Source organism: Hoplias malabaricus, chromosome 11, assembly GCF_029633855.1.
Source record: "Hoplias malabaricus isolate fHopMal1 chromosome 11, fHopMal1.hap1, whole genome shotgun sequence".
In the NCBI taxonomy this organism is placed as follows: Eukaryota; Metazoa; Chordata; class Actinopteri; order Characiformes; family Erythrinidae; genus Hoplias; species Hoplias malabaricus.
The window spans coordinates 17407881-17552059 of NC_089810.1; the positions used below are offsets into that span (position 1 = coordinate 17407881).

Here is a 144179-nt window from a genome sequence, read left to right on the forward strand (position 1 = left end):
ACATTGTATCAACATCACCTCTGGACACTCTTACTTGGTATGATTTTTATTTGGTCTAATAAAAAAACCCCACACTTTTCGGTTTAAATTGCTTTGTTCAGTTTGACCATAAGCAAATAACATTCCTTAGTGTAAGTTGAAAGCAATAATTTTAGGCTTTACTGTTTCGTGACCCCACTGTATTGCACTTCTCTTGAGTTTTATTGTCTAAGAAAGTGAAGGTTTTCTGTTGTAGACCACGAAATATTTAGACAATTTGTGTAGTCGTTTTTTTTTAAAGTAATGTACAGGTGCTAGTCGTAAAATTACAATATCATGAAAAAGTTGATTTTTTTCAGTAATAATATAAAAGTCAAACTTGACAGTTATTTTTGGTTCTTTCCTAGAGCCTGGAGGTCAGTTTGAAATGAGTGTGTGCTGAAGTGCCTTACTGTGTACATTAGAGAAGATGTGGACAGTGTTATCAAGGATTATCTGGTAAGTAGTTTTGCTTTAACCACTTTAGTTTTAGAAAAGGATAAAATATTTCAACATATTTGAAAATATATGGGACTATACATGGTCACAGGTCTTACACAACATATATTATACATTCATGTACATTTGCTAATACTCCCTGTGGAGTTCTCTGCCCTTGCTGGCAATTACTCAGCACATTTGGAATATGCCTAATACAGCGATAATATAGTATGGTTATCTGGCTGGAATACTCAAAACTCAGTTTTCACTAAAAGCAGTGAAATACTTTGATGACTGCAAAAATGGCAAGTCCCTTATGGGACATCCCTAATATAAAATGTACAGATGAGCCAAAAAAAAACCTAAGAAAATCTATACAGATTTAAGAACAAAATTGTGAAATAGATGTTATACACACTATATTATGCATTAAATAGAAAAGAGGAGTTAAGTAAAATACAGAAGTGAATGTGCAACTGCGCAAGAGATAATATAATAAATAATGTGATTAATGTTGATGTTCAGTGAAATGGGGGGCATCATACCTTCCCAGAGAGAGGCCAACTCTGCTGTCTTGAACTCTTGATCTCGGTGGGCTAAACCATCTCCGGGGATTGAACTGACCATTTCCTAATGATGTACCCAATGCTTGCACTGCATCTCGACCAAAACTACTTTCTAATAAATGACTTCTCTTTTATCAGGTTTCTCAGAAGAATGAATCTGAAACTGAGCTTGTGAAGTGTACTATTGCTGTGTTTGTCTTCAGGGAGGATGAACATGGAGAGTGAGTGTATGGAGGCGGCCAGTCAGTGTATATGTTTTACATTACGAAAGTTTGCTTGACGTAAATTATTTTGTTTGTGTTTATTTGTCTTAAAACATCCTGACTATATTGCTAAAGATTTTAAATTTCATATTTTATTTATTTGTTATGTACGCAGAAAGTTTATGCAGAAAAGAAATTGCTTTGACTGCAAAAATAACTCTAATCTTTGGGAAATACCTAATATAAAAGTTTTAATAGACACATGGTTTATTTATTGTTTTCATGTATAAGTATATGCAGAAAAGATTGCATATTTAAAGAAATCTTAATTTTTTGCAAGTAAGTGAACATTGAATAGGAAATTTTTTAGTTATAACTAAAGTGAAATTTCTACTTTCATAATAAAGCTTATGTATATTTTGAGTGTGAGTTTTGAGTTGGGAGAAATAAATATATATTATTGGCCTATTTTGTATGTTTTAGGCTTGGGACTAAAGAAAATATATTGATTAAAGTAAAATTATACATTTTAGTTTGTAATTAATCAGAAAATTAACTTGAGAAAAGCTAAAATTTGAGTATGTCTATTAGTTTATTTTAAATAAAACTATGGTTGAATACAATATTAAACAAAAGGTTTTTCCAAAGTAAAAAAATCAACATTGTTACAAACAGTGTAAGTGTATTTTTCTAAGTTGATTTAAGTATGCTTAGTAACTTGCAGTTTTTAGATTGATTTCAACTATTTCATGCTTGGCCTGGTTATTAAATGCATGAAAAACTTGCAGTTGAATTGCCTTCTTCCCTCTAATGAGCTTCCAGTAACTTGACATTGAAAATTTGAAAGTCATTGTAACAAATATTGTAAAACATCTCAAGAACTACTGAATGTGTTGAATAAACTTAGGATTTGAAGTTAGTCACATTTAATATGAAAAGAAATCAGGTATGGAGTTTGAAATGAATTAAGATCCATTTGGCTAAAATACATGTTTTGGTAGAATTTTAATTGTGATGAAGATACACAGTTCAATTTGAAAAACATCAAACCCATTTTACCTGAGCAGGGCAATTCTGTTTAATATTAAAATATAATCAAGCTGTTTAAACTACAGGATTTTACTTGAATTAATTTGCTGTCAAGTTCATGCAACTATAAAATTCTGTTTGAACTGAATGATCACTTGTTTACATTAACTTAAAAATGTAATCTTAAGGGCAGAAATATTGTGTTGACTCAACAAATTATGTTAAGTGATGTTGCCTTTATGCCAAGTTTCAATAACCACACTTTCTGAGTTTACTTAACCCACTGATGGTATGAGTCAGACTGATGAGGGCAGCCTTTAGAAAATGGTTGCGAAAAGCAGTCTGTGTTCTCTGCTGACACATAATCTGTGGAATTAGTTTTCTCTATCGTGGTACAATTTTCTTAACTATCTGACTTTTTTTCTTCAGCATCATTGAGAACCTTAGTCATTTGATAGGAAACGTTATCTTATTACTCTTGGATGTAATGATTTGGGTGAGCTTTCTGTCTGCATGCATTAAGCTTTGCCCACTGTATGCGCTGCCCACTTTAGCCAAAGAAGCCAGCTGACCAGCACAAATTTATCAGAGCCTGATTGCATTGCTGCTTCTGTGTGGACGACGTCTTGTGCATGAATGACAGTCTGGTGGCCACTGGGGGTTCCCTGCCCTGGTGGAAACTATTTGTTATTTTTGAAAAAAAATTGGAATGAACACAACATTCAGATTCAGTTTCATAAATAGAAAAATAGTACAAAAGATGAATCTGGGTTCTCTACTTATTCAGTGGAACTCATTTTCTCTACCGTGGTTAAAATTTCTCTGGCCTTCACAGGTTCTGTATGGACCAGAAAGTACCTTGAGAATGAGGTGTTTCTTCCATTTGGGCCAGTGTATTGTTCCCCAGGAGAAAGGTGAATTAGGTGGGTTTTTAAAATTTTTTTTACAAATAGGGGCCACCACACCAGTGCCTTGGAGGAAGATTAGAGTCTGAAGCGGTTGAAGAGTTGTGTCTGTGTTCTCTGATGTGGGATTAGTCAGCGGGACTAGTTTTCTCTATTGTGGTAGAATTTTCTTTTCTTCACCATGATTGAGAACCCTAGTCATTTGATAGGAAACGGTATCTTGTTAAATTTACATGTCAGCCAACCTGCCCCTTTCTTTCAGTCCGGGTGGTGCTGAGATTACTTGAATTTTCAGATTTCTTTACCTCAGGGCCAAAGGTTCAGTACTCTCAAAAGATGACCAATATAAGATGTGAAGTATGTCATGTGGGTTACACTCGATCGATCATCATTATTATTATTATTATTAGTAGTAGTAGTAATTTCTTTTTGTAATATTGAGAAAACTAATTATTATTTTTAAATAATTCTGCTTATTGGGCTCAGCAACTTGATGCCAGAAATGCCATATAATGCAATGTTTTATTTATTTTAAACCCCACCCCAACCCCCCTCTCTCTCTCTCTCTCTCTCTCTCTTTCTCTCTCTCTCTCTCTCTCTCTCTCTCTCTCTCTCTCTCTCTCTTCAGAGCAACAATTATATAACAGCTCTATTATTATTTGTGGCTCTGGTTCAAACTTAATTAAGCACGATTTGTTTTTTTCCGCTTTTGGTTTTTGCTGTGTAGTTTGTAGACGGTCCCTTAGCTCTCGCGGAGATAGAAGCCCTTAGAAACCAATGTATTTCGAGGTTTTCAAAAGGCGAACATTTCTGATATAAACTGAGTTGTAGCTGCTTGTCTTGGATCCCAAAAAACAATACTTTGCAACTATCAACTCCGTATCATGCACCGTTCGAGAGCTAGAAGATATAAATCTGAAAATGGGAACTTAGCGATTGTGAAACCTCCTGACCCACTGCCTCGTAAGTTTTGTTTTTGAGAAAACGAAAGAGTTTACTCTTGCTGGAGCAGAAAGAATGGCAACCAGCGCGTTCTCTGAGGACGATTTTTCTTGTCCTGTGTGCTATGACATCTTCAGCGACCCCGTGGTTCTGCTGTGCTCTCACACCTTTTGTAGAGCGTGTTTGCTTCAGTTTTGGGAGGAAAAGGGATGTCGAGAATGCCCCTTGTGCAGAAAGATATCCCGAAATGCACATCCGCCGTGCAATCTTGCTCTGAAGAATCTCTGCGAAGCTTTGGTAAAGGAGAGAAGCTTGATGACTTCACTAGGATCTGAGATTCTCTGTAAACTCCACAAAGAAAAACTCAAGCTCTTTTGCCTGGATGACCTAAAGCCTATATGTGTGGTTTGTCGGGACTCTAACACACACAATACACACAGCTGTCGTGCAGCAGATGAAGTAGCAGTTGAACTTAAGGTAAGGTGACAAATGGTTATGGACTGCACAAACATCCCATGTAGTAAAAGATGCTATTTCAAGTGTGAACTAGTTCAGATTATGTTTTGTTCAACAATGCCGTCCATGGCTTCACTCTATAAGTGTGGTATTAGAGCATGGGACATGGCAGCCCTCCCCCACTCCCCAATTTCTCAATAGAATACACACATCTGTTATCAGACTTGGCACTTGTCCTCCAAGTGTCTTTCAGTGTATAATGCAACATTAGCTCCAGTTTGCTGCATTTGCACTGACTAAGAATAGTGTCTTGTGCACAAGTGTGCAATCTCTTCTACCAACTAGTGTAAATTGGTATATATACTTATAATGCCTTATCAAACAAATTACAAACATCATATGGAATTCTAAACTATTACATGGTATATATAGGAATACCATATGATACTTAATGATATTTTATTGTTTTGTATGAGGGCTCATTAATATTTTTTTATTTGAAACAGGAGCAAATCAAGTCTAAGTTGAGGCCTTTAGAAGACAATCTAAGAGGATTTGAGGAACTTAGGCGAATATGTGTCGAAACAGCAGAACACACAAAGGTAATGTGTCTCCACATTTACTACAAAGTAACTGAACTCTCTAAGTTTGCTTTTTCCTCTGCTTTACTTCTTTTTTGTCTTTAAATCCAAGCTCCAGTGTGAGGACACAGAGAAGAAGATTAAGGAAGAGTTTTTGAAGCTTCATAAGTTTTTACAAGAGGAAGAGGCTGCCCGGATTGTAGTGCTAAGGCAGGAGAATGAGCTGAAAAGCCAGATGCTGAAGAAAAAGATTGAAGACATGAACCGGGAAATAATGTACCTCACAGCCACCATTCGATCTGTTAATAAACAGATTGAAGCAGATAACATCACATTTCTACAGGTAAAACCTGCTGTTTTAACTTTGTTTATGCTTAATTTATTACACACTGATATTATTCAGCCAATGTTCTGAAATTTACATTATGAACAGGGGAATTGTCCTCCTTTTGGCATTAACAGGTGCTTATCTTCTGGTAAACCATTACATTAATTGTTTGTACACTGCTGTGAGCATTTTATTGAATTCAGCTATGAGAGAATTAATGCGACCAAGTACTGATGTTCAAGGACTAGTTCGGGATCACAAATGCCATTCCAACTCATCCCCAAGGTACTGAATTGTGCTCCAGCACATCAGAGCACTCCATAGTCCAATATTGTGGGTCTTCACACGCAGGTAACCAGTGCTTGGTGTTGATCTTGTTGAACTTGGCTCATGTGGCAGCTCCAGAGCGTCCTCTAGTGGCACTACATTCCAGTGGAGATTTTATAAAATGCACTTTGGTGCTGATTTTACCCATTTCAATTAGAAGAGCTCCTTAAAGACTCTACATATAGTCTGCTGTTGGGTAGGTAGAAAAATAATAAGATACTGTTTATTATCTCACAGCAAATGTAATTCTTGTTGTTTTGCAGAAGTACAAAGCTTCTCTGAAAAGGTAAGGCCCTGCGTCCTTTATTTTTCTCTTAATTTATTCACCATATTCATAACAGCACAGATTTTTTGTGTTCTTCTAGAACTCAGTGTAAACTAAAGGATACAGAACCTATCTATGGAGCTTTGATTAATGTACCTCAACACCTGAAGAACCTGAAGTCTAGCGTTTGGGAGAAGATGAAAGATATAGTTAAGTACGGTAAGTTGAACTAAGACATATATTCACTCAGACATGGGGAGCATGTTGGATTACAGTAAGTTTTGCTTTACATGCATACAACAGAAGTGTGTCTGGCCCCAGTTTTTTTGTTTCTATCAGTTTAGGAGCTGTTCAGTACAACAAAAGCTCTACAACCACTGCAGAATATTACTAATAAATTATTTTAAAAAAAGACTAAACTGTGTAGTAACAAACTTGTCTTCAAACACTGCTTCATAGTTGGAAGTTACTTGTGAGGGCCTCGTAATAAATTAACATCACAAGGATGAACTATGTTCCATCTCAAATTTGGACTTAAGTAAGTTGTTACTATTTTCTTTCAGCTGGATACTTATTAACCCTTTAAAACCTGATACAGTTTTTTTAATCACACATTATGTGGCCCTTTAATTAAAAATATAAATGTTAATTTATAAATTTTGGATCATATAATTTCTGAATCCATCATATTTAGGCATTTACCAATATTTTTTTTTCTTTAATTGGTCTTTCATTTAGTTCACTGCATCAGTTAAAAGTTCTTCAGACTTCTTTACAATTTTTTCTTAATATAGATTGATTTCACTTAAACAATCTCTGTTCTTCAGAACTTATCAGGAAAACATAACATGAGCTGACGAGACACTGCTCCAGAGGTCCTTGACCCACGAGTACTGTGTTCTTCTCTCTGACCTTTTTACATTTCATATACTGGTGGTAATAAAACCACAAAGACTTTTTTTGTTGATCTGCACAATAGTGCTTCCATATTTATAGGAACTACAGTTATTTCTGTTACCATCTGAACCTTGCCTTGAGGTATGAGGTCATTCAACAGAACGCCCATACTCCTCTGTTTCATCTTCCTCCTCTGAATCTGTCTCACAGAATCTATGTCGACATCTGAGCCAACACATTTTGCACAAAAAGGCTTTCGGGAAAATAAAAATACATTTTTGTTTCATAAAAATGCTTTGTGACATTGTTTTGCTGCTGTAGAGAGCAGATTTTCTGAATATTTATTATAATTAATGAGCATTTGACAGGTAGAATACACTGCATCTATGAAATGAAAGAAAAATGCTTAGTTTTACTACAAGTAACATCATACAAATCACACCTGGAATTGTTTCAGTTTAGTAAAAAGTAGCCTTGAAATTTTCTCCTGTGTTTTATATGATGATAGCAGCAATTTTGTAATGGTTTGGCAAATGCATGGAAATCCTTCCATTTCCACAGGTTAAAATTTTGTTTCTGTATTTCTCTCTATTAGAAGATCCAAAGATGTATTCATTAGAGATCCATATATTCATACACAGCTTGTTTTTAAATTTACCTGACATAATTTCCAAATGATTCTCTCCTTTCTGGTTTAATGGTACACTGCATGACTTATTTTCCCTCTTTTCTAAACATATGTAGCTCCTGTGACTCTGGACCCCAACACAGCACATAAGAACATCTACGTGTCTTCTGACCTGAGCAGTGTGAGTCTCAGGGCAGTCATGCAAACCTGCCCTGATAACCCTGAGAGATTTACTTACTATCAATTCCTTCTGGGTTCTGAGAGTTTTGGGCCAGGGACTCATTACTGGGATGTAGATGTGGGAAGGTGTGAAGAATGGGCTCTGGGGGTGTGTAAAGAATCTGCTCATAGAGGAGATCAGTTCCTGGTAAGTGGTGTGTGGCGTGTGTGGTTCTCGTCTGGTGTTTACCGGGCAGACTCCTCTGAAAATCGCTACATCCTGCTCCCAGTTAAACAAAAGCAGCAAATAATCAGAGTTCACCTGGACTGGGACAGAGGAAAAATCTCATTCTACAACCCTGTCACTAAAACACAGCTACACACCTTTAAACACAAGTTCACTGAGAGACTGTGTCCTACATTTTCATGTGGAAGCCTCTCTCATTTTTTGAGAATCCTGCCACTGAAAGCCAGCATGACCCTGAATTTCAGTGATACAGACTGAAATCTCTCTGAAATTATTGTTAACTGCCAAACTGGTGACATACAACTGCTAAATGTCTGTTTGTTCAGGGTTTACGGGAATTGTTTTCCTACTAAGTAGTTCCAGTTAAAAGGAAAGGGAAAAGGTGAGAACATAATTCCAAGTGCTTTAATGAAAAACAGGTAATTTAACAATGCAAACTGTATTGTTTACCTTGTGGGTGATAGGTAGCATATGAAAACCAAAAACACCCCACTGTTTGTATAATCCAAATCACTTGAGATTTGTTGTATTATGAGGTTTTAAACTCTGCTTTTCACCATAAACCAGTCAGACTGACCTTACTTCATAACAGGTAAACTATGTCGAAATTAAGTCGAATTCCCATTTAACAGGACAGAACGCCCACTCACCTGTCATTTGACAGGTGCAGGTAGATCAGGTGACATACCACAGTAAGTGCATGGCCCTGTGCTATAGACAAATCTAGCTGTTCTCCAGTTTCTTTGGAGAAGTCTTTCATTGCTGTCCGAAAGATGTATCTCCAAAATTGTAACTTTACAGGAACTTCTACTCTTCAGCTTCCAGTAGTCCAACTCTTACAAAGGGGCTTTGAATATGTGGATTTACTTCAGTTCTTCCTCATCACACATTCCACATGAAATCAAACACTAGATATACTGAGCGTGATGACATTTGGTCTTCCTGCCTTGTTCAGAGGAACTCAGAGTGGGTGTCCAGTCCTTTTAAATGGAAATTTGAAGCTTCACACAAACATGAATGTGAAACAAACACAAATCTGCTTGCATTAAAAAATCTAGCAATTATTAGTCAAATTAATAATGCTTGTTTGTTAATATTTTTTTCTGGTTTATAATGTGTAAATCTAGTGTAGTTGTGTATGAAACTTGTGCACATATAAAACATACAACAAGACTGTTACTTTAAAAAAAACTAGACACCAGCGGGCATTTTAGATGTATTATTTGTGTTTTTCTTTCACTGATTTATCCGTTATGTTCAGGGTTGTGCACATACACTGGATGGGATGCCAGTCATCACTTATTCATCCAGGCCCTCATCTCATGCTGAAACTGTGATTTATAAAGAAATACTAGGCATAAAAATGAGCGGATTGACTCATGCTTACACAAAAAAAAAAAAAAAAAAATTGAGAACAGAGCATATTCAATAATCTTTCATTTGTTTTCATAAAGTTTTTATATGTTAAAATTTCATTGCTTGCTTTATCTCATTCTTACAGAGCCCCTAAAATCTCATGGTAGAAAAATATTATTTAGACACTTAATTCGTTCAGTCAGTTTAATAATCTGTTCCCTCAGTTTAATAATCCGTTCCCTCAATTTAATAGTCTGTTCCCTCAATTTAATAATCTGTTCCCTCAGTTTAATAATCCGTTCCCTCAATTTAATAGTCTGTTCCCTCAATTTAATAATCTGTTCCCTCAGTTTAATAATCCGTTCCCTCAATTTAATAGTCTGTTCCCTCAATTTAATAATCCGTTCCCTCAGTTTAGTAATCCGTTCCCTCAATTTAATAATCCGTTCCCTCAATTTATTAGTCTGTTCCCTCAATTTAATAGTCTGTTCCCTCAGTTTAATAATCCGTTCCCTCAATTTAATAGTCTGTTCCCTCAATTTAATAATCTGTTCCCTCAGTTTAATAATCCGTTCCCTCAATTTAATAGTCTGTTCCCTCAATTTAATAATCCGTTCCCTCAGTTTAGTAACCCTTTCCCTCAATTTAATAATCCGTTCCCTCAATTTAATAGTCTGTTCCCTCAATTTAATAGTCTGTTCCCTCAGTTTAATAATCCGTTCCCTCAATTTAATAGTCTGTTCCCTCAATTTAATAATCTGTTCCCTCAGTTTAATAATCCGTTCCCTCAATTTAATAGTCTGTTCCCTCAATTTAATAATCTGTTCCCTCAGTTTAATAATCCGTTCCCTCAATTTAGTAGTCTGTTCCCTCAATTTAATAGTCTGTTCCCTCAATTTAATAATCCGTTCCCTCAGTTTAGTAATCCGTTCCCTCAATTTAATAATCCGTTCCCTCAATTTAATAATCCGTTCCCTCAGTTTAATAATTCGTTCTCAACAGGGAACGAATTATTAAACTGAGGGAACGGATTATTAAATTGAGGGAACGGATTATTAAATTGAGGGAACAGACTATTAAATTGAGGGAACGGATTATTAAACTGAGGGAACAGATTATTAAATTGAGGGAACAGACTATTAAATTGAGGGAACGGATTATTAAACTGAGGGAACAGACTATTAAATTGAGGGAACAGACTATTAAATTGAGGGAACGGATTATTAAATTGAGGGAAAGGGTTACTAAACTGAGGGAACAGACTATTAAATTGAGGGAACGGATTATTAAACTGAGGGAACAGACTATTAAATTGAGGGAACAGACTATTAAATTGAGGGAACGGATTATTAAATTGAGGGAACGGGTTACTAAACTGAGGGAACGGATTATTAAATTGAGGGAACAGACTATTAAATTGAGGGAACGGATTATTAAACTGAGGGAACAGATTATTAAATTGAGGGAACAGACTATTAAATTGAGGGAACGGATTATTAAACTGAGGGAACAGACTATTAAATTGAGGGAACAGACTAATAAATTGAGGGAACGGATCCGTTCCCTCAGTTTAATAATTCGTTCCCTGTTGAGAACGAATTAGTTCTCCGTTAAATAACTATACTCTATTTTATCTCTCTGTAATATTTTTATTTGCAATGTGCCTTTTATACTTTTATAATAATAACAACAATAATCAGTATTATCATTAATTTTATTTACATATATGCCACTTTTCAAAAACAATTAATCTCCATAGTATATAGACAGTAGGTCATTCTGAGCTGTAAGTATTTGCTTATTGTTACAGGTGTAATTATATAGCTATTGCCAGTCCACCTATTTTAAGGTGTCTTCAAAAATTGAAGACCCAAAAGTTTTAATAGTGAAAATAATAAGGTTTTGCAAACAAAATCACCACATACATGCTTCTTTTTGTCCATACATTTCCACTTCTTTTGGGGTACACTTCCTTTTTTCCTACGCTCCTCATCCCTGTTTTGATGAGAGTGTGGAGCAAGTAGGGGAGGTAGTTATTTTTCCTCTTTGCTGAATGAATTTTATCATTGTATTTCTCACAGTAAACAACAGGAATGTCACACCATTTGTGGTTAGTATGCATTGCACCAAATACTGTTTAGAATGAAATAATTTGAAAACAGATACATGTGTTTGAATGATGTGTGTATTTGTTCTAGCACTTTTCTGATTTTATATTCATTCATTCATTCATTGCTTGTAACCACTTATCCACTTCAGGGTCGTGGTCTGATTTGTTAATAACACTAATACTAATGCAAATAATTATAATAGGAAGATATTAATTTTTTCTCACAATATGCAATCATGGAAGGACTTGCACTTTCTCCAGGGTGTGTTACTGCCTTGCGACCAGTGGTTCTGGGTAGGCTCCCAGAATGAATGAATGAATATGCCGTAATGATGGTGAAATTTGCAGTCAATTGGACTTTATTACATGTATAGTATTCATTAAAGAAACAGAAAAAAATCCCTCTCTGCTTCTTGTCTGTGCTATTTCTCTTTTCTCTAGCATCTTCTCCCTTACAGCAGGGGGTTATTCCATAAAGCAGGATTTCTCAATTAACTAGCTTACTTAAGCCCTAAGTTCATGACTATCCAAAAGTAGTGTCTCTCAGCTGTGTTCATATTGGACAATTTGAATTTGGGCTTAAATGACCTGAATAAAGTGAGAAATCCTGCTTTATGGATTACCCCCATTTCTGTAAAACAGTACAGAACAGAACTGAACTCATCTTCATAGTAAACTTATGACTTATGTCAGTGATTGTGGAAAAGAAAAAAGACCCACTTAAGCAGCATAATTAAACACTGATTTATTCTGCCTCAGCCCACACAGAATATCACTGTGTATTTACCTTAGATAACTGTCTATCAATGATAAATGGGTTTATTTTCAAAGTAAAATGTATATTTTTCCACACATCTACATGAATACAATGAGTTGTAAATAAAGAAAAAACACATTTCAGTTTTGAAAAAATATTAAACCTAGCCAGACAGATCCTTGTTTGTGCAGTTACTCACTTCTTGAAGATAAACTTCTCTTCTGTGGAAGTTGCTACATATGGCGTGCAAACAAGGCCAAAATCGACATTTACGTCTGTACACATTAAAAAAATCACATGTCCAGACGTAAACAGTTTGACACCTTAATGCATCTTACACCTTACAGTGCATCAGTGAACTATAATATGAATATATCTGCATGTGTTTAAGGGATCATGACTAAAGCTTACAATGTACAACATTTGAATATCCTTATTTATGAGATGCATACACTTTACAATGTAATGCCTACTAAGAATGACACACATGCAATGGTAGCAGTATGTCATTTGCACATGACAGCACACACTGCATATGCATATTCTTGCCTCTTTTGCTCAACAGTTGTACAGAGTCATAAAAGCACATTTCCTTTTCCAATCATTTGTCTACAGATTCTGTAGAAATAAAGAAGCAGGTTAATAAAACACATTCATATTCACTTTGGAAATGTATTGACTTTATTAAATGTATAAAAAATGTATATTGCAAATTTAGTGAAAAGTGCAAGATGTTGTACAGGTAAGTCTTTACAAGTAAAAAATAACACCTCTGCAAAACAAACGTTGCCTGTACATGTAAAAGAAATATGTCTCATTCCATCAACATGCATGGATTTTATGTCTGGACACATAGTATTTTTATGTGTATAGGCGTTATATGTACAGGAAAAAATACGTCTACACACATGCCATCTTTAAAGTAAAAAAAAAAAACTCACTCCATCCATATGCACACATTTTACATCTGGACTCAATATATTTATGTGTACAGGCATTAGAATTAAGACATTTTGGCCCTGAATGCATGCCATATCCTCCCATGGTGGTGTGTACCTCACACCTTCTTCTCAGGGCCCGCCTCCCTCCTATTGTTTTGCTCCTCATGTCAAACATTCAAAAAAGGGAGCAAGAAGAACAGCGTGAAGGAAGTATAGTATGTAGTGCCAAAACCTCGAAAGAAGTTTCACCTAGTAACGGCATATATGAATGTCTACAGATGATAAAAATCTACAGCAGTCAGAATGTCTTCAAATAACAGAAAATTATGGCATGCATTTGGGGCCAAAACCATGTCCGATCGCTCACCTGGACACATAAAGATATTGTGTCCACACTTAAATAAATGATGTGTAAATAACAAAAATTCACATGTAAATATATTACATGTACAGATGGCAAAATGTATATGTTTAAGGAACCAGGACAAAGCATGACAAGATCTAACATTTAAGATCTTCTATGCACCATGATACAAACGCCTATGTCACCATACCTCATATGAACATAAATATGCCACAACATCATGATCATGTGACTATGTTATTTTCCTCATGATCTCTTTCAACCTGAGAAATGTTTATTTTCTTCTGAACTGTAAACAGGTTTTTGCAGATTGCATGTGTGTGTGTGAGTGAGAGAGAGAGAGAGAGAGAGAGAGAGAGAGGTGTGAGTGAGAGACTGACAAATAGTGACTGTTCAATCACTCGCCGTTTCTGCAGAAACTGCACTCTCTAGTTATATCTGCTCAAGCTCTTCCTGCTTCCTGCTTCTTCCGCCACATGTAAAATAAATTGATAAAATATAATATATTTTTGCATGAGGGGACGGCGTGGTGGTGCAGCAGGTAGTGTTGCTGTCACACAGCTCCAGGGACCTGGAGGTTGTGGGTTCCAGGTCACTGTCTGTGAGGAGTTTGGTATGTTCTCTCCGTGTCTGCATGGGTTTCCTCCGGCTGCTCCGATTTCCTCCCACGATCCAAAAACACATGTTGATAGGTGGATTGGTAACTCAAAAGTGTCCGTAGGTGTGAATGTGTGAGTGAATGTGTTGCCCTGTGAAGGATTGGCGGCCCCTCCAGGGTGTGTTCCTGCCTTGTGCCCAATGATTTCAGGTAGGCTCTTTACCCACCGCAAAATAGATAAGCGGTTACAGACAACAAATAAATTAATGTATATTTATTACATGTACAGATGACAGATGTACAATTCAACACAGTTTTGGCCCCAAATGCATGCCATACAACACTACCCGTTGCATCATTATGCCGCCTCAAAACTTTTTGGAAACATTGGTTCCAAGCTTTTAATAAAGTGACACTTTCTGTTCTCTATTTTTTATTTTTTATTTTTGCCCACATTTCTAAGGTATGTTATTGTTATGAGAAGAATGAAGCAATGAGGGGAAAAATGGTGTTTGTATAGAACACAGATAACTAAGATTATGAACACATAACATTTCATAATTACACAATTATGTGCATGAGGTAATGTTATTCAGAAAACCAGTGGGAAATAAACGTCATAGTTTGTCTTTTGTCATTCTTTGGTTTTAAAACAACTTGGCAAAACCAACTTGCACACCAATTTCTTTAAAATATTCCCTTAAATGTATAAACAGACCATGGCTTATGGTACAAAGCATCTGGATCTTTTCCATCATTCTGGTTTGGTTATGGAAACTGATCTTTTTTTTTTCACCTGATCTAAATCTGTTATTTCTGGAGAAGGCAGCAGGGATTGGATGGTGGAAGGAAGAATGTTTCCTGAGAAGTGAGTCAGATAAAGTATGTAAACTGTTACAGAAGCCATGCCCCTTCAGCTACCATTACTTCAAGAAAGCACACGCTGATAGTTCATTTCATCTTCTGTGACCTAGAGACCTGACGAAGACTGAGAAAGTACAAAGAGGCATTTGGGATTAGTACAACTTAAACTAAAGTAAATGGCCTCATTGCTTTTTGAGGAGAACCTCTTCTGTCCTGTATGTCGTGATGTCTTCAGGAATCCATTGCTGCTTATGTGCTCACACAGTTTCTGCAGAGAGTGTCTGGAGCAATACTGGCAGCACAGTGAGCTGCGGACATGTCCTTTATGTAGAAGCAGCTGCTCTCTGGAGAGTCCTCCATGTAATCTGGCTCTGAAGAACCTGTGTGAGGCGTTCATACAGGAGAGACTCCACAGAGCTTCGGCAGGCTCTGAGCTGCTCTGTGGCACACACAAACAGAAACTGGTTCACTTCTGCATGGAGGAAAAACAGCCTGTGTGTGAGGAGTGTCAGTCCACAACACACACCAACCACAGCTTAAAATCACTGGACGAAGCAGGAGCGGATCTAAAGGTATAGTTATCAATGCTTTCTCATTTGTCAACTGTAAGGTAACCCACATTCCAGAGTACTTTAAATGGGACTTTGATTTCTGCACTATGTTTCCCATGGACAGATGAAGTACTTAAAAATGCTTAGGTTATGGTTTCTTTAAGCTTCACCAGAGAAAACACATTTGGTTTCATTCCTTTCACAACTAACTCAGCTTAAATGAACTTAAATGAAATAAACCACACACTCTCATGCAAAAGTTGGACAAGTATTTTCAGTAGTTTAATGAATAGTAAAATAGTTTTGTCACTCTGGTCAAACTTCATGTTATGTTGCTTTATTCAGGTGAACCTTTTGTAAGCATATAACCTAAAAGAATGCATGTTTACACATTTTAAATCACTGTTTACTTGTGGAATATAACATCAAATGTGTCTTGTGAAATGTGTATGGTGCATAGCAGCAGAACACATGATTGATTCTAGAGGAATCATTGCAGTGTTTATAAATGTGATAATATTTTGGCCCAATATGCTAACCTTAAATCCTCAGAGAAATGCCATTAATATTTGTTCCCTGTTGAGGATGCATTAACTTATTTTCACTCTGAGAATCAGCAAAACATGTCACTTGACCTGGGGCATCCAAACTTTTGCATATGTTATAACTGCATTCTCCACTAAGCAAATATATCTCATGGTTCTCTCTGTTTCTCTTCTTGATTTTCAGTTGGACCTGAAGCGAAAACTGGAGCCACTGAAAGAAAAACTGGAACAATTTCGAATGATTAAACGCACCTGTGTCCACACAGAGGAGCATGTTAGGGTAAATTTGGTTCTGGTCTTATATCGGTGCAGTCCATTCATTCAGAATGATGTTATATTAATATACCACAGCTTTGTGTAGAACTCTTTTGGTCAATCTCATTTTAGAGACAAGTCATAAATACGGAGGCTCTGATTAAGAGAGAGTTTGAGAAGCTTCATCAGTTTCTTTGGGATGAAGAGATGGCCAGGATCACTGACCTCAAAGAAGAGGAGAAGCAGAAGAGTCAGACAATAAACAAAAAGATTAAGAAGATAAACAGAGACATATTATCTCTGTCAGACACTGTCGCAGCCATGGAGGAACAGCTAGAAGCAAACAATGTCTCATTTTTGCAGGTGACTCTAATACACCAACAATCATCGAAAACATTAAATTAACCTCTTTGATTCTGCACTCATTTTCCAATTTTTAAAACTCCACCTGTCACATAGAAGCTCTTTGTATTAATATAATTACAGACTGTAGTCGACCTGTTGTTCTGCCTACGTTTTTACTTGCCTTTAACCTTGTTATCCACAGGCACCCTACAGAGTAGGTTTGAATTTGGGTGGTGGATCATGGTGGTGATGTGTTTGTGTGTTTTGTGCTGGTACAAGTGGATCAGACACAGCAGTGCTTTTTAAACACTGTTCACAATCACTGTCCACTCTTAGACACACATACATACATTATAGATGCAAAGTCAGAGGCAGTAGTTTGTCTGTTGCTGCACAGTTTGTGTTGGTATTCCTTCATCAGTGTCACCCACAAGATGGACAGGTTGAAAGGATGGTTAATTACGTGTGAAATAAAATCTTCCAATATAATGCTAATTATAGTATAGTATATAAACTAAGTACATCTACATTCCACCTCACAATTCTAACATTATTTTCATTGTTTTCTTTTGTTTTCTCAGAACTACAAAGCCACTGTGGAAAGGTAAGCCTTTTCCATTAGGTTTGGGGGATTTTCTGCAGGTCTGAATCTAAACCTGAAGAGCAGCACTGACTTCTGAATGTTCCTTTAGAACTCAGTGTACATTGAATGATCCTGAGGTCCCATCTGGAGCTCTGATTAATGTGGCAAAGCACCTGGGGAACTTGAAGTTCCAAGTGTGGGAGAAGATGCAGAACATTATTCAATATAGTGAGTAAAATGCCCATAAATTGACTTCAGATTTCAGCCCTTTACATCCAACTGAAATAAAGTTTGAAAAGCAGTTTAAGAAGAATATCATTGGCTTCGTTTAGTTAGAGTGAAACGAAAAACATGTAACAAGACTTTTAATTTATATTTTACTTATCAATTAATTAAACGATTTCAATAATGTACTTTATTCATTAATTATTTACTATTTATTTTATCCTACTTTTCCCCTTTGGTTTTAGCTCCTGTCACTCTTGACCCCAACACTGCTCACCCCTGTCTGCGCTTGTCTGATGATCTGACTGCGATGAGGCTTTGTTATCACGATGCAGAGCTTCCAGCTAATCCAGAGAGATTTGATGACTATGTAAGTGTCCTGGGCTCAGAGAGCTTTGTTTCAGGAGCTCACTGCTGGGATGTGGAGGTGGGAGGCAGTTCAGTGTGGGCTGTGGGAGTGATCTCAGAGTCACTGTTAAAGCACAGAGAAAACCTCTCAAAGCAAGGCTTATGGCACGTGGGTTACTACAAGGGAGAATATGGGAAAGGTCTGTCAGAGATGCTCACACCTTTCAGACTGAAAGAGAAGCTGCAGAGGGTCCGAGTTCAGCTGGACTGGGACAGAGGCCACATCTCATTCCTGAATCCTGATGATAACACACTCATTCATACCTTCTCACACACCTTCACTGAGCCAGTCTATCCTTATCTGTATAATGCCTGTCCTGCTCAGGCTCTGAGGATTTTATCTGTGCAGGTCTCAGTTACTAAGGAATAGTGTTGAATGCTGTTACACAACCTTATGAATCCATCTTTTCTGGTTTTTTTTCCCTTATATAATGTGAAAGTACAGATTGCTATTTACACTCTGTCAAAATGTAATGGTGTATTGACCAAAAGATATGGTCCAAAAATAAACTATATTTGCATTAAGGTAAACTGGAAGTCACTGCATGATTGTTTGAAGAAGAAACTGATTACTCAAGTCATATTTAAGGTTTTTAAAGATCAAACACCTGAACACATGTTCTAGACTTTTAAGGTGATTCCAGAATTATCAAGTAGGATATTAGCTTGGGAAATGGATCACTCTTTTTAGAAATCTGACAGCACCTTGGATTTTGAGTCTTCATTTGATCCTTTCCCTTTTATAGATACTTTATCATACAATGCCTATGTACAAGGTTGTAAACAGCTGCTATTAACATAGTTCCTCAAAATATTCTGACTATATATATATATATATATATATTAATGGTTTTACACTACAGCCAGAAATGATCGCATTCAGCCAAAGGGCACTGATGTTGGATAATTATCTCTGGAAGGCAGACCCCACTCCATCTCATCAGGTATTGATGTTGGGTCCGCTGGGGACGCTGTAATATTAATGAGTGGTGATTGTGAATGAGCATGTTTTTAAGAGAGTGAACTCTGAAAAAATACAATGAATAAAAAAACATATTTTACATTTTCCAACATAATGAAGTAGGTCATGATGAAATTAGAAATAGTGACTAAGCTAGCTCTGGAAAACTGAAATACAAGAAATCTCTTTTGTCTTTGCTCATTCTTTTGGCCTAATTTAGGTGAACTATGATTTAGATATATCTTAGAACAAACTGACTGTAATTTGCAGCATATTTGTCTAACATTCTGATTAGCTGAAAAAAATCAGGTTGTTGTGAAGTTTTAAAAACAATGCATTATTGAACGCAGGCGTTCAATTCACAGGGAGAGATCCACAAATGATTACAACTAAAGATTGCATCTGTGCTATCTGTTTTCTTATGATTTAATAACAACAGCTAGAACAAGTAAGCTGCACAAGTAAATGTTTTTCACCAGAAATATGTAGCAGATTGTTCCTTCTCAGGAAAAACAGATTTTATACAGCCCCTCCATTTAGGCACAAAACTCTTCTGAAGAAAGAAGTTGTAGATTAAGCTGTGCATGCAAATATAACAACACCACTGTATATTCTGCTTGCCTGCATTTTTTTCATTTCCTTCTTACCAAAATGTTTTGGTAGTAAAAGTTATCTATGACGGCACTTTGCTGTAAATGATTCACTTGAATTTCTGCAGAAGGGGTGGGTGTGTCCGTGTGTGTGTGTGTGTGTGTGTGTGTGTGTGTCACTTCTTGTTATAGAAATAAATATCTGTGTTTCTCTAAAATCCATTTAATTAGATCACTTCATGAAGATTAATACAACGTTTTCAATTAAATACTTACAGTAAATCAATCCTCCACAACCTGGTCAATTCTCTAACTGCCTGTGTGTGAAGAATTGAATGGAATGATGTTCTGTGAAGTGTTAATTGTAAAGAGCGAGTGTCTAGAAAGACGTTATATCAGTGTAAAAACAAATAAATAAAATAAATAAAATAAAATGAATAAACGGCCATAAACTGGGTTTAGTAAGTTTTTTTAATGAAACGTTCAACATCTTGTATGTATGTATGTGTGTGTGTGTGCGTGTGTGTGTTTGTGTGTGTGTATGCTTGATCTCAATTCAGTGTCAGCTGGACTTTACTGACTTTATAAGTTATTCTTAACGCTAGAGTCGTGAATTGCAGACAAGTGTTAGGACCACTAGAGGGGGCCACACACACACACACACACACACACAAGCTATAGAAGAATTAGTACGAGAATGAAAAAGAAAATAAGAATAGAAAATATAATTAAGCCAACATTGATGTATAGCTAATATTCTCAGAAGTTGGTCCTGATAAAAGAATAACTTGTACTCAATGACTTTTACCTTAAATTAATTTATTTAAGATCCTACAGTATATATGTGTGTGTGTGTGTGTGTGTGTGTGTGTGTGTGTGTGTGTGTGTTTTCATTTGTTGGTCAGTCATTTTGTATATGAGTGTTATTGTGTAATTGTGAGGTGAGAGTGTGTAGTGTGTAACCTTGCTGTGTCTCTGTGGCAGTGGGCAACACAGGCAGTGGCTAAGAGGCTTTCCTTCCACAATCCCTACACTACTGTCACAAGCACTCTGTCACCTGCAGATGAAGCCATTCATTACAACCTTAGCAACACTTTCCTGCTTCTGCTTTGCTTGTGGTTGAGCATGAGTGATCATTAAGTTTGGGTTAGGGAGGGTATAAGATCATCTTTTATAAAAAGCTATTTCATCACACAATTTGTCTATTTTGACAAATTAATTGCACAAATTGACTAATATGACAATTAATCACATTGTCCATTATTAAGACTGATGCTTTTAATACTGGCTGTGTATGATTAGTACATTCATTCATTATCTGTAACCCTTATCCAGTTCAGGGTCACGGTGGGTCCAGATCCTACCTGGAATCATTGGGCGCAAGACGGGAATACACCCTGGAGGGGGCGCCAGTCCTTCACAGGGCAACACAGACACATACACACACACTCACACCTACGGACACTTTTGAGTTGCCAGTCCACCTACCAACGTGAGTATTTGGACTGTGGGAGGAAACCGGAGCACCCGGAGGAAACCCACACGGACACAGGGAGAACACACCAACTCCTCACAGACAGTCACCCGGAGCGGGAATCGAACCCACAACCTCCAGATCCCTGGAGCTGTGTGACACTACCTGCTGCGCCACCGTGCCGCCCAAATAACATACTATGAAACATTTTTTTTTTGTCAGGGCAATAAGGGTCAGGTTTACTTGGCTTATTTCCATAAAAGGCAAATATGCTCCTGTGTAACAATCTGCCCATTTTCTCTTGTTCCTCTGTCCACATGCTTTTGTTTTGTTTTGGTCCCTGCTCATCCCTTGCTCCACCACACACCTGAAAGTTACACTGATGGCCAGTTATTCTCTGCCCTGTCCTGTGTCTCACATTGTTGCTGTGGATGTCATTGTGATCATTAATACCATATAAACTGAGTATTAAAAGGTACTGTTTTAGTTCTTTTTGTCAAGGACTGTGCATTAAATAAAACAAACCCCTGGCTGAATACTAGCTCATTGTGGTTACATGGTGCTAAGATTAAGAACAATAGAGTTGTTTATATAATGCCCTTAATTCATCCTCATTAGTAAAAGGAAGACGAACGTACGTCAGAAGGAGGGAAGACAACGAGAAAAAAAACAATTAAGTGTGTCACTACACACCCACAAACATACACACACTCAAAGTCATGAATGCACACATACACACATGCACCAGTCAGAGGGTAATAGTCTAATGGGATAAACTGATCTCTGTGATGTCAAGTGCGGAAATAAAAGTCTCAGCCAATTAACACATACAACAAGTAACTCTACTTTCTGCATTCTCTAAGAGAGGTCTGTACATAACAGTGTATTTATATATAAAGTGCTTCTATAGTATTTATAAATAAATTAATTTGCAGATATTTTCAATGGGTTCATTACGTTTCTAAGGGGCAGCCACAGTGGCACAGCAGTGTTGCAGTCACACACCTCCAGGATCCTGGGGTTGTGATTGTCTGTGAGGAGTTTGGTGTGTTCCCCCTGTATCCATATGGGTTTCCTCTGGGTGCTCCCAGGTCCAAAAACACATGTTGGTAGATGGATTGGCTACTCAAGTGTCCATAGGTGTGAGTGTGTGAGTGAATGTGGGAGTGTATATGTCACATTTGAAAGACTGTGTTTTTGCGTTTCCTCCCACGATGACACCAGTCATGCCAATATTGCATCTATATATTTTTAGAATTACTTTAAAAATGTTATTTCTGTTGTACATTGTTAAGCAGTTTTATTGAGTTTACCTCAGCTTTTGATTAAAATTAATTGTGCATTCACAGTTCAAATTTTTACCATCATTTCATGCAAAACACTATGAATGGGATGGCTGCTGGCCTTCAGCTAGTCTGCTGCATAGGGACCCAAGTTGTTTGGAAATGCCCCTGAATACAGTATATAATATTTAATGCAGCTGCATGGCTGATGCGTCTGAGGAGATAACTTTACCAGTTCTTTGACTGCCACCATCTCATTTATCAAGCAGCATTAGAGAACAACATCAAAGGGCTGTTCCACAAAGCATGATTTATGAGTTAGCTAGATAATTTAAACCCAGAGAAAACAACTACCACTGTCCAATAGGAATGTCCGTTAGCAATTTTCCTGTTGGACAAATTTGACTTGAGGTTTAAGGTATCTGACCAAACGGAGGAATCTTTGTGGAATGACTCATGGTGAGCCTCAGCTTGTTTGAAATGAAAACCTCTAGCCATACTACACCGTTATAGAACTGGAAACTCCCATCTAGACTCTGGCTACAATAGGTGGGGGATGGGAGGGCAATGCAGCATGCATCTACTAATCTTGAGGTGAAATTGTAGGGCCTCCATGTAAACCTCCAATAGTCTGATACTTGAAAAGCATCTCTGCTTGTGTTTTTATCAAGTAGAGAATGCATCAGTGTGTCTGATGCTTTTGCTGCACAATTTGAGTCTCATCGGACAAGACCTCGAAACAATCAGACGCACTGGGATTTGACTTTGTTTGTCTCCTTGGGAGAAAGCTGTTTCCATGACCTGCTCACACATTGCATAGCACACACACACACACACACACACACACACACACACAGAGGCACTTTCTTTACAGACACTGTGACATCTACCTTGGAGAAAACACTTGGTAGGAAAATGCACCTGAGCACCCTCCCTTATCCTCCTCTCATCCATTACCCAGCATGTAGTACAGTTCCCCCTCCCTACAAACACACACAGGCACACATACCCTTAATGCTGCAATCCTCTTTGTGAAAGTGACGCGCTTCTGTCAGAAACAGAGCTAAGCTGGTGAGGAGAGAGAGAGAGAGAGAGAGAGAGAGAGAGAGAGAGAGAGAAACACTCCTGCAGTCCAGATAAATTAATGCTTTGTTTTCAACCTGCTCCTCTATTCATTCCTAGTGCCTAACTTGTCACTTCTCTGTGGAGGAGTGGTGACATTATCAGAAGAAAGCAGAAGAAAGCATATTTTTACAAGAGTAAGTCTTTTCTGCTGACATCTCTGAAGACCACCTCTCAAGTTTTACCAAGTCAAGCCCTACTCTCTAGGAAGCCACTTTGGATGATGGTGTGTGAGACAAGCTTCTGACTGTGCTCTCCAACTAAAAGGAATCCATGCTTCTCTTTTCGGAGGAACAGACTTGTGTTGTATGTTTGACCTCTCGGTGAATGCACACAGAGCTCTTCAGTGGTCAGTGTGTGTTGAAGCGCTGGGGGTCAGCTGGGCTGGGGCAGGGCCACAGTGGAGGAAAAAACGCTGGATTTCTCTCAGATGGAGGGACAAAGCTATGAGCGCTACACGGATGGGGAACAAGACTTCTATCAGATTGACTACCGGCGCATCGTAGGAGACACAGAGCCTGCCAGGCCGCGGCTGAGCCCCCGAGATCCGGACCTCCACTTCCATAATTCATTTGGACACAATACACCACACGGACACGGCCATGGGCATGAGACGGCTGCCCAGCGCTACACTGCAACTCGCATTCAGGCCGGCTATGAACCTGAGAGGTGAGAGTGAACACCCACAGTTCAAACTCACACAGCTTTCGTTATGAGTAGTGTTACAGTAAAAATAACATTATATATTATATTGTTGCTATCAGATCAACACCTTTCATCTCTGCAATTCTGGAGCATATCTATAGGTTCATTCATTGTGAAATTCAGAGGAAGCCAGCAACAAAAACAAAACAGTAACACATTTGAAGTTTTCTGCTGTTGCAGAGTTTGAACCTTATCCATTTAATATACAGATGTTATTCCTTTATAGCGATTTCTATGTTCTGATTACAGTACGTACAGTGTGTAGGGGAAAGATGGAGGTATCAAGGGTTTGGAGTTATAGTTGTTGTAAAATCCTATAAAAGGACTGTGAATCTGTACCTGGAACTGACATGACTACAATCCTCTTAGTGTAGTCCTGTGAGTGCCGCCTGAAGCCCAGCTGCAGCCCACACAGAGAGACACACAACACCATATCATTACCTAAGATGTTTAACAAAAATATTCAGACAGAAAATCAGTAGAACCAAAATCTGCAACATCAGTGGGGAAACCTGGCACGTCAAGGCAATACACGCTTAACATCACAAGATTCTTCACTAAGGGCAACATTAATGCAGTCCACTCATGAAGGGGTTCTTCAGTAAATGCAGTGGTCATCAATGCAACCACGACAAGTTTTCAATGAAAGTGAATGCAAGAACTTATTTTGATATTTGAATATATTCAGATTATTCCAATAAATGAAAAACCTGCAAATACAAGCTTTTATTCTGACAGTAAAGTGCTGAAATGTTGTTACAAGAGCCAAAAATATGTTTCACTATGAGTGATAACAATATTATAAGGTGTGAATTGTGTAAAGCTTAATATACAAACATACATCAGAAACAGCAATATTCCAATATGACCACTTTCCTCCTTATCCCCCTTTGCCCTTTCATTTCTATCTGACAAAGGATTACATTTAAAAGAAAGTGCTATATATTTAATCTGTGGTTTAGAGTAGAAATCCTGCTAGAAAAAACATGTCACTGCTTACAAGCATCAGATTAAAAGGCTCTCAGTTACACAGTCATATCCAGAACATCATATGATAACACTTTATACAGAACAACTGGATGGGACCCTAAAGTTCAGTTAGAAAGTTGGACAACACTGAATACATGAGAAATACATTTGTAAAGAGAAAGGAACTGTGAAATCTGCAAGAAGATTATTTTAACACAAGTCAGGTCTTTTTGTTAGTTCAGATCAACATCTCCTCCAATAATATTAACTGTGCCTAGATGAATGCAATAAAAAATATAATAATAAAAAGAGGAAGGAAGAAAAAAAATATAATAACAATTATTATTATTATTATTATTATTATTATTATTATTATTATTATTATTACTAATTAACAATAAAACAGAACAATGTCAGAATGCTGCCAAAATGTACTCTGGCAATCTACCAGACACAAACCAGCAGAAGTCTGTAGGTGACTATTTCGAAAATTACATATATATATATAGATATAGATATATATTTATCTATTTATTTATTTATTTATTTATAGATATATATATAGATATATGGATCATCCCCTATTCACCCACTTATTCACGAGCACTTTCAACAAGAGGCAAGAGGAACGGGGAGGGACAGAGAGAGAGAGAGAGAGAGAGAGAGAGAGAGAGAGAGAGAGAGAGAGAGAGAGAGAGACGTGTAAACGAAAGGCGCTGTAACGGTGAAACTCAGTGGAAGTTGGCGATGAAGCAGAAGTCGGCGTTTCTCTGAGAGAGTGCTGCTGGTTCTCCGTTGGCGCTGAGTGGGTTTTCGAAGCTGTATGTGAGTAAACTCTAGAGGAGCGAGATTCGACCATCTTTATTTCAACAGCTATGCTGAGAAAATTCCGCTTTAAATGAGCTTTCTGCTGAGGACAGTGATTTGTGGCTCGTGTTAAACAGTGAGTGAGGCAGTATGGGTAAAAAACGTGGATGCGCGGTAAAGGGTGGAGAACAGACTAGCCTGAGGGTTAAATGGTGACATTTTAAACCTTTATTAAACCCTCTTGATCCTAAATTAATGATAAAATATTGCCAAGGAAAGACCTTCTGCCTCCTGCCGAATATATGACTGTCACAGGACACGAGCTCATTATAAAGGGTATCCTTCAAAAAGACAGATTTTTTTTCTAATGCAATGTTTTTGGGAGTGGACCACAATATCACTGCTCTGTTAGGATTAATGTCATTTTGAAAATTTAAGTCGGTTAAAGAACAAAATGTCATATTTTATTGTGTTGTCTGTGAAGGACGTGTTCTGTTACTTCAAACAAATAATGTAATTTGACCAGGAATGCCCAAATATGTTTATCCATACATATTACCAGCTCATCTTACTTTGTAGTTCTACACTTATATACTGTAGCTGTCAGGACCACCACAGAGCAGATATTATTTGGCTGGTGGGTCATTGTCAGACCTTGGTTCACGTAGTAAATGTAAAGTTAAAGACTAGCTCATCAGTTGGTGCACAGTTTGTATTAGTCCTTCATCTTTGTTCACATGATGCTTCAGTGCTGAGAATGATCCAGCACCCAAAAATCAACTGCTATGTGGTTTTCCATTGCAAAACAGAATAAAAACGGGGCTAAGAAAGTATGCAGAGTAACAAATAGACTACAGACTAATTGTAAAACTAGAATGTGTACTCGAGTGTTATGTATAGGTAAATTAGAGCTGATAAAAATAAGACATTTTAAAGTTTTGGCTGATACACACAGACTATGTATGATTTTTGTGCATACAAACTTGTGTTTGTATATATACATAATTGGAAGGCTGTGCAAAATGTAAATAAAAACAGCATGCAATAAAGTGCAAATCTTTAAAACATAGGCCGTATTTTTTTGAAGTTATAACACAAGGTAGTACAAAGATAATACCCAGTAAACAAGGAACGTCCCTGGACGTTCAAAATAGGTCTAAAAGTAGTCTGTCCGTCAAGGACATATTTTAAACGTCAATGGACGTCCAAAATCCCTCTTAATAAGTTAGTTAAGTGGTGACCAATCGATAACGTCAGTGGACGTCCAAAACGCATTTTATACAAGTAATTTATTTCGGGACCAATTCATAACGTCAATGGACGTCCAAAATACGTCTAATTGTCGTCTTTTCAATTTCTGTGTTTGGACGTCTTTTCAACTTTCATTTTCAACCTTAAGAGAATGTTGATTAGACGGCAGTCAATACGTTATTTCAACGTTGAATCAACGGATAATTGTTTACAGGGTATATTCAGTGTTGAAATTAAGGACTGAGAATTGTTTTTCATATATTTAAATTTTAAAATTACAAAATAAATAAACAAATATATAAATAAATAATAGGTTAATTAGCAACAGGTCATTGATGTTCAGAATTAAAAATGGGAAGTGATTCACCACTCTGTGGAAGACTGTGCATGCAAGTAGAAAAACAATTCAAGAATAATGATTCTCAACTTAAAATAGTTAAGAACTTTGGGATTTCATCATCTATAGTACATGATATTATAAAAAGTTTTAGAGAGTCCAGAGGAATCTCAATGCAGAAAATTATAATCATACACAAGATATGATGTAAAATATGCTATGCCAATCTATTAGAGCTTCACATAGGGTCCACCACACTGTCTTCCTACCTGCAGCCACCAAAATTCCTGTTGAATCCTACACCCCAACACTAAGGTTGCTAGCTCTAGCTCTTCACTAGCTCTTCACAGGGGTCATCAAGCAGGCACCTCCTCTCATTGGTGTGTAGCTGAATTATGCCCACAACACTTCCGGAAGGCAGTCCTACCTTACCCTTTACCATCAGCACTGGCCTCCCTGGTAACTAAGGCTGTACCTAGCCCCACTGGCACCATTAATGCATGCTCAGTGCCACCAGTTCCATGTGAACTTTACATGCTACGTAACCAACAATCCCAATAGCACCTCTACAGTGCATTTCCCTAAGTAGTCTCTGCTCTCCTTATCCACAAGCACTGGCTAGACACAACTTCTCAGCTGCCCTTAGTTTCCAGCCCCTAATGCGGAACTGCACAAGCATGGATGTGGCCGATTTGGCTACAAATCCTCTCCACCGGTCTTAAATGTGCCTGCCACCCGCTTTCCCTCACGTCAGCTGCCAAGTCTGCATACTTCAGCTTCCTTTCAAATGCTTCATCTTCTGCATCCTCAAATTGAACCGTTAAGTCTATAAAATAAACTACTCGTTTACTTTCAGAATAGAACGCCAAGTCTGGTGTAGTTAACACAGTGCACTCTGGGACCTGCAGCTTTTTTCCTACGTCCAGCAGCAATTTCCAATCTTGTGCTTCACCCCATCTACCAATATTTGTAGCCTGCACACTTTGTCAGACATTCCCCCTCATGCACAAAGTTAACTATTTTATTACTACAGCTACTCATCAATGCATTAACCTCTAGCCGTTTGCTGTCCAACAAACATGCTAAAACCCTTAGCACCTGATTATGTCTCCATGTATACCGACCCCGTGACAAACTAAATTTACAAGATGATAGAATATGCTTCAGCGTGCCAACCCCTGTACATAATCCACAACTAGGGTCTTCATAAGTTTCTTCCAGCAAAATAATCCTTTCCATCCTCTTTACTTTTGTGATTGAAACATCATAAACTGTCAATGGCCACCTAGTATGAGGCAGTAAGCCAAACAGTAAGCTAATTGCCAGTAAGCAGAAACACCACAATTTCAACTTCCCCGGCAAACCAATCTATCAATGCTATTAACGGCCTTCACCAGTTCAGTTTTTAGTCCCACAACTTGTTCTGTACCGTTTAGCCCTGCACTATACCATCTACCTAAACTCTTCTCTGGTCTCTCCAGTACTGTAGGGATCATTTCTCCTTCCATCAAAACATTTTCTTGCATAGGCTTTCCTTTGACAATCAACAGACTTCTAGATTTGCTTAGTTTAACTTTCAGCCTAGCCAACCTTAGATTATCATTTAACTTCTCTAGCAACCGCCATGTGCAAGGCACAGTAGTTGTTAGTGTCATCATGTCATGTAAGCCCTAACTGGGGTGAGCCAAGTACTGTCATGCAACCTTTCCCTGCCTACAACCTACTTAGAGGCCCTAATTACTACCTCCATTTCCATTGTAAATGCTAATGGTGAAATCATACATCCAGCCATTAAACCTATTCCTAATTAATGCCATGATGTAACAAATTCCCCTGTACTAAAGCAAAACTAAATATGATTTAACCAGCCTAGTAACCTTATCTGGCACCTGGAAGAATTCAAAAGGTTGAGGTTCCTTCTTTTTCCTCCTTTTCCTCAAGTTCTCTGCTCTTCTTAACACTGCCAGTCTACCCTTAAGCTCTTTCTGTAGTACCTTAATGCTCTCTCTTTCCTCTTCCCCTACTCGCCTTCACTGCTTTCTAAGAGCCCTTAACTCCTGAATTAATTTATCTATTTCTACTTGCCGTCTTGACCTTACTCTGTTTTGTCCCCTTTGCTTTTTCTGCAACATACCAAACTTTGCCATTCCATATTCGTAAATATCTATACCTAAACTATTAAATTTCTTGTCTGCTGACCCATTAGCTGGCTGTGGACTCCAGGCTCTCAGGTCGCCCTGCATTAAAAACAGACCCGATTCCAAAGTGGAAATCACTGCATTGGCTCAGAAACACTTGCCAAAACCACTGTTTGTGAACACAGTTCTTTGCAGTATCCACAAATGCAAGTTAAAACTCTATTATGCAAAGTAGAAACCATATATAAACAGGATCCAAAATGTCAATGCCTTCTCTGTTAAGCTTATTGAAGATGGACAGAGGTGATGTGGAATTGTCTTGTGTTCCAAAAACTCTACATTTGAAAATCTTTTGCAAATTATGGATAGTAATTCCATATTATTTGTTGCAGAGATGGTACTGTGTATGTGTATGTGTGCCAGGGATGTTGAAATAGAAGTACAACTATCCATTAATAGGAAACGCTAAATTTTAGACACCTCAACTGATATGTCAAGCTACTATAGCATCAGCAAAAGAAAATCTCTAGCACCTCCCCTGGTTCAGAGCTATTAAAAAAGCTATAACACAGGCCGAAAGTGTGGAGCAGCTGAAATCCTATAACAAACAAGAATGTGAAAACATTTCTCTTTCAAAACTGCAACTACTAGTGTTGTTAAAAGTAGAGGGTAACGCAACATAGTGGTAAACATGCCCCTGTCCCTTTGTTCTTTGAAATGTGTTTCTGGCATCAAATTAGAATGATACTTTTCTCCCTTTCAACCTTTAAAATTTTGTATTTGTACAGTTTTCAATTAAATATGATGTCAAGATGATCGGCACATCTATTAAGCATTTATGTTTTATTTACGTTTTGCAAAATGAGAATTCTTTATATTGCTGATGTGTTTATTTTATTATATATATATATATATATATATATATATATATATATATATATATATATATATATATAAGTTTAATTGTTTTATTATGAAGCATTTTCGGGCTAGCAGTTGACCACACATTCATTACTTTGTGTGTGTGTGTGTGTGTGTGTGTGTATCTGCAGCATGGCTGATTACTTGATCAGTGGAGGGACGGGCTATGTGCCTGAAGATGGACTCACTGCCCAGCAACTCTTTGCTATTGGAGATGGGCTCACATATAAGTAAATATTTCTGACTCTTTCTACATAAATTATGTATATTACTGCTGTATAAAGAATAGCAAGAGTCCCTTAAAAGAGAGAGAGATGCAGAGGATCCATTAGAAATGACTAGAAATAATTAAAAGTTATTAGAAAAAAGTGTATTACACATCAAAAAAGTTTCCTATATTGTTGCGATTCATGGAACCCTTTTTTCATAGGCAGTACTGATTATTTTTCTGGGTCAAAGGCCAGGCTCAGACAGTATGAAAAATCAGAACTTTACAACTTATATACTACTACACATGTTAAGTACTGGTTTATATATGAATACAGTGTGTAAACAGCTGTGATTGGTTTATAGGCAGACACATCTTCAGACATCTATCAAGGAGATTGCTCAGAGCTCTATGGCAACCATGTGTGTATCCATAGAAACAAAGCACTTGGTGGTTCTGAAGAGAGAGAGATATGAAACAGACAGAGGAGGAGAGATGGTAGTATCAGCAAGAGAGTTACAGAGAGAATGTTTATAAAGTAGTGACTAAAGTAGTGGAAGAGTGCAGGGGTGAGTGAGACAAAAAGAGAGAAGAGATAGAAGAGGAGTGGATGAGAGAGAAAAAGATGTTTCTAGAAATATAATTGATAGAAAGAAATAGGAAAAGTGTGAAACGTGGAGAGAGATGGAAGGGAGATATTTTTAGAGCAAGAGCTGAAAAAGAGGTCATGGCCTCTCTCGCCATGGTCATCAAACAGAAATAGCCACCTTTGATATCATCAAACGTATGAAGATGTGGTTCTAGCCCCTCATTAACAGAGCTGTGGTCTCAGTCTATTTCCATTTCCATTGTCTAATGGAGCCTTTATCTATGGTAGATCACATGCTGGTGAGCTCTCAGATGTGCAGCAGTGTAATTGTCATCCTGCTGAATGTCTCAAACACACAATTATAAGTTTCCTTCTCAGGATTTAGATTACATGCGGCCGCCCTTTGGCTGCCTGTTTGTCTCGGTCTTGTCCTTCAGGGTGTCACAGTAATGCTGCTTTCACAGAGACACTGTGTGATGATGATGACACAGTTAAGAACATTAAGAGGACGTCTCTGAGTGCCACACTCTTAAGCAGATTACATAACTCTTTACTGAACCTAATTGTCATACACAAGCACACACACAAGTCACACGCATGAGGATGTTTTGCTGTCAGAGCAGCATGGCTGGAGCTAACATACTAACAAAACGGTTCCTCAAGTAATAAATTAATGAATTAATGAATTAATAAAACCCATATTTTAATCATATGTGAAAATAAATCATATTGAAATATACAGTTAGCTTCCTGTCTGTTCACACAACAATAATCTTCACAAGAGTCTCACACTATAACCAGTTGCAGTAACTTTATGGAGAATTTACATAAACAAATTATTTCCGAGACTGTGACTGTGTGTGTTGCCCTGTGAAGGACTGACCCCCCTCCAGGGTGTATTCCTGCCTTGCGCCCAATGATTCAAGGTAGACTCTGGATATAGATAATGAATGAATGAATTAATTTATTTTAGAAATTGCAGTATGTTATTGTATCGTTCCTGAACAAATTACTCTAAAAAGCACAAGAGAATTCCAGCCATCTCCAATATATACTTTCCATTCAAAATAACAATCTGAGTTGAATAAAAACAGATCTGTAGCTTGTTACCACATTAAGCGATTTTGTATCTTCTCCCAAACAATTTTTAGTGTGTATTTCCTGTGTTTCTCACTAACATACTTACAGGCATACATTATTACTCACTCACTTACTCACTCGTTCATGATTATGACATGATTAATCTCTCACTTGTTCACACACAAACATACGTACATTATAGAGATGCACCGGTTGGTTGGCCATGATCGGAAAAGGCAGTTTTTTTAGCATAATTGGCCATAACCGATGATCGGCAGGTTAGTGTCTCTAAACTGATTTGTGCCAGTCGTATTTACACATGTGCACTAAGCAAGGGCAGCAGCAGCGCAAACAAAGCTACACACACAACATCGCAGCAACATAGCAGTAATGTGAGTTTAACTTGGCTGGACATATGATAATTGAGAAAAGAAACAGACTACATGGAGACAAGTTAGAAATGCTTCTTTTTATCAAGAAAAACTTGCCATTAATGTTTAAACCAATTTAAAGGTGACTTGCTTTTTCTATTATACAACCTCGTGCACTTGTTTTCATTTGGAAACGTTAAAACATTGCTCTTTTTTTTTATTTAGTGGTTTTTCAAAGACAGCATTTGTCATATTAGTGCATGATTTTATGTTGAAATGTAAAAAGTTTCCATTAAAAGAAAATGGAACAAAAAGGTTTCTGTATGTTGTCATTAATAATTCTTAAAAAGAAAATTGGAATAGCCGAAAAAAATGACAATCGGTGCATCTCTAATATATTATTACTCACTTCTTCACTCACTAACATACATACTGGCTTATATTATTACTGTCTCACTCTCTCAAGGTTCAGAATTGCAGCACAAGGGGCACTATGTCTGATATAGACACATATAGGGACTGAGTGTTCTCAACCATTGCACATTTTTATTTTTACAAAAAAAATGTCAGACTTCTGAATTATACCCTCTAAAGTATGTATGTGCAACTGTTTTATATGCTGTCCAGTCTTAACGTTGCACACTCTGTACTGAGTACCTGATGTCTTGATCTTTGTCTCTGGTTTAGTGATTTCCTAATCCTGCCCGGCTTCATTGACTTCACCTCTGATGAAGTGGTAAGTAATCTTGGAAAATGCAGTCGAGCATGGGTTACTGAAATGCTGCCTGAGGAATTTGTTATATGTGTGTTCTGTAAATACAGTACATTTAGTAAATACAGTACACGTGAGGGGGAATTTTCCTAATTAAATTGTGAGATTAAAGATCTCATCTGCTGGCTCTGAGATGGAAAAGCTGAGTCAGTTGCTGTATAAACTGAAATGAAAGCAAAGCAGTGAATGGAGAGTTAGAGGTACAGCTGGTGAGGGGTGAGGGAGTACAAATGAGCTGTGCAAATGAGAGGATCAGCTGATGGTACAATCCCAAGTGTATAGGGCATGTTCTCACAGGCAGGGATATGGAAACGTGTGTGGGTGTATGCCCACGAGAGGAGCTGAGAACAAAACCCAGAACAAAATGGCTCCATATGTTATTGATATTAATCAGTGAATACTGCAACTTCAGTTTCTTTAAAATGCTTAAAGAGCCCATAGGGGCAAACTGAAATATCCCTGCTTTCTTGTAATAACAAGAGACATTATAATCTTAATGCTCTCTCACCAATCTGCCTTTGTGATGTCTAAAAATCCATTAAACACTGCTCAAAAAAATAAAGGGAACACTTAAACAACACAATGTAACTCCAAGTCAATCACATTTCTGTGAAACCAGCCTGTCCATTTAGGAAGCAACACTGACTGTGAATCAATTTCACCTGTTGTTGTGCAAATGCAACTGAAATGAGAGGCAAATTAGCAAGACAACCCCAATAAAGCAGTGGTTTATATGGGTTGTCTTGCTCATTCTCGTCTGTTCTCATCCTTTCTGGCTGATTTTTTATTTTTTTGGTCACTTTTGCATTTTTAGTGCTCTCACCCCTAGAGGTAGCATGAGGTAATGTCTACAACCCACAGAAGTTGCTCAGGTAGTGCAGCTCATCCAGGATGGCACATCAATGCGAGCTGTGGCAAGAAGGTTTGCTGTGTCTGTCAGCACAGTGTCCAGAACATGGAGGAGATACCAGGAGAAAGGCCAGTATACCAGGAGCTGTGAAGGGGGCAGTAGGAGGGCAACAACCCTATACCACCTCCTAATGTCCATGTTGGCAGGCCACTAATGTCCATGGTATGAGGGCCTGACGTCCACAAGTGGGGCTTGTGCTTACAGCCCAACACTGTGCAGAGCAATTGGCATTTGCCAGAGAACACCAAGATTGGCAGATTCACCATTGGTGCCCTGTGCTCTTCATGGATAAGAACAGGTTCACACTGAGCATGTGACAGACGTAACAGAGTCTGGAGACGCCATGGAGAACATTCTCCTGCCTGCAACATCCTCCAGCATGACCGGTTTGGCAGTGGGTTAGTAATGGCGTGGGGAGGCATTTCAGAGGTACCCTGACTCCCATTAGGTACCGGGATGAGATTCTCAGACCCATTGTGAGACCATATGCTGGTGCAGTGGGCCCTGGTTTCCTTCTGATGCATGACAATGCTAGGCCTCATCTGGCTGAAGTGTATCCGCAGTTCCTGCATGATGAAGGCACTGATGCTAAGGAGTAGCCTGCCCCTTCCCCAGACCTGAATACAATTGAGCACATCTGGGACATAATGTCTCGTTCCATCCACCAATGCCATGTTGCACCACAGACTGTCCAGGAGTTGACTGATGCTTTAATCCAGGTCTGTGAGGAGATCCCTCAGGAGAACATCCGCTGCCTCATGCCCAGCTGTTGTATGGAGGTCATACAGCAAATGGAGGCCACACACACTACTGAGCCTTATTTTAACTTGTCTTGAGGAAGTTCCACTGAAGTTGGATCAGCCTGTAATTTGATTTTACACTTTTATTTTGAGTATGATTCCAATTCCAGACCTCCATGGGATAATAATTTTGATTTACATTGATCATTTTTATGTTTTGTCCTTAACCCATTCCACTATGTAATGAATAAATATTTTCAACTGGAATATTTCATTCATTGAGATCTAGGATGTTTTATTTTAGTGTTCCCTTTTTTTCAGCAGTATATTTACATTCATCAAATCAGTTTGCCTACATTGCTGTTCAGTCTACAATCAACATGTAGAACAGGTTCGGCAGTATTTTGTGACAGAATTTATTTGACATGTCTGATAGCGCCAGTATTATTTGCTGTGCTGTTTGAAATCATTGCAGTGTGTTTTGTCAAGTATAGCTTGTTGTCAATGAATATTCAAAGATATTAAATACAGTGAACCTGAGCTTATTTAGGATTTGATAAGTGGTTTTGTGGAATTAGATTTTTAGTTCGCTATGAACTACAAATCAAAGTTACCTGCAATAATTCAGAGTTTGAATCATCTTTGAGATTGACTTTATGATTACTCATTAACATATGGTCCTTTGTTGTCAAGTAAAAATCATTAATATATATTAATGAACAGTAATACTGACACATTTGGGACTCCCAAAAAATATTCTTTATTTTAGAATATGAATGTCGAAAGTGAAAAAATGGTATACATTATTTAATTTAAGTTTTTAATTAGAATGTGTGTGTTACTAAAAGCGGAAAAGAAGATGTGTGTATGTATGTATGTGTTACTTATATAGGAGTAACTATCTTGAGATAACAGGTTTGTGTGTGTGTGTGTGTATTAGTGAGAATAGTTGAGAGTGAAGCATTGTGTTTTTATCTCTCTACAGGGGTAAGATTTGGTGGCCTGTTAATTTAGATTTAGATTTTTTTTTCAAGAATCATTCAAAATGGAGCTTGATTTTGTCATCTCTCTCAAAAATGAAATATTTTATTACTGTTTAGCTGATGGGGTGGCAGGGTGGCACAACAGTTAGTGTCGGTGAGTTTGGTGATTTCTCCCTATGTCCGAGTGGGTTTCCTCAGACCCACAGCGACCCTCAACTGGATAAGCGGATACAGACAATGAATGAATGTTTATCTGATAGTGATCATTAAGTTGTTTATCAGTAATGTGGATTATCTTATTTTGAATCCCCTGACAATCAATTAATGAATTAATATTTTGGTCATTGACTTCAAAGGATATAAAGGATAACCTCTGATTTATTCACAGTGCTGTAGCTAGATGTCAGTAGCTTCTAACCAACGTCAGATAACTTATATACTTTGTTTATTTTACAAAAATTTAAAAAGGGCAGCAGAATAACAGCAACATAGTGAAGGTTCAAAACATCTCATTATATTAACCTACAGCAGTTTGCTTTTAATTACACAAAGTTTGAAACTTTTGGAAATATTTTAAATTGGAGGATGAATACTAAATAAAAGCTACTTTTAAAGACATCTTAAGTTTACTTGGACTTGGACTGGGGCAAAGAACAAGCTTCATCAGGAGATCCCTTATAAACATGCCACTAAGATTCTTACTCCATGGGATCATTCTGTTCTAAACTGTAGGATCATTCTATTAGACCAGTTCTCTCAGGAATTTGCTTTAAGTGTTTTGATCATTTTATGTGGTGTATAATTCAGGATCTGACCTCTGCTCTGACTCGGAAGATAACACTGAAGACCCCTCTCATTTCCTCTCCTATGGACACTGTGACTGAATCTTCCATGGCCATTGCTATGGCTGTGAGTACTTTACACAAACACACAGAATGTGAAGAAATATTAATTATTATAATCTCATGACCTTTTACTGATTTGTATGTTAGCTCACGGGTGGGATTGGGATCATCCATCACAACTGCACTCCAGAATTCCAAGCAAATGAAGTTCGGAAAGTTAAGGTAAGTGGCACAGTCTCAACACTACACGTTGTGTTTAGAGATGCGTATACATTAGTTTGACTTATTAATCATTTTATTAGGAACTTTATCGAATTTGTCTCTCAAGCTCTACTTGAGCACGCATCACTCGAGTGCTTTGTGTATAATCAGTGAAGTAATTTGTGGGGGTGTTTTTTATGGCAGAAATTTGAGCAGGGATTTATCACAGATCCAGTCGTGATGAGCCCTCGGCACACGGTGGGGGATGTATTCGAGGCTAAAGTCCGGCACGGCTTCTCTGGAATACCTATCACTGAAACTGGCAAAATGGGCAGCAAGCTGATGGGCATAGTTACGTCACGAGACATTGACTTCCTCTCAGAGAAAGACTATGACAGACCGTTGGAAGAGGTTTGTCTTTTGCCCTTAATTTTTAGCTTAATTCAGATGAGATTCACATCAGAATATGTACATAGTTGGTTGACATAATAGTCTTTGTAAAGTTTTTATTAACTCACGAGAAATTTAATGTTTTGACTTGCCAGGCAATGACGAAGAGGGAAGATTTAGTGGTTGCTCCTGCAGGTGTTACCCTAAAAGAGGCCAACGACATCCTGCAGCGCAGCAAAAAAGGTTTAGTTCAAGTTTATGTTATTATCTCAAATCAGCCTACGAGCAGTCACAGAGGTCGAAACATAATTCTAAGATGATATTTTTCTTTCTGGAACTGAATTTTACACCTCTGTTACACACACAAATTTCTATACTGATATATATGTGGTTTCAAACTTACATTCACATATATACAATAAACATTCTCCTAAATAGTTCTTAGCTAGACATTTAATTGCTGTTGAACCTTCTGAAAATAGTTTTAATTGTCTAAACACAGACAAATTTCTGGATGCATTTTTTGGCGGTTAAACAATATTATGCTAAAGAGCTTAGAGTCTGATTCTGTTTTTTATTGGTCAAATGATTAACGTTTGTTGATCACAGGTAAGCTGCCCATAGTGAATGACAGCGATGAGCTGGTGGCTATAATTGCTCGCACTGATCTGAAGAAGAATAGAGACTACCCTCTGGCCTCAAAAGATTCCCGAAAACAGCTGCTGTGTGGTGCTACCATTGGCACCCGAGAAGATGACAAGTACCGCCTAGACCTGCTCATGCAGGCAGGAGTGGACGTGGTGGTGCTGGTGGGTTTGGTTTCTTAAGGGAGCCAGTAGTAATATCTGATTAATTAAAAACATCGAGTTTTCAAACCCTTCAAAATTTGGATTAGCTTTGATGAGGCAGGAGGTGCCCAGAGCTGGAGTTAAACACACAATTTTTATCCCTTGCTTTTTTCTGGGGTGACTGGGAATTGAACTCTGAGAATGAACATAGTTGTCTCTGAATGTGCCTTACAGGACTCATCTCAAGGAAACTCAGTGTTTGAGATCAGCATGATCAACTACATTAAACAAAAATACCCTGATTTACAGGTGGTTGGGGGAAATGGTAAGATTTTTTCTCCTGTTTTTTGTACAGTACTTACAAATAAATTATATAAAAAAACTATAGTGGTCAGAATTAATGGTTACACTTCAGTTATGCCTTTCACAACAGCTGACATAAATCTGCCAGGCTTTTTAGACCTATTCCAACATGTGTCATAAAAGAATATTTAAATTTTAATGTCATTTTATGATTACAAGTGTTACAAGTGTAACAGCTGATGCTTGTTGAAATAGGCCTTCACAAATATCTCTAGACACATGTCATTAGAATGTTATGTAGGTGTTATATCACCTTAGGTGAACACATTAAAGTGTTAATAGATTAATTTTGTTCTGTTTTTCATGTTTGTCTCGCTCTTTGTTTGTGTTTGTGTGTAGTTGTAACAGCTGCACAGGCCAAAAATTTAATTGATGCTGGTGTCGATGCTCTTAGAGTGGGAATGGGCTGTGGATCCATCTGCATCACACAGGAAGGTAGGTATTCATGTGTGTGAGAGTAATTACATACCTGAGGAGTGATATTATTTGCGTAAACTTTTCCTTTCCAACTTCCAAGTTCTGATTCTTTTCTGTGTGTTTAATATATTGCCCTGCAGTAATGGCATGTGGGAGACCCCAGGGCACATCTGTGTATAAAGTGGCGGAGTATGCTCGGCGTTTTGGAGTACCAGTTATCGCTGATGGTGGAATTCAGACAGTTGGCCATGTAGTGAAGGCTCTTGCCCTAGGAGCATCCACAGGTCTCTATTCTGATGATTAACTATGCATTTGAAATTAGTTTTGCGTTTGAGTTGTACATACTAGGAACAAGCCAATATTAAAATATTGGAATCATTTTGAGAAGCTAAAAAGTGTCTTGAAAACTGGCATCAGGCAGTATGAATTTAAATGTTCGTATTATTTGAGTTTATCATCCAATACCTAGTTTTAGCGGTTAATAAATAATGTGTCCTGTTGAACTAATTCATGCATTCAAGGAGAATCTCAACAAAACATTGTTCTTCAAACTCACACCTACTACTTTATAGGGAAAAAAAATTACCTTATGTTTCTTAATTGTTTATATTATTTTTTTTGTATTTACTGTGAGTATATATAATTTTATACAAGCACCACCTTTATTGATAAGGCATTAATTTAAATATATATAACTATCGTAGGTTCCTAAGACTTCTGCACAGTACTGTACATATCATGAAAGGTCCTATCATTAATGTTTTTTTCCCCTCTCTTCTTTGTTTGCTATCTGTTGTTATGGACTTATGTTTATTCAGTGATGATGGGCTCCTTGCTAGCAGCCACCACAGAAGCTCCAGGAGAGTATTTTTTCTCAGATGGAGTTCGGCTGAAGAAGTATCGTGGCATGGGCTCTCTGGATGCCATGGAGAAGAACTGTAGCAGCCAGAAACGCTACTTTAGGTAAAGTCATACACAGAAACACAAATAAATGGATGTAAATTTCAGTTCACCTGTCCTAAGGCATGTGTTTATGAATGTATTACAGTGAAGGTGATAAAGTGAAGGTAGCTCAGGGAGTGTCTGGCTCAGTTCAGGATAAAGGCTCCATCCAAAAGTTTGTCCCTTACCTCATTGCTGGGATCCAACATGGCTGCCAGGATATTGGGGCAAAAAGTCTGTCCATCTTACGGTAAGAGTGTGACTCAGCATAATCTCTTCAGAAGACTGTCAAGGTGATCCCACAGGGCTGATGATTAATTTGAACCCCTTCTGATATTATAAATCTCTGAACATAACCTGAATTATCATGACAGTTGATGATATCTAACAAGACATTTATGATGTGTCTTTGTCTGTGTCATGTAGCAGGAAGAGAGTAAAGCTTTATGTTCATTACAAATCAGTACAAAATGTATCATCGCTGTCCAATGAAAACCCGTATCTCCATTGTTGTGAATTTTCTGTTTACTACATCATTTGAACACAGCAGCTGTCCTTCACAGTGTGTGAACATTTGATGATGACTAGACCAATACAAAATGCTTCAGAATCATTTGGAATATAATAAAAATTTTGTCTGCTCAAAAGTACTTAATCTTTAGGATTTCTTGTCATTTTAAATACTATGCAGCAGTTACAATAAAGAACATTGAAGATGTTGGGAGAACATTAAATTACAATTGCACGTTACCCAAAAAGTGCTTTAAAACTTATTTGCAACCTAATCATTAATTAGTGTGTTTTCTAAAAATCAACAATTCTTAATTTACAGATCTTTAGTCGCATTAGGTATTTTTTGTTGGATAATCAGGGGAGCTGAAATGTGTTTTTTTTTCCTTTGTTCATTTGTTTGTTTTTGTTTTTTTATGTAGTTCTATGATGTACTCTGGAGAACTGAAGTTTGAGAAGAGGACAATGTCTGCTCAGGTGGAGGGTGGTGTCCATGGCCTGCACTCGTAAGTGTTTATGCATTCTGCTCATTTTACTTTGTCCTCGTGACCCCTCAGTGACTGTGGCTCTGTGGCTGTTTCACAGTATCCCTTTCTCAAACATGGCATACTCATTAAACCCTTTACCAGCTCAGGCAGGACCAAAAAGAATGTTCAGGACACATAGGTGCTGACACCAAGAAAGAGCTTTTGTATTTTTTAATGAAGGATAGGGTGGCAACAGGTAGTGCCCCTGTCACACATTTCCAGGGTCCTGGGATTGTGGATTCAAACCTCTCGGATCACTGACTGGGGGGAGTTTGATGTGTTCTCCTTATGTCTGCATGGGTTTCCACCGGGGGCTCCAGTTTCCACTCACAATTTAAAAACTCATGCTGGCAGTTGGATTGCATATTTCAAAGTGTCCTTAGGTGTGATTGTGTGAGAATGTGATGCCCTGCAATGAACTTGCACCCTGTCTAGGACGTGTTCCAGCCCTGCACCTAAATGATTCCTTGTAGGCTCTAGACCCACCGTGATCCTGAACAGGATGAAGCAGGTACAGAAACGAATGAATGAAGGCTGTGCACATGTAATTTCCGAAGTATCAAATTAGTTAGATATATTGAATAAGAAATGGATCTATTGGCATTAAACATATACAAAATACTGTACAATGTGCTGACTTTTACATATGCACATTTCACAATATACACATTCACTATTTGCAAATTATTTAAGAGCACGATAACAGCAGAGTAAAAACAAACATCATGGGCATCACATCCATCCAAAGTCATATTCTACAATCCCCTCTTAGTTTCTTTTTCCACCCAAAGATTTCTTTTCCCATGTTTTCTGATGGAATTATAGAGTTTACATGTGAAATTTTCTTCTTCTCCTTTCTTTTATGCCCTCACTGTAGATATTCTTTTGTGCCATGTAAGTACTCAGTCCTCATGTCTGTGCCTTTGCTGTTTTCAATGGTGGAGGGGATTGTATTGTATTTCTTATGAGATGCAGGGTGTTTAGTGGAGGCTAAGCTTACCTTTCCCCCTTGACGTCTATCTCTCCTTTTAATGTCTTGTGTAGCTGTTCCTTATACCTTTCTGATGCTCTGAGCCCTGTGCCTGTACCCAGCCTATGCGCAATTAAAGTAATAGTTTGGCCAAAATGCCCTGTGAGCTTTCATTTATTGCAGTAAGCATTTTTGATCAACCTATACTTTTATTACTGGAACCTGTAAGCACTGGAGGGGAGAACAGTTTATGTAAAGCATGTCAGATCAATTTCTGTAATTTCTTTCAGGATTTGCAAGTGCTTTTGGGACCAATTAGCTTCATTTAGCTTTAGCCTCAGTAAACTTCAGCCATCGGCATAGCTTTATCTGTTAGAACATTTTATTGTCCTTTTGTTATTATAAATTACATATGAATGCTATTCATATTCTTTATCAATAGCTTAAAACAGTAGTGTCCAAACATTTTTGTCTAAACAGTTCTTGGGGGACTAAAAAGACCAAGTAATATACAAAAAACCAATATATACTATATTCAGTATACATAAGATAAGGTCATGTATCAAATAGTACTTTTAAGAACATTATGTTTAAAAACATAACAGTATCTTGTCTTTTAAAAATATGTTCACTTCTCAGAAGAAATATTTGCTGTGATAATATTTTGTTTAATGTCAGAAAGTGAAAAAACGGCAAACAAGACAGACACAGGAGTCATTGTTCATTAAATTCAATAAGTAATATATCCTCTTCAACTTATTAATACAGTGTGTACATCGTGTGATATCTGAATATGTCCGATTGCTCTGTGTCATCATTTGGTCTTTGGGTGTTAAAAGTGTACTTTTCTCTTTCTGATGTAGTTATGAGAAGCGCTTATACTGAGGGCAGCAGCAGAGGTCAGATGAGAGCTTTTCCCAACGTTCCAACCCCAACTGTGACCAAACACAACGGATTCATGTGAACTCTACACTTCCTACACCTCTCCTCTCTACCGTCCCGTACCCTGCTCACCCTTCTCTGAGGAAAAAATGGTCTGGTGTTCCTCAATTGTGGTTTAGAGCAGCAGCGGAAATGCTGGGATTTGCATACAGGCCTCAGCACAAGGAAATGAAGATTGACTATGCACTTTCTGCATCTGTAGCAGAAACTGTCTCATCGGGTCTCTCCACTTTCTTTATATGACCGTGCTCTCTAGTCATTTGCATTTCATTACTGGAAATTGGCAAAAAATATAGGAATATCTTCTACCGTAGAATATTATTAGTGTGTGATTGCATGAGTTGGGAATCAATCCCTACTCTGCCTTGTGGTATTACCCACTACTTTATACCAAACAACTCTTCTCTGTGTATGAGGTTATTATAAAAAGAATGCTTTCAAATACCAAAATCATTACACACACTGTGGCTATTATAAACTTTATAAACCTTCTGATTGCAGTCTGCAGTGGAAATGTCCTTTACACTACAGGTTATATTATTAAATATGTCAATAAATTATTAAACAGTGTGGCCATTGTTAATTTCTTGTTGTGGGACGTTTTACCTGTCGGCCTGCTAGCAATAAGCTCTACAACTGTGACAGGTTTTTAAGGCACTAAGGGGACTGTATTTTTAAAATGAATGGTGCGCTAAAAATAATGAGGTTTATGTGTTTATGTGTATTGCTTAAGAATAAAGCATAGGCCAGTACACAAGCTGCTCATGTCAGAATGCTTCTTAGTTTCTTCAGGAACGCAGGTAAGACTAAGGAACCAGGAGCTAAGCATTAGCCTTAGTAGTCCAACTTAAAAATGTAAATTGTAAAAATGTAATGAAAAATTAAAATTCCTAAATTAAGTCCTAAAGGGTACCACCACAGTTAAAGCAGACCATCCTAGTGACTGTTTTTCTGAGAAGGTAGTCTAGCTATTTGGCTAAGACTGTAAGAAAAATGTAGTTTTGTACACAAGTTACGTTTAATCAGAAGAGTTATACTTTTCTGTGTGAGAAAATGTATGATTTGGAAGGAATCCTGTACAATCATACTATCTATTCATTAACTCATCCATCCATTTACTGATTCATTCATTCGCAGCAACAATTTAATGTATGAATGTATACTTTGGGTTTTATTTGTATCATTGTCCTTTTGTTTGAGTCATTATTTGACCTGAGTGAAATGTATTCAGTGGTGAGTCACAGTTCTCTGAATTTATACAAAAACTTTTGAAAGGAAAATCTGCTCAAAGAAATCTATTTTATTATAGTGCTTTATTTTGTTCAATGCTCCCGTTTTTTTTTTGTTTGTTTGTTTTTTTTTTCTACTGAGATGAAGAAATGAAACTATAAAGTAGTATTTTTTTTAGCTTCTGCACCATTGTTTTCTAAGAAGGTGTAGAATTAACTCAGAGTGGCTTCAGTAAACAAATCTCTTTGCCGTAGCTATATGAAGTGCAGACAGCACTAAAGTCTATGAAATTTAGGGTGTATAACCTGTATGAAAACTATATGTCAGGCATTTGCTGCTTTTGTGTTTACTTTTACTGCACAGGAGCATCTCCCAAAGCTTTGTACTCACAAAGTGCACAAGAGTCACATGAATAAAGATGGTTACAAACAACAGTCTCTTCTTTTCTGCTTATAAGTGCCAACAGGGAGCTGTTTTATATTAATAATTAAAGGAATGGATTAAGGAAATTAAGTACCAAAAGTCCAGGATGTTTAGTTAAGTTTATTTCTGGCCTTATGATGATGATCTAATGATCCCTTTGCTTCCTTACTATATTAATTTAATAAGAATTTTATTTTATAATCAGTATTCATTACAGAGTGGTTTTGAAGTAAACATGAGTCCAACTTATTTATATCAGAACAATAAAAGCACAGGCGTATAAGTGGAAGTTTCAAATTTATCTCTTATTAATCAATACTTAAGGAAATATTACAAAAGCTTGGAAAGTATGAAAGCTTTAAAGCAGAGGAAAAAATCTGTCATCTTTTGTTTAGCATTTCACTAATGCATAGGAAGAAAATGATTTCCCTGCCACAAACATGCAGTGGTTGTTATTGCTGTAATAGAATTGCAATAGTCTTTTTTAATTAGCTTTTTCTTTATGGCATCGTCATTCTGCTCTCACTTGAGGACCTCATTCTGCACAAGTCACAGTTTCAAGTACATCTACTCGTCTTCACACACACCACCTTGACAGATACAGAGCTGTACGAAAATCAGAGACCATGAAGGCATCTGTTTTATCTGCACTCCATGCAGATAAGAACAACTTGTTTCATTTTTTTTGTTTTTTTAGGAGATATTTCTGAGGTGATTAGGTGTAAAGGGCCAGAGCTTTAAACAAAACAAAACAAACAAAAAAATGTGTTTTTACGATTCAGGAATGTGGGGCCATTACTGAGAACAGGCAAAACCAGAGAAAATTTGAAAATCAAACAAAGAAGCTGCCAATGTGCTCACGACAAAAGATGGTCCACTATTGGACGTGTTTAACAGGAACAAAGAAGCAGAAAATGCAACCAATTTTTAAGACTGATGCTTTTAAATTTAGAACATTTTCCTTTCAGATAAAAAATAAATAAATAAATAAATAAACAAAGGGCAGGAAATAATAAAAGCTGAAATAAAAGTGTGGACACACTAAATGTTTAAAAATATGGTGTACATTTGGCAAGGCATCAGTGTAATGTAAAGTTTTTTCCCCCTTGATGCTGAAAATCGAATACCTAATGTTTAATTGAAACTTAAATAAAGTAAGTGTGATCTCTGATTTCTGTACAACACTGTACATCAGTCTGTTTATCAAAAATGGCCCTAAGTGCTACATGAAGCTTATTGCTAATATATAAAAAACATGTTTGTACATTTGTACAAACTTGCATCATTAGTTAATGGTTCCAGTGTATGTTTATGCAAGGCATGTTCACCTGGACCCCTTAGTTTCTCTAACATTGATTAAGGTTTTCCAGTCTGTGATGTTTTAAGTGCCACTGTCTTTCAATATCTTCAGTGAAAGCCACTGTCTATTTGAAGAAATCAGTTCATAATCTTACATGTTGCTGTACTTTCCTGGCAGAATCACCTTAGAATGATGTTGTTTTGTGCTGAAGAGCACCTTAAGCACATCTGAAGCCTTACATATTAGAGCAACACTGATCAGTAAAATGCTTTATTGTCCTACAGCTCGATGGTATCACTGCAGACACTGAGAGCATCTATCTGTCTGCAGACGCTGATGAACTCTGCTTGTACAGCCAGTTCATCAGCCTGGGTGTAAGTGTGCTGCTTCTCACAGATGCTCTCTCTGGAGATGGTGGAGTCCAGGGTCCTGTACTGCCTCTTTGATGACCGACCAGACTGGACCCTGGGCAGGCTTCCTCTGGGCAGGCTAATCTGAGACTGGTGCCTGGAACCGAAGTCATTATAATAAGCTGCTTGACCTCTAGGACCTCCACGCAGGGAGCTGGAGTTTGCATCCCTGCACGGAGAATCCATGTCCCCACAAGAGGCAGTGCGATACAAGACAGGCTCTGCAGAAGACCCCCGGCAGGGTTGTCCATCTGGTGGTCCACGTGTGCTGAGAGAAAGCCTGGAAGAGCTGAAGAGACTTCGCCGAAACATAGCTTCGCTGTTCAATGCCTCATCAATGCTGCGCCGTAAGTCAATTGGTGATGGAGGCCTCAAGTCCACAGTGGAGTCACCATTGAGGCTAGTGAAGGATGACCCATGAGAGACCACTTGGGCATTTTTTGTCACTCCAGGAAGTGGAAGGGCAGCATGACTCTGGGGGGTGCTGGGATAATGGAGGTCCAAGCCTTCAGATTCACCCAGCGGCATCTCTGCAAGTGTGTATAGGGGCACACTCTCACTCTCATCACGCACCATACCATCCCGCAGACTCAACTTCTCTACGGGCCTTTTAGACCAGCTGCTTGGCAAGATGGTGGGCTTGGTGATTGCAGGAGAGCCTCCTGCAGACAACCTGGTGAAAGAATGACAGTATATTATAACTATATTACTTAAAGGAACATTAAGTCAGATTTGCTATTTTACTCTCGTGCTCCCCCTAGAGTTGCAGATTGTAATTCACTTTTAAGTACTTTTCTGAAATCAATGAAGGTGGGGAGGAAGGGGGTGGATTGCTGGCCTTAGCCTGCTGAGGCATCACACGGCATAAAAAATATTACCATGAAAAACCATTGCTGTTGGAGTTCTAAAAATTAGAATGAATGCTTGTTATTGGAGGCTTGTGTGTAAAATCACTACTCAACACTTTTCTGAAGGCAGCGCTGCCTTCGAGGTACAACAAATGCAAATGGTTACCAACCAACAGGCAAGGATGAAGGTGATTGGTCAGCACACACTGAAATTTTCACAAATTTTGTTTTGACTGCCAGAAATGTCTTTGGAAAAACGTATGCAATACAATTATATAATTTGTTGCTTTATTTGAACCACCCTGGTCTATGTGTGTTAACCAATCAAATTCATCCCTGTCTGTTGACTTGTAACCAATTACATTTTTTCTTCCTCCAAGAGCCTTCAGAGCTATTTCAGTAGTGATTTTGCACACAAGCTTAATGAACCTAGTCCTAAATGTTAATGACTGAATGGAACTGAGTACATTTATAAACATATGTATAACAGTTGTAGCAGAAAAGACACATTTAGGCACGTTACTTACCTCTGCTTGCTGAATATTGAGCTCCAGCGTCCAAGTTTCGGGGCTACTCCTCCACAGCAGAGGAGAGGGTGTGTGATGACAAGGGCCAGGGTGAGACACACCCCTGCTTCACAAACTCTGCAGCTGAGCTGAAAACCCCACCACGGCCAAGGCATCATTCCCACTGTTTCCTCATCAATCAGCCCAGTTGCATGAAGGATTGCATAGAGCCTGAGACCTCCACATGCCAGGAGGAAAAGTGCAGAGAAAAGTCCAGTCCCTGCTGCCCTTTCCCACACACTGGCCTCTGCCAGAGGGCAATGGCTTGCCATGTGTTCCGGTGATGTCTCATTTAGCCTATAGATGTTTTTGGCATCAGTGTGGGCACAGCAGTAGAACAGCATGTAAGTGAAAGAAAAAAAAGAGGCCAGAAGGAAGAATGCAGCAGGGGGCAGCAGAGGGACAACAGGAATGCTGGGGAACAGCCTCAGGATGGCCACTGATCCCATCACCACGGCAACATGCACGAGCACCAGTGCAGCCAGCAGGCAGCCGCAGCGGCGCAGGTTATTCTGAGAGAGCAGCTGGGCTCGAGAGCGGCCAGACAGCAGCAGCAGCAGAAGGCCAAAAGCAGCAGTCAGACAGGGATAAGTGGCCTCATGCAGGAGGCGTGCCCAGGCTGATGGGAGTCTCTCCCGCTGACCGTATGGGTCATAGATCAGCCACAGGGCACGGCTAGAGCTGGCCAGCAGCTGCAGCAAATGCAGGAGGCTGAAGTGGGCACAACCAGATGGCCAGCAAAGGGGCAGACACAATAGACTAAGGACAGAAAGCGCGGCCACCAGGGAGAAGACACAGCCCAAACCGTACACCTGAAGCTCCCATGCCAGACCCCATGTTGCCATGGCAGCATTCCAGTCAGAAAGCAAAGGCACCAGCAGAGGTGGGGTCAAGGCTACAGGAGGTAGGCTCATATCATTGTTTGGTGTGGGCACGGGGGAAGCAGGAGACAAGTCACTAGGAAGGCTCCCAGGGATGCTGGGGTGCCAGAGAGGGTCTGAAATGTTGCAGACCCCTGTGGTGTCCAAGTTGCAATCAGGCTGGGAGGAGGATTCGGCAAAATCATCACTGTCCCGCGAAGGTAGGCCTGAAACATGAGAAGAAATGTACTTAGAAAGCACTTTATACCTGGTTGTAGTTGTCTAGTGTGAGTCATATTTGGTAGGTGCACAAGGGATAAATGCCAATGAAAAACACATAATAAAATATTGTAAAATACCAAATTTACAGAAGGAAAAATCTTAGCATTCAATTGAAGATGGAATTTAAAAAATATTTTTTTCAAGTAATTTCTATTGGTCCATGCATCATCAACCTTTTGCATAATGTGAAGGACAGCTGCTGTGTTCAAGTAAAAAACAAAACAAATGGAGATACATGTCTTTCAGTGGACGATGACAATATGATAATGCAAAGTCATGAATACAACAAGGTGGACTCTACAGCATGAACTGCAACTGCAGTTAAATATAACTGTGATACAACTGCTGTAAATCTGCTCTGCTTAAGCACAAGTATCTGCTGCACTGGTGTAAAATACAGGGCACCGCAAGATAAATAGAAGGATGTGCCAGTAGAGGGAGCCCACCATGAATGAAAAAAGGGCCTCATATTAAAACTGGGTCATTCGAAACACTCCAAGGCACACCTAAGTAGATGACACTCTTTTCAAACATTCAGAAGTTCCCTAGCCATCAGCTATGCAAGTTCAGAATGCGTCTCGAGACAAGCGTTGGGAAAAGGGCCCTTGAGCAGAACAGGACATAAAACACTGTTTTAATTAGCTGGTCCATTTTACAGAGAAAGATGAAAAAGTAGAACTCTATTAAATGGGTCAAACAGAAACACTCACACAACCCACAAACACTCACACACTCTCTCAGAGCAGATTAGGGGGCACTGACCTTGTTGCTGCTCCGATTCATGTATCTATTTAAAAACTTGAAACTGGCACACGGTAAGTAGTGGCATCACTTTAATCTATGGGTGGGACTGGAAGTTGGGAGAGGGGACTGGGGCACTGGTGTGCTATGTACTGTGTTATAGGAATGCTCCAACACTTGTCAATCTAATTTCCATTGGTTGCTGTATTTATTGTTATCATGGACAAACACCTTGACCATACTCTACTTCCTACCTGCAGCCACAAAATCGCTGTTAAATCCTACACCTCAACACTAAGGTTGCTGTGGCCATTTATGATCCAATCAACAATGAGCTGTCCTTAACAACTATGGTTACGCATTAAGCCCAGCCCATGAGTAACCAAACAAGCCACTGTATCACTCGCTCTTTACAGGGGTCATCAGATAAGCACCTCCTCTCATTGGTACTTCGCTGAATTAATCCCACAACACTTCCAAAAGGCTCAACAGTGAAGTCTGGTGTCCCAGACCCATCCCCCTCCAAGCCAGTTTACAGTCTTACCTTACATCTTACCATCAACAACCATAAATGCACATTGGTCTCCTTGGTAACTAAGGCTGTACCTATCCCCACTGGCACCGTTAATGCATGCTCAGTGCTACCACTTCCATGTGTACTTTACGTGCTACATCACCAACAATCACAATAGCACTTCTACATTGCATTTTCCAAAGTAATCTTTGCTCTCTTATCCACAACCACTGACTAGACTTTTCAGCTGTTTCTGATAACTCCTTCACAGCTGCCTTTAGTTTCCGGCCCCTGATGCTGAACTGCACAAGCAGGGATGTGGCCGACATGGCTACAAATCCCCTAACACCTATCTCCACTGGACTTACATGTGGCTGCCACCCACGTTCCTTCACCTCAGCCACCAAGTCCACATACATCATCTTCTTCCTTTTGAATGCTCCATCTACGGCATTCTCAAATGGAACTGTTAACTCTATGAATCTGTTTACTTTCAAAGTAGAGGACCATGTCTGGCCTCAGTGTAGTTAACACAGTGCACTCCTTGACCTTTGAGAGCTTCATCACTATCACAAACAGCTCTCCAAAGAGAGAGAGAGTATTTAAGCTGTGCACCTTAAAGAAGCTGAAGTCACTAATTAGAGTGAGTGAGAGATTGAATAGGCATTCATACTAACAGGTATTATAAGTTATTGTTAACTTTGTAGTCTAGTGCAAAGGGAAACATTTTAAATTAAGAACATTAGAAATGTCTTAGCTGATTGACAACAAGGGTTAAGGGAAATGCACATTTTTTTTCACCAGAGTTGCCAATGTTTTCAATGTCTGAAGGAATCTAGAAAAAAAAATAATCACAGATTTAAAGCAAAGGGATAATGTTAAATCCATCAGGTTAAATGGAACCAAACCGTAATGTGATCACCTAAAAGGAACAGTCTATTGTTTTCAGTCATCTCTTAATCATAACCCTACTTTTTACTAAAATGAGAATGAAGTGATAGGAGAGAGTGGGAGTATGACATTAATGCAGTGGAGCTTTATTCCCACTCCCTCTGCGGTGTGGAAATAAAGCTCTAGTGACGGACAACACTTGTGTGCCTCTTGAATACTGATTGTACACTGCAGAGTGTGTGGGACACCAACACACACCATGCGGCTACAAAAAATGTCTCAACAGAAAATGTAAAGTTGGTAAAAACACTACAGGGAAGCAAATATCTCTCCTATGGGCTTGTACCTATAGGATTTTACAGTTGTCTAGTGCAATTTCACCCATCACAGAAAATCAAATACAGACACCAATACTCTATATTGAAAATACTGGCATAGTTAAAGAACCTTTGTTATGATCTGAAAAGAAAATCTTCATATAAATCGAAAGACTTTGATGTAGCATGTGCAGACTATAATAACTGAGCTGCAAAATGAATAATTTATGTCATGTCATAAACCCAACATATTTATTTATCTTTGCATTTATTTACATTGAAATATTCTTCTTTATTTTCTCCTAATGTTGGAAAGGCAATTAGCCTTAATTGATGAAAACAGGTTCCATTTGCATATATTAGTCTTGAAATTACAGAAACAAAAAGAGTCTGCTAATTCTAAGGGACTATAGAGAGAATAGAGAATAGGAAATTGTCATACAATGATGAATTATACTGTTTTTGATGTAATGAAACAGAAATATCGTAGGTGGGCCTAAGTGGAACAGTACAAGGAAAAATGTAGGATACTGGCCCTTTAAGAGACATACATAGAAAATTAATTCATACACAAAGCCACACACCATCAATAAAATACACAGTGCAAATGTTTAGTATAATGATTGATGTTTACCTTCAGGGAAACTAGTCACAACCATCCTTTCATGAAGAGTTTTCTTGGTGAATGCTTCTACTTCTCCTTCATTGTCTTGCATAGTAGATGGCTGATTTTTTAGTACTTTTCCAAAACCTGTGTTCTTTGAGAAATCTTCTGTATTTGTTCTTTTGGTGTTCTCCATTGTCCTGTCTGCACCAATTCTACTTTCTCTTTTATGATAAGGAGATGTCTGGGACAGGTGGAAATGCCTGAAATCTGGAGTTCCTGTATATTCTGGAGGTTCAAAAGCTGTGGTCTGGACTTGAGATGGTGGGGGAGATGGCCTCAGAGCTGCTAATAAAGTGGTCCTAGGAGAACGAGCAAAGCCACCATGATCTAAATCAACCAAATCCAATCGCTCTGTCACTGCAAAATGCTTATTGCCCTGTGTGACTGACCTAGCCTTAGATGGAGAATTAGTTGTTGTGTTATTTTCAAAGGATTTTGTATTTTGTGTCCATGTTGTATGTGAAGTTTGATTTAATAATGGGATGTCCCTTCTATTCTTGGGATCTGACAGCCTGGCTAAGGATTCTCCAAGATCATTTGGGGCATTGTTATTCTTATCAGAGATGTCTATGAATTCGGAGAAGTGTGAATTGGTCATCGGGGGTGTTGTGGTGTCCATCTTGGCTCTAGACATCTGGGTGATCCACTGTAAACTGCCACCAGGGTGCAGATGGCTTGTGGGCTCTGAAACAGGGTCTTTATGACTCCAGCTTGGTTCTTCTCCATCTCTGTTCAGAGACACAGTGTGTAGGCCGCCAAACAATGTGACACAGAGAATCAGCACAAATGGACCACTGTGAGGGACCATTCTTGCAACTTTCTTCAGTAAGTCACAGCTCACACATGTGTTTATCTGCCCCCATCTTTTATCTTCACGCTACTTTGTCCCTGCACCTGAGAAACAGAAAAAAAAGTGCTGTAGTAAGTAGTCTACATATACATCCACACAGTGTCCTTTCAGACTGCTATATTGTCACTGCCCCAGTTTACAGTTGCACTGTTCTGTGCTAAAGCTTCTCTGGTCCAGTGCTGTGAATGACTGGATTAAAGCTGAAGCACCAACCTCACAGTCCATCAGCCCCCATCAATCGTCCCCACACGTATTGATCTGTCATGTGACATGGAGTCCACATGCCTTACCAGTCAAAATCACTGAGCATCATAACCAGGCACACACATGCTCACTCATCTGTCCCATAATAATGTTTTAGCAAGAAGGACATAAGCATATTCCTAAAATTAAATAGATTTAGATTTAAAAAATATGATTTCAACAAATACTTTTTGAGTGTTTTCATGTAAAAATGATCCATTCATGCATCACTGTGGTAAGTTCCCCATTACACACTATTTCACATGAAAACACTTTTTTTTTAACTGAACTAATAAAACATGTAGCTATGTAGGCTCCTGTATTTTTTTTTCTATCTCCCTTTTTCTATTTTTGCCCTGAAAGTATAGGAAAACAAGTTGACAGATTGATGTACACTCTAACACAAAGCTACACTTTATAAATGTATCATCTGGTTGTTAAAGATTAAAGATATAGCAGCGCTCACATCCATTAGACTTCTTCCAGCATAGAGCAATGAATGCTCTGCACTAAACCAACTGCAGCAGAAAGACCAACTGCATCTTTCTTTCCCTCTCTCTTCTTTTTCTATGTGGTCCTCTTTTCTTCTTTTCTGGCTCTTTTTTCTGAGTTACCCTCTAATTTATTTTTGTTGTATGTTCATACAAAATCAAGAACACATTATTATTCCACAGCTACTGCATCAACTGACATACATTACTACAGCAGTAATCTCTCTCTCTCTCTCTCTCTCGCACACACACACACACACACACACACACACACACACATACACACACACACACATACACAAACATGTACATGCACATGCATATAAGAGCTGGCCAAGCCAAGGGAAAGGGGCTCACCCCAGAATGCATGGAGGAGACAGAAATAGTAGTAATCCCTCTGTCGCTGCTCTGCTCCTGAAAAGCTCTGCCTGGTCCTGCGCATGTGTGTGTTTTTTGTATATGAGAGAGTTTGAGTGGTCCTGCTCCTGCTCTGTTACGCACAAACACACACCTCTGCCTCAGTCTCCCTCTCACAAACACACTCTGGCTGACACACCCCCACTCTCTGCCCTTCCCCCAACACCCTCTGATGCATAATGTCTGAGATTTCTCCTTACCCCAGCTTTATTCCTCTGAGCTCCTCTCTCTCTCTGCCTCCCTCTGCCAGGATTAGATCTCTAAGGTGTTTGACTCCCTCACTGTTACTTCACTGAACCAACTGCCAAATAGCACAAACCTGGACAGCTCCTTTCACCACACGGTGGCAAATGAAGCGTTGCTTTATATTCAATTTAGCAAATCAATACACAACAATCAATTCAGTCTATTTGGCCTGAGCTCAGTTTGTGTGGCAATAACTCACAGGTTAAAGCAGCATATTATTCTTCTTTCAGTCAGTTGGGTTTCTGTCATGGGAAATAAGATGTCCCCTTGCTTTCTGGGTATACACTGTTACAGATCCAAAATATGATGCTATGACATCCCATACATTTACATATATCGATGGATTCCGTGTGCAAGAGAAGAGAAGTGATCAGTAATGTTTCAGCTCAGTGCTTTTTAAATGAGGCAATGGAACAGCCAATTGGTATCAGAAATAATTTCCATAAAAATCACACTGACACTCTGTTTAATGCTAATGGTAAAAGAAAGATTGGAGCATATAATGCCTAAATATTTTGGTGTATCCATGAACATAAATGATTTAAAATATAATTAAAAATACAAGTGACCCATACAGACTGCCATTTGTGTCTGGAACAGAAGATTGCAGTGTTACCAAAAAAAAAAAAAAAAAACCCCACACACACACAAATGATGATATAAAAGTAAAGTGTATTATTTTGTACTTATCAGGTCATTTGATATCAGAAATATGGAGGGGAATATTTTACTTTTAACAAATTAAATATGTTAGTTTTATTAAATTAAGTAAACTACTTTAAAATATTTCATATAATGACACGTATTACACAGGTTTGTATTTTCCTCACTTCACACAGTTGAATCAAGCATATAGCATTCTTTTTTCTTTTAAATAGGTGATGTTTTTGCAAGATGAGAAATAAATAAATAACTGAATAGTTATTATATTTTTATATTATTGAACTACTTGATTCAATGTACAATAACTCAGATATTAAAAGTACTGATTAACGGAGTCTACCCAGAATCATTGGGCACAATGTGGGAACACACCCTAGATGAGGTGCCAGTCCTTCTTACCCCACACCTAGGGACACTTACACCCACACTTATGGACACTTTTGAGTCAACAATCCACCGACCGTTTTTGGATTGTGAGAGGAAACCGGAGCACCTGGAGGAAACCCACCCAGACACTAGGGAACACACCAAACTCCTCAAAGGGCTCAAACCCACAACCCCAGAACCCTGGAGCTGTGTGACAGCGACACTACCTGCTGTGCCGCCCACATTAAGAATTTTCCTTTAGTGTTCATGCCCTGTAAATGCACAAACCTAAATAGACAGTTATCCTTATTAATTTTATCCATTAATTAATTTATTTATTAATTAGTTCATTCATTCATACCTTGCTTAATTCATTCTGTATAACCACTTCATCCTATTCTGACTCATGTGGTCTAGACCCCACCCAGAATTCATCGGTGCAAGGAAAGAACACACCCTGAACATGGTGCCAGTCCATTAGAAGATATCCCATACCCCCCTATCACTCACACATTAACATCTATGTGATTTTAAGTTGTGGGAGGAAACCCGAGCACCTGGAGGAAACCCATGCAGACACAAGGAGAACACAGCAAACACTTCACAAAGGTGGGGATAAACCCAAAACCTCCACAACCCTGTAGCTGTGTAAAAACATGTTCGTTGGTGCTGTGTGTACTTTTATAAATTATGGCTCACGTTCTATGATCCTATCTGTCACTGTGCTCTCAGAAAAGGCAAAGACTGAGTTAGTTCTTTTGCTCACTCTCTTGGATTATTTTATGTTTACCACTGGTCCACAGTGAAGGCATGATGAATGGTCTACAGAGTGTAAGCCCAGTGTACACTGTCAAACAGCAGTCAGGATCCAGATCAATTAAAACTGAGCCTGGGAGAATATAAACTAGGACACTCAGGAAACCAGACTTCTGCCTGATACAAGAGCAATGAATGGCCAGCTCGTGCTACATCACGGGTGTTACTGTTAAAATTGAATATAACTAAACTAAATGTAACTAAACTAAATGTAACTAAAATGTTCATATTGTTTTAGCTGGGCCAGGTAACTTAACTTTTGTTATGAATCACTTTGAATGATAGTTAATGGAACCAGTTGTTTTATTAAGTTCTATTAATTTATTTATAATAGTTATTCTCATTGCTTTTTACAGTTGTTACATTTAAAGCAGAAAAAAAGATAAACAATGAATATACAAGGTTTTGTCCCAACAGCAGTAAATACAATAATACCATGAATTTCTTTATCTCAGTCCTATATGCCTGTTGAATGAACACTTGTAAACAGGAATAATAAGATGTTGTGTACAGATTTTGATTGAGTATGAAGTGGTGAATACAGAACTGTGGATGGATTCCTCAGTGAAAGCGCCTGATTGATTGTGATGCTGTTAAGAGCACAGGAAGGCAGCAAATGAGCCAGAACAAAAAGGGGGTTTGGTACAGAACAATGAGGAGCTGGTTTAACATATGACATCATTGTTGCTCTCAGTGCAATTCCCCCCCTCAGGCTGGTGGCACCTCTTTCTGGCTGATAATCATGTGCATGAGTGCGGCTGAAAGTAGACCTGCTGAGCTGGGCCTGACTTCTGCAAACAGCACTGTGAATGCCAGCACACTCTCACGCTGCTCTATCTGTTCACGAATTGGCTCTGTGGGCATCTGTATGTTGTGTATATGAGCGTGATTAGAGTTTTACGGTGAATTTTGCTTTCTTGAATATTTGCAGAAATTTTACATGCAGGAAGTGAAATCCACCCCAGGACTGGAGCTGGGGTTCCAGCTGAACCTCAGCCCAGAAGCAGTGAAACAAAGTTCAGGAGAGGATTTTGAATTTCTGGTCTTGATTATGCCACCTCTGGAAAGTGTGTGTGTGTTTGTACGTGTCTGTGTTTGTGTTTGTGGGTGTGTGGGTTACACGCAAATCATTTTAAATGGGAACAGTAGCTTTGGTTTCTGATACAGCATGAACAAGTAGCTCTGATAGTTCCAATGAAACTAGTGTTTTAAAACACATACAGTAGAACATCACATACATATTCACGGTACTAATGACTTGAGCTTCTGGTAACGGATCCCCGGTAATAAACCCCTTTACTGGATACAGTGTTTACTCCGGTCTATTGCTGCTCATTACAGATCGCCACCTACTGGTAATAGTGAGCTATTGCAAACAGTGTTTTGTAAACCTTTAACACGTCTATTTAAAACTATATAACAATAAAATACTGAATATATGCCATACTATCATCAAACGCAACTAATTTATATTTCTACACTTTTTAATTGTCCATTATCCATTTATATTGACCATCAAACATGGGTTTTCCACACTTACTATAGTTTCAATTTAAGCATAAATCGTCCGTGCCAAAACTAAACGTCTTCATCTATTTTTTTTAAACTGTATGTTTAATATTCACTGTATCTGTCGCTGTGTTAGTGTGTCGTTCTAAATTTGCTTGGTGGTCGAGGTTCATATTTTTCTGCCCCATCCCGTTGTTTCGAGCACTATTCCTCGAGTCATCTTGAAGAACCGATTTCGTCGAAAGGTGTGTTCTAAAAGAGTCGAACTCAAACGGAACTTTTGTTCATGGAGTCACTGGATTAATGATTGAATCGGAATTGTTTGGATATTATTGTTCTCAGTAACAGACGCCAACTCAGTAAGCTACCAGTTATTGACTTGTATCAACCACAGCTTAGTGGGGGCCCACGGGTTGAAGAGCTAGATACAAGATGGACAAATGACTGCAATCAGGTGGGGTACCTATATAGGATAAATGAAGTTAGTTTAGAAATTCTTAATATGTGTGAAACACATAGGCCCATGGTGGGTCTTCACACCTGCAATTTTTAGTCCGGTTATAACAAAGTCTGTTTCGTTTTCACCCTTGGTGCGGTTCACTTGGGCAGGTGTTAACGCAATAATCGCACTCGGATGCGAACCAAAACAACCGCACAGAGACACTTGAGAGACCGCGGTCACGCCATCTGCACTTCGCGAAAACGCAGTCACGCCATCTACACTAGGATTTCTTGTGCGCTTCTACATCACAGATTACGGTAGAACGTGTGCGAGCGAGAGGGGGACTCGCAGAAAAGCGCAGATATTGAAAATTCATAAGAAATTAATTTAAAACATAATTCAATACAGTTAATATTAAAAACAGGCCTGATTGGCTAAAGGAACGGTTTGTTACCAGAAAATCTCACTGTTGTATTGAAAAACATGTCCTCAGGTACACAGGGTATAATATTTATGTGCATTTACTGTGAGAATTAGAAGTAATAGGCTTGAAAAAAACTTCAAAAAACCCTATGGATATTAAATTCCATAAAATGGTTAAATCAAACTGTTACCAGACCACTCCACTGCATTCTTGAAGAGCATGTTCTCAGGTACTCAGGGTATAATTTTCATACATTTTTACTGTAGGAATATGAAGTAATATTATTTGATGATGTTTAATTCACAAATATTGCAAAATTGTGAGAGCTATTAAAGAGTTAAATCAAATTGTTACCAAACAACTTCACTGAAGCCTTGAAGAACATGTTCCAAGGTACCCAGAGAATAATTGTCGTACATTTTTACTGTAGGAATTTGGAGTAATAATATTTCAAATCTCATTAAAATGATGTTTAATTTACATTAATAGAATTTTAAAAATGTTTAAAAATGTTAAATTAAAAAAATGCTAGAGATCATGTCTGTAGTCTTGAAAAGAGTTTTTAAAGTTTGAAAGTTATTGTCTTATTGTTGAATTTAACATTTTTAAACATTTTTAAAATTCTATTATAACTGTCATTTTCAGGAAATATGAATTACTAGCAAGAGATAATCATTAACTGCTTTTACCCACAATACCAAAACTAAACGATAATGAAATCGTATGCACAATGTACCTAAGAAAAAAGGTTTTAAAGACTGCACTTGGCTCCCTGGTAACACTGCAATTGTATCTAACCATAATTTTTAGGGAAATTTTAAATATTACTATTCCGAACACACAAAAAAACAAAAAAACATACTTACCTGAGACCATGTTCTTTGTAAATGCAGTACATATCCCTGGTAATTAGTACCTAGTACTATAAACTTTTTACGGTCTTAAACATTACGAGATTCATAAAATTAAATTATAATTTTTTCTGAATTTTACCATACTATTCCTCCAAATTCCTAGAGTAAAAAGTTATGAGAATTATACCCAGGGAAACTGAAAATATGTACTTCAAGACTACAGTGGACAGTTTCTTGTGAATTATCTGGTAACATTTTGATTTAACCCATTATTAGCACTCAATTTTGCAATATGTGCAAATTAAACATAATATTTTAGTGAATTTTGCAATGCTATTACTCCAAATTCCTACAGTAAAAATGTATAAAACTTATTCTCTGGGTACCTTGGGACATGTTCTTCAAGGCTTCAGTGAAGTGATTTGGTAACAATTTGATTTAACCCTTTAATAGCTCTCACAATTTTGCAATATTTGTAAATTAAACAGCATATTTATAAGTTTGAAATGATATTACTCCAAATTCCTACAGTAAAAATGTATAAAAGTTATTCTCTGAGTACCCGAGAACATATTCTTTAAGGCTGCAGTGGAGTGGTTTGGTAACAGTTTGATTTAACCCATTAATAGCTCTCAGAATTTTGCAATATTTGCAAATTTAACAATTTTTACTGAAATCTGAAATGCTCTTACTCCAAATTCCTACAGTAAAAATGTATAAAACTTATTCTCTGAGTACCTGAGAACATATTCTTTAAGGCTGCAGTGGAATGGTTTGGTAACAATTTTATTTAACTCTTTAATAGGACTCACAATTTTGCCATATATGTAAATTATTTTTTTATAATTTTTTTTTTTTAAATTACATTTTAATGAGATTTGAAATATTATTACTCCAAATTCCTACAGTAAAAATGTACGACAATTATTCTCTGAGTACCTTGGAACATGTTCTTCAAGGCTTCAGTGAAGTTGTTTGGTAACAATTTAATTTAACCCTTTAATAGCTCTCACAATTTTGCAATATTTGTAAATTAAACCATCAAATAATATTACTTCATATTCCTACAGTAAAAATGTATGAAAATTATACCATGAGTACCTGAGAACATGCTCTTCAAGAATGCAGTGGAGTGGTCTGGTAACAGTTTGATTTAACCATTTTATGGAATTTAATATCCATAGGGTTTTTTGAAGTTTTTTTCAAGCCTATTACTTCTAATTCTTACAGTAAATGCACATAAATATTATACCCTGTGTACCTGAGGACATGTTTTTCAATACAACAGTGAGATTTTCTGGTAACAAACCGTTCCTTTAGCCAATCAGGCCTGTTTTTAATATTAACTGTATTGAATTATGTTTTAAATTAATTTAATATGAATTTTCAATATCTGCGCTTTTCTGCGAGCCCCCCCCCCCCTCTCGCTCGCACACGTTCTACCGTAATCTGTGATGTAGAAGCGCACAAGAAATCCTAGTGTAGATGGCGTGACTGCGTTTTCGCGAAGTGCAGATGGCGTGAGCGCGGTACTTGACCGGAGGTGGTCTCGGTCAGGTCCCAAACGAACGAAGAATGTGATCCGACACAACAATAAGTTGTACGTCGCAATTCGGTGCTAAATGGCATTCGTTGCCAGGGTGTGTTTTAAATATTGGACGCAGTAGATAGGCAAACATACAATTGGTTAAAGTTTAGCAGTTAATCGGAGTAATGGACTAGTCCAGAACAGAGGGCCATCTTCATGCGTTTACATTCTTTGCTCCCACCTCAGTCAGGTCTGACCTATCAGCGGTGAGAATCCAATCACGTGGTTTGCGGTGACGCGTTTTGGTGCGCTTGGATTTTTCAGTGTATGGAAAAAAAGATTAGAGCTTCTTAACTATTCGGCGTTGAAAGGGGGGAAAAAAACAAGATTCCGAGAATAAAGTTAGAATTCTGAGAATAATCTCGGAATAATTCTGAGAAAAATCTCAGAATAATTCTGAGAAAAATCTCAGAATATTTGAGTAAAAAGGTCTGTATATTTCAGATAATATAATCACAATATTTATAGAAAACACTGTTTGGATTATTATGTTCTATAATATGTACACAGAGAGACTCACAGTCTGTGCAACATGGGTGAGCTGTGAAATAAATAGTCAGTGAAGTGAGCAGAATTATTTATTAAACACATCCACACGACATGATGACCCCGTCGGTGCAGCTCCTGACTGCTGTGCATAAGGCTTTAGTTATTGTACGAGTCCCGTAACACGATGGCGTTCCACTCGCTCTGGATCCATCATTTCGTGATCGTGATCATTAATTGTATCCTGTGAAACTACATGTCATGGGTTTGTGCACCGATTCAGGGTTTAAATACTAATCACGATCTGGTCCTCATGTGGAAGAGAACTGAGTGTTTATTTCTGAAATCTATACCATAGTATGACTTAAGCAACACACTGCATTCCACAATTACACTGTGTCTGACCCATTATACATGCAGCAAATTATTCCGAGATTATTCTCAGAATAAATCAGGGATTTTTCTCAGAATTATTCAGAGAATATTCTCAGAATTCTGACTTTATTCTCTGAATCTTATTATTTTTTTCAGCACCGTGGCCCTAAAACTCTGTTTAGCCAGAAGTATTTGAATCTGATTTTTTTTATATTTACGCAATAATATAAGTTGCGTTCTGTCCAAATCAGGATAGAAGCAGAGATAAATGCATCAAATTGATAAAATGTCATGGGTTAACCATTGTTTACAGTGGATTCAGAAACCACACAACACCAATTACTTTTTATTTATTTATGGTCCACTGCGCCATAACCCTTTACTCTGTTCAAAATAATGTGTCACTGTCACACAGGTCTAGGGTCATTAGGTTGTGAGTGTGAGTCCTGCTTTGAGTGACTGTGAATAGATTTCTCCCATAGTCAAAAAAACTCACGTTGGTAGCTGGAGTGGCTACTCAAAAGTGTCCATAGGTGTTAATGGGTGTGTGTGTTGCCCTGCAATGGACTAGCGCCCCCTCCAGTGTGTGTTCCTATCTTGTACCAAGTGATTCTGGGTAGGCTCCAGACCCACCGCGACCCTGAACTGGATAAGCAGTTACAAACAATGAAAGAATGGACCTCCATTACATACAGCAGTATTTTATCAATTTAGACATTTATACAGAAATGTAGTTTTTCTACATCCAGCCACTTTCTTTAAAATACTGAGCAAACCACTCGCTCTCTGGTTTTATGATTTAATAATCCAGAGATTTTGTCTGTTTTGGTGTAAATAACAGAAGAGCTATGAGCAGATGAACTAGTCCGAAGGCAGTAAGAGTCATTCATTCATTCATTATCTGTAACTGCTTATCCAATTCAGGGTCATGGTGGGTCCAGAGCCTACCTGGAATCATTGGGCGCAAGGCAGGAATACACCCTGGAGGGGGCGCCAGTCCTTCACAGGGCAACACACACATTCACTCACACCTATGGACACTTTTTTTTTTGAGTCGCCAATACACCTACCAACGTGTGTTTTTGGACTGTGGGAGGAAACCGGAGCACCCGGAGGAAACCCACGCGGACACAGGGAGAACACGCAAACTCCTCACAGACAGTTCCTCCGGAGCAGGAATTGAACCCTCAACCTCCAGGCCCCTGGAGCTGTGTGACTGCAACACTACCTGCTGCACCACTGTGTCGCCCTCAATAAGAGTCCGTTGTGTCTATTTAAAGCTGTGTTAGTCGCTCTGTGGAAGTTTACTATTCCTGGGAACCCTAGAGGGTTGACCTTTGACCTAGATTTGTATGTTTGAGATCTGAATTATTTAAATATATATAATTGTTTTTTTCATCAAAATGTCACCATAAAAATATAAATCAAGTTTAAAAACATTCAGTTAAGTATAATCCAAATACACAAAATTTTGATTTAAATAAGTGACCCCGCCTTGCGCCCCGTGATTCCGTGTCGGCTCCGGACCCAGACCCTGAACTGGATAAGCGGTTACAGACAATGAATGAATCAATCAGAAATCTTACTATTCCACTATAGCAACTTACACACGAACAGTACCCTAATGATTGGTCTTATATTCGACGTATAATAGTCTATTTAAAGAAGAAATAATATATTTTGGCGCTAAATCCTGAGGATTTGCGTTGATCTGTGTGGAATCGAGACCAAAACTGTAGAGTCGGTTCAGACTCTGATTCGGAGAAATAGTTGGCATCGACTTCCTGTCCTACAGAAAGGCAAAATGGCTACGGGAGTGTGGTGGAAACTTTTTTCTGCGCACGGTAGACTCGCGCCTTTTCTGTCCTTCCCCAGTGGAATTTGTAGGAATGCGGTTCAGCGCAAATTGTGTTCACCTAATTTCCCCAACTACAGCACCAGGTAGCCGAGTAAACAGCGAGCCCGCGAGTCTGTTTTGAAGTGTGTAGTCCCGTTGAACCCCGTGTCCCTTGAATCTGCTGCATTGTTGTTGGTTTGATTGGAATGCTGTTGAAGTGTAAACGTCGATAATGTTAGCAGCAGATCAACCGGGTCAATGTATCATGACCCAGTTTGTAGTGGAATCTAGAAGCTACAGTAAAATTGTTTTTATCAGTCAATAAGATTGTGGAGGCCGTTCGTTTGTAGGCGGAGCACAGACAGGTATGTAATATCTGCTGCTATTGACGTTTTCATTTGCCGGTGACCGCAGACACAGCCAAGGGTGAAGTTTGTTGTTTCTTCATTTTATTATTTCACATGATGAATTGACATGCTCATGATTGAACAGCATTTAGCTTTGAAGTTTGACTAACGAGCTTATAGAAGGCAAAGTGCGAAAATGGGCTTTGTTTTCAATTTTTCTTTTCCATGTTACAAGGTGAAGCGGGTTCGGGCACGTACTTAATTGTAAACGCTGTACGTTGTATCACTAATGTGGAACGGAGAGACGAAGAACCAACCACACCCAGCCTCCTTGGTGGATAACTTGGTCTCTTCCACTGGCTTGCGAGAGTTAAATGTTGGTGTTTAGTGTTTTTAATCATCTCTAGTTGCAGATCTGGGTCGTGTCTGACATACACTGAGATTGCTTCTTCAAAGCAGCTTGTCATTTTCTCATCGATTACCTATTGTTACTGTCTGTGCGTTAGTTCAGTATCTTCGCCATTATTTTCTTTACAAAGAAATGTGGGTTTCCACCACTTAGCAATATGCCTCATGTAATAGTCTAGCAATTTCACTTGAGAATACCATTTAAAATGGCAGTATCACATGTGGTAAGACTCAGTGAGTGGCTGTAAAATTCAGGTGGAGTCATGGATTTGGCACTCAGTAGATAGTTCTTAAGCAGGTCATTATAATTATTACATTTTGCTTGTCTGAAATATCAGTTATAGATCTCCTGAGCAGGAACACACAGGAAGACACACCATCAGTCTAGAAGTTTCTTTACAAGGAATTATGGCCTAAACATTTGCAATTGTCAGATTCCATTTGAGTGCTTGGAGAGGATTCAAGATATTTAAATAAGGTGTACATGCTTTACTGGACTACTCCTTCAGTTCTGTATGTGGGAGTTGGACAAAGTCCATGTAGTTCAATGTAAAGAACTGATAATGAATAACAGGAGCAGTATACATCAAAATGGACCCAAGCTAATGTTAGCGTGGGTCAACATCACCTGTTTAAGCTGGGATTGCACATATATTTTTTGTACCATTTAAATTGAACACAGCTGCCATTTATTCATTCATTGCCTGTAACCTCTTGTCCAGTTTATGTTCACTGTGGGTCCAGAGCCTACCTGGAATCTTTGGGCACAAAGCGGGGACGCCAGTCCTTCACACACACATATGGTCACCAGTCTACCTACCAATGTGTGTTTTTAGACACTGGGAGGAAACCGGGGACACCCGGAGGAAACCCACTCGGACACCATGAGAACACAACAAACTCCTCACAGACGGATACCCAGAGCGGGACTTGAACCCACAACTTCCATGTCCCTGGAGCTGTGTGACTGCAACACTACCTGCTGCACCACAGTTGACAATTATTTTGTAAAAAAAAAACTTTTTAGCATGTTTTAGTGTTTGTTTTCAGTATAGTCTTTTAATTTAACTCACATGAATAAACTTGAAGTAAATTTAATGTATTCATGTTTAGGTAAGTTTAAATAACTTATTGGGCACTTTTTTCTCGTGCTACTGTAATAAAAAATGTCATCTTCAGCTCTACCAATGAGCAGCAGTAAATTAATGTGATTTAGAAATGTAATGTAACAGTTTGATATTTCACTGTGTGATATTAATTATTGCATCAGCTGATACATTGGTTGCACTTATTTGAAACAATGTTTTTGTTGCTTTGCTGTTATTGACTGTTCTGTCTGTATCTGTAGGTCCCCTGCTGTCATGTCTTCCAAGGATGTTAGCTTAAATGGTGTAATGACGCACAAGATCAGGAAAGGGATTACCTATTATGCAAATGACCATGAGGCAAATTCTTTTGTTGCTGGCAAATCTGACCAACCTAAACCACTACTTCTGATGCTGCCTTGGTTGGGCTCCAGACCTCAGAATCAGGCCAAGTATTTTGACATCTACCTCAGAACAGGTTTTGATGTCTTAGTTGTGGAGACAGAGGTGAAATTGTTCCTTTGGCCTCGTTGGGGGTTGGAGTATGGCAGCAAGTTGCTGGAGCTCCTGGAGAGTGAAGAGTTTTCACAACGCCCTCTGCTAGTCCATGCCTTTTCAATTGGAGGATACACTTTTTCCCACCTGCTTGTTCATATTTCTAGAGAAACCCATCGTTTCCAGGGCTTGATGAGCAGGATTAAAGGGCAAATATATGACAGCCTTGTTGTGGGTTCACTGGAACACATGGCTATTGGTAAGTAGGCGTGGGCGATATGGCCCTAAAATATTATCATGATATTTCAGGGTATTTTGGTGATAACGATGTTCTTGACAATGTGACAAAACACTGAAAAATATTTGTATCAGTTTCAAAACCAGATTATTGCAACAATATCAATGCTTTATTAATATGAATTGATTTAAATATTTAATATATATGAAGAATATTAAACGCTTCTTTAATTTCTAACATAATACTATGGATTATTGTGCATCTGATATTTTATAACCAAACCACCTTTGCAAGCCACTCCACTTTTTTGGAGCAAATTCCTTCATTTCAGAGCCACTTTCCCCCGTATTTCACTGTGGCTAAATGACTCATGTAAAGAACGTATGCTGTATTATGGGTAACTGCATGACGTCATTACGTAAACAAGTATGAATATCACTAAAATCACAATATTGTTTTTGTTTTTATTGTTTTGAAAATGATGATGATATTTTTGCGAATGAAATGATATGGCACAGCCCTATTAGTATGTAAATAATGAGTGTGTTTAGAGTACTTTTGTTGGGCTGCCTAGCAAGCAGGCCAAGAAGATACTTTTGACATTTGACCTGACTGACTGATGGACTGACAGACGGCCGGATGGACTGATGGATAGAAAAATTTGTCCAAAAATTAGAATGCATTGTTTTAAACAAAGGCACACACACTGGCACCAATTACAATGTCCAGTGGTGCTCTGAGACTCCAAGAAACGTTTAAACTTCTTCAAAGCACCACAGGGTAATGTTATGTAATTTACTTCACATCCCCAAGCAATCTGTGCCCTCCAAATCCACAACAATTGACTTGCCTTTCAGCTACCTCTGACTGTTCCTTCAAGGCTGCCCATAGCACAGAGCCTCTAAATCCAAATTCAGCCAACAAGAATGTGGCAGACTTTGCTACAAATCTAAAACTCCTCTTTCTACTGACCTAATATGTCTGGCACACTCACTCTCTCGCCTCAGCCACTAAACCGCAATACCAATATGTCTTTCTTTTAATAAGCTGCATCGAATTCAAATGGGGTTATTGACTCCCAAACATTAATTATTGAATTAATGTTTTGTTTTCTGAGTATCTTGGGGCCCACATGAATAATTGCCTCCTAATTATTGCTACATGTAAAACAAAAGCTTTACAGCCAATTGCAGTCCAACAAAATTAGGCTTGCCTGTTCTTTTGTGCCTCATTGTGTTTGAATTGGGTCCAGTCGGAAAAAATAGAGAAATCACTGTACCACTGACCACCTTTTGTCTTCTGTGGTTTTGTTGCAGGTGTGAGTCAGAATGTGTTTCCCCGTATTGAGGGTATAGTGAAGCACGCCAGTCTGCTTTATTTCCGCATCTTCAAACGACAGACAGTGAACTACTTCAACATGGCAATCGATGCATTCTTGAATACGCCTGTCTCTGCTCCTGCCCTTTTCTTCTTCTGTCAGAATGATGTACTGTGTGACCCAGACGCTTTGGAAGAAGTGCTAGAGCACTGGAGGAAACAAGGCATTACTCTGACGAGCAAAAAGTGGGAGAAATCTATCCATGCCGGACATCTGCGTGCCCATCCTCAGGAGTACTTATCCATCTTGGAGAACTTCCTCTACTCTGTCCAAGTGATGCCAGTGAAAGCCAAATTGTAAAATTTTAATTTTCTTTTGATTTTTAATTATCTTTTGGTGCCTTAAGACATGTTTTGAACAAAAGGTTTTTGTTCACCTTCAACAGTGTCTGTAATATCATCAATATAAATATTGACCAGTAACTTCACTATTTCATGCATAAGGTTAGTTTACTGTAGAATTACAGTTCTGCTTTCCTGAGATGCTTTGCTCATGCTTTTATTTATATGTAATTGTACAGTTACAGAACAGATTTCATCTCTTGCTCTGCCTCTTCATTGGTCAGGACCACCACAGAGCAAGTAATATTTGGTTATTTTATGTTTTTTAGTGTCTGGACTGTTCTTAGTCCAGCAGTTACCGTTAGGCTTTTAAAAACTCCAGCATTCATTCATTCATTGTCTGTAACCGCTTATCCAGTTCAGGGTGTGTCCGGAGACTACCCGGAATCACTGGGCACAAGGCAAACCTCCAGCAGTTTTGTGTAATATATGTATGTATGTCTTCTCTTATACTAATGATTGCATTTTACTAGATGAAATAGTTTGAGATTAATGCAGGCAACAAATAAAACACTTTGCAATGTTTTGTAAATTTCAATTAATATTTTACAGTGTTTTGTTGACCTTTTTAACACCAAGTAAATAAATTATTCTGTAAAAGAAGTTCATGCGAGCGATTTGTGTTTAAATGCATGTGGGCTTTGCCTGAATAGTTTACTGGAATTCCAGCAAGATGAGGAAAAGTGTTTATGAAAAAGAATTGATGGATTTGGAGATTTTATGCAGTTTAGAATATGAAGTAAATTAATAATGTAATATGGTTTGTATTTGTTCAGACGTATGAGAGGTTGTCTTGGTTAGTTTCCTTCTTTATCCCTTTATACGCAAGTGTGCATTAATTATACTACGTAACCCACTGAAGGCTATAACCCACTGTCCACTGTGGTCTTTTGAAGTTTTGTGTAGAAAACAATTAGAAAAAAAAAACACAGAACAGAAAATGGAATTGAACAGAGCCCCTGAAATCTCATGGTAGAAAAATATTATTTAGAAACTTAATTCGTTCCTTCAGCGAACAGTTGACAGTGGGCTCCTGTTGTGCGGCACACAGCCGTGGCCAAAATCACATTTCATTCTCAAGCAAATTATCCAGTAGAATCCAATTAACCTGTTATTGTCTTTGTGGTGGTGGAATATTTATACTATAATTCGAAGAATTCAGATATAGTTAGAAGCTGAATTTGTAAAGAGTAGAACAGGTTTATTGCTCTTCCGGCAGAGGATCCCTCAGCAGACAAACTGAAGGGTACAGATACAAGTTCACAGTGCTCTTTTATACAGTTCTAGCTCGCTCCCCACCTTCTGTTATGCTCACTCAAAGAACACTCTGTGCACAAACAAAAACATTTGTGATAAAAAAAAAAAAAAGAGTGTTGTGAAGGTGCACTGGATACTGAGCTGTACAAAATACATTTATCACAGATATAATACAACTTGTAGTTGCATATGCAGTTTCGAGTTTCAGTGACATTTTGACTCCCTCTTTTAGATGTATCTTATCAGAAGGAACATTTTCTATCACAGTCTTTATAAAGTATTATGTAAAAATTCAATAAAACCTAACGGTGCTTTTGTGGACAGAATTAAGCCTCAACCGAGGAAAATGAGATCAGGCAATACCTGATACCGTCCACAAGAGGGCGCTAATATTCAATGTAATGAGGCATTGCGTGATATGACGACATTTCAGGGATTTTTGACCCCGATTTTTGCAAAAAGGACACAGTTATACACCGAATGAGTCCATTATTGCTGGTCAGAACCTAAATATTGCCCAATTTGTCATTTCCATAACACAATCCATGCAATGTATGTTTGTAATTAATATCCACATAAATTACACTACTCCAATGGAAAAAGGACAGTTCCAGATTTCATATGTCACCTTCATCTTGTATCTGTTTATTAAAAGTATTGTACTTTTATTTCGTAGTTTACGCTTTGCTGCAGGCAATGTATAATGAAGAACATGGGTATAAACACACACCTATGCAACAGGCTAAATAAATAGAATAATTACAAATAAGCAGCTTTACAGTGGCACTGACAAATCCTCTGGTATAATCCTCTACAGTGTGCTTATTTTTATTAATCTTATTCATTTTTAAACATTCATTCTTGAAAAAAAAAAAAGACAATAGCAGGTCATTTTGGATTTCACTTATTAATTAACGACTACTGATGTGCAGACTGACCAATTAAATGTTTACAGAGAAGGTTATCGACCAATAACGGTAGCTCTACAGTCAGACCGTCCAATCAGAAGATTTTAGGCTACTTCACCACGCCCCCTTCTCATATAAGCGAACCAATCGGAGTAGGGGAGGGCGGGACTAGTTTGTGAACGAAACGCTTCTCGAAGTTCTGTGTAAGTTCTAGAAAAACAAAATCCCGGACGTTTGTGAAATTCCGCCCGGACAGTTTTTAAGTCTAAAAAAGAGGACATTTCCGGGGAAAATAGGACGTCTGGTCACTCTAGTGTAAATATGGAATGGACAGGAGAGATCAAACGTGTGTCCTAGAACGAATTATTAAATTGAGGGAACGGATTACTAAATTTAAGGGGAACGGATTACTACATTGAGGGAACGAATTAAGTCTCTAAATAATATTTTTCCACCACACTTTAGGGGCTCCGTAAAGACACAAGAAGGGAAACGCGCTTTATAGGTTACCTCAATCCTGGTAAAATGTATGGGTCAAACTGGTTTGAGATCAGTGTGTCCCAGTTCTCTTCCCAGGTCCAGAAATCTCCCGGCTCGAAGACATCATGAAAGTGTGCACTTTGGCGAGGGCACTAGGGAGTATGATTAGGATAGGACAGGACCTACGAGTCGTACCGGTGTGTGCTCCAGGCCTGTGGGTGGCGATGTTCTTGTTGGTTGTCGCCATCCGAAATGAACGAGTTCCGCTCGGAGAGAAACATGTCAGCCGTGTAAGAAAACGTGTCTGTTTACAGTCGTATTTGTGGAAGGAGTTGTACAACAATTTATGCAGGTTTTATCCGCGCAGAACAGTCATATCCGTAACTGTAGACGTCGTCCAGGGAAGCGAGGTGCTGTGTTTGCTCGCTGATAGCTGAGGAACTTAAATCTCAGCCTCTGTTTGTGTAAAACTAATGTTAAACTGAGCAGAATGTCAGCTGCAAATCTATTTGTGTCGAATTTACCCGCTTCGGCGAGCAGTGACCAACTGGAACAGCTTTTCTCTGAAGTGGGACCGGTCAAACGCTGCTTTGTGGTCAAAGACAAGGGTAAGTTTATTGTACTGTACAGTGCCATACAGAGTTGAGGTGCTGCATTCGGGGGTTGGTTCCTCATATTTGAAGGTGTTAGATCAGCAACATATACCCCAGAGTAACATTAACCAAATGCCACTTGTACCATGCTTGAACACAATGTCGTACACCGTAATGTTCTATTGTCGTTTTACTGTTTATCAGAATTGACCATATACCTTAACATGCCAACATCATGGTACAGCAGTATGTAAATGGATTTTGAAATGCTTCTAACTCGGGGGACAGCTTGGGAATGCTCACACTCGTATAGCTAAGTTGTGTTTTGGCATTTTGTGAGTGAGGTTGAGCACTGGCCCTCATGCTCATGGCAAGAAGACGACCACGCAGACGTAGTAACACTGTAAACCACCTTTGGGAAATTGCTTTTACAACTGGAGCAGCGGACTGCCAACCACCTTGGGAGCATTTTGGGTGCCTTGCTCAAGGGTACTTCAGTTGAGGATGAACTTTGGTCATGGGAAATAAACCTGTGACTCACCGGCCCCAAGCTTGCTTCTCTCACCTTAAGGCGACGGCTGCCCCCAAGATGGTGTGAGTTCAACAAAGGCATGATGGTGCGTGCCAGTGGTGCCAAAGCCATGGTACTTGCGATGCAATGTGTGGTTGGAACCCACTTGTCAACATGGCACTGGGCAGGCAGATCACCCAGTGTGTGGTGGCATGGTCCTTTTAATCCAAAAATGCCACAGAGCTGTGTGTATTCCTCCAGATGTCTTCAGTCTACTTGTGGAATAGATGCCAACACACTTCACAAGTTCATCATTTAGGAAGAGTTTATATTGGTTTAAAGATGAAGGTGGCCTGGCAGGAAAATTACTTTTTGAAATACTCTTGTCTGTAAACTCAGTTTCTCCTGGAGAACAAATATGCATTATGCAAATGTCTTTCTTTCTTTCCCTCAGATTCTGATAAATGCAGAGGATTTGGCTTTGTCACATTCTCAATGAGCGAGGATGCTCAACGAGCCCTGAATGAAATAAAAGAGTATGGCGGACAAAAAATACGTGTGACTCTGGCTAAGAAAAAAATAAATAAAAAGCAGCAAGAAAAAGGCAAGAAAGGTAGGTTTAATGTGTGGGGTCTCTGTGTGTTTTCTTTTTTTTAGTTCCCAAACTTATCTAGAGTCTTTTTTTTTGGCTTGTAATTTATCTTGAAATATTTGCACAGATCAACAAGAAAAGGAATCTACTGATAAAGAGCCAGAAAAGAAATCTCCCCAAAATGCTGACGGCAAGAAGATGAATAAGAAAGCCAGGCTTATTATCAGAAACCTTAGTTTCAAAGTAAGTATTTTTGAGGAGATAATAATGTAAAATATCAGCACAGCCATGTAAAACCATGAAGCATAGTATTGGAAATAGACTTGTGTTGTGTTGTAAGATCGTTAAGTAAAAATGTACATTGTCTTTGTCTTGCACCTCAAGGGCTTCTGTTTTAGTTAAGTTTCCTTTTTGTGTTTTTGTTTTTTTCCCAGTGTTCTGATTCTGATCTCAAGGAATTGTTCTCAAAATTTGGGACTGTCCTGGATGTGAAAATCCCTCTGAAACCAGGTAAATGTCCAAAGCTGGGACAGATATCAGCAATATTTCTGTGGTGGTGGACTGCAGTTGAATTCATTGATTTTTAACATTCTTGAAAATCAGTGTCTGTTATGCTGTGTGTTTGTGCAGATGGAAAGAAGCGAGGCTTTGCATTTGTTCAGTTTAAAAACATGCTTGAAGCAGGAAAAGCCCTTGCAGAAATGAACCTTAAAGAAATTAAAGGTGGGTTTTTTACTCATACGCTAATGCTCCCTGCTCTCACTGATAATGCCTGCATTACTGTTTGTAAGATGAACTATGTTTGTACTCCTGCTTTCAGATAGACAAGTTGCTGTAGACTGGGCTGTTGCTAAAGATCTATTTGTGTCTACTCAGTCAGGATCAGCATCAGGTACGTAATGTTTTCATTGTTTTCATAATTTAGATGTAAATTAAGTTATTTATTTATTTTATTTTAAATGTTAAACTGTGTATTTTTTGTGCGTTTCAGGAAACAAAACAAACAAAAGCAGGAATATAAAGGACACAGAAGTTGATGAACACTCAGAAGATGAGGATAAACCTCCAGTAAAAAAGTAAAAAAAAAAAACAATGAAAAACACTTCCATTGTAACTAGTGACTTCAGCTACTTCAATGGTGGGCGCACATGATTTTGTGTGCACAGCTTTATTACTCTCAACTGAAATTTAATGGGATGTACTGGTGCACGTTAGCTTAAGGTCACCATGGTTCGTGTATGCCCGCCATGGGTTGGAACAGTATAAATAACCTGGCACTTGCCTTTGGGGTAGTGGAACTGGGTTCTCTTATGTGCTGGAGATCCATCCAGTAGCTTTGGGATTGGGTACTATGACATTTGTCATCCAAAGAAGTTGCTGATATTGAAGTGGCTAAAGGATATCAGAAACATCAGAAGTTCCTTTTCAATAATAGTTGGGGGTGTCATCAGAGAGGAACAGGCTCCATCTTAATAGCCTTCATTTCAGAAGAAATGTTGAATGAACAGGTGTCTACAGACTTTTAGGAAGGTGATGTTTAGTTGTTTAGTGAACACATGTTTCTTTCAGGTCCAAAGTTCAGCAAAAAGAGGACGAGCACAGTGAATTGACATCAGATGATGATGATGATGATGTTGACAAAGATGTGGAGGAGGACGAAGATGAGGAAGAGGAGGAGTACCAGCATAAAGGCAGCATAGGTGAAGAGATTGATAGTGATGATGAGCAGGAGGACACAGATGGATCTGATGATGACGTTGATGAGGATGATGATGACGACGACGAAGATGATGATGATGATGATATTGGTAAGATTTATTCTTTGAAAGTGATTGGTAATCATTAATTTTTTGGTTGTTCATTGGTCATCCCTTATGTGTCTATATTTTAGTGGTTTTATCATTTCTGTTTTCAGCAAAGCAGAAGAAAAAGAAAACAAAAAAACTACTCCCTACAGATGTGAATGAGGGGAGAACTGTTTTTATCAGGTCAGTATCAGAACATACCAAAGTCAAGTAAAAATAAACACCAGTTTGGGATTTAAGGCAAATATATTTTGTTCTGCACATGTGCGTTTGAAATCAAAATGTTCTCCCAAGCCAGGCTTCTGCCTGTCATCGGGAATCTGTTGGATTTCATCTGTAACAACTTTCTTAGAGGAAGAGGACAATTGTTAGCATGTATTTATCATAAATAAAACGTTTTGAACGTATGTACATTTAATCTTTCTATTCCAGAAACCTGTCGTTTGACTCTGAAGAGGAAGGGATTGAGGAAGTTCTGTTACAGTTTGGAGAACTGAACTATGTGCGAGTAGTGCTGCATCCAGAAACTGGACACTCAAAAGGTTGATGTTTTGTCATTCTTCTTCAGCTCTAAAAAACATAACAATTGTCTTTGTTGACTTTGTATGTACCTTTTCTCATTGTCTTGTATGTCCAGGTTGCGCCTTTGCTCAGTTTAAATTCAAAGAGGGAGCAGAGAAATGCCTTGCAGCAGCACAGAATGACTCTGAGGTGTGTCTGTATAATCTATTACACCACTGCTGTTGAGTGTTTTTCCAGCTGTCTGGCATTGGCTGAACCCTCTTTTGTGTTTTCCAGGCTGGTGGAGTGAGAGTTGATGGGAGGAAGTTGAATATTGTTTTGGCAGTGACCAGGGAGGATGCTGCCAAGTTGGCGACGAAGAAAGTGAAAACACACAAAGGATCTAGGAACCTCTACCTTGCCAGAGAAGGCTGTGAGTAAAAACAGTGGTGCACTATAAAGCTCTGTGTCTCAGCGGTAGCCGGTGACACTGCTGTTTCAAAAACAGAACCATTACCCTTTCACCATTTTGAAATAGTTCTGTGTTATACATACATTTTTGACAGTGGTACATAGGAAATTACACTCTGATGTGCTGTGCTAGGGTCACAAGGGTCATTGAGTAAACTTGATTTAAAATAACAAAATATATACAAGCTGTTAATCATGAAATGACAAGGGGATTGTTATAAGCCTCATCAATGAGTATGGTTTCCCCTGAGGAGTTTAATTCTAAAATTTTTTGTATCTGTTTTGTTTTTAAAAGTGTATAATAGCAAATGTGCACTGCAAAACCTTTTTTTCTCTAAAAAAAAAAAACATCCGTCATCTGGTAGAAATAGTCTATAGTGCATTTTGTAAAGAAACCATGACACTTTCAATTAAGTCTTTTCTCTCCACATCTTATGTTTTGTCCATATGCAGTGATTCGAGCTGGAACCAAAGCAGCAGAAGGAGTTTCAGAGTCTGATATGGCCAAAAGGTCAAGGGTATGTTGAGCTAACTTATTATAATATTACACAATCCCATTTATTTTACTTTAATATGAGCCTTTAATCAGTACTGTACAAGATCTGATGATGCATTGCATTGGGATTGCTATTATCTTCTGTTGTTAATCATCTTTTTAATGGTTTTTGTTTCTGTCAGTTTGAAGATCTGAAGAGAGCAAAGCTAAAGGATGTTAATGTGTTTGTGTCCCGAACACGACTGTGTATTCATAACTTGCCAAGGACTGTGGACCGCCAACGCCTCATTCAGCTCTGCCTCTCTGCTGCAGGAGGAGGCAAGAAAGCTCGGATTACTGAGGTACGAATGCTCAACACAGACACACACACAAACATGCGTCAACAAACATAACATTACATCTTCCAAATTATGCAATTTAAAATGTTGGTGTTGTTTCAGTTGTGACATGATCTATTAGAAATATTGTGTCCAGAAAACATTATGCCACTATTAATGAATAAAAAGGCAGCAGCGTAGTTCACTATTTATTGCATCGACACTAGATGGCAGTACCAGGTTAAACTGGCACAGCAGAGTCATTTGATGAAACCAGAGCCATTGTAGTAATACAAAGTTCTGGCTCTTACCATATGTTTAAGTAAGTGGAGTTAAATACGTTTTTCTCTCTCTCTCTCTATCTGTCCTCTTACTCTTTTCTCTCAGTGCCATGTGATGTACGATAGAAAGCCAGTGCGTGGCGAGGTGACAGGACGCTCACTAGGTTATGGCTTTGTGGAGTTTAAGGAGCATGAACATGCTCTCCAAGCCCTGCGCAACCTTAACAACAATCCTACCATCTTCAGTCCTAACAAGGTGAGTCTGATGCTGAAGGTCCACTTCTGTCCTTATAATGTGTACAACAGATGGGTATTATATTATACAGCCATAATTGTTAATGTATACATTTCTGTCACATGTTTACCGTTTGAAGAAAAGTTAGAATCTTGCAAATGCGCAAAAGAACAACACAAAAGCTTTTCGAGTAAACTGTGATGTTTCAGCTGGTACACGCCTACTCCTATCAAGGCTTTAGGACCTCTGTTTTCATACAAGCGCCACCAAAGCTTATTTCAGCGCACATGTTGATTAATGTACACATATGCACTACTGCACCAGAGTAACACAGCATTTCATCGCCGTCCAATCAAAACGTATATTTTACAAAATAGCAACTTTACAAGAGAAGGAAAAAACCTTACATTTCAATGGAAGTGAATTTAAAAATATTTTATTTCAAGTAATTTTGGAGCATTTCTATTGGTTCCTTCATCATGACATTTTCAGAGTGTGAAGGACAGGTGCTGGGTTTCAGTGACGTAGTTAAATAAAAACAAAAATGGAGATACATGTTTTTGATTGGAGAGCGACGACTTCTTTACTTTCAAAACATTAGGAACAATTTCTATAATGCAAAAGCCCCAAAAATAAGTATTAAATCAAGGTTTTTTAAACATGTTTTTGATATAAATGACTGTAAAAAGTTCAATCAGATCTTCCTGGTTTCGATGCCACCCCTAATCACGGGAGCCTTCGTCATCTGATGATTATTCACAAATGTGAAATTGATGGAAACGCGACTCCTTTCTGCTGATATTTCTTTATTGCGCATAACATGCATACTTTTTGGATGGAAATTCAGCTTTTGTTAATTTCATAACTCCTACATATTAAATGTGTCTTGTCTGATCAATTACATTCTAGTACTATGAATAAGATTTTGGCCAGACTGTTGCTTCAGACTTCATTTATTTATTTAAAAAAAGCAAGCGAGACACTTCTGGGCTGTTTCTTGGTGCACTGCAGCTGTATCATTGATTGAAAGATTGCTATCTGCATGCTTGCTGTTATGTAACCATAAGGGTAATTTCTCTGACCAAAAGACATGTTGACTATGAAGGCAATTTCCCAGCAGCCATATCTTTCCCCCTTGTCAGTCTTAGCAACAGATGCCACAAAACCACACATTCCCTTGTAGTTTATAAAATAACTATTGAAAATAACGTGATTCGTTACCCTCTGCTCCTCTTGATCATGGCTTGTTTGCTGAACTTGTTTTGAGGAATGCTTCTGGGACCACAGCCGGACCGTCACAGCAGCGTTTCTCATAAGTGTTTTCTTGCTGAAATGATGTGTCCTAACATATACTGTATGAGTGATTATGGAATGATTTCTTTTCTCTGTGTTTGTGTGCATTTGTGTGTGATGTGTCCCGGTGATCTGCTTAGAGACCCATTGTGGAGTTCTCCTTGGAGGACAGCAGAAAGTTAAAGCTGAAGGCCAAGAGGCTGGAAAAGAGCAAAGCTAAACTTGCCGCTATCTCTAAGCCTGAAAAGGTGAGGGTCTTGTTCTAAAATGTCTTTAATGAACTCACCCTTGTCAACAAACTGGAATGACGATGTGAAGTACGAGGTTCTATGCGGGTTCTGAAACTGTCTTAATTTAACTTACATTGTTTGACTATAAAAGGCCTGAACATGTGTTTAATGGAATTTCATTCAAATTTGCGTCATTCTACAGTGCAGACAGAACTCTCATAGATTTTAGGATACAGTCAGGTGTGACTTGAATGTATTATTTTTAGCCATATTTGAAATCATTCAGTGCAAGAATTATAATATGAAAAGGCTTCTGAAAACAATTAACCTGCTCTTGTATTAGTATACCCAGAGAAATGTCTGAGTTACTTTGAAGAGGTATTTAATATCCTACTGCATTTTCAGCTTTTAAAATGAGATTAAGGAGGTCATTGTGTATTGAAGTTAATACAAGGTCTTGTGGTAACATAAGACAGGAGTTGATTCCTTAACAAATATTAGGTTTCATCATGGACTAAATGTGGTGCCGATGAATAATCAATGAATATTATTTTAATCTGGGGTTGGCTTGCATATGGGTTTTCTGTTTAAATTTATATAAGAAAATAAATACATGGTGTGTGTAAAACACCAATTGAATGAAAGATCTTAACGGGCAAATTTCATTGAAATATTAAATAAAACCTATTCTCCACTGCTCCACAGAATCAGTCACATACGGATGGGGAACAGGATGGAAAAAGTAAGCATTCTCCATGTAAGACTCCTGGAAAGGGTAAAGCTGCAGGACAGTCACTAGATTTGGCTAAGACAGAGAAAAAGGGATTCCAGAGTAGTCACTACTCAGGTTTCAGAACCACACCAGAAGTAGAACACGTTGAACTAGAGGATGGCAAAAAACGGCAGAAGGTTCTTCCCATGCCTTCACACAGAGGTCCAAAGATCAGGTACAGATTTGGTTTCTAAGCTCTGGTGCATTTAAATCTGTTGAGGTGATGCTTTGTTTAAGCCATGTGAAAACAGTTGTAAATATGAAGTGAACTGAGATGTTTCCCTCCTCTTGGAACAGGCAACGAGAAAAAGGCATGAACAAGCAGCTTGTTCAGTCAAAGAAAGTGAAGACCGGACCCAGCAGAAAAGACAGAAAGGGGCCCTTCTCTTTAGAGAAACCCAACCAAACAAAGAAACAGGTGAAACTTGTTTTTCTGTCATTAAACCAAATTATTTACAGGTCATCATGTCTTTAAATGGCATTAATTGTGTTTAAACAATAATTTGTTTAAAATTAACAAAGTGCACGGTGGCGCAGCTGGTAGTGTCGGAGTCACACAGCTGGATTGGCGACTCAAAAGTGTAAAAAGTAAAACTATTAATATATTACTGTGGCATCTTGTTTCAGAGTCCTAAACCAGCGAAGAAGAAATTCCGGAACCAAGACAGCGATCGCTTTGACAGTCTAGTGGAGCAGTACAAGAAGAAACTCATGGGTGCCTCAAACTCTAAGGATTCACTCGTTAAAAAGGGCAAATGGTTCAGCTGAGTGTGTGTGTGTCCGTGCATGTGTATGTGTGTGAGAGGGAGAGAATGAGCACATGCCAGAAGTGGACTGAATGCGTTTGAGTTCATATGTCTGGTATGATTACTTTTATATAAATTGTGAAAATTGTATATTGTTGTCATTTACACAGTTGCATCTCTTTGCTTTGTGCAGACAGTTCTATACTTCTGGTATGTTACCAGCAAAACTGAAGTCTACATGTTTAATCAAACCATAACAAATAAATACCTAGTTAAACATAAGTTTATAGCATCATTCACCTTTAAACCAAGACTGAAATGAATATTGGGAGCTCTTCATTAACACATTTACAACGAGGCAGACTCCTGTGGTAAGTTTGGGTTCGTAGTTAAGATCCACATTTTGGGAGACACTGCTTCTATTTCTTAAACAGGAACAAAGCAGAATTGCATCATTTTTGTCCCAAATGAGTTCACAACAGTTTCCATGCCAGTGAATTGGCGGTCGAAGGCAAGTGGGCGTTGATCAATATTTAATCAGCTGGAACTAAACACAAACACTCTGTGTCATTCCCTTTTGAAAAAAGTATTTTTGCTATATATTTTCAAAGCAGTAACCAGGTTTTTATGGATTTATATGTTTTTTTGTTTTAAAACATACCAATCAGTCTTATATAAAAAGTTATACTGATCAGCCATAAAATTACAACTACCTCCTTGTTTCAACTGATTATCTCAGAAGACCATCTGTTACTCTGCATCCTTTTTAGACCCCTTTTACCTTGTTTCTCAGTCGTATTCAAACACCACCTCGGAACAGGTGCTATTTACGAAGTTAATTATTCTCAGCTCTGCAGTGACACTGACTCCATGTGGGGTGCAAGACCATTGAAGAAAAGGGGCTTACAATGTATGCAAAGCATTCTGTGCAAATGATTGGCTGATATATATATATAATTAGTGTTCCTTTTTGTCAATGAACCCAATAAAAGGCACAAGGAGGTGGCTTTAATATTACAGCTGATCTGTGTTGTACTTGCAGATAAAGGTTACTCTGTTTGCATTTAAAATATAGTTCACACACACAGACAAATAACTTAATTTGCATGTGTTTCCTCTTACCATATGTCCTGAAATTTTTAGACACCACTTTGAATCTTTGTGGACAAATGAAATTGTGCATGCATGTTGTATAACCTCCATTGAAAAGCATGAAATAAAATGCAAAATGCTCCGGATTCTGCAGACTAGCAGAATATTAGGTTTTATTGTTACCTTAAGAAATACATTGTGATTTCAGTGCGCAGCACTAGAAATTCTAAAGGTGGTTGAGACCCATATAAATGCTATAAAAGTGACTTGCACTTTAGCTTAAATCCTACCTAATGTTCCTTTAATGTCATAATGCACAATGTCAGAAGGATATAAACTAACTTGATAAAATGGAGTATAATGGAGTGATGGTACTCTGTCCAATATCTTTGGGATGAGTTGGAGGGGTGGATATGACACAACCTCTCCAGCACCAGTGTGTGATCTTGGTTTTGCTAATACAGCTTAAAATCATCAGATCCTTACAATGTTTCAAAATCAAGTCTAAAGCTCTTCCAGAAGAAATACTGGACGAGCAGATGTCAACAAACATGTGAATTGTCTGACTGAGGATATTAAACCCAAATGCTTTAAACAGTTAATTATTTTGCAAAAGTGTGTAGGGATGTAGTTTTTTACTTTGTAGTTGGGAATAGAAAAATAAGCATTAAAAAATGCAATGACATCATTTGCAATAAATAATTTCGGCCGCAGAAATTACCTTAATTTTTCTCCCATTGAACTATTGACTATTCACAGAAGATGTATGATCAAAGTGCAGTATATGCTGGTGTTCCAGGGAGGGGGAGTATCTGTGCTTCCCAGCATGATCGGTCATAAGCCTTCTGGTAAGATTGTGTGACATCACAGAGCATGCATGGCTGGTGGTGATGTCAGTGTGCCTCTCTCTCTCTCTCTCTGTGTGTGTGTGTGTGTGTGTGTGTGTGTGTGCGTGCGTGTGCGCACGCTGGAATGATCGGAATGTCTTTCACAAATTTCTTTCCCTTACAGAATTTCTAAATTAATTTCACTAAAATTGAGTTTGAGTCATTTAAGATACATATATATAGTAAATGTTGGTTTGCTTATTAAAACGTACTAAAAAAGAATCCTTTGGTCCATAAATACGTGTATAAATAAATATGATAAATATAGCAAATAAAATAGTGGAGAGGGATTTTTAGCATTTCTCCAGCTGGTCTAGATTTTTTGTAAGTTTCTGTAAATAGTTCTGCAGTCTGTCCAATGCCACATGGCCTAGAGTGATGTGGTATCTTCCATTTTCCTTCAGAAAGTTCTCCAGGTTTTTGTCTTTGGGTGATTTCCTGTGGGAGCAATTCATAGATGTCATCCTGTCCTCCAGGTAGCCCTGCAGAGTGGACACGTCGGTGTGCAGCTGGCTCACATGGCCCTTAGGCAGGCTGTGCAGGACATTCTGGAAAACGCTGAGTGTCTCCACCATGGAACTCAGGCCTTCTATTGAATTATCAGCTGGAAGCACTGGGAGAAGCTCTGGACTGTCCACAATGATCTTAGGGGATATTTTCAGCTGTAGGAGAAGATACAAGCTCAGATAAGACTATCACATTTCTTAAACACATGTAAAAGGAAAATAAAAGACCAAACATGGCAAATAATAATTAAAAGTAGATAAATTCAGACTCCTAACAATGGTGTAAGACCTGATGAAACATCACATCTTAAGAGTAAATTAAGGTTCACTATTGCTAGTCTTCTGTCATTACTGGTCTTCCCTTCCTTGAGAGAATAACATCAAACATCAAAAAATCACTGTGCCTTAAATTATTTTACTATTGAATCCTAAACCCCAAACCGTAAGTCTGGGGAACTGTAAGATGCTTTACCTCTTCTTTATGCTTCTGGGTTCTGGAGATGATGTTTTCAGCCTGATATTTGACAGAGCTTTTGACAGTATCCACAGGGAGAGGGAGAGCCAGGCAGAGGGAGAGCAAGCTCACTATGCAGGAGCCTATCACAGCCAGGAATGAGTACATACTTCCTCTAATAGTGTCTCTAGTAGTGCAGTAATTCCTGCAACAAAACAAAATGATTCTTTGACAGCTCCCCAAGTTAAAACTTCAGCCTGAGTGTGATTTAAAAATAATTTGTATTTTTCCAAATGTAGAATGAAAAAAACATGTTAATATTTCCACAGATAATGTTACAATTTGCCTTCTTCTATGCTGCCTTCTATTACATTAATTTTCATTTATAACTTATATCCGTATTATAACTCACTCACACTCATTTAAAAATTGCTCTACCAGCTGTGCCCCTCAGTGCTTACAATTACAATTAATAGCATAGGTGAGTATTAAAGTACAATAATAACCAACATAAAATTTAACTACCCAAGACCTCTGAAGCATCTTGTATTGAACAAATTGCAGCCCCTTCATCAATTAACACAGAGTTTCAATTCTTCAATAATCGGAGTGTCAACATTTTATTTCCCAAATTTCTTAAAGGACACATTGGTCTTGTATAAATAACTGTTATGCAATGACTGGACTCTAAAAACACACACTAATCCAACACTGTGTTTCCCCACATTAGATTGCATAATTTAATTGCAAGATAATAGCATTAAACCTGATTACTTTGATTAGATCTAAACACTGAAATCTAATTGTATTTTGAAGTAAAGGAACCATGTAGAGCTCTATTTAGCTGACATCCAGAGCATACACTGGAGAAAAGAGAGAGAGAGAGGATGGTCTTACCTCTAGGTGAGAGAGCTGTGTCATGTTTAGGCACCATCAGTGCTGGGGCTTTATAGTAGATAGCTGTTGACTCACCAATGAATCACCCAGGCTTTCTTGCCCATACTGTCCCAGAGCAAAGCAGAACAGAGTAGGAGAAGGGGACAACTCTCAAAACACTGCCCCCAACCCCAACCCCCCCAACCCACACTCACTTTCAGCATACACACTCATTCCATCGTACTCTTATTCACTTCACTGGCTACTGTATTGTAGTGGGATTTGGAGATTCCTGCATCATTTCCCAAATAATATCACATGGTTTGCTGGATTATGGTCCCCATAAGAAATTTAGCTGAAATTCTCCCAAATATATTAAATTTGCAATACAATATTTTTTGTACTATGGTCTTTCATTAATCTCCTGTGGCATTGGTGTGATGTGAGTGTGCATCTTCAAGATTTAGGCAGCAGAGAATAGGGCTGTACCATATTGTAGCATTCGTGATAATACTTAATTAATTTTTAAAAATTGTTTTAAAAAAATCAATATCGTGATATAGTGAGATTCAGACTTGTTCACATAATGACATCATGCAGTTACCAGTAATATGGCATATGTTCTTTACATGAGTTGTGTAGGCACATTAAGGTACGGTGGAAAGTGTCTCTGAGGTCAAGAAATCTGCTCCAAAGGGGAGTGACTTCGGTCGTATGGAGGTGGTTTGGTTACAAAATACCTGATGTACAATAAACCATGGTGTTATGTAAGAATTTATTTAATTTAATACAATTAACGTGTCGCAATCACACAGCTCCAGGGACCTGGAGGTTGTGGGTTCGATTCCTGTTCCAGGTGACTGTCTGTGAGGAGTTTGATGTGTTCTCCCTGTGTCCGCGTGGGTTTCCTCCGGGTGCTCCAGTTTCCTCCCACAGTCCAAAAACACACGTGGATTGGCGACTCAAAAAAATTGTCCGTAGGTGTGAGTGAATGTGTGAGTGTGTGTGTTGCCCTGTGAAGGACTGGCGCCGCCTCCAGGGTGTATTCCCGCCTTGCGCCCAAAGATTCCAAGTAGGCTCTGGAACCACCGTGACCCTGAACTGGATTAGCGTTACAGATAATGAATGAATGAATGAACAACATTTATTTTGCTCCAGAAGTGTGCTCCTGAGATTAATAAATGTATAATTTAGTGTTGTATTCATATCGCCAAGGATATTGTTAGCCCACCCCTACCAGACTGAGATTTAAAAAGCTATTTATCTGTTGGTTTAATACTTTTTCCAAGTCTGTATTATTTGAGGTTAACATACAATACCTTAATTTAGCGGTTAATAAATAATCATTTTAAATAATGTGTGCTGTTGATTTAACAAATTCATGCAAATCAAGGAGAATCTGAACAAAACATTGTTCTTCAAACTCACACCTACTACTTTATAGGAAAATATTCTCTTATGTTTATTTTTTTATATTTACTGTGATTATATATAACTTTACACAACCACCATGTTTACTGAGAAGGCATTCATTATATAATAATATATATAATAGAAATTATATATTTAAATTTAAATAGGTGCCTAAGACTTCTGCACAGTACTGTACATTACACAAACAGTGCATGTGTCCTACAACTTTGTGTACATCAGGTTGAAACTTCACAATGCTTAGGGGTAACTAACCTTTTCTCAATGCTTAAGCTGCCTTTTATCTCATTTTAAGCCTCCACAAGAAACCTGATTATCCTCCTTACACCCTGGCAAGAAACTCTAAGTACCCAACTGTTTACTGCAAGTGGGATATGTGAGGATGCTCCAATGATGCTTGGCCACCAGCTGCTTTGTAGGTGTTCCTTGTTTTTTGTGACTCACAGGATGTTGTGTATCTGGGTGGATGGGGGAAGTTGTTGTAATAGGAACAACCCTTCGGTCTTTTGAGAGGATCTCACATTTTGTAAACAGTTGGACATGTGCTCTTCTAATGTGAGCAGGCACAACAGAATGAATGAATTGTTTAAATGAACTATCATTACAGCCTGGTTTAGTAAAACCTTCTTTATATGGACTTCTGCTGTTTTTTGTTTTTTTTTTTAAGTTACATCACTTACACAGAAAAGCTAGAGGGCATTATGACGATCAAAACATGCCCCCTTATCACTTTTCACAACACTGCGTCATTGTTGTGCTGTTCTTTTGCAGTGTCATTCAATTCCCTAGAGTTAACAGCAGGCAAGATGCACCAGCTGGAATCCTGTAGCTACTGGTCACATCAACAGAGTGGCAGAGAAGCATCGGATGACCAGCAACCGCAACATATTGTGGGTGTAGACTGTGACGATATGGAGGTAATCTCCCACTTAATGAGATAGAGGGGATATATTATTTCCCTCCTCCCCTGAGCTGATTTCTCTATTGCTCTCTCTCACTCTCACTCTCTCTCTCTCTCTCTCTCTCTCTCTCTCTCTCTCTCTCTCTCTCACACACACACACAGACATTGATTCTAAGACAGTGAGCTCATTAGGGATCTCTCAGCACACAAATGAGGAAACCACAAGACCTGTGAGTCATATCACAGAGGAATAAATGTTAGACATCAGAATTGAAGAATGTGTATCTATAAACCCATAATCAATTACAGCATCTGAATTTAGAATTTTTGAAAAGTCCTGAATACAGAAAAACTGTATTTTTGAAAATGAGTAAACTGTACTGATAATTCAACAATGGTTTTGTCACCACTGCTTTAAAGAAATGTGAACCACTTCTAATCAGATAATTCTGAATAACTGATGCTTGAATTATTCAGAAACTATGACAAGCCTGTGGTATTTAATTTTTAAAGAGTGTGAAGCCCAAAGTCTTATGGCTGCATCTATATGTATATGGTCACTGACAGCATCTGAATTTTATATTTCACAGTATTGTGTTGTATGTTATGAAGACAGATGTTTCTATTTTAGGTAATGAGTGGTTTAGCATTTTCATGTGTATGATGGAGGGGCGGCACGGTGGCGCAGCAGGTAGTGTCACAGTCACAAAGCTCCAGGGGTCTGGTTGTGGGTTTGATTCCCGCTCCGGGTGACTGTCTGTGAGGAGTTGGTGTGTTCTCCCCGTGTCCGCGTGGGTTTCCTCCCACAGTCCAAAAACGGTGGTAGGTGGATTGGCGACTCAAAAGTGTGTGTGTGTGTGTGTGTGTTGCCCTGTGAAGGACTGGTGCACACCCAAGGGTGTATTCCCACCTTGTGCCTGATGATTCCAAGTAAGCTCTGGACCCACCGTGACACTGAACTGGATCAGCGGTTACAGATAATGAATGAAAGAATGAATGAATGTGTATGATTGAGTGATGTTTGTGCCTTTGAATGTGGCATGGGAATCTTCGCTGGTTCACGTTGTCCTTGGTTTTTCATTTACAGGTCTGGAGACTGCAATTAAAAACCTCACACTGGTAGTATGATGGTATGAGGAGTAATTAATTACATACTGTTCTGGGTTGAGTTTTACTTTTTTACCACTGTGTGCACCTATTTCGTACACCATACTCTCACAATTATGGACACGTTTGAGTAGCCAATCCACCTACTAATGTGTTTTTAGATTGTGGGGGTTTTTACCCTTGAAGATATGGGAGACCACAACAAGCTCCTCTTAAACAGTCACCAAACGTGGAACTCTAACCCCCAGGACCCTGGATCTATGTGACAGTGACCATTTGCACCACCCCCCAACTTCCCCTCAGCCCCCCAAATTGGCCTATTTACTGAACTAAAACCAAGGTCTCAATTCTTTAATCTGATCTATCTACACGAGCACCTGCACAGATGATGATGTAACATTCTATCACATACAGTCATACTTAGGCATATTCTTACAGAACATGGCTAATTTGTATGATATAAGGTGGAATGAGTACTTCTCTCATCTGTGTCTGGTTAATCACTAGATATGACAAATATATAAGTGGATTTCTGTAATATTGTTGGTTCTAGCTTTCACCAAACAGCTGGTGTTCTGAGCTTCTGTACACAGCTGACTAAGGTTTCTAAGAATGCCTTTAAAGGCAAAACCCCCTTGCCAAAAAAAAAAAAAAAAAAACTACCAGCATTCAGCAAAAATTGTCCAGTGCAGACTGGAAATGCATGATCCTACGCAAGTCTAAAGTGCCCTTACATCAAGTCACATCTCAGGGATGGAACAAATTCAACATATTCTCAGCATAATAGGTGGGAGACTATTGGGAAACTTTGAAGAGAACAATACCATCTACAACTTTGTTTTTGCATCCAGTAATTCACCCTGACCCCCAGTGGTCTGAGCAAGGCACATCTCTCAGCTCAGAGCTTTGGGCTGTGTCAGGAATCTTACATCACTGAAGATAAGTGGTGATCCAGATCCATTCCCATTGTTACAGGAACTGTTAATGAGTCTGCTGAATGAATGACATGCTTATTGACCATGTGTCTGGCTTTACGTTCGCAGCCAAATTTACGGGAAAATGGATACACAGGAAAAGTTTCTATTCCTGTACACTATCTGCTATTTTTGGCAACATGTGTTGTTTTGAAGACAAGAGTTATGGGCCATGAGCCACGAGTGAGTGTGTGTGTGTGTGTGTGTGTTTCTTTTCCTGCTGGCAGTTTTCATTTGGTCTCCTGGGTCCTACTCTGCATAGAAGAAAAAGTGAGAAAAGCACAGTTTGTTCAGGAATTAACTGGTTTGGATTTGTCATTCTAACTCACTCAATCCAACATTATTCATCAAATTTGTGAACAAAAATGTCTACAGATAAAAATATGTCTTTTTGTATGTATAACCTCAACATGTTTGTGAAATGAGAAGAGGGGAGAAAACACTGAGAACGTGGTTTGTAGATTTTGGCAGCTTCTGCTTTCCTTTAATTTAGACAGGCTGAAATCCATCAAATCCTCACAGAAAAGTTCCAGCATTTAATCTATGCTTGCTGTAAATGTAGAAGATGTTACAGCTGCAAAAGTGGACAACTATTTATTATGCCTTTGATTTTCATGATGAGGAGCTGTCCACAGTTTTGCTCATATAGTGTATGAGAAGAGATGTGCGCATACAAAGGCATTCATGCATTGGACTAGACTGCATTCTGACCAGTGTAGCTGCACCTGTGCAAACATTGATTACACATTCAGCACTGATTTAGTCTATGAGCTTTATCTTTCCATAATCAATACTATAACCTTGACAGGACATGACTGTGGACAGGAAAGTGAGGTATGTGATCTTAAAGAAATCTAAGCCTCAAAATCATCAGTGTGTGCTAACATTCACAGGAATATGGGAGTGTGAGGGATAAATCATGAAACTCTGCACTTATCCACATCATCATCCCACTGAGAACATCACTCAAACCTGACAGCAGTTCTCACACAACACACACAGTGGACATAGCTCACCATTTATTTCTAGTTGTTTTGTGTTGTTAGCATGATCTTGCTAGCATTAGCTCCATCCCATTACATACTTTTAAAATTTTTAATGTATGTTTTAAACTCCAGGAAGCTACCAAAGGCACCAACATATTCAGATCTAAATCATTTAAAATGCGTTATCACATAAATTAATAGATAAATAAATAATAATAAAAACAGGTTTTGAACATTGCTAGCAGGCACGGCCACCAGCATGCTAAACAGAAAGGTCACACATGCTTTAAATCTTTACATTTATTTATGGACAGTTTTACCCTTTTTTAAATTGTGTACATATGTTATCATTGAGCAGTCAAAATCATGACACTGCAGCATTCCTGAATATTACATGTAATATTAAAACACATTTATACTAAAAATCTTCACAGTCCAAAGGTCAAATTTGAGCACAGCACTCACTAACACCATGCGAAATACAATCCTTTTACATTGATGTCCATTTAAAGTTAAGAAGTTTTTTCTTTGTCCTGTTAAGTTACTATTTTCAAGATAAAAAATTGTATTTTGTAATGCACTGATATGTGAAGGTCCGGCCTTTTTTTAAAACATAAGCAGTAAAAAGTGGTTAGCAGAGTTGTACTGTATGTGTGTAGAAATCCAGGTTGTTTTTTTCTCTTCTTCTTCATATGTGTGAGGAGGTTTTGTTAAGATCTGAACATATTGGTGTCCTTAATGTTAATGTAAAGAGGCTTGAATTGGAGTACAAAAAGGATCATGGCCTTGTCATGCTAAGGCTTCTTTCTAAGTCTAAAGCTGTGTCTAAAATGTTTCTGACAGTGTAAAAAAAAAGAATGAGATCTGCACACAATGAAGTTGAGTTTACAGAGTGCAGGAAATGAAATGGACTGCATTGAGGATTGCATTCTTTCTAAGGAATAATGTACTGCTGCATTTCTCCAGAAAAGAAAGCTTGAGAAATGATTTCCACACATCCTGGATAAAGGGATTCCGCTTAAACCAAAATGTGCTACTTGTTGTCCTGTTTTTCTAAATCAGCTGCAAGTCAGCCATTATAAAGGAAATTAGTCATTTTAACACATACATCACCCCCCACCCAAACCCCTCCACATACAAACACACACACGCACCCTTCTTGCAGTAACACTTTTTGTTCTTGTGGGAAGGATTTATACTACATAGCTGTTATAATCTGATTGCTTTCACAAAAGTACTAGTAAAGTCAGGCAGTGATTAGTTTAGATGATTAGTTTCGGACCAGAAACAAATTTTAAACTCTTCCTGCGGTTATTGGGGGGTTATTGGATAGTGCTCTTTCCCTCTAGAGAATGCTGTTCCACTGCTCCATAGCCCAGTGGTGACATGTTGACCAGAGATGTATGTACAGCTGTTAGTAGCTTTACTGTTTGTAATGATACTGCAGCCCTAGCTTTGGAAAAAGTGAGTTCTATAGATGGATCTATTGGGAGTTGATGTGAGCACAGAGGAAATACATAGACAGTGACCTAGTGGAGTGATCTCACGTTACACTATAAAGCATTTCTACAGAATCAGGAGTGTGAGTAGAAAATGCAAATATGTCCAGTGGGTGGGTTTCTAGAACTAAGAATGGTATGTGTCTGAACACTTCAATTTATTTTTACTTACTTAATCACTTCACACAATTTCAGCATCCAGTTACAGAATTACAGCCCCTAATTCAGAGCAATTCAGTTAAGCACTGCGGCATTTAGACAGCTTCTACAAACATTTGTGAAAGAATGGGTTTTTCACAGGAGGTCAGTGAATTCCAGTGTGGCACAATGAACAAGTCCTGTCATGGAATTTCCTCTCTATTAAATATTCCACAGTGAACTGTCAGTGGTATTATACCAAATTGGAAGTGATTGGGAACAACAGCAACTCAGCCATGAAGTGGTAGGGCACATAAAATGACAGAGTGGTGTCAGCGGATGCTGAGGCGCATAGTGCGCAGAGGTCACCAACTTTCTGCAGAGTCAATTGCTACAGACTTCAAAACATCAACTCATTAACTCAAGAATAGTGCATAGTTCATGAAATGGGTTTCCATGGCCAAGCAGCTGCATCCAAGCTTTATGCAAAGCGTTGGATGCAGTGGTGTAAAGCACACTTCCATTAGACTCTAGAGCAGTGGAGAAGTGATGAATCACTGCCAGTTCTCTGTCTGGCAATCTGATGGACGAGTGTGAGTTTGGCGGTTGCCAGGATAAAGGTACTTATCTGATTGCATTGTGCCATGTGTTGTGTTTGGAGGAGGGGATTTTGGTTTGGTGTTGTGAGGTTGTGTTTCAGGAACTGGGTTCAGCCCCTTAATTACAGTGAAAGGAATGATTTATGCTTCAGCACACCAAGAGATTTTAGACAATTAAATGCCCCCAACTTTGTCGGAACAGTTTGGTGATATGGATTGAGAATGGGATGTCACTCTAGTTCAGAAGTGTGTGAAGGCAGATGAGCAAATACTTTTGCATACTGTGTTTACCCATGTAATGAATTGAACCCTGTTTTGTTGCATTAAAGTCAGCAGTATAACATACTAGACTACACCACCCACTCAGAAAGAATGTGATTGTTAAGTAATGAAGAGAGTTTTTTTCCCCTTGCAGAATACCTGAATAAATAAGGAAACATTTATGAAACGCCATGTTCTTTTTCACAGATAGTTGTTAGACTTTGGTGACACAGAAAATGTAATCAAACCTAATTTTTCATATTTAGAATATGAACAAGCAGAAGGTATTATTTCTGGGTAGTGAATGTTTTTATTCATTCTTAAACTAATTAGATATGGGCATTTACATTAGTTTTCATCCACTATAAATCAATTAATGCTGTGGAAATATTGATAATTAAATTTGACTGAACTGTCTGTCCTTATAAGGAATATTGCTGTGGATGTTGGCCTCCGTTGGCAATGTGTGAAACAAAATGGCCTAAAGATTGTTTTTTTTTTCTTTAATCAATTGTTGAAGCAGATATCTATGCTAAAATATGACGAAACTATATGTATTCTTGTGATTTTTAAAACATCATAGGCACCACCCTTTTAAACTGTGCATTCCTTGTCTGTACTTCAGGAAGAAGCACTCAGAAAAATTCCAGGAATTTTTAAATCCATATTCGGTTCCACTGTGACATTTTTGTCTCAGAGGAAACATGGTACATTAATAATGCTCTATTTCCAAGAAGAATGTTAGTGCATGTCATTTCCCCCCTTCTTTTTATTATTTCTATTATTATCAGATTGTGTGTGTTTGTGTGTGTGTGTGTGTGTGTGTTTGTGTGTGTGTGTGTGTGTGTTTGTGTGTGTGTGTGTGTGTGTTTGTGTGTGTGTGTGTGTGTGTACACGAAAGGCTTAAGGAGCAAATGTTAAACACATGGTGAATAGTGAGTTACTGTAAAGGGGTCAGCAGTGTTTTTTTTTCACCTGAGAATGGCTGGATTACAGGAAGGTCTTGCAGAAAAGCTAGAATAAAGTAACGTGATATTTTACACAAGGACAAATTGAACACACATGTATGCTTCATCTTGTGGAAAGTCCGTTGTGGCAATAGCTTTTGATAGTTGTTTTGTGACAGAGAAGAGAGAGAAGAAATACCCAGCAGATGATGAAAGTGATTAAAAATACATGTCTTCTAAAATGCTAATAAAAACAATATGTTTGTGCTATAAACATTGTAATTACAGACATCTTATTCAGAGCTTGTGCGACGATGTAAGAGATTGGGAAAGAGGTGAAATGATTTTATTACCAAACCAAAGGAGAGTCATTTAAAGTAACAGCTGATTTCTTTTAGTACTTTCAGGAGTGATACACATCAAACTGAGGCTTTTAAAATGTAAAAGCTGCCTTTAGGAGAAGGGGGAATTAAACCAAGTGGTAAATAAATAAATAAATAAATAAATAAATAAGGAAAATGCTTATTAAAACAGACAGTGAATTTAAGACTGAATTGCATAATGCTCCTTAATTCTGTTATGTAGCTCACTTGACATTAGATTTGACTGGATACGCAGCCGTAGATACAGTAGAGGTAAAAAAAAAAGACATTCGGTGTGATTTAGTATGAACCATTCTGTTCTAGAGAAGCATTCAGCATTGGTCTGTATATACATTTATAAATTGGTTATTTATAAATGATATTTACTATCTTTTAACTTTTTCCCTTATTGTAATTTTTAACATGATCAGATTTTAGACTTTAGAGTATTTGTTACAGACTTTTTGATGCCTGGGTCCTACCACCACGACTGCAATGTAACAGGCTTTACGTTTCTCTACAGCACACCATTTCACATTAAAACTTTCTCAATGACATCTGCAGGGGAATAAATCCCTTTAAATATGAAAATAATCATCTCAATGCAAAACAAGATAAAGCTCTGCTAGGTAAGGTTTGGTATTTTTGCTCCTGGGATTCCCTACAATTGCAGTGTAAATCACTTTTACAATATTTTCCTGAAATCAAGGGGGAGAGAGAATTTCCTTTCCACATAGTACACTTTCTGTTGTGCTGAGCCCAGAGTAACAAGGCTCTGTCCTCTTTTTACAGATCAGTGAAACTTGATATGATCAATGATTTTTGAAGCTTGTAAAAATACTAGTGTTGCTTTAATTCCAGTTACATATTAACTGACCTAGAACCAGAAACACAAATTCTGCCAAAACATTAAAATGATCTCTTTGTTTCTACAGTCACTGTCCATTTTATCAGCTCCTTTGACCATATAGATAGACTTTGTAACTCGGTCATCTGTTGCTCTGCATACTTGGTTAGCCCCCTTTTATCCTGTTCTACAAAGATCAAGCTCACACAGGACAGAGCAGGTATGATTAGTGTGGTGGATCATTCTCAGCACTGCAGTGGCACTGACATGGTGGTAGTTGTTCGTGTGTGTTGTGCTGGTATGAGTGGATCAGACACAGCAGTGTTGATTGAGATTTTAAACAACCCATTGTCACGGCTGAACTGAGAATAGTCCATCAAACATATATTTCTGACCAACAGCGTCCTGTGGGCTGCGCCAAGTGACCACTGAAGGAGGACTTGAGGATGACTAGCACAATGTCAATCACCACGTCAGTGTCACTGCAGGACTGCTACCTGTGGGGGGTCACAGTCTCTGAAGAACAGAGTGAAAGGAGGTTGATGAATTACGCTGGATGGACCAGTCTGTAATCATAAAGTGCACGTACTTTGGTGAATGGAGCTTATTAAATGGACAATTTAGACATGGGGATGTCATTTTAATACTATGGCTCAGATGTGTATGGACACTAGAGTGACCAGACGTCCTCTTTTCCATGGACATGTCCTCTTTTTTAGACTTAAAAAAATGTCCGGCCGGAATTTCACAAACGTCCGGGATTTTGTTTTTCTAGAGCTTACATAGAACTTCGAGAAGCGTTTCGTTCACAAACGAGTCCCGCCCTCCCCTACTCCGATTGGTTCGCTTGAGTGAGAAGGGGGCGTGGTGAAGTAGCCTAAAATCTTCTGAATGGACGGTCTGACTGTAGAGCTACCGTTATTGGTCAATAACCTTCTCTGTAAACATTTAATTGGTCAAAGACGTGTCCTCTTTTTCACCATCTCAGATCTGGTCACCATAATGTACACAATGTACACAAGATCTGGGATTTTAACCTCCCTACACTAATGTTAATTATATGAAACATTAAAAATCACATGTTGGAGAACTGAAAGGTTGCATTAATTAAGCGCAAACTATAACTATAAAAGAGTTCATTCAAAGTCTATATACGGCGCAATAAAACAGCCCCCTGCTTTGAAGGAGAACTACTCCATCTCGTGGCTGTTCTGTGACAAATCACCTTCACGAAAATATGGGGTGGGGAGAGCCTGTCATTTCTTGCGCTCCTGCTCAAACACACCAGGTTTACACCAGGTTTACAAACCAGGTTCTCAACATCTGATGAAAATCCCTGTGAAGGTGCAGAAAACACTAGAAAACCCAGTGATATGTAATACATCTACACATTATATATCAATACAATGCAAGAAAGCATTCAGCACGTTAAATCCCAAACAGGAAAGACATAAATTCCTCATGTGAGCAAGCAAGTTGCTTACATCTAAATCTAGTGGGAGCATTGATAGACAGGGAAATCTGTTTAATAATGTCATCAATAAAGTACAGTGTAACTGATACAACAATAATACACCCACCTAAGTTCACCCACATTTCTCAGTAGAAGCTGAATACAGACGCCACACCATTTGACCTGTTTAACCTTGTAAAAGTGTTACAGAGAAAATATATTATTTGATTAAATTAATTACACAAGACTTAGACAGAATTAGACAGAGGACCTCCCTATTATGGACAAAAGATACACACTTTTAAAACATTGGTCAGATCAATATTTTTACAGTACATATTTTCAAAATACACCCAGCATAAGCATAAAGCCAAATTAATGTTTAATATTTATTTGCAGAGTAAGAAACAAGTTTGATTTCTAGAACTTAAATGTAACCACCACATTCTTGACATACAGTTTATAAACTAAACATTACTTATTAATGAGGGATTCTAAGGGAACTGAGGAAAATAAGCTAAGATTTATTTCTGTTCAGTGCCTTAACAGTTCTCAGCCAAGGATGTCCATGACAATCACAACACATCAGCGTTACTTAACTGACAAATGAACCAGGTCCGTAAACACATAAACAGTGGTAGATAGACAGAGATTTTCATGTCCAAGCATTAGTTGCCGTAGCGATGAGTCTAAGCGAGTGTGTGACGTCTGGACCCTCCACAAATACTTTTTGGGGTAAGGGCTTCCTGGCTACTGTGTTATGGAACAGCAAGCCCAGACCGCAAAAAGAGACGTGAAGGGCATGAGAGAGAGAGAGAGAGAGAGAGAGAGAGAGAGAGAGAGAGAGAGAGAGAAGGTCTCTTGGTGGTCTCCAGCAAATCTGAAACATACAAAGCTTACTGTCAGTACTTTTTGTCTCTGTGTTCAGGTTTGGGTGGAATGAAGAACATTCAGATTTTATGCATTCACAGCTGTATGCAAAAGACTGGGTACACCTGGTCATGTTTTATTGGTTTTATTTGGTGAACACAAGTGAACAACATCTACTGAGAATTTGTGCACTTGTGCACATTTAGGGCACGGTCACTGTTTGCTTGGAGGTTGTAATGTATTGAGTAATAATGCCACCCTCTATGTGGCAGACGTAGGTTCAGTTCCCCACTCTGGCATGTACCACACACTATACTAATACGATACCTTGGGTAAGACACCTAATGACACATTAGCCCCTATAAGCTTTATAACATGACTAAAACAAAATCAACAAAACATTAAATCTGACAAAGGATATTTAAACGTGTTCATACGTTGATAACTACATAGCTAGTGCTCTGATCTATTGAGTGTAACTGGTGAAAATTAAATTAATTTTGCCTGCCCAGACACCTAGACTGTTTCTGTGGTGAGCAATATTTCAAAGTGTGAAGAGGGTCAGCTTCATCATAAATGCTGTATAAAAAGTTATTGTTCTGAAATCTTGTGCAATATTGTGAAGATGTGTTAATCAGGCCAAGGTCTGAAGCAGGGTACAATGAGGTTAAACACGGTATAATAAAGGTATAAACACCCACTTGCATACACTTGTGCAAAATCCAGGAGATAAGGGGTACACATCTCCCCAACCTGGTTCATCAAATTTGCATAAAACCTAACAGATTAGAGTGTGTGGAATATTATACAACATCAAAATGTGAAGGATTTTAAACACAGTTCATATCAACCAAAAAGAAACAAGCAGAAGTGTCATTTCATTTATGAAAGACTGGTTCATATATAATACTTCTAAAATATGTTTTTAGGGGGTTGTGATGCTGGTTTAAAAAAAAAAAAAAAAAAAGCATTTCACAGATTAATGAGTATATTATATAATCTGCCCGGCTACAGAAATCTCTTTAATACACAAGCTCCTACTGGATCTGCCATTACAGTGAATGTGATGGAATACACTTATCACCCACAAGATTAGCCATCAGATCCTAACACTTGCCTATTTTTCCTGCTTCTAAAACATCATTTTCAAGAACTGACTGTTCACAACCCTCAACAGGTGCCTCTGTAAGAAGATAATGTTATTCATGTCACTTCTAAGTGGTTTTAATCTTGTGGCTGATCAGTCTAAACAGGAAAAAAAAATGTAATTCATAGATAATATTTCTCAACTGTAGGAAAATTAAAATAATAAAAGTGGAAAACTGAACATTTAATAAATACAACTAGTCCCATTGTTATTGTTATTATTATGTCATTAATTAGATAAAGAAAGCTTTATTCTGTCTGGTAAACATTAAATTCAAATTTCCCTCATGCTCCTTGAGACTATATGTAAAATGGCCACTCAGAAACGCAAGAGATGAATCAAGGATTGGAAGAAAGAAAGTGGCTCAGATTTGATCCTTTGATATTCTGATGAATAAGGGCTAATGAATGGGGGAATTCATGGTATGAAATATTTTAAATAGTTTTAAATAATTACGAATATTTGAAAGTATTACACATTGATTGCATTCAGAACTGCAGTAAATCATCAGTTATATGTGAGCACCTTGTAAGGAAGTCGAAGCACACTGCACACAAATAATACTTAATTTAAGTCAGCACGGCTAGATTTCAAGATATTCCAATATGAGAGAACCTAAATATTCATAGACTTTAAATGCACTTATGAAATATCCTGTGAAAAGGCCAATTACGAAATAAAATGTAATGAATTTACAGTAGAATGCTGTTACAGGAAACATGGTACGGGCCGGAGATTAACGTCAGAGAGGAGGCATGTTGAAAGGCATGTGGTGAAAGAGTTTTGGGTGTTGCCTTTAAAACCCTATGACTAATAGTGTGAAGTCTGTGGAGAAGAAACAGGCATCAGAGGAAGAGAGAGTGTGAAGATTAATACGCAGAAGTAGAGTAGACAGATAAAGAGGTGCCAGACCATGTCTGAAAGTTGATAAAAATATGTATTTATTGTATACAGGGAACAATGAGCCTATGTGACTAAGTGTGGAAGTTGAACAGCAAGAGTACACTGTTGTTCAGTAGCTAAAATACATTAATAATGATTGTTTATATTTGAATACAGAAATCAGAAGTTATTAAATGCAAATTTATACAAAAAACATTTCTGTATGACAGATTAAAATTAGGATTAATTAGGAGTGTTTTTGTGTGTGATTGTGTGTGTGTGCTATTGGTTAAGTGTTTAGTAGCACTTTTATGTGAGAACATTTCTTTCTACCAAACATTTGAAAATGAGAAATATATTATTATTATTATTATTTAAAATAATTATTTTCATTCTCTATACAGGTAATTCCCCACAACACCTGGTGAACTCAGATTAACACACTACCTCTCCCATGTGTCACAGTTGGCACGATGCAGTCCCTGTGATATGTAGCTGTAGTTTTGACCAGCTTCACACAAAACGTACTAAACCTGACCTGATCAAGTAAAGGCAGGCTTATTTCAACTGACCAGAGAATATGCTGCAATGCAATTTCCAGGGCAATGTCTGAATATTTATTTTTTGCTAAACTAGATTAAAACAAGATTATTAAAATGGTGGACTTTTGGAGGATCTACTCTTGGGCTTTGGTTACTGGTAATGTGGCTTCTGATCCTTTCAGTAACTGCTGTAGCTGTGCATTTGGTTTATGTTTTTTTAAACACTGTTTTACATTTTTTGGAGCATTATTATCACACAGCACAAAATTGAGAAGACTCTGGTGCTACCAGCTTTTTGGAACACTTCAGTAGGCTATAGTCCATCCAACCTGACTGTTTTCAGTTAAACATAAATGCATGCACGTTTTGCTCTGTTACACATCTCAATACGGTTGTGATCATGATCAGTTCAGTCCTGATAAACATGTCTAGATCTCTGATAAAACCAGGGATAGGTGTCTAGGCTAAAGAAAGAGCTGGGACGTAGTCTGACATTGCTTAAGGTGGTAAAATGTGCATTAACTTATATTTTACTGTGGCCATCAAATTCCAACGAAGAAGCTGATATGATGTCAAAATTCCTAACCTAGAAACTTTGATAATTATATAATTGCCATATATAACTGATACTGTCTATGGACTGCTGCCATTTTTAGAACACTTGATCATTACTATTCAGCAATTTAAATAATAAATTATATATGGGCAATGTTTTAATATTTAGAAAAACAAACAAAAACTAAAATACTACAAATCAGAAGGAATTCATTAAAAAAAAATTATAGAAGTTATGTTCACAGCTGAAATGAGCAATTGCAGTACATCTCTTTTTTCAGGTTTATTAATGTTTAAGAAGAAGTGGGTGTCCGAAAGGAAATAGTTTCTTTAACATAAATGTAACTACCAGTGTTATGAGTACAGTTACACTATATGTATATGTAATGTAACATTAATAACACTGCAAGAATGTATGTATTGAAATGGCTTAAAAAACAACTGTCATTGTGCGTGTGCTTAATATGTAATCAATCAGTTATTACAGAAAATAAAAGTGTGACCAAAGCAGCCATTAATAAAAGGATATTTGCAAATTTACATTTTTGCAACTGCTCATTATGTGATTTATAATAAAAGCTTAATCTCTATAGTTCCTCCAGGAAACAATTTTCTCTGTCACTAGTTTAATTCTTTTAAAGTTTCATCAGGTAATATGTTTAGTAAATCACAGTTATTTACTATTCAGCTTATATGATCCTATTACCATCGCCTCAGGTGAAATCGTTTTGAAATCAGTTGAGATATGTTACTGATACTCAAGGAAATTGGAAGCTTTTTATGCTATTTACATTTTATCATTACACTGACATGAATTAGACACACAGCACAAATATGATGTTAATAATCTAAAACTTTACATGAATTTTTAATGATGCCTGGCTTAATTACACTCACCAGTAAAACCTGTTAAACATTTCTAACTAAGGTTTACCCAAACAAGGCTTAACCATACAAGGATCTGCTTGGATATTTACAAAAGTGAATATATACGTGATTTTAAGAGAAAGATCCGCACTAGTTCAAATATCAAACTTTACCCCAGGTTTGTGATTGATGTCTTTAGAGGGCAGCGGTGTTTGTTTGAGGTTTGTGGGTGATGTCTTTAGAGGACAGCGGTGTTTGTTTGAGGTTTGTGAGTGATGTCTTTAGAGGGCAGCAGTGTTTGTTTGAGGTTTGTGAGTGATGTCTTTAGAGGGTGACGGTGTTTGTTTGAGGTTTGTGACTGATGTCTTTAGAGGGTGGTGGTGTTTGTTTGACGTTTGTGAGTGATGTCTTTAGAGGGTGGTGGTGTTTGAGGTTTGTGAGTGATGTCTTTAGAGGACAGCGGTGTTTGTTTGAGGTTTGTGAGTGATGTCTTTAGAAGGTGGTGGTGTTTGTTTGAGGTTTGTGAGTGATGTCTTTAGAGGGTGGTGGTGTTTGTTTGAGGTTTGTGGGTGATGTCTTTAGAGGGCAGTGGTGTTTGTTTGAGGTTTGTGAGTGATGTCTTTAGAGGACAGCGGTGTTTGTTTGAGGTTTGTGAGTGATGTCTTTAGAGGGTGGTGGTGTTTGTTTGAGGTTTGTGAGTGATGTCTTTAGAGGGTGGTGGTGTTTGTTTGAGGTTTGTGAGTGATGTCTTTAGAGGGTGGTGGTGTTTGTTTGAGGTTTGTGAGTGATGTCTTTAGAGGGTGGTGGTGTTTGTTTGAGGTTTGTGAGTGATGTCTTTAGAGGGTGGTGGTGTTTGTTTGACGTTTGTGAGTGATGTCTTTAGAGGGCAGTGGTGTTTGTTTGAGGTTTGTGAGTGATGTCTTTAGAGGACAGCGGTGTTTGTTTGAGGTTTGTGAGCGATGTCTTTAGAGGGTGGTGGTGTTTGTTTGAGGTTTGTGAGTGATGTCTTTAGAGGGTGGTGGTGTTTGTTTGAGGTTTGTGAGTGATGTCTTTAGAGGACAGCGGTGTTTGTTTGAGGTTTGTGAGTGATGTCTTTAGAGGGTGGTGGTGTTTGTTTGAGGTTTGTGAGTGATGTCTTTAGAGGGTGGTGGTGTTTGTTTGACGTTTGTGAGTGATGTCTTTAGAGGGTGGTGGTGTTTGAGGTTTGTGAGTGATGTCTTTAGAGGACAGCGGTGTTTGTTTGAGGTTTGTGAGCGATGTCTTTAGAGGGTGGTGGTGTTTGTTTGAGGTTTGTGAGTGATGTCTTTAGAGGGTGGTGGTGTTTGTTTGAGGTTTGTGGGTGATGTCTTTAGAGGACAGCGGTGTTTGTTTGAGGTTTGTGAGTGATGTCTTTAGAGGGTGGTGGTGTTTGAGGTTTGTGAGTGATGTCTTTAGAGGACAGCGGTGTTTGTTTGAGGTTTGTGAGCGATGTCTTTAGAGGGCAGTGGTGTTTGTTTGAGGTTTTTGAGTGATGTCTTTAGAGGACAGCAGTGTTTGTTTGAGGTTTGTGAGGGGTGTCTTTAGAGGGCAGTGGTGTTTGTTTGAGGTTTTTGAGTGATGTCTTTAGAGGACAGCAGTGTTTGTTTGAGGTTTGTGAGTGATGTCTTTAGAAGGTGGTGGTGTTTGTTTATCTGAGGTTTAAGGTCAGGTAATTCAGTAATTTTTTTTATTTGATGTTGAACTGTATCTGTGTTCTATAGGAGCTACTCGGTATCAGCTAGGAAGTAAGACTTACAATCAAGAAGTTAGACTTTAATGGCTGCATATAATGCACACAAAATGCAATTAAATTACAAACCCCAGTTTCAGAAAAGTTGGGACACTTTTTTTTAAATGCAAAATAATCTATAATCTGTGATTTATTATATTCATATATTCTCATGAAACCTATATTGTACAAGTTTTCCAATGTTTTTTACTGGCCAACCAAACTTCTCTTTTGTAAAAATAAACAAATATTGGCAACACACTCCAGAAAAGTTGGAAAGAGCAAAATAACAGTGAGAAAATTCATGCCACAATGTTTTGAGGCATTACGCTATGAACAGTTGAAAATAAAGTGTTTAAAAGAGGCATTCACAAAAGGCTCAGTGTTTGCAAGAAAGTCATTACCCATTACTTCATGCCCAATGTCATTGGGGTGTTGTAAAATTGTTCAGACAGAAGACTTTTCAATGCAAGTTTTAAAAAATCTTTCATCATCAATCGTATTAAATATTGTAAAATGATTCAAGAAATCTGGAGAAATACCAGTCCAAGTAGGGTAAGGCTGAAAACCAATGTTGAATGAGCATGACCTTCGAGCCCTCAGACGGCAGTGCATTAAAAAAACCTGTCATACAACAGTGATAAATGTAGCCATATGTAGGCTTAAGCATTCTTAAACAATGCTAAATTCATTAAAATATATATAATTTTCATTTAGGGCGGCACGGTGGCGCAGCAGGTAGTGTTGCAGTCACACAGCTCCAGATTCCTGTTCTGGGTGACTGTCTGTGAGGAGTTTGGTGTGTTCTCCACGTGTCTGCGTGGGTTTCCTCCGGGTGCTCCGGTTTCCTCCCACAGTCCAAAAACACATTGGTAGGTGGATTGGCAACTCAAAAGTGTCCGTAGGTGTGAGTGAATGTGTGTTGCCCTGTGAAGGACTGGCGCCCAATTCCCGCCTTGCGCCCAATGATTCCAGGTAGGTTCTGGACCCACCGCGACCCTGAACTAGATAAGTGGTTACAGAATAATTTTCATTTAAGAGTCTGAAATTGCATCGAGAAATACAACCTGAGACTCTTCTAAGCTAGAGCAAAACCATATATAAGTTCTATGCAGAACAAATAACATGTTCTCTGAGCCTTAGCTCTGGTGCATTAGTAACCGTGGAATGGGTGATCATTGTTTTCCATTGATTCAGAGGTAACCTCTGGATGTTTTGAGAGACATATGCTATAAACAACATGATGTCTTTTCCTGGAAAGTCCATGGTTATTTCAGTAAGACGATGCCAGGCTTCATTCTGTATCTGCTACAACATGGTTTTGTCAACAGACTGCATCTGTTTGACTGATCAGCCTGCAATCCAGTCTCTTATGGCACATTATGAAGAGGAGAAATAGGCTGAGGCAACCATGGATTTTTGGGAAATCATGGATCGAAGAATGTGAAAAAAAATTCACTTTAAAACTTGAACTATTAGAATCCTCAGTTCCCAAAAGATGAAACAGTGAAATTAAAGTAAAGGTGATGAAACAGAGGTAATCATGCCCCTGCTCCAACTTTTTGGGAGTGTGTTGCAGGCATGAAATTCTAAATTTATTTATATTTACAAAATACGATCAAGTTGTTCACTGAAAATGTTTGAAATATTTTCTTTATGCTGTTGTTAGATAAATTAACACATCACTTGTTTTTATTGCATTTTACACAACGTCCCAACTTTTCTGGAAATGTGGTTTGTATTTAGTTCAATTTTTATTTATTTATTTTAATTTTTTTTATTGTAAGTCATGTTCACCTAACACTTCCTGATTGCAATAGGCGTGTTTTACACTGACTGTAGAAATAGTGGAAGTATGTGTGCAACTGGGATCAATAAATATTACTAATGAACTGATTGTTTATTCTGCTTCTAATGACAGAAGTTGAGGTCATCCTGTTAAACCATCCACTAAAACAGGAGCTCCATTTGTTAGCAGGTTGAACATGAACAGAATGAAATGGGACAGTTCCACAGGTTTAAGCTGACAGAAGCAGGTGAACCGTATCAAGCCCTGTGCTCTGAAGATGGACACTGTCGGCTCTGAGATAAAGACAGGAGTAGACCCGTCTTGATGCTCTGTATTTGGATGGTTTCCCAGAAACAGATTAAGCCTAGACTAAATTATTCACTTACTGGTGATTCTTTTAGACATGGTATAGAATCAGCGTAGGGGCCATTTAGACATTGGAACGTAATTAAGGTTTCAGTCATAGCTTAACCTTTTATCAATAGTAAATATGAATATGTGGGTAAGCAATCATTATCAGTACTGAAAATGTAATTATCTCTTTGCGTGTGTGAATAGTCTGTGTTGGACCAGTGCCGTGTCCAGGGTGTGTTCCTGCCTTGTGCACAATGATTCCAGGTAAGCTCCAGACACACTGTGACCCGGAACAGGTTGAAGCAGTTACAGAATATTAATGAAAGAATGAATGAATGAACGACCAAATGTTGTACAGCAGTGTGCACAGTGAGAGACCAACCTACACTTACACCATTTCCACTCAAAATGGCCTTAATTACACGTTATTCATTTTTTTTTCAATGGCAGGAATAAAGTGAAATCATTGAAAGAGTAATTACACAAATGCCTCCTGGACTGAAGAGAATTTAAATTTTTCAGTGTTTACTGTGTCCACGTGTTGCCTTCATCATGGCTCCTGGTCTTCCCAGAAGACTGGCTTTCAGTTTTCAGAGAAATCTGTTTTGGATAATTTCCCACACCTCCAAAATTAGGTTTTCGAAGCCGTTTACATATTCTGTTTCTCCTGACACAAAACCTCAACTCATTCTGTGATGTTGAGGTCTGGGCTCTGGGGTGGACAGTCCATTGTTCTGATTACTTCAGTGTCTCTTTGGCATTTTCCTTCTTTTTTGTTAATTTCATTTTTCAACCACTTTACAGCTCTATAACCATTCAGGGCCACAGTGTTTAATTGTCTTTTCCCAGTGCAAGGTGCATTGGCAGTGGAAAGTGATGAGACTAGGCTTTAACTTTCACTAGAACTGTTTATAGTTCACCTTCAGCTCACTATTTTTTTTCTTATCCTTCCTTATAGACTCCTGTTATCTGCTGTGCACTCATTGTAACTTCATAATTCTTCCTTCATTTTGCTCTTTGTTTACCTACGGTTCTTTGTTGTTTTGCTCTGGTGTCAACCAAAGGAGGATGGGTCCCCCCTTGAGTCTCAAGGTTCCACCCTCAAGTTCTGAGTGAGTGTTTTGTCTGCCACTGTCAGCAAACCTACCTGTGGCAGCAAAAAAAGAAAACAAACAAACACACACAAAAAAACCCACCTGTTTGTCTAGAAATTGATTTCTTTTTTAATTGTTCTGAGCTTGATTTATCTGATATCGTTCAAGAAGGTAATAAATCAGACTCCAGAGGTAACACCTCCTGTGTTTCTTTAATTTTGCCTTGACTTCTCCCTTTCCTTATGGGAAGGGAACGATGTGTCATTTACTCAGAGGTGTGTCCTGAGAATCAGACTTGTGCTGAATGACCATTCTGACTGAAAATCACACGCAGGCAGGTTGGTCTTTGATCTTTGCACAGTACTCTCTGTGTATGGTCGTGTTTGCTGGGTGGAGGGTAAGGATCACGAGGCTGCTATAATTACTTATTCGTGCGAGCGCGTGCGTGTTTGTCCGGAGTTAACTGTGGGCACTGTCCGCGGTGCTGAACCAGGAGCGCCTCGGTAACGCCCTACACCTTTGTGTGTGTGTGTGTGTGTGTGTGTGTGAAAAAGAGAGAGAGAAAGAGTGTGTGTGTAAGAAAGAGAGAGAGAGAGAAAGAGAGAGAGAATGTGCAGTGAGAGCGTGCATGTGAAAACTAAATCACCAGACCTGCAAAAACAGAAAGCTCATCCCAGCACTAAATGCCGCACACGATTCAAAGCTATGTAAAGGCAACGAACACGATATACACACAGGAAAATATCCGCGCGCCCCAGCGCAGAGTGCAGGCAAACACGCACACACAATCTTACATGCACAGAAATCAAAGCGTGAAGGATTTAGGAGTGGGAATACACATAGCAGTGGCCAGTAACACCCACCCACACATACACGGCATGCATTCATCATGCCCATCACGTGCGTCTAATACGGTGTTCACTGAGCAAGACTCCAAACCTCCCTCATATCTCACACACAGTGTGTGTGTGTGTGTGTGTGTGAGAGAGAGAGAGAGAGAGAGAGAGAGAGAGAGAGAGAGAGAGAGAGAAAACGAGAACTGACCATCAGCTTCACCCCCACCCCTCCCCCCAGCCCCTCATTATTAGCACTGATTGGTGATGTTGCTACAAAGCCCGGAGACTGCACTGCGTCCATGAACGCGCTGCGTAAAAGCCACGGTGAGGGTCCTGGTGCGTTTTTTACGTTTCATTCTTTTCTTTTTTCTTTCTTTTTTTTTTTTTACCTTTGGCGCGTGCAGGCGGAGGGATGGAGGTCTTCAACACTCACGTCGGTCCACTCAGGATCTGACAAATCACGAGCTTCAGAGACTGGAGCCCCGACGCGCGCGCGTCGTAGATGGAGAGAGCCATTTCTCCAGCGATGTGTTTGTTTTGAAAAAAGGGAAAGAGAGAAAAGGAGAGAGAGAGAGAGAGAGAGAGAGAGAGAGAGAGAGAGAGAGAGAGAGAGAGAGAAGCCCTCCGCCCGTCCAGACCCCATCCCTACACCCCATCCTCGCGCGCTTTCTCAGTTGTCCGTCACGTTCCTCGCCGCCGCTGCAGCAGGTGGGATCTCCGTTAAGTTGACGGTTGTTTTATTCTTGATTCTAAGGTTATTATTATTATCTTTTTTAACGCGGTGATCCACCGGGTCTCCGTCCGTCGTTTTTTTCGCCGCGCGCTCCTCTGAGCGGCCGCCGCTCGATTCCTCCACTCGGCTATTGACCTGCATTGACGTCATTGCGTCATCAGGTTTCCCCTGGAAACGCTGGCGTTCTAAAAATAGCGACACATTAATTCAGAGAGAGAGAGAGAGAGAGGGAGAGAGAGAGTGAGAGAGAGAGAGTGTGTGTGTTAGAGTAAAGGAAAAGAGAAAAGAACGAGAGAAATAGAGAAAGGGAAAATGAACAACGAAATGAAGAGAAATGATGGAGTGAATGGGAAAAATGAGAGATAGAAAACACACACATACGCAGAGAGAAAGAGAAAGAGAAATAAAAGGAGAGAGCCTGGGTCTTGACTATATCAGCCTATACTCCCATCTGATTTGCTTCCTTTTCTTTCTTTATTTATTTACTTTTTTTTCTCCAACACAAGGCTTTCGAGGGCGAGTCGATCACGACTCTGCCAGCTATTTTAAGGAACGAGCCGTAGCACGAGAGAGAGAGAGAGGGAGAGAGAGAGAGGGAGAGAGAGAGAGAGAGAGAGAGAGAGAGAGAGAGAAGCTTTCGCTTTGTTTCAGTGTCGGTACGCGCGCACGCGCTGAGATGGCGGCGCCGCGGGGATATAAATAGCCCACAGACCCTCTACCTGCCCCCCAACACACACACACACACACACTGGACTGCAAGCCGGACTGGGATTCCGTACCGCTCGTTCATGGTTTCACGCCCGCGCCCTTACGAATAGCTGCAGTAATGCGGTGTGTTGTCTTCCTCTGAAGCGACGCTGTAAACGCCAGTGCTCCAACACGCGCCTTAATTAGTGATTGCGTCATAAAACAATAGAAGATTTAGAGTGAGCAGTGGGTTACTGAACGTTTACCACTACAGCATTTACTCACCGACAACACCAGACACACCAACATTAACAGACAACGGCAACAACAGGAACGCCAACAACGACGACACTAAAACTACCAGCAACAGACAACACAGACACCAGCACCACGAACAACAAGAAGGCGACAATGACAACACTAACACCACCAACAACAGACCAAACAGATACTAACACCAACAACAACAGACAACACCAACTCTGACACCAATACCACCAAAAACAGATGACACCAGCACCAAAAACAGATAACTTCATCAGCAATGACACCAACAGACAACACCAAGAGGCACACAAACAGACAATGCTGACACCACCAACAACAGACAAGACCAAAAGACAAAACTGACCCCAACCTACAATACTGTTACCAAAAGACCACTATGACAACAACAGACAACACCAAGACACAACACAAACAACAACACCTAACAACACATGAATAACAGACTACACCAACACAAACAGACAACACCAACACTAAAAAAGCCAAACCAACAGACAGCGCCATTCATTCATTCATTCATTCATTTATTATTTGTAACGCTTTTCCAGTTCAGGGTCGCGGTGGGTCCAGAGCAGTGGCGGATGCTGGTCTTTCAAGGAGGGAAAGCTCAATTTCGGCCTACATTATAAAATGTGTCAGTTTATTTATACGTAAATTCTACCCTCCGTTCCTTTTCAAGAAAATTATCTGTGACCCTGTCGTACCAACAAGGCGTCTTTTCCAGGGACTTGACTAGTGTCCTCTCAATGGCCAGCAGAGCTAGGCTGCTTAAACGGCCTTGGCCCATGTGAAGTGTGTCCGCCTGTGAGTGCTTTGTGAGGCTGGAGGGGCTCAGCAGCAACCGCTGGACAGAAACTGCGATAGAAGTCAGAAAGAGTGATAGAAGTCAGTCTCCAAACACAAGCAGCTACAAAAAAAACCACCAGAAATAGAAGCTTGATTTGTCGTTTTAACAAAGAAAATGCTGCTAAGAGGATTAAGAAAGTCTGGTTCAACGCAGAACAGAATGAAAATGTAATGCTCCCTCGGATCTTTACACCAAAGGATCGCTGATTCGCTCATTTCGCTGTCAATCAAAAAGGGATTCAGCCTCAGACAGATCATCCAATCATCATGCAGAAGCTGAGCGTCCGGGCCAGCCGAGGCCAGCCCACTGCCCCATAGACCCCCAGAGACGCTGAGCGTCCGATGGGCGGGACAAAGCCCAGCATTTATCCAATCACTCGTCTTGTTTCGCCGCACTTAGCTGCTTCTCCATTGAACTCTGTGGACGCTCAGCGTCCTCACTGTTTAAATCACTGTGAATCTGCGCGAATGATTGAGAGGAAAGCCGTGTCTTTACCAGTGATAAGAAGTTGATTCTGAACAAAGGTTGAGCACGTTCTAGTGCATATTTATTCAATGACATGTACACACAAAAGTATATATTTGATCACTTGTTTTTTGACCTTTTAGGGGAAGCTGAGCTTCCCTTGCGGTCTTAGAGCAATCACCTCTGGTCCATAGCCTACCCAGAATCACTGGGTGCAAGGCAGGAATACACCCTGGAGGAGGTGCGAGTCCTTCACAGGGTGACACACACTTACAAATTCACTCACATCTTTGGACATTTTTGGATCACCAATCTACCTACCAACGTGTGTTTTTGGACCGTGGGAGGAAACTGGAGCACCCAGAGGAAACCCACACAGACACAGGGAGAACACACCACACTCCTCAGAGACAGTCACCTGGAGCGTGGCTAGAAGACAGCACCAACAAACAACAAAAACAACTGACAACACAAACACAGAACACCAACTCCAGACAACACTTACATTAACACCAGACAACACCAACATCAGCAGACAACACTACCAACAACAGACAACACAAACACAGACACCAACAGACATCACCTGCACCAGCTGACAACACCATCAACACAAGATAACACTACAAACAACGTATCACACAAACACCACAAACAACAGACAAAACCAAGACACAACACTAAAACCAACACCAGACAACAACAGACAGCACCAACAAACACCAACACGTACACAAACAGACAACACCTACACCAACTAACAACACTATCAACAAGAGATAATACTACAAACAACATAAAACACAAAAACAATACTTATGCCAACAGACAACAGCAACACCAGCAGACAACACCAACAGATTACACTACCAACAACAGATAACGCCATCTACAACAGACCCCAACATCAGTGCTACAAATAACCAATATATTTCTACAGTTTTTAATTGTAAATGTAGAAACAGAGAAACACCCCTTATATTCAGTGAATTCAGTTACTTTCCAGGGCACTTAGGGCTGACAATTTTTAAGCTGTACACACACACATCTAGAATAATCTTCATAGTAAAAAATGTCTATGGAACGGTGCTCAGTGCCAAATGTGGCCAAGAAGGGTATACATCCCACAATATCTGGTGGTGGAACCGTGTTTGTCTGGAGTAATGAGCTGGAATGTTGTTTATGATCCAGATACATGGAAGAACTAAAAATGTCTCTTCTATATCTGTATCTGAAGAAGGCGTAGCAATACAATACAACAGTATTTTGTGACCTAATCTCTCTCAATATTAGATCTGTAAAGAAGATACATTCAGAATACTAATTTATAATTCTTCATTAAAATTATCTTTTAATAAAAATCCAGCTCCCTGACCCAACCAGAGGTGGTATGTGAACAGGTATTGTTCAGTGGGTAGAGCATCTGTCCATGACGCCAATTAAACCTGGTCTGTAACAATATCTTAATATGACTGGATGTAAACATTTTTGAACTCTAGGTTAAGTTTGTGTACATCATGTTATGAGACAATCATGTGTTTGATATGCCAACAGAATTCTAATAGCTTTATAAATGTGTGCATTTTGTCATTAATTGTTTGATTCATTGCCTGTAACTGCTTATTGAGTTCAAGGTCACTCTGGGTCTGTCAGGCTGTGTGGGCCTCATATCTGTGCGTGTGGGTCGAATGAATGTTTTTGGCACTGGGCAGTTCAGCTCAGCACAGCCCAACAGTGCACACCGGCATGTGTTGACAATAAGGGACTGGTGTTGGATTAAGAGAAAAGTAAATAAGGCAGGCTCTACACTCTAGAAGCATAGCTCGTCAGCTAACAGGCACAACACAACTGATGATTTTTCCAGTGAACTGAGGCTCAAAGTGCACATATCATGAGCATAAAGTCCCACAGCACCCCCTCCCTGTGGCTCTTTTAAATGCACATAAATAAACTTTATGGCCTTGTAGTTAAATACACAGAGACGACACACCAAACTCCTCACAGACAGTGACCCAACCCCAAGAACCCACAACCCCAGGAACCTAGGTCTCAGTCACAGTGACACTACCTGTTGTGCATCACATTTCTGAATGGAAAAAAAATGACTGATTATAATTTTGTCATTTTTGCTCATACAAACAATTAATATAAATTGCCTTGTATATTATCTGTGAGTTGAAAATATCAGTGTTGTAACAGTAATTTACTACATTTATTTTTAATATCAGTTTTTTAGTCACGTTCACTTACTGATGTTTGACTTCAGGTCAGTAATCCTGCAGTGGATAGAAACAGAAGATAGAAGCAGAGCACTATCTTTACAAAAGTTGTAGTCTGGTGTCATGTTTAGAGCTGTTTAACCTGGTAATTCTTGGTCACACCTTGCAGATGCTGTAGTTTGTTGTGATATGTGTATGATGTGTGTAAGCTGAGCTCCTCCTCTGTGTGCAAAAGTAAATTTTTATGGACATGCCATAGTTCAACACAGAAACATTGATATGTTAGTGTTTATATTTAAAATAGAACACTCCCTCAGTAAAGCCACTAGCTGATTGAAAAGTATGAATTCCAACCTCTCAAGGTTTACTGTGTGTTCTCTTGTATATTGCAGTGAAGCAGGAGATGCGGGGATCTACACAGCCTTTTTAATGTTGCTGCCCTCTACTGGTAAAACAGCCAAACAACATCATTTCACTCTGGCAAAAATTAATGTTTCCATTCAGCAGTGAAATCACAGTGTGGGATTTTTCTATTCCTGGTGGAGAGGTCCCAGAGTGTGAGTTATTCTGTGCTCCATTTCCTCATTTCTCTCTCAAAAACTGGATATACCTTACAGAAGAACTTGCCTGCTTGACAAAACTGACTACTTTAATTATTCCACTGGAGACAGGACATCTGCTCGCACATCTGGTTCCACTGGCTTGATAGACATGGCCAGATTTAAATAAACTGCATTGATTGGTTGGTGAAAGAAGCCCTGTAATCAAAACACTGAAACAAATGTTAAACAGTGAGATGATTTCAGCCTGTAGGAGCTCATCTCTGCCAGTGAATGTTGATCATATTTAACACTTAAACTCCAGACATACCTAAGGAGAGTGATTCAGCAAATACCCTGAATACTGACTGTTGTTGATATTGCTGTTGTTTTTAATATTGTTGTGGAATAGAGGACTGTACATGTCTGTTCAAAACGAATGAACAATTTGCCAATATTAACCAAACACAGAACATAGACACAGTACCAACAGCAAAAAATGTTTAATAAAAACTGTGATTCTCTGTGAGGAAACTGTGGAAATACAAGCTTTTACATTATTTTTATCCTGATGTCCTTAAATTGTAATGCCTATTTAAAATAGTAATACATTCCACAAGTGAATTCACATGCAACATTGTGTAGATATGAACAGAAACTAGCATCTTGGCATGAAATGAAATAAAAGGGTGATTTATCATCATTGTACAACATTACAATTAAATTTGACCTGTGCATTTAACCCATCTGTGCCAGAGAAAGCACACGGACGCCTCAGTACCCAGGGAGCATTTAGGGGGTTAGGGAAGTTGCTCAAGGGCACTTGAGCTGTCAATGTACCTGCCTTTCTGACCCAAATTTTATTGCAGTCATTATTTATCACGGCAATAAAAAACTGAAAGTGAAAGCTGTCTTAACACCTAATTAATCACCTTAAAAGAAATCAACATTGATAGAACTGAGCTTTATAGAATTAGTTGTATATTTAAGTTTTATTTTGTCCCCTCAGCATTCAATATGCTGTCCATTACTTCATGGGGAGACATACACACACACACACACACACACACACACACTCACTTGTTGGGAGTATCTCTTAAAATGTGTGAAAAACTGTTTTTTTTTTTATTTAGAGCCAGAGTTTAGGATTTTAGTTTAAATTAAGTTTAAGAACTACACTAATAAATTCTCATATAGTGATGCCCCAACATCTGTTAGCTACTCATGCAACCCTTAGCTGCTGTTCAAGTGTCATGTCTTTTTCTAGAACTCTTATTGGTAGAGCAACACGTCACTATAAACGTCACCTCAACAACTGCAGAATCCAAATACTTATAATTATGTTTGGATAATATTAATATGTACAGTATTTATTATTATTATTATTATTATTCATTCATTATCGGTGGGTCCAGAGCCTACCTGGAATCATTGGGCGCAAGGCGGGAACACACCCTGGAGGGGGCGCCAGTCCTTCACAGGGCAACACAGACACACACACACATACAGACATTTTTGAGTCGCCAATCCACCTGCAACGTGTGTTTTTGGACTGTGGGAGGAAACAGGAGCACCCGGAGGAAACCCACGCGGACACGGGGAGAACACACCAACTCCTCACAGACAGTCACCCGGAGCGGGAATCGAACCCACAACCTCCAGGTCCCTGGAGCTGTGTGACTGCGACACTACCTGCTGCACCACCGTGCCGCCCCCTATTATTTATTTATTTATTTAATGTTTTTTTTTTTTTGCTTTACTGTCCTGCGACTTCTCCGAGCTCAGAACTGCAGGAACTGCTCTAAGAAACTTTTCAAGCAGTTTTTTCTTAGTCACAGGATACACTTGGGCTGATGCCTTTTTACTGTTCAAATTTACTAGTTACAAAATGCAATGAAACTGCCTAGAGCATCTTTCAAAAGGGCATTATAGAGGTATTCCCCTATAAAATGCTTGCTGAATGACACTGAGTTAAGATTATTCATTATTTATTGTGCTGACCTAGTGCAGTGCAGTCCTCTAATAAATCACAATGAAAACACACATTCTAAACTGTCTAAAGCTTGAACTCTGATAGATGTTGAGAGCATGCCCTCAGCAGACAGAGTAGGAGAAGGTGTTGTAGTGTCTCCTATAGAGCTCCGGCCCTCTGTAGGTGTTTTATATGGAGCAGTGATTGTGTATGAGTGCAGCATACTGAACTTCATTAGGTGTGAGACAGACTCTAATATCTGTGTAATGGAGGAGTGGTAAAACATCCTCTGCTCACCTGCACACAGCTCTGCAGTAGACCTTTCATAAATCTGCAGCTTAGTGAAGCAGTGAGAACCTTCTCCCCTCTCAGACCTCTGAGCCCAGCTCCGCCTCCTCCTAATCACAATCTGCTGGCCTCTCTGATCTGCAGAGATATGAGAATCATTTCCACAATCCAAACTAGCTCCACAAGGCCGACGTATATTTCACAACAGAGATCATGCTACATTGGTGGAGTTTAATGTGGACTGTAGGGACAATTCTTCAATGCACAGTGCTCTTTTTCCTTCTGTATGATGCACAGTAAAGTTCAGCTTTGTAGCTTATATTCTTTATTAAAGTAAAAAGAGCACAGTAGCACTTTCTAGTAAGTGATAGTTTATAAGGTTATATAAACCAACAAGACTTTCATGACAACTGTCAAATATTTATAAATTCTTTTATTCTCTTGCTTATTCTCATTCATTATCTGTAACCGCTTATCCAGGGTTGTGATGGGTCCCGAGCCTACCTGGAATCACTGGGCAACACACACCTACAGACACTTTTGAGTCGCCAATCCACCTACCAATGTGTGTTTTGGACTGTGGGAAGAAACCGGAGCACCCGGAGGATACCCACACAGACAACGCACCAACTCCTCACAGACAGTCACCCAGAGTGGGAATTGAACCCACAACCTCCAGGTCCCTGGAGCTGTGTGACTGCGACACTACCTGCTGCGCCACTGTGCCACCCTTGGCTGATTCTGATGAATGGAATAGAAATGAAAGATGTTGCCATGAAAGGGTTATACCCTATAAACCTATAAACTTTCAATATATATAAATTTACAAAAGATTATATTCCATGTAATTTTCGAGTGATTCTATTGGTCCACTCACAAAATGTCCGCACAATGTGAAGAACAGCTGCTGTGTTCAGATGTAGTCGTAAACTTAAAATGGAGATACATGTTTTGTTTGGGTAGATGATATACACGATGTTTACGATTACATTGAGCATTACATTGAGTATTACATAGAGTATTACACATCTAAACATGCCCAAATACATACACGTTTTCTTTGCGCATTTCAAATCCAAATGCCCTTCAAAATCATGTTTGTTCACATCTTGTACACATGTCAATAACTGCACATGCTGGCCTTTAGAGGTTTTAGAGATTAGGCTGGATTTGGTATATATGCTGGATTTCAGAGACTATACAGATTTAGGCTGGATTTCTGGGTGTTAGTGTCTGAAGGTCCTTGAAAAGTCCTTGATGCAGAAATTCCAGACTGCACTGTACATTCGGCAGGAATCAATTCAAACTTTACTCTCTCCCAAAAAGCACTTGGTAGTGTGCCAGCTGTTGCACAGTTTGACAACAGCATGTGATTGCAGGCTCAGCATGCTTAGAGAGTAGTGAAGAAATCATTGGCTTTTTAATGTTCCTAGATTGTGTAATATCCTATAAAGCAGATCTTTACAACTCTCCCCCCACCCCCCACCCCCCAAATGCAATAACATGTTCTCCAGCATAGAGAGGATCATTCATCACCATGCCCTACATTTGTGTTTTCTCCATGCAGCTGTAATTGCACCATGGGGGGAGAATGATGTTTCATTTTCATTTAGCCGTTCTCCTTACATTAAGTGAGGGAATTAAGAGGCAGTAATAGCATTCCCATTGCTAACTGCCCGTGAAAGCTAGAGATGCTGAGACAGCAGAAATCAGCAGAAGCCAGCCCAAGAAAATACACTCCTACGCTCCCTGATGAGTGAATATGAGAGCTTAAAAGACTAGTTCTGTGTTTTCTGGTTTGAGTTCATTTTGAGACTTTCTCAGAAACTAACCACTCAGTAAAGTTCATTTAGGGTTTCAGAAAGGTATAAAGACCCCGCCCCCCACCACCACCACCACCCACACTGGGTTATGAAGCAGTCCCCTGGAGTGACGAGTACCACCCTATAGTTTCAGTGGCATTTGTGACACAGCACATTACTACCTGACCTCACAAATATTCTCTTAATGTGCAAAGCATGTGTCAAAAACTTTTATATTTAAAATAAAATGCTCTCTTTACCAGGGTTAGGTAGTGGTGATGGTGGAGGGGGGGGGGGTGCTTTCAGTTTTTGCTTTGTCGAGTTAATGACGGGCAAACTGTGGGTGATTGTCTGAATAATGGGAATGTTTACGTAAAGACTTCTTTGTGCATTTGTTTGGCAGCCCTGGGCATTCATACAAATGAATCTTCAAACCAGCATAATGGGCTTTTTATACGACTCAATTCAATTTTACTGCGCTGAGCGTTTTACAATTTTACTGTCACTGCAAATCCGACAAAAGGGCCTGGCCCCTACACACAACGCTCAGAATTAAAGTCTAACCAGCTTTAATACAATTCAGTCCAGATACAAAGAGGACAAGACTTTTTCCACTTTTGGAACAATTAGCAGTTCTGCAGTGTTTTCATTGCTGTTCACTGACACAACAGCGCACTGTCGGCTTATCACCACTACGGAAAAAGAACCACACCGCTCTACAGAGCCACACAAATGCCTTTGTTTAATATATTGATGTTCAATGTATGCTTTCAGAACGGTTGTGGAGACGGCAGGCATTTTATTTCCTTATAGGCTTCTGTGAGCTTTCCTTTACTATCGACAAGAACCGTTCCATAACCACCACCTTGAACTTTCCTTCCCTTTCATCAAGCATTAATGGATAATTTTTATTTTATTTTAATTTAAGCTCATAAAGAATGCACAACACGACTGATTGACTATGCTTTTTAATGGCATATAACAGTATTAAAGTTTGAAAACACACATGTTTTATGGATTGGCTGTGCAATAGTGCCAATAAGGGTATGTGTGTGTGTGTGTGTGTGTGTGTGTGTGTGTGAATGAGTGACTGTGTAATACCTTGCAATGGAACTGACTGTACCCACTGTGACCCTGCTAGGGATAAAGCAGAATAATGAATAAATGAATGAAAGTTCTCTCTGCAGTTGGCTTGGTCAATATTTGTGTACATTTCATAAAGCTGCAGAAAAACAACAGCAGAAATAGCTCTTTATGGATTTATTGGTTTTGTGATGTATTCAAAAGCATTTGTCACAAAGACATATCTGTAAACTTTAGAGAAAAATAACTTCATAGACTCACCCAGGGCCCTCTCACAACATCAACAACACCATGTCTGCCCACTACAGTTTCGTTTAACCGGGGGCATGTGGCATTGTGTCCCATATCTAGCCCAACCCCACAATGGAGCCCTAAGACCTGTGAAGGCCTCCTCAAAGTCGACACTTTGGCAGCATCAGCAACAGGCAGACCTACGATGCAAAGGACTTCAAGGATGCTTGGTTTTAATGGATTTAGGAAAAACTTGTGCGCTTGAGAGACGTGCTCTATAGGTGCCTGGCGGTACTTGTGTTTTATTAATGAGGTAGTTTTGCTAATCTCCAGTGGCTCAATTCAGATCACAAGCTTAAAGCAGCTCAGTGCCACATTCAATTAATAAAAATATGCATTCATATTCACATTTTAATACCTTTCCCTCTTCCATGTCGGACAGACAACCACAAAAAACAGTCTATTGTGATTACTTTTTGCCTGTATCGCAAGCAATTATAGGTAACAGAACTCTGCTGAGCACACATTCTCGTGGACCAAAGGCCGCAGTGTGGGCACACAGAGGGCACTCATGAGCACCCCATGGAGGGATAAAAGAGAGGAATAGGACACCCTAAAGCCCGGCACTCTCAGTGTGTCCTTTGGGAGTGGGCCTCAGAGGAATTCCTGTGGAAAAGTAATAAAAGTTTGATTGAGCATTTTGGGTCTAACTTTAGGAATAGTGGGTTCTCCAGAGGGGCAGCTCGGCCAAAAAGAGCCAATGGCCTGTTGCTTGGGCAGCCTTTGCCTTGCCTCGTGTACATCTTTGCACAACTGTTCTGGATTTCGCTCTACTGTGTTTGTGTTTCCCAAAGCAGTCCTTGCTGAATCATTTCTTATAACTTCAGGCCAAACGTGGCAGAATGTAAACGGAAACTCAAAAATGTTTGAATAGAAAATATGTTTTGACATTTAAATCCTTAAATAAGGACTCCCTTGGTTTTTCTGTTTTGTTTTGCTTTCCTAAAACAATCCATTCATACCGTCCTATTACTATTGTTTAAGATGTACACAGTAGTCCTTGTTTCATAAGATATCAAACCACATTTTTCCCAGTTGGTCTACTTGGTCATTTTAATATCAACTTAATCCCATCAGCCTTCCTCCCCCTCATGTGTGCTTGTGTGTGATTTTTTTTAAGGGGTGGGGTGTGCAAGCCTGGGTGGATGTGGGTGTTTTCATATTATCTTTTGTATAAACCCAACTCATCAAAAGCAACTTCATGGTGAATTCAATCTGGCTGTGGTGTCTGTGTGCGCGTATGATTCCTGCGCTGGTTCATGGGCTGCTGGGAGATTCTCTGGCAGGCCATTAGGATTCATGCAGTCTGTTTTGTGTGCAGCTGCCGCAGATAGTGGGAGGCTGTCAGCAGAATCATTTCAATGCTAATTTCCCCGACATTCCAGATAACTTGTAGCAAACTCACTGTCAGAGAGGGAGCAGGAGAGAGACTCATTTCTGCTGCAGCATCAGAATCACACAGCACTGCTGCCCAGCACAATGTTGATTTATAATCACATAGGGATTTGAGTGTGTACACACACACATACACACACACACACACACTCGCACTGAGACAAACATGCGCCCTTTTTAGACAGTGCTGAAGAAATAAGATTCTGCGTTTTTATGCATAGAAACAAGCTATTAAATATTCAGTGCCAATGTATTTAGATTTTATCCACTAGCTAAGGCACTTGGAAAATATTTGCATATGCATGAGCATGAAATGACAATGAGGGCCGTCTATCAATAAATTTACCAGTACTCCATCGGCTCAGGACTCAGTCAATCAGTGTGTGTGTGTATGTGTGTGTGTACGCGTATGTGTCTGTGTATAAATTGTATAATTCTGTTTATTTTTATTCAACTTTTTGTGATTTTCATCTTTTTTACATTCAATTTAACATCACATTTCTGTTTACATTTCATGAACATATTTGAAACACTGTATTTAACTTCTTACATAAAAGAGTGTTAATTAATTTGTAGCTATGGTTAGTGTTTCATTGCATTGTTTTGCCAAATGGCAACAAGAACGTTGGCGTAATATCATATAAAAGGATGATCGTAGAAAACATATTTAATTATTTTGATAAACTGAAGGCTACGTGCCCTGTCCATGGTGTGACCGTCATTTCCACCCACTGACTCCAGCTAGGCTTTGGACCCACCACAACCCTGAAGAGGACAAAGTGGCTAGTGGATGATGTGGTGGTAATTTACATAAATGAAACCTATTTCTATATTATACATACTAAAATACAATAACTGCCTTATGGCAGCAGTGACTTTCTATTACTTCTTATCTACAATAAACAGTCCAAACTGTTTATTTAAACAGTAAAGTCCAGTAAAATGTTATGTAGCTTTCAAACCAAATTGTTGCCATAGAGCTGCCGTCAGAAATGCATACAGTCTGGATGACATCACTGTGGCACTGAGGACAAATTCTGCTCACACACTTGAAAAACTTCCTCATAAAAGCCCTGGTCAATCTAAGCTTGCAGTACACAGCGGGAGAATAAATAAATGATGTTGACTTCAAAGTATTTGTACTAGCTTACGTTCACAGGTGCATGCACAATTACACAACTTTATATGGGTCCAGAGGACAGTGTATGCAGAAGGTCAGAACAGTGCCAAGAGATGCAGTGGTGTCATCTACTGATCCATTCAGAATACACAGCTCTACAGAAGCTGACTAACATCCCTGAAAACATGTCCACACTCTGGGAAACTGCTGTAGCCGCCGCTGTCTTATGATGGGTTTTGCGGAAATGGGCCTAGAAGAGCAAACAAATTACAAACAAACAAACAAACAAACAGACAAACAAACTAACCCAGATAAATCCAAACATCTCCCTATTAGAGTAGATTGTAGTTGCAGTCCGTCTCCTGAGTGGGGCAGCAGAGGAGCTCATGCTTTCACTCATGCTTTTTCTCCACTTAAACTTGCCAAGGCAGGAGCTTCATTGTTCTTTGCCTTTTTTTTTTGTACATGTAGCTAAATATATTAAGCCCGTTCACTGAAACTAATGCAGCTACCAAAACTGGCCTTTTGAAAGTGTGCCATAGCATTGAAGCTCATTGTTGCAGAAAATGACCAAGAATTAATACATTTAACAAGCTCCATGAAAAACATCCTCCAACAGGGCAAGAAAAGGTCAAAGGAAATACACCTGATTTAAAGCCCTTATTCAACAGACGTGTGCGTGTGCGAGAGTGAATGTGAATTGCCGCATTATGTGCAAGAATTATTTCTATCTAGGAAAGTGTGGGCTCTTGCTGTGAAGCCTTTACCATGTTATCTGTACAGATATTCCTCTAAAACCAGCGTTAATGGAATGCAGCTTTTCTGAGCTGCCTGCAGCAGATGAAAGCATGTGTAAAACATCCTTCTTTTTCATCACTGGTTTTAATACAAGTGAAATGAGAGGTAGAAAGCGAAGCTGACCAGCGTAGCGCTCAAACAGAATGCTTAAATAAAGTATGTATATTTATATATTAGTTAGAGAGATATTAGGCTGCAGAAAATAAAAGAGGACCATATCAAAAGACGAGCTGATTCTGCTGCAGGGAGGTTAGGGGAACTGAACCTAGTGCTGTTATTATTATCAGATAAATACTTTGGTGCTTTGACTAGCTATCAGTGTATTTAACTATGATGCTGTGATGTATTATGATGTACATCTTTAACAATAACACACCCCTTTCCCTCTCCAGTATGTTATATGACCAGAAGAATTCATTGATATCTTGTCCATCTTTGTTGCAAAAACAGCTTCTGAGCTTCTAGGAAGGTGTTACATTAGATGTTAGAACATCACTGTAATGATTTGACTGCATTCTGTTACAAGAGCATTACAAATGCCACTCAACTCATGCCAGATAAATTGGATGGTGCTCCATCAGCTTAGAGAACATAGTTCTACTGTGCCACAGACAAGTTCTAGATGGCTGTATACCCTGCAGGATGAGACCCATCTACATACCCCTCTCTGTGTGATGTGTCCACAGTGGGGACACCTTAAAATTAGTCCAGTTCACTAATTTGAAAGGACACAGGGACACAGTGGAGATGATTTTATATTTACTTTTCAAAATATCTTAAATTTAGTAAAGAATTAGACATTGTTTCAATGTATTTAATATTACGGTTCTTGCAAAAGCTGTTAATTAAAATTCCTTGAAAGTTAAAATATCTCCACTCTTCAAGGGTTCTTGTTTGAAGACCATAGTTCTATTTAGAAACCATCTATATGCTTAAAAAGATTTTTGCATGATACAGTGCTTCCTCAGCTTGATTGGAAATATGTTGCATAAGGTTATTCTGTAATTACAAGCTGAACATTTTAATAAAAGAACCCTTATTTGGGTTCCACAGTCAAAAAAACTGAACACACTCTCCATGGATCTGCCTTTCCAGATGAGGTTGGGCTGCATGTAAGCAATGGAGGGATGGACGGAGAGAGAAGCGTGGGATAATCGCACATTCATAGACCTGTGTGCACTGAATGAAGATGAACACGTAGTGTTATGTAGAGCCACTTTTAAGACATTTGAGTTTTTTTTCTTGGAAATAACATCATTAATATGTCATTTTGATGAACAGAGATGAGGTTTATGGGTTTAGCTGATGGCAGGAGAGGGACCTTAACCCTATTTGAACTTGACACCAGTTGTTAAGTTATTGCACTAATATGAGAGACTGAATGACTGGCTGTATTTGTTTCAGTTCAGGATTGAAGAGACACTTTCAGTGCCCTATAAAGGCTCACTAACTATAGGCCAGAGGCAGTGGTTACTTCTCTCTGACTCTGTCCATGGTGCTGATCTCACAGAGCTGAACTCTGCACAAAGAGCAATAGTGTGATTAATGGTGCAGACATCGACTGGGTCCATGGACAGAGGAGTCATTTGTATAAATATTTCCCTTACCTTAATTCCCCTAATTAATAAGAAGAGGAAATGTGTTTATACAGCTGGGCCATGGTTATATATTAGTGAAGACTGGTTGGTTTTTGACCGTCTGATGGCCCAGGCGTTTATGGGCCAGTTCACTCTCAGCTGCAGGTGACTCATCGAGCCCATTATTAATGACCGGCCCCGTGGAATAAACCATTACCTATAACACGAGAGGGAGAAGAGCAAACCATTAGATCATTTTCAGTGAGGAGTGTGTGAAAACTGAAGCCAGGGTCTTGAATATAATGGTGTTGGGGGGGGAGGGAGCTTGCAGCCTGCAGATTTAGTGCTACATACTGTGGTTCATGACCTGGAAATATAGATACTTTATGATGTATGTTCTATTTATGTTTGGCTTTGTGTTTATCTTGTGCATGAGGCTGTGTATAGGAGTGGGATGATTTTTTAGATCTCAAATGCCACAGCAACTCATCCCAAAGGTACTGGATTTTGATCCATTACTTCAGAGAACGCAATTCCACTGCTCCACAGTTCAGTGCTGGGGGTTTAATACACCTCAAACCCATGCTTGGCAAAATTATAAGATCTTAAAGGAAACTGCAGAGGCACAAATGCACAATAATCATAGTGAACTTCATAGTGAAGGTTCATGTGCAGCTGTTCCAGAGCGTACCATGTAATTTCCTTTCATTTCATTTCTGAGGAGGTTTTAATAGCTGTGTGCACAGCTAAGTATGTGCCTTCATTAGGTGCTGAATTCCTTAATTATAAAAGATATTGAGCAACCCTATAGGCATGCAGTGTAATTTTGATTTACATGGTATTGTACTGCAGCAATGACTCTAATAAGGAGATTTTACACACCTAGACAATAAATAATAAGCCCAGCAAGAAATATAAATGCACATTTTATTACTAGACAAGAAGCAAATGCATATTAAGAAAAAAAAATTATATATATATATATATATAGAGAGAGAGAGGACTTAAAGCACAGACCTCCTTTAGATGTTTTATTCAGTGTGTTATTTAAACACTGATGAGTGTGAGTGTAGTTCTTCTTCTGATCAACACATCATATTTCAGAGTGACTCAGCTACTGAACATCCATCAAAGCCCACAGTTTTAGTTTGTGCCTCCTCACTTCTTTTCTAATGTGACAGACCCATAATAATAAGAGAGGAGAATAAACCCAGCTTGATCCACAGGCACTGGAGGAGCTTGCGTAAAAGACATTAAGGAAGAGTATACAGTGAGAATTAGTTATAATCCAATTCGCAGCACTACTAATTATCCTCATTATCCTTGAGCTTATTTGATTGTGCTCTGGCATTCTTACACTCCTGCCAGTTGTTTTACCCAAAACAGAGCTGGGGAAACAGCTCAGGTGCTCTCACTTTGGGGGGCAGTGGGACAGTGTTTAACAGCTTGTTGGAAACACAGGAGTTTGTTTGGTGACATAGCATGAGAGATAAGGGGAGGGTGCTAAATGGTGATTGGCTTGATGTTCCCTTTTCTCAGCTACCTCTACCCCTGGAGCAAATAGGGGAGGGTGGGAGAGAGAGAGAGAGAGAGAGAGAGAGAACGCAGTATTTATTGTGCAGCGAATGGATTTAAGGTGGGGTTTTGTCTTGTGCTGCTGAAATGCGACCATGCTTTTAAACTCTGTGTTATAAAAGAGGATATGACTCTTAAAAGAATACTGCAGCATTTACGAACTTAACCTCTATCTGTAGCTCATGATCAGTTAGCACAGAGATAATCTCCTCCTACTAAAAAAAGAAGAGCACACCCATTGACTCTAAACACTTCAACAATAGAAGCCAATTAAATGATGCTTCATAAAACCCATTTATTCTAAACACTCTTACAACAGAAGCCAACGGGCAATTTCTTTAGCACCAGCACAATGACTTCCATTATAAGCCAATAGGTTTTCTGTTCTTTTACGTTGAAGAGGGAAACATTGAAATGTCAGTGGAAATCAACTGTATGATGCACCAGGTCGATATTGGGTTGATTAACTCTGTGGTAAATATCATCACTGTCCAAAGAAAAACATGGAGCTCCATTTTTTTCTGGATTTTTAGTTAACTGTTCACACTGTGTGACAATTTGACGATAAATGGCCCAATAGAACTTTTGGAGATTCCTATTTTCCTATGGATCCTGATATGTACATTTCTGAGGATCCTGAACTCCTGTTTTCTTCACAAAGGTAATGTGTATTCATTGAAACCATATTAATGGTCATTCAGCATCTTCTCCAGTTCTTATAAAGCCCAAAGTGTTTACTGAATCTGTACATGTGTGTTTATATAAAACCTGTAATATGTTCAATCATTTGTAGACAATCCTTAAAATTTGTGAATTCTGTTAATTTAAGGTGTACAGCATTTAGTTCTGTGCACGAAATGAGCAATTCTGGAGTAGCTGCATATGAGCTTAAGGTCATCATTCCCAGTGCCAAGCCGGGCTGGCGAACAGTGGATTTGTTTTCTCTGTGATGGTGAACATCTCCAGGAGCTGGATTGGTGTTTGCAAACCAGAACAAACATCCAACATGTTCTTTCAGCTAAAACAAACGTGTAATATTAAGCCTTTCCAGTAGAGTAGAAGCTACCTAATAAACTTCAGTGCAAAACAATTTTGTGGCCACCTACAGAAGCTTATTCAAGTGTGCCATTAATACATGTATTTTGAACTAAAAATAAGCGATTATGATTTCAGTTGACTTTTTACTTATCTGTGATACACTAAGCACAATTATACTTTAAGTATACTTGGCTTATACTGAGCATACTAAGTATATTTTGAGTGCACTTGTGCTTAATCCTTTGATTGATATACACTTAAGTATACTTAAGTATGCTTGCCTTATATATAAACTTTAAGTATATTTGGTTTGTAGTTCAGGGTGGGGTTGGTAGAGTAAATGTACTTTGGTGGAGCTCATCCTGATGTACACAGTGTTATTAACCAAAGCATTTTGGCTGATTTTTATATAGAAATAAATAACTAGTAAAGTATACCTATTTACTACTTCTAGTACAGTCATAGTAAAAAATAAAACTTAGATGTAAACTAAATTTGTAAACTCCAAGTTTACTATTCTTAAACCTAAAGAATACTTAAAGTATTTTATACACTAAAAAGTGGTCCAGTTTAGTCCCAAGAAGTATTGAAATAGTACACTTACAAGTATATGACTAGTGCATTACCACAAAGTATATTTGGAAAATATACTTCAACTTTACTTAGTTTTACTTAATAAAATGTACTTTTTCCTTTTTTTTGTAAGGGATTGTATGAATTAACTCATTGTTCGAGCTTGTAACTGCCAAATATTGTCCTTGAAACCCGTCTCATAACGGCAAGTAGCTTATGTCACTCCCCTGAGACATTTAGTGAAATCAGTTCTAACATTGAGCACTAAGCAAATCAGAATTGTACATGCAATAAATATCCAACAGTGACCAGACATCTCTTCTCAGTTGCATTCACCCAGGCTGTAAAATCTTTGTTAAAATTTTGCCCATAAAGGTTCATTCTAGAGCAGCTACACATGAGCTTCAGCATTGATTTTAAGAAAAGAAGAAAACCAAAAGAGCTTAAGTCACTTTGCATAAGTGGGTCTGCTGATTTGTCTGTGGTCTATCCTCCTTGTAGTGTACACTTGTAAATATATTTACACAGACAAATATAGTTGTATCCCTTTTCTGCCATCAAAACAGCTTTGACTTGACAGAGCCTGGATTCCACAAGACCCCTGATGCTCTTCTGTGCTTCCGCCAGTTTGCTTTCTTCCTATAGTGCCTCCTGGTGTCATTTCGTCCCCAGGCAAGTGAGGCACACGTACCCAGCCGTCCACACGATGTAAAAGGAAACATGATTTGTCAGACAAGGCCACCACGGCTCCTTGGTCCATTTCTAATGCTAATTACCAGTGAAAACACTTTCAGTGGTAATCAGGGGTCAGCATCATGCTTGACCTTCCAACTTCCAACTGATTAACTTCAGGAACTACATAGTGACAGGTGCCTTTGTAATGACAAGGTCAATCTCATTCACTTCATCTCTCAGTGGTTTCAATGTTGTGGCTAGTCAGTGTATCTATGTAGCTGTCAGAGGGTGAAACTCTGTGTAGTGTAGGCTGCAGCTATATATGAGTCCTTAAGGTTTAAAAGGGGTTTAGCACAAATCACTGAAAGCTGCCCTGGGATCAGATGCAAAAGCAAACATTGTAAAAGTACATATTGTCATGTACAGCCTGTTTTCTGCAATGGCTCCTGACAGTCAGCATAGCACTCTATTTGTGTTGAAGGCTTTTTTCCCCTTTGCGCTTTCAGGGTTTGTGCTTACACTTTAGGAAACAGCACAATAAGGCTGTGAGCGCAGTGAGAGCAGCAGGGCCAGCGAAGCTCCATTTCTGTTTTTTATATTGTGTCATTTAGAAGTGACAGAGCACATGTCCATGGATAATGCAGCCTAGATCAGCCACTTTCCCTGAGAAAGTCTCCTCAATAGGGGCTCATTTCTGCTGAGTTGGGCCAGGCTGCTGAAAAATGTTTTTTTTTTTTTTTTTTTTTTTTTTTTTTTTTGCAGCAGCAGCAGCCTGCTCTTTAAAGTTCCCTGATGAACTGTACAGGATGGAGGGAGAGCAGAAGCAAAGCAGCAACAACACAATATCAGCAAATCAGCAACAAAACAGCAGTAATGCCGCACCAAATCAGCAACAACGCAGCAGCAAACCTGCAAACAAGCTGCAGCAAACTGTAACACTGTAGAGACAATTGCAACAGCAACAAAGCAGCAAAGTGGCAGCAGCAAAACCGTAACACTGCGGCAGCAACAAAGCAGCAAAAATAGCAGCAGCAGGAGGGAAAGCAGTGGTAGCAAAGCAGCAGTAGGCCTTCACATGGTCTTCACTTCAAAGACAGAGCCAACCACAGCGGGACTCTGGTTTACAGGGACTCATCCCATTTCTCCTGCTGAGAGAGAGAGAGAGAGAGAGAGAGAGAGAGAGAAAGAGAGAGAGAGAGAGAGAGAGAGAGAGAGAGAGAGAGAGAGAGGAATAAAATAAAATCAGGTAGGAAAGAGGAAGTAAGAAATAGGAGATAGGAAATAGGTGATAGGAGGGAGAGAAACAGATATGGAAGGACAGAGAGACAGAGAGAGAGACAGGCAGACAGACAGAGAGAGAAATTAGAGGGAGAGCGTTAGCATCAGTAGCTCTTTGATAGTGCATATGCATGTGATTTGGTGCCGTGCCTGTGTTTTCCCAGTGGAATAAGTTCTACGTGTGTTGAGGGTGGCATATTTTTGTAACTCTGTGTGTGTGTGTGTGTGTGTGTGTGTGTATGTGAGTGAGAGAGAGAGAGAGAGAGAGAGAGAGAGAGAGAGAGAGAGAAAGAGAGAGATGCAGCAGAGTGCTAGCGTAGCTCCTGTTTGTTTAATAGATGATTTATCTATCTCTAAGGTCCAGTGATATGCTGCTTGTCTTGCATTTTAATGCCTCTGATCGCGAGTCCTGCAGGGCTCCCTGCCTCACTGCCTGCTTTTAATGCTCTTTAAGGTGTTTCTCTCTGGGGAGCAATAGCAAATAGCTTCAGGTCACCTCTGCTCTCCGAGGGCTATACTGCTAACGGAGTCTAATTCACACAGTAATAAAGCCAAGTGAAATTTTATTCCACTGAAATTAAACAGGGGGATTTCCAAATAAAGCATTGGTACACTGGGTCTGAGAGCCCATCATTTTATAGACTACCTTTTTAAGATCCAATCTCTTAGACAATGTCCAGCACACCAGCTGCAAGATTAAGTTCACTCAACTGAGACACAGTCACACTTCAATGTTCAGTGACATAATACATTGGTCTGCAAATTCAAAGCCACTGTCCACCTATTTTCATACTTTGTCTCCTAATCACGGCCTGTATGATGAATGTGCTCTGAAGCAGTGCAGAGAGAACCATGCAGGCTTTTATCTTCAGAGAGATAGTTTTAAACAATATTTTCTGCTGTGTTCTTCTGATCGATTTGAGTTGGGCAAGGCTAAGTTTGCCACAGAACCAACCAGAATTAACAATAGGTTTACATCAGTCACCTCCATAAAGACCTTGGCATATTCAGCCGTATATAATGTATACGTTACCTAAACACTTTTCATATGTGTGTGTGTGTGTGTGTGTGTATTCTACATATCATTGCTTCATTGTTAGTCACCCAATGTCCACAGCAGGTGTGTCCAAACCCAGGATAATCAGGCTAGCATTGAGAGATTCTCACTAGGGCTACTATTCCTCTGCTGACTCCATGTTGTTTATACTTCTGTGGTAATGCCACTGTCACTCATTCTGTGATCTGACCCCCATTTACAGTTCTGAGCATGACAATTTCTCCTAATTGAAGCTATTATATTAATAAATATATCGACACTATAGAAAACAAAAAACAATGACAACAGCAAATGGCAAGGTATATAAGGCATGAGAGAGAGAGAGAGAGAGAGAGAGAGAGAGAGAGAGATACCTTGCTAGGTAAGATATTAACATAAAGCCACAATGTTTTTAATTCCACAGAACACACACACCGCCACACACACAATCTTCCTGATGCACAAAGACACAATGCAAAAGCATGTTCTCTCCAATCCCCCTCTAATCCCCTATGTGCAGGTTATTTTTCTATGCAAATGTCCTATCAGGGGCTGGATGACGGCAAGGCTGCGGGCAGTCAGGCCTGTATTAAAGCCCACTATCACCAGCAGGCCTGCTAGATAAAATGGAGTTTTGACATCCACACAGAAAATCAATCAGAAAGTCAGGCATACCCACACATCACACAGAGCTCCATTTCCTCCTCCTGTCACAGCAGTCAGCTCTTCTACACACTAACACCAAACAAACTAAATAAAAACTGAACCATGGAGACTGACTGCCATCAGTGCAGCATAACTCAAACACTTTATTCTACTACTGAGACAGGCCATAACACAGTAATGGGATAATTTGAGGGTTCAGAAAATCCAAAGAGCCAAAAGCCTCATTACTCTTTTGTTAAGTTCTATGATTGGTGAAGATTTGAGTGTACTCATATTTGTGGCTCAAAGGTAGAATATACTTAGCTATGAGGCTAAGCTATATGCACTGAACAAGTACTTCAACTAAGAAAGCAGCAAGTCATATTAACAGCCAAATAGTAGCAAACAAGTGAGTATTTATTATTTGTAGAGTATATTTGCTTCTGTAATGTCAACTCACATACAGCAGCCCCTACGTGGGGACAACAAAATATAAAACGTGTTTAGTACAGAATGTCTCATAAATCCAGGCCACAAGTTGTGAGTGTAACAGCTGTTTCACACTGTGAAAGAGGTGATCCTATCTGCATCGTACACTCTGTCATTAACTGACCTAGACCCCAACTCAACTGATGGGCTGCACGAAACTACTCGCCATTAAATGACCTAAATGGCCCAAGCCAGTGTTTGTGTAGTTTCCACTTTCTACAGCAATTTAGTCCAGTTTGATGAACCAAAAGCCCAACCTTTATGTAGCTACTCTACACAAAAACAGCTATGCTTCCGCATTATGTTGAGCAAGAATATTCCCTGCATTCCGTAAAGCTTCATAGCTGTTTCTGCAAAAGAACATACTTTCAGGCTGATCATGAGTACTTCAATTAAAAAGTGTCGGTGTAGTCATTTGTCCATAACTACATCCACTTGACCTGACACCGAGCTCTTCACAGAGCCTTCCTCAACTCTCAAGTCTTTTTACAATCCATTTACACTTGCTTATAGTGAGGGACTTCAGGGACTGAGCACAGACAACACTCTTATTCCAGAATGATTAAACCTCTACACTTAGATATACTCAGACGTACAAGATGACCCTCTTTACTTCTGTGTCATGCACATCTTTTCATCTTAAATGTGCAGGGCTATACATCAGAATGGAAGGCTGTGTTAAATATGATGTAACAGATAAGTCAGTACGTTTAGTACAATTGACCATTTATTTCTTTGTTAATAAGGCATTTTAAAAAAGCATAAGATGTGGCATCTTTTATGTCATATCCACTAGAAACCTGCTGAAGCAGGTGAGACAGAAATATATTAACCATATTTTTGTAAAAAATATGAGTGACATTCTGTGCCTTTAAATATGTACTGTAAATCAAACCTGCTGAAATATACATGAAGAGTAACTGCAAGGAAGTAATGAAAGCTACTATCATCAGGACAATTAACAATTATCTTTGCACAAAATGCCTTCTATGAAAGCCATTCCAAATCCGAAGCTCTTGCTGACCAGACAACTCCATATCTAAGTATCTGTGAGCTGTGGTGATAACTAGGAGTGAACGGAAGGGACTGTGGTTAAATAAGCTTCAAAGCTACAGCCCAGAGCCATAGCGAATGATGAGTGAGAGGCATGTACAGCCAGCCTCCACATCCCCTGAACCTCCAGCTCATCAGCACAACACAAAGAGCCCTCAGTGAAGCAGCCATTCGTTCTGACAACAAGCCGAGCACTCACACTTCAACTACACTCCACCACTTTGATGTTGCTTGAGCCACGAGAGCGTGATTGCTGAAGCTGTTGACTTATTCCCTGTAATTGGCAGTGTTTTCCTGCGTATTGTCAGCTTGCAGTGTTTTGACCACACCTTTTGATGCTAAGTGAGACAGAAGTACAGTGTATTCGACCACTGAACAACTCACTAATTATATATATTTTTCAATAATATAAGAACAAATTTTTGAAGGCATTGTGTCCCCAAAGATTCTGCAAAGCAGAAAGTTAACATGAGAATGCAGGCATGTTAAATTAAATGCAAATCAGTGAATACCAGTTTTATGGTAAATCATTTTTGAATATTTCCATTGGCCCATTTATCAAAAAATATTCCTACAATATAAATGTGAGCAAAAGTATATAAAATGTTGTTGCTAGTATAGCTATGCGATTATATGAGTATTAGAATAGGACTCTTTGGAGCAGCTGCAAGAGTTTAAGGTCATGTTTCCTACTGCGTAGCATCAGCTACATTGATCATATGTCCAACAGCATGAGCAGGAACTGTGTTAAGTGAATGAGCTCTATCCAATAGCTCTGCAGTGAGTCACAGTAGTGGTTTTGATCCAGAACTTGTTACCCAACATCAGTACCTCGACTCATGGCCTGATTTCAATTAAATTTATTCAGCAATAAAGATTATCTTACTCTCCTTTTGAGTTAAGCAATGTGCAGGTAATGCTAACACCTTGTGTAGCTGAGGTACAAATTTGTTTATCTGCTGTTTGCTCGCGTGGCAGTTTGAGATGCTTCGGCTGTACTCAGCAGTTTGTTCAGGCTCTAGCCAAGGCATGCTAAAGTAATTGTGATTCATGCTTTAAACATGGTGAGAGTGAGTCATATCACACTAGTGGACATGTTTCCCAAATTTAGATCATCAGCAGCAGCCGCACAATAATTCCTGATAACCACCCCACTCTCTTCCTCCTGGCAGCCACATAATTTCTATTGTTCCAATCCTACAGCTACACCCTAAGGTTGCTGTGGCCAATTATGATCCAATCAGCAACCAGCTACCCTTAACATCTATGGTTACTCATTGAGCCCATCACATAAGTACCCAAACCACCCACTGTATCACTAGCTCTTCACAGGGGTCAACAGGTAGGCACATTCTCTCGTCAGTGTTTCACTGAATTAAGCCCAGGAGGCTCAACAGTGAAGTCTGGCATCCCAGACCCACCTTGCTCCTAGCTAGATTTACAGCCCTACGTTAACCTTAAGTATCAACAACCGTAAAGTCACCTGGTGACTAAGGCTGTACCTAGCCCCACTGGCACAATTAATGCATGCTCAGTGCCACCAATTCTATATGATCTCCATGCGGTACATCATCAACCACCACAATAGCATCTCTACAGTGCATTTCCCCAACAAGTCTGTGTTCTCCTTATCCACAACCACTGACTAGACCTTTCAGCTGTTTCTGAGAACTCCTTCACAGCTGCCCTTATTTTCCGGCCCCTGAACTGCACAAGCAGGGATGTGGCCGACATAGCTACAAATGCCCTGACACCTATCTCCACTGGTCTTACATGTGCCTGCCAGCCATGTTTCATAACCTCAGCCGCCAAGTCCCCCTACGTTCACCCTCACAAACAAACCTAATCACTTTACAACAACCTCTTGTTAATGCATTTACCTCTAAGCCTTTGCTGTCCAACAAACATGCTAAAACCTTTAGCACCTGATTATGTCTCCTTGTATACCAACCCTGTGACAAACTAACCCTACAAGTTAAAAGCAAAGCCACTGGCCTACAAGCAAAGCCACTGGCCTTGTTTTACCTGTGACGCTGTTGTTGTGGACCATGCCTTCTCTTCCTGATCATGAATAAATCTGGTAATCATTTGCATTCTCTCTGGTGATGTGGCCTTACTAAACGCTTTTCATGAAACACCTGACCCAAGGCCCGCTCTTCCGCATTGCACTTGGCCAATCAAATTCCTTAGCTCTAATGAGCTTCTGGCTACCTGCACTGCCACTCATAGGTTCCACTTCCTTCCTGCTTTTGTGCCTAGCGCTGCTGCTTTAACCACTGCATCCTTTGATCCAGGTAAAATCATCTCATGACTCACCTTTGCACATTTAAATTCCTCAATTAAACTTGTGTGTGGTAGCTCCAGTAACCCTCTATCATACCATGCCACACCACTTAAACACTATGGCATCCCTAGCCACTTCATTATAGCCTTGTTTGTAACCCTTTCCATCCTCTCTACTTCTGTGATTGAAACGTCATAAACTGTCAACAGTCCCTGGCAGACATGATTTATCAATGCTAATAGTAGCCTTCACCAATTCAGCCTTTATTCCTACAACTTGGCCAGTATCATTCAACACTGCACTATTCCATCTACCTAAACTCTTCAGTGGTCTCTCCAGTACTGTAGGAATCATTTATCCTTCCATCCAAAACTTTTCCTGTACAAGTCTTCCTTTGGCAATCACCAGACTTCTAGACTTGTTCGCTTTAACTTTCAGCCTAACCAACCTTGGATTATCATTTAATTTCCCCAGCAACCACCATGTGCAAGGGACAGTAGTCTTAAGGGTCATCATGTCATCCATGTAAGCCCTGATTGAGGGAAGCAGAGTACCATCATAACACACTATAACTATTCTCTCTGTTTTATTAGCTAACTATCTCTCTAATTAGCTAACTATATCTCCCTTCTGATCATTTCTCAGAAAGGTTAATGTGATGAGCAGTTAATTTCCAGCCTGGAAAAATGTTGATGTATTCTTTTAAGCAAAGGGAAGCAGAAGTAAAGTGGAAGAAGGCAAAGTGGACCTCTCCATAATCCTATGTTCCGCAGACGTCTTTTAACAAATGCAAGCACCTCATATTTATTCATGCCATTGTGTCGTACAATTACACTGACAAATGCTTGAGTGATTTACTGCAGCATTTTCATTAAAATAAACCTCCTAAAGAGAGAAAGATGATGAAGGGGTGGACTAAATGGTTCTTTTCTATCATAGCTTTTTCTCATAAATATTGTAATTGTCCAGAGATGGAGTGGGAGTGGGAGATGGTGGATTATTTAAAATGACCACCTCTGGCATGACTTGGGGCTTTTGGGTTTAAAGAACAGTTGGTGTAAAGGGTCTGTGTGTGTCTGTGTCTGTGTGTATTCATACATTTTCAGGACTAAATGTTCTTACTTAGTGAGCTAATCCAGACTGTACAGCTAAGGTTTATGTTTGAAAAATTGTTTTGTTTGACTCTAAATGGCCAAATGTATCTGGACACCCCCTGCTAATTAATTAATTATTGAATTGAGGTATTTATCCACATCCAATGAAAAAAGCTGTGAAAAATCAATCACATACATATGCAATAACCAGACATACACTGGCAGTGGAATGGACTGTACTGAAGAGATTAGTGAAATTAAATGTCATTTCATTTGAGATGCCACTTTCTGTCAAAAAATCTGTTAAAATTATGCTCTGCTAGCTCAGCCCTACACAACTGTAGCTGATGTTATTTTGAGGATGAAGCTTCTAAAAGCAGGAATAGTTTTGCCCTGTTCTGTTCCAGCATGACTGTGCCCCTGTGCATAAAGCAAGATTCATTGAGACATTGTCTGCCAAGTCTGGTGTGGAGGAGCTCCAATATCCTGCACAGGACCCTAACATCAACCCCACTAAGCACCTTTTTTGTGAGCTAGGTCTTCCCATCCAATATTACAGCTTCATAAATGTTCTTTACGCTGAATGGATCTTGATTCCCAAGGGTGCACTCTTAAAGTCTTCCTAGAAGCTGTTATGGCTGCAAAAGCTACTTCTTGTTATAAAAACCAGTGTACTGTGTGTGGGTGTATTAACACCCTTAAACTAAGCTGCTTAGCATTCCACAGACTGTGTGCAGTTGTGGTGGTCTGTGTTTGCTCTACCCTTCACCTACACACACTATCTGAGAAAATGGCTGTAATTAAATAAATATGACAGTGCAGTCTGTGTGTATACAACACACACTACACACCTTGCATATCGCATCTGCAGTGAAGGTCAAACCTATTAAAACTGTGGCCGTTAGAGCTCCACCTTTTCTATTCACAGTGGATTTCTTTCTTGCTAACTCCAGCAGACTTTTCCTCTACAGCAGCCCTTAAGAAATTCCTCCTATCGTTCTTGGGGGTTTTTAGACTTCTATCCACTGTCAGTAATCAGTAACACCTCATGCCTCATTATCAGCAAATGTAGTTACACTTTTCAAAGCGCCATGCTCGATTTGAAACAAAGTGTGTGCAATTCTTCTAAGTGGGCTTCATTGGCATGTGCCTCAGATGAATAGTGCTGGTCTAGCAGAGAGAGATCCAGGCTCCCAATGGCTCTAATTTGTCAATGACATCACAGAGTGATCGCTAAGTTCCACCGAAACAAAGAAGGGAATATAAAACAATCATTTTCCAAGCCGCATATTGTTTTGCAAGCTAAGTGCTTTGGTCATTCACAAGATGAATGTGTCTGCTGGAAATGGAAATCTGTTCAACTACCCACTGAGCTTCGTCGATGCCGTTTTGACAGATGATTTGTTAATCTAACTCATGATTGCACACCGTATTGTTTGCTCATACTGCAAAAAGTTCTCTGAACTGTTTGGTCAGATAAGTAAGTACACTGTGATTAATTTCATTTAAAAAGGCTTTAAAATGCCAGATTTGGGATATTGTGGCATTTACGTTGCGTCAAAGCAATAGCAATAGTCTTCGCCTCCTCTTTAATAAGGCACAGTAGTTTTCATGAACTGGTGCTGGTATTACCTGTGCTTATTTCACCAATAAAATGCTGCTCCATATCCCCAGGCTCAGAGGCACATTTCCCACTGAATTTACAGTCCGAGCACTCATGCTGCCTGTATGTGGATAGCACAGATACAGACTCAATTAACAGAGGATACTGCAGTTGTGAAACACTGCAGATGCTGTGGAGATGCCTCCGAAAGATAATGTCCCTGAGCAGTTACGGGTGAAGCCCTGGGAATTCTCATCGCCTGCACATAATGCTTTATGGCTTACCTTAAAAAGATACTCTATCATGGGGCATTGGAGCTGCCAGACTTCAGAGACACACTCTGTGGAATAACCAGGAGGGGACCTGACAGAGGGGCTTCCAGTTCCAGCATCAAACACTTCCTCTTATCACCCAAAAGCTATTGCTTCTAACCACTATATCATGTATTATTTTACTGTCCACTAATAAAGAGCGATTGGAGCAATCTATAGTATTTCCACACTCCTGAAAATAGAGGGGTGTCTGTATGTTACAGTGATGTCACAGTTGCGCTGTGATTCTTTTATTCAGATTCTGAGAGTATGGCAGCAAGCCTTTGCCATAAAGTAAGTTTTTAAAGCTGGCAATTTTTCTGACAAACAACTATATAAAGTGGAAGTGATTGTTCAGATAAATTAGTACTATTTATGTATGTCACAGGCGGCACGGTGGCACAGCAGGTATTTTTGAAGTCACACAGATCCAGGGACCTGGAGGTTGTGGGTTCGAGTCCTGCTCCGGGTGACTGTTTGTGAGGAGTTTGGTGTGTTCTCTCTGTGTCCACATGGATTTCCTCCCACGGTCCAAAAACACACATTGGTAGTACTGGCACCCCTTCAGAGTGTATTCCCACCTAGCGCCCATTGATTCACCCACCGCAACCCTAAACTGGATAAGTGGTTACAGATAATGAATGAAAGTATGTCACATAGCCTAGCAAACACTCAAAAGGCAGAGCCTAACCTGCTACTACAGATGTTATGTTAAAACCAAGCACACCATTGTTTTTCTTGTGAAATTCCCAATAAGTTTGATGTGTCACATGACCCTCTTCCCATTGAAAAAACAAAAGTTGGATTCAAAATGGCCGACTTCAAAATGGTCGCCATGTTCACCACCCATCTTGAAAAGTTCCCCCCTCACATATATTAATGTGCCACAAACAGGAAGTTAATTTCACCAACCATTCCCATTTTATTAAGGTGTATCCATATAAATGGCCCACCCTGTAGTATATATAGTAGATGATATGACTCCATAAGTACTGCATGGAAAGCTTAAAGGATCAGAAGTTAACTTATTACTAAACATGAGCCTTAATATGCCTCCACTCCACTGTTCCTGGTGTTTAAACAAAAGCTCCTGAGAAATGTATTAATATTGCATTGGTAATATAACCATTTCAGTGAACAAAGCATAACTTAAAACACCTTAATTCCGCTTTACCCCTGTCACCGTGTGTGTGTGTGTGTGTGTGTGGTGCTGATTGAGGTGACAGAGGGTGGAATACAGTAACAGCAGCAATCAGATAGTGTCATCCCCAGCTTGCCTGAGGAAGAGCATTTCTGAGCTCAACTCCTGCTCTGACTGCAGAACAAACCCCATGAATGTTTGATATCAGCTCAGGAATATAATAAATCACTCAGAGGCTGAGAGGAGAAACTTGAGTCCAGCAGATGAATAAAACCAAGTGAGGTGGAAATAAAGAATTTGAGAGGGCATGAAAAGAGCTTAAAAAGATAAATAAGATTAATATCCCTACATTCTTTTTACTTTTCTCCTAATAAAAACACTGATTTCAAAAGTGTAGGTCATTTTGTAGAAGAGTAAACATTACATTAACACAATCATTGAAACAAAACAAAAAAACAACAAACTGAGGTGTAGAATATATTTGCATGATTTCTTCTCAAGACTGAAGCTTTTAATGATGGATAATTAAATGTTAAATAAAGAATCCAGATAAGATCCACACAATGGACTTATATTTGAGAAGACAAGACAAGACAAGACAGCTTTATTCATATAGAACATTTAAAAGACAGCGTTGAACAAAGTGCTTTACAGTAAAAGTGAATCAAAGGAATAAAAAAAAAAAAAAACATATATATGGTATAGACATGGCGGCATGGTGGCGCAGCAGGTAGTGTCGCAGTCACACAGCTCTAGGAACCTGGAGGTTGTGGGTCCAAGTCCCGCTCCGGTTGACTGTCTGTGAGGAGTTTGGCATGTTCTCCTTCAGGCGCTCCAGTTTCCTCCCACAGTTCAAAAACACACGCTGGTAGGTGGATTGGCGACTCAAAAGTGTCCATAGGTGTGAGTGAATGCGTGAGTATGTGTGTTGCCCTGTGAAGGACTGGCGCCCCTGCAGGGTGTGTTCCTGCCTTGTGTCCAAATATTCCAGGTAGGCTCTGGACTGAACTGAACTGGAAAAGCGGTTACAGATAATGAATGAATATAGACAGTAGCAAAGGAATATAGCAATATAGCAAACAAATATAGACAATAGCAAAATAAGACCAGTTGGTAGGTGGAGAACACCAAGGATACAGGACGAAACAGATCAATTACAGTTTTTCTCAATTGCTAAAACACAAAACTCTGTTGTCTGAATCAAATTCTCAGTGTTCTAAACCAATTTATTGAAATTGTCACCCATTTGGCAGAACCATAAGCACATTTCACCTAGTTAGTCACAACAGGTTCACCCTTTTGGCAGAACCTTAAGCACTTTTCACCTATTAAGACATAATTTGCAAACGTGTTTTCACCCACTAAAACACATTTTGCACTGTGATGCATGTGGGTTGCATAATGGTAAGCACAGTTAGCAAAAGTGAAACTCAAATAAAGCACCGGTGTCACAACGTAAACACAGTCACTCTAAACTGATCACACATGTGTCCAATGATGTGAAGAAACCAATATAAGCCAGTACAAGGGTCCTGGTCATAGAAGTTACACTATGGATAGAAACAGAGAGGCAGAGTAAAGGGAAGAGGTGGAAGAGGTGGAAGAAAAGGAGGGACGAGACAAAGAATGATAATTTCAGATGAAATACAGACAACCATCATTGACCACATTCTTGTCCATGGATTGACTATGAGGGAAGCAGGACTTTGGGTTCAGCCCAACCTGAGTAGATTCACAATGTCCACCATAGTCCGAACATTCAGAGAGGAAAACAGGCAATTGCTATATTCATTTCGTGTATGTTTACAGTATGACTCAGTACAGATCTGTAAAAAGGTTTTTCATTACATGGTTTTCCTAAAACATTTGTAGTCTTAGTGCTGCATGTAATATTTTGTAACGGCATGTTCTTTTGTAGAATTGCAAGACTACCACATAGCAGGGGAGATGTCTATGTTGAACCCACACCAAGAGACCCTCATTGTTGACATGGTCCCTCAAAGACAAGTGTAATCATACTGTGTGAAATACAGCAGAGAATGTTTCAACTGGATTCCTCAGACCGTCCACATGAATATATTTATATGGATGAAGCTGGGTTGAGTCTTGCCAAAAGGAGGAGAAAAGGAAGGAACGTGATTAGCCAATGAACCATTGATGAAGTCCCTGGCCAGTGTGGTGGCAATGTTATGTTATGTGCTTCCATCAGCAATCATGGGGTTTGCCACCATCATGCAACATTGGGGACATACAACACTCAACATCTCTTGGCTTTCATGAGTGATCTTTGAAATATTGTGTTAGGGCGTGAGTAGCAGTATCATCACACAATGTCATTGTGTGGGACAATGTAAGTTTTCACCGTCCCGTCCAGGTCAGACAGTGGTTCAATATCAACCAATCTCTTGAAGGCCATGTAACTGGCCTGTAAGGACTTAGGGGTGGATGCATGCCAAACATGGATCCAGCATACTAGGAGTTATTTCCCATGCTGCCTGGCCAGGGAGAATGTGGCCTGTGATGTAGATGAAGTCCTGTGGCCTGACCCAGCACATCAACATAATGCTGCACTAGAGTAGATACTGTATGCACTTCTGTTATAATGTATTTCTTTGTATATATATATATATATATATATATTTTTTTTTTTTTTTTTTTTTTGATTGACTCAAGGACTGATTTGACAACATTGTTTGGCTTGGAGCACTGCTTGGACTGTTTTGAGGCAATAGTTTGGGTTTGCAGGAAGAGTCAGAGTCAGTTTTGTGAATTTAGTGTATGAACTGGGTTTTGTGTTTACAGTTTTGAGAAATGGATGCATGGTTTCAGGAAATGTGTCTTGGCAACTGAGAAAAACCGTAATACTTATACTTAATCTTAAAAATTACTAATGTAGCGAAATGTTTTATGTAAAATGGGAGGCTGTTCCAGAGTTTAGGTGCGGTAACTGAAAATGCTCTATCACCCTTGAGCTTTAGGTGGCAACGTGAGACATCCAGGCACAGCTAGTCTGCAGAACGTAATGATCGAGATGGGCGGTGAAAAACCAATATGTCTGATATGTAATTGGGTGCCATAACACTTAGGGTCTTATAAACATTCAGTGTGTGAGTGTGTGTTGCCCTGTGAAGGACTGGCGCCCCCTCCAGGGTGTATTCCTGCCTTGCGCCCGGAAACCCGGCTCTGGACCCACCATGACCCTGAAATGGATAAGCGCTTACAGATAATGAATGAATGAATGAACGAATGAGTATTTGTTATAATATAATACTTTTGATGATTTATGAATTAGACTCTCTTAACTTGCTGAGTAAAAGTTGCAGGCAGAGTTTACCATCAAATACAGAAGCTTTAATTGAGAAAATTAAGCTAGAGCACAGTTTGTGGCTGGTGTGTGACCTCTCTCTCACACACAGTTGGTGTGTGTGTGTGTGTGTGTGTGTGTGTGTGTGAGAGAGAGAGAGAGAGAGAGAGAGAGAGAGATAACACTGCTGTTGTGACATTATCTTGTATCACTGCAGGTGAAAAAAACATTAATAGAAGACCCTTTTTCAAGAATCCTGGAGCTTTTTTATTGTTCTAGGCTTTATAAATGTGAACACTTTTTAAAGGGCAGTTGCTGTTTTTAAATTCTGGTGAAAAAAAATGAAAGTTTAAGAATTTAATAATAATTTAATAAGAGTTTTTCCATTATAAAGCTACCAGTTTGGTCATAAGGAGTCTGCTTAGGAAAATTAGAATATCAGACTGCTTCCTGTTAAAAAAATAATATAAATAAATAAATAAATAAATAAATATTTACATAGCTTTAAAATAAATGTAAATTTATATGAATACCTAGATTAAATATCATACATTACAGAAAATAAAGCATAACTCAGCCAGCTTGCAGTGTTGTTCAAGTATTTACTTATCAGAAATCTATCTGAAATACATACAGAAATTAGATTGCCATCCAAACTCTTGCATCTCTATTTTTAAAGAAATATATTTCAATTGACTGACACTGAAGATAAAAATGTTCTGAAGTTTTGTTGTTACAGTCACAAAATGCTTTTGCTTTTCATCTGGAAAGGGTTTTGTGCACGGCTGTGATGCTTTTCTGCTCCCTGCATCATACTTTGTGGGAAGTGTGCAGTCCTATAAGCCGCAAAACTGCTTGTAGCTACAGAAAATCCTTCAAAGCCATACTTGCTGACATTCTGAGGTCATTATGGGCCGCAGTCCTCTTCTTGTTTGTGGGATGTAAAAGAGCTTCAAACACAGCGGCTGGGAGCTGTTATTGATGCGTTTGCTCTCACGCCAGATCTCTTGAAATTAAGGGCTAGAGTCAATTTCCCCTCACTGCCATCAAAACCCAGGGGCTCCAAGCAGAATTACTCACATAATTAACCTAGCTGGTGAGAGAGAGAGAGAGAGTGAGAGTGTGTATGTGTGAGAGAGAGAGTGTGAGTGAGTGAGAGAGAGAGATTGCGAATGAGCAGCTAGAGCCACAACGGCAGTGATTACCAAATTCACACTGCAGCTCTACTGTAAATGGAGCTTTCATCATGAAGACCTCTCAGTGCTGCAGTGGGGTCAGCATCACTCCACAGGTCATCTGTCCATCTCCAATGTGTTCGCACTTTTGGACAGACATCAATCCTGAGCCGTGCCTGTGTTCAGAGAGTCTGCCCTCCCCAGGGAGCACCAGAAACTAGGACATGTGAAAAATTAAAGCTCCTCTCATATCAACATATGTTTCTCCCAGGCAACAGAAATCCACTCCAAAAATGAAGGATACAAAATGCTTTAAAGCCTGGGCGAGCTGGAGTGTTTCTCCCCTTTTTAATTCTTTTTTTTTCTTTTCTGCTCACTTCATTGGCACATATTTTGCCTGCTGTAATTACTTGGACTGGCCTTTCCTAGTGACCCACGTCATTTAATACGCTTGTTCAGTTTATAATTAGCTGCTTAATTCAAGACAAAAGACACTTCAGTTACTCTTTGTTTTGCACTGGTCAGGGGATAATTGCATTGCCAGCAAACACCTTTTTAACAAAGTTTCCCTGGGAAAGAAAGTATAAGAAAAGAGGAAGAAGTTTTTTTTTCCTCACAAATGTGGCCCTGTCTGGCAAGCTTTCAATAAAAAAAAACAGCACCTCTGCTGTTTGTCCCACTAGCCTTAGATCATTAAAGCCTCTGCTCCATCTCTGAACACTGTCCAGGGTCACATAGCAGGTATTTTTGGTGAAGCTGCCAATCAAAGGAGGGACGAGGTTCAAAGGTAAGATAGCAGCCAAGGCCTGTGCACTTCTTCTATTGTCTGAAGTGAAAACTAACAAGCTACACCAACACACACCTCTAATCTGACCCCTGACCGAGTGCAGGACGGCCTCATTTCAACATCAATGCATAACCACACACCGACGCTTCTATCTGCTGCTTTTATCTGAAGTGAGTCACCGTGATCCCTGAACAAATGGAGGTCATTATCACAATCAACCTGCTGAGACTAAGAATAATACAGACGCAGCACCACACCTAAATATTCCTCCACACCAAGGACTTTCATGGTTTCTTCATAATCACTTTGAAAAAGAAACTCAATATATCAAGGCAACATGATGCAATAACATATTTGAGTTACTCATCTTCATATTTTCCCAATTTCTTCCTTCATTCAGTGTTAGGCCATGTCTCCTTATAATCAGCTACATTAGGGCAGGGGTTTTTAACATCTTTGAGATGCACCCCTTCAGTTTAAACCTGTGCCACACCCCCTGGGTACATTCTGTCAATAGGTATTTCTAGTTTGTAATGAATATTAAAGTAATGGAGAAGATTTTCATTTTCTATATCTATATCAAACTGTTCAGTGCAGTTCCCAGCTGGAATCAAAGTATAATAGGATTTTCAGTGCAAACCATGATGTTGTCTGTGGGTGTGTCAGAGTAAAGGAGCACAGAGCCTCAAATAAAGTGTTGTCGTGCAGAGGTGGTGGATGGGTGTAAGTTTGTCCTTGATGGTGTGATGGGTAAAAGACATGTGAATCAGATGGAACTATGTATGTTTCTGTTTTGATAAGTGAGATAAAACAGGAAAATGCACAAATGGACAAAGACCAAGATTGAAAAACGCTACTTTAAAGTGAATGTCTGTGTTTGTGGGGAACTGCAGTTCTCTCCAGTTAATGCTGGAATGATGTGTTTGAAGGAAAAATGACAGCTGTTTGTACGTGGCTGAAACTTTACTTGGCTTTTATTTATTTTTGCTTAGTTTTGTAACACTTTCGATCATGCAGTTAGCCATCTCCAGTATTTGGAGAAATTTACACCTTAAGTAATCCAAAACACCTATAGAGCAAGAATATTCTCATTTCGGTTAATGCTTTTCAACATTTGCCTAAACATTTTTTAGATTCTTTTTTCTGAGACATCCTCAGAAAATGTATTGAAATCATGAATGTCACCTATTATAGACACAGCTGTTAAAATGTAGACACAGTTTAATAATCTCCACAGAAAAGTGGAAACAAAGTGGACAGCTGCACGTACGCCTAAGGTCACACGCCAAATGCCAAGCACCAGTTACCGAGGTTTCAAACCACCCGCAGGATTAAGCTTTGTGTTGACGGACATGCATTCTCTGGAATGACACATCTCAATCCCATACATTTGACATGAGCTGAAAAGGTGTTTATGATGCAGAAATAAACCTGATCTCAGATCTGAATGCTATCAAATCCTCACAGAAATTTTAGTCTAAATACTTCTCTCAGGAGTAAAAGCAAATGAGAAAACTGATGACTGAAAAACAAGATAGGGGTTCAGTTCCCTGCTCGAGCAGGAGCTGGGAATGATGCCAAATGCCACAGCAGTTTAACCACCGTAAATAGATTAGAGAGTACACTGTCCTGAATAATAGTGTATTCCAAATGTTGTTTAGACAACGTTTTCCCCATAAACACTGGGCTATACAACAAAAGCAGTGTTGAGAAAACTAATTCATTTGTTTGTTCTTTCATTCATTCATTCATTCATTCATTCATCCTGATGAGGCATAAGAGACAACCCAGACTATTTAGCAAGAGGCAGGTTTACACCCCAGACAGGTTTCAGACATTGCAGCGCATCTCACACACCCTCATGACATGGGATCATTTTTGATCACCACTCTACCTACAGACTTGTTTTTTGGACTGTGGGAGAAAGCCAGGGCACCAGTAGGAAACCCACACAGACACAGGGAGAACACACCAAACTCTTCACAGACAGTGATCTGAGGTGAAAACACTTAGAGTTGCACGCCCCTGAAGCCCTGTGCGACACTCGACATGCAGCATTGTTAAGAAAATTCTAAAATCTCATTGCAGAATTACTTAATTAATTCATTCATTGTCTGTAACCACTTATCCAGCTAAGGCTTCACGGTGAGCTGGAGCCAACCCGGAATCACTGGGCACAGGCAGCAACATGCCCTGGAGGGGGCAACAGTCATTTGCAGGGTGACACAACACTCAAACATTCACTTACTATGGACACTTTTAGCCAATCCACATACCAACGTGTTTTTGGACCGTGGGAGGAAACCCACTCAGACACAGAGAGAACACACCAAACTCCTCCCAGACAGTCACCCAGATCGGGGCTCACACCCACAACCCGGGGACCCCTGAGCTGTGGGACAGTGACACTACCTGCTGTGCCACTGTGCCATTCCTCTGTGCATAAACTTTCCTTAAAATGTAGATATTTCAACAGTTTTTGCAGGGCTCTGCAGAGAGACGTGGGAGAACTGAAGCTGTACTTGTACAAGCTCCTCTCATTAAGTTGTGGTTCTTGTGTATAACCCAAGAAGG

At 39.1% G+C, this 144179-nt stretch overlaps 7 protein-coding genes across 17 annotated transcripts; 5 read left to right on the top strand and 2 right to left on the bottom strand.

Annotated features, from left to right (window-relative positions):
• The first annotated feature begins 3974 nt into the window (after positions 1–3974).
• On the top strand, positions 3975–9705 carry LOC136709415 (zinc-binding protein A33-like). The gene is made up of 6 exons (XM_066684636.1): positions 3975–4581; positions 5067–5162; positions 5254–5484; positions 6060–6082; positions 6162–6280; positions 7703–9705. The coding sequence occupies exons 1-6, from the start codon at positions 4180–4182 to the stop codon at positions 8248–8250; spliced, it is 1419 nt and encodes a 472-aa protein (XP_066540733.1). The 5' UTR covers positions 3975–4179; the 3' UTR covers positions 8251–9705.
• A 5409-nt stretch (positions 9706–15114) lies between these two features.
• On the top strand, positions 15115–18361 carry LOC136709414 (E3 ubiquitin-protein ligase TRIM35-like). The gene is made up of 6 exons (XM_066684635.1): positions 15115–15554; positions 16263–16358; positions 16466–16696; positions 17260–17282; positions 17371–17489; positions 17732–18361. Exons 1-6 carry the CDS (start codon positions 15159–15161, stop codon positions 18262–18264), a joined length of 1398 nt encoding a protein of 465 aa, XP_066540732.1. The 5' UTR covers positions 15115–15158; the 3' UTR covers positions 18265–18361.
• A 7360-nt stretch (positions 18362–25721) lies between these two features.
• impdh1a (IMP (inosine 5'-monophosphate) dehydrogenase 1a) lies at positions 25722–44524 on the top strand. Of its 2 annotated transcripts, XM_066684918.1 has the most exons (16): positions 25722–25823; positions 30584–30682; positions 33388–33436; positions 36913–37014; positions 37098–37172; positions 37356–37562; positions 37697–37784; positions 38151–38350; positions 38564–38654; positions 39032–39127; positions 39250–39393; positions 39928–40072; positions 40158–40301; positions 40984–41067; positions 41966–41982; positions 42922–44524. In XM_066684918.1, exons 2-16 carry the CDS (start codon positions 30585–30587, stop codon positions 43020–43022), a joined length of 1641 nt encoding a protein of 546 aa, XP_066541015.1. In that variant the 5' UTR covers positions 25722–25823; position 30584; the 3' UTR covers positions 43023–44524. The 2 variants fall into 2 exon arrangements, with proteins under 2 accessions (XP_066541015.1, XP_066541014.1); XM_066684917.1 differs by lacking the exon at positions 41966–41982.
• A 1562-nt stretch (positions 44525–46086) lies between these two features.
• On the bottom strand, positions 46087–54107 carry prrt4a (proline rich transmembrane protein 4a). Its single transcript, XM_066685785.1, has 4 exons — positions 53991–54107; positions 52017–52943; positions 47739–48864; positions 46087–47036 (listed from the first exon to the last, which is right to left on the bottom strand). The coding sequence occupies exons 2-4, from the start codon at positions 52855–52857 to the stop codon at positions 46232–46234; spliced, it is 2772 nt and encodes a 923-aa protein (XP_066541882.1). The 5' UTR covers positions 52858–52943; positions 53991–54107; the 3' UTR covers positions 46087–46231.
• A 3883-nt stretch (positions 54108–57990) lies between these two features.
• Positions 57991–68521, top strand: si:dkey-5i3.5 (uncharacterized protein LOC565091 homolog). 10 transcript variants are annotated; one of them, XM_066685755.1, is made up of 4 exons: positions 63624–64021; positions 65134–65418; positions 65760–66250; positions 67546–68521. In XM_066685755.1, the coding sequence occupies exons 3-4, from the start codon at positions 65773–65775 to the stop codon at positions 67905–67907; spliced, it is 840 nt and encodes a 279-aa protein (XP_066541852.1). In that variant the 5' UTR covers positions 63624–64021; positions 65134–65418; positions 65760–65772; the 3' UTR covers positions 67908–68521. The 10 variants fall into 10 exon arrangements, with proteins under 10 accessions (XP_066541849.1, XP_066541848.1, XP_066541852.1 ...); XM_066685758.1 differs by having other exon boundaries at positions 65248–65418; XM_066685760.1 differs by having other exon boundaries at positions 63626–63760; positions 65248–65418.
• A 2275-nt stretch (positions 68522–70796) lies between these two features.
• rbm28 (RNA binding motif protein 28) lies at positions 70797–80669 on the top strand. The gene is made up of 19 exons (XM_066684955.1): positions 70797–71201; positions 72152–72310; positions 72417–72532; positions 72724–72799; positions 72920–73012; positions 73110–73181; positions 73281–73365; positions 73859–74097; positions 74205–74277; positions 74527–74636; positions 74732–74805; positions 74893–75028; positions 75520–75584; positions 75745–75903; positions 76267–76416; positions 77829–77936; positions 78624–78865; positions 78988–79108; positions 79318–80669. The coding sequence occupies exons 1-19, from the start codon at positions 71084–71086 to the stop codon at positions 79456–79458; spliced, it is 2337 nt and encodes a 778-aa protein (XP_066541052.1). The 5' UTR covers positions 70797–71083; the 3' UTR covers positions 79459–80669.
• A 1039-nt stretch (positions 80670–81708) lies between these two features.
• On the bottom strand, positions 81709–82543 carry lepa (leptin a). The gene is made up of 2 exons (XM_066685449.1): positions 82394–82543; positions 81709–82077 (listed from the first exon to the last, which is right to left on the bottom strand). The coding sequence occupies exons 1-2, from the start codon at positions 82541–82543 to the stop codon at positions 81709–81711; spliced, it is 519 nt and encodes a 172-aa protein (XP_066541546.1).
• Positions 82544–144179: the final 61636 nt, after the last annotated feature.

Coding starts and splice junctions, on each gene's coding strand:
- impdh1a (XM_066684918.1), top strand. CDS start 30,585: ATGGCTGATTACTTGATCAGTGGAGGGACGGGCTATGTGCCTGAAGAT. Junction 37,173..37,355: donor ATGAAGTTCGGAAAGTTAAG/GTAAGTGGCACA, acceptor TTTTTATGGCAG/AAATTTGAGCAGGGATTTAT. Junction 38,655..39,031: donor ACAGGTGGTTGGGGGAAATG/GTAAGATTTTTT, acceptor GTTTGTGTGTAG/TTGTAACAGCTGCACAGGCC.
- lepa (XM_066685449.1), bottom strand. CDS start 82,543: ATGTACTCATTCCTGGCTGTGATAGGCTCCTGCATAGTGAGCTTGCTC. Junction 82,078..82,393: donor CCCAGAAGCATAAAGAAGAG/GTAAAGCATCTT, acceptor CTTCTCCTACAG/CTGAAAATATCCCCTAAGAT.
- prrt4a (XM_066685785.1), bottom strand. CDS start 52,857: ATGGTCCCTCACAGTGGTCCATTTGTGCTGATTCTCTGTGTCACATTG. Junction 48,865..52,016: donor TGTGACTAGTTTCCCTGAAG/GTAAACATCAAT, acceptor CTCATGTTTCAG/GCCTACCTTCGCGGGACAGT. Junction 47,037..47,738: donor TCAATATTCAGCAAGCAGAG/GTAAGTAACGTG, acceptor TTCTTTCACCAG/GTTGTCTGCAGGAGGCTCTC.
- LOC136709414 (XM_066684635.1), top strand. CDS start 15,159: ATGGCCTCATTGCTTTTTGAGGAGAACCTCTTCTGTCCTGTATGTCGT. Junction 16,359..16,465: donor ACACAGAGGAGCATGTTAGG/GTAAATTTGGTT, acceptor ATCTCATTTTAG/AGACAAGTCATAAATACGGA. Junction 17,283..17,370: donor TACAAAGCCACTGTGGAAAG/GTAAGCCTTTTC, acceptor ATGTTCCTTTAG/AACTCAGTGTACATTGAATG.
- rbm28 (XM_066684955.1), top strand. CDS start 71,084: ATGTCAGCTGCAAATCTATTTGTGTCGAATTTACCCGCTTCGGCGAGC. Junction 74,637..74,731: donor AGAAACTGGACACTCAAAAG/GTTGATGTTTTG, acceptor TTGTATGTCCAG/GTTGCGCCTTTGCTCAGTTT. Junction 79,109..79,317: donor CCAACCAAACAAAGAAACAG/GTGAAACTTGTT, acceptor ATCTTGTTTCAG/AGTCCTAAACCAGCGAAGAA.
- LOC136709415 (XM_066684636.1), top strand. CDS start 4,180: ATGGCAACCAGCGCGTTCTCTGAGGACGATTTTTCTTGTCCTGTGTGC. Junction 5,163..5,253: donor AAACAGCAGAACACACAAAG/GTAATGTGTCTC, acceptor TTTAAATCCAAG/CTCCAGTGTGAGGACACAGA. Junction 5,485..6,059: donor ATAACATCACATTTCTACAG/GTAAAACCTGCT, acceptor GTTGTTTTGCAG/AAGTACAAAGCTTCTCTGAA.
- si:dkey-5i3.5 (XM_066685751.1), top strand. CDS start 63,624: ATGGCTACGGGAGTGTGGTGGAAACTTTTTTCTGCGCACGGTAGACTC. Junction 63,761..65,759: donor TTCCCCAACTACAGCACCAG/GTAGCCGAGTAA, acceptor CTGTATCTGTAG/GTCCCCTGCTGTCATGTCTT. Junction 66,251..67,545: donor ACTGGAACACATGGCTATTG/GTAAGTAGGCGT, acceptor GTTTTGTTGCAG/GTGTGAGTCAGAATGTGTTT.